General features: G+C 42.0%; 4 protein-coding genes, 1 long non-coding RNA gene and 1 pseudogene across 12 annotated transcripts; 4 read left to right on the top strand and 2 right to left on the bottom strand.

The window, feature by feature from the left end:
- The first annotated feature begins 212 nt into the window (after nt 1-212).
- On the top strand, nt 213-2,375 carry LOC112259324 (heat shock protein beta-1-like). Its single transcript, XM_024434037.2, has 3 exons — nt 213-991; nt 1,153-1,216; nt 1,477-2,375. Exons 1-3 carry the CDS (start codon nt 589-591, stop codon nt 1,634-1,636), a joined length of 627 nt encoding a protein of 208 aa, XP_024289805.1. The 5' UTR covers nt 213-588; the 3' UTR covers nt 1,637-2,375.
- Nucleotides 2,376-10,021: 7,646 nt separating this feature from the next.
- Nucleotides 10,022-11,648, top strand: LOC112257563. The gene is made up of 5 exons (XR_002954605.2): nt 10,022-10,161; nt 10,280-10,336; nt 10,820-10,911; nt 11,051-11,137; nt 11,537-11,648. It is a non-coding gene; the product is annotated as an uncharacterized LOC112257563 (long non-coding RNA).
- Nucleotides 11,649-11,743: 95 nt separating this feature from the next.
- Nucleotides 11,744-16,026, bottom strand: LOC112257279 (annotated as a pseudogene).
- An 8,401-nt stretch (nt 16,027-24,427) lies between these two features.
- Nucleotides 24,428-31,210, top strand: LOC112257558 (serine/threonine-protein kinase TAO3). 3 transcript variants are annotated; one of them, XM_024431217.2, is made up of 8 exons: nt 24,428-25,206; nt 26,230-26,531; nt 26,732-26,860; nt 27,145-27,348; nt 27,600-27,839; nt 28,055-28,267; nt 28,650-28,832; nt 28,925-31,210. In XM_024431217.2, exons 2-8 carry the CDS (start codon nt 26,346-26,348, stop codon nt 29,084-29,086), a joined length of 1,317 nt encoding a protein of 438 aa, XP_024286985.1. In that variant the 5' UTR covers nt 24,428-25,206; nt 26,230-26,345; the 3' UTR covers nt 29,087-31,210. The 3 variants fall into 3 exon arrangements, with proteins under 3 accessions (XP_024286985.1, XP_042182609.1, XP_024286984.1); XM_024431216.2 differs by having other exon boundaries at nt 24,429-25,206; nt 26,295-26,531; XM_042326675.1 differs by having other exon boundaries at nt 24,428-26,531.
- Nucleotides 26,683-70,336, bottom strand: LOC112257560 (calcineurin B homologous protein 3). 5 transcript variants are annotated; one of them, XR_002954600.2, is made up of 11 exons: nt 69,989-70,336; nt 59,397-59,466; nt 59,051-59,131; nt 47,651-47,790; nt 47,065-47,126; nt 46,864-46,971; nt 46,684-46,731; nt 45,777-45,850; nt 31,721-31,807; nt 28,606-28,820; nt 26,683-26,838 (listed from the first exon to the last, which is right to left on the bottom strand). XR_002954600.2 is itself a non-coding variant. In XM_024431220.2 (8 exons), exons 1-8 carry the CDS (start codon nt 70,050-70,052, stop codon nt 45,773-45,775), a joined length of 651 nt encoding a protein of 216 aa, XP_024286988.1. In that variant the 5' UTR covers nt 70,053-70,333; the 3' UTR covers nt 44,121-45,772. The 5 variants fall into 5 exon arrangements, 1 of the variants encoding a protein (XP_024286988.1); XR_002954602.2 differs by having other exon boundaries at nt 31,721-31,804; XR_002954603.2 differs by lacking the exons at nt 59,397-59,466; nt 69,989-70,336 and adding an exon at nt 51,383-51,509 and having other exon boundaries at nt 59,051-59,118.
- On the top strand, nt 39,627-41,754 carry LOC112257559. 2 transcript variants are annotated; one of them, XM_024431219.2, is made up of 3 exons: nt 39,627-40,048; nt 40,664-40,812; nt 40,982-41,754. In XM_024431219.2, exons 1-3 carry the CDS (start codon nt 39,991-39,993, stop codon nt 41,450-41,452), a joined length of 678 nt encoding a protein of 225 aa, XP_024286987.1. In that variant the 5' UTR covers nt 39,627-39,990; the 3' UTR covers nt 41,453-41,754. The 2 variants fall into 2 exon arrangements, with proteins under 2 accessions (XP_024286987.1, XP_024286986.1); XM_024431218.2 differs by having other exon boundaries at nt 39,653-40,048; nt 40,979-41,754.
- Nucleotides 70,337-121,896: the final 51,560 nt, after the last annotated feature.

Here is a 121,896-nt window from a genome sequence, read left to right as displayed (position 1 = left end):
TGGTTCCTCTCTAGGTTTCTTCCTAGGTTTTGGCCATTCTAGGGAGTTTTTCCTAGCCACCGTGCTTCTACACCTGCATTGCTTGCTGTTTGGGGTTTTAGGCTGGGTTTCTGTACAGCACTTTGAGATATCAGCTGATGTACGAAGGGCTATATAAATAAATTTGATTTGATTTGATTTTTGATTACTTGCCATTTGCGCTATAAATACAATTCGAGTTATCCTCTGCAGGTCCCAGGGCAACAGAGGAGCAGCACCACTGTTCCAACCATGCCTATCAACTCATCCCATGGATAACACTTACTGCTTGATAGGTGCTAGAATGGATCAGCTGGGTATATAAATGTTGTGAGTGATGCTGATATGTACAGGGCAATCCATCCCACTATGAGGCAGCCTTCCTGAACTCTTTGGGGGAAAATATAGCTGCTCTTTTGTATGGCGAGTCTAAGTCATTAAACCAGATAAACCAGTCATTAAGCCATTGTAATTAGATAGAGATTGAATAACATTAGCTAGCCAAGGGGAAACTAAGAGAGGAGACAGGCTCCACCCCCAGTACCACTCTCAGAAGGTGATTCAGAAGTCATGGCTGACCACAACAAGGTATTACCCCGTCCTCTTTTCCGCCAAGATATAAATTGGGATCCTTTCCGTGAGTGGACACAGCCTACCCACATGATCATGGAGAAGGACTCTGGCCTCCCTCCTTTCCTGGATCCAGGCGATGTGAGCTGGATAGATTGGGCTAGGAATACATTGGCATCAACCTCCTGGCCAGGGTACACACACTATCCCCTCTTCAGCCTCAGCACTGTTCTTCCTGCTGCAGTGGCACCCCAGACTTCAGCCAGGCTTCAGAGGCAACTGTCTGGAGGAGTGTCAGAGATCAGAACAGAACAGGGCAGATGGAGGATCACCCTGGATGTTAATCACTTCTCACCAGAGGAGATATCAATCAAAACCAAGGGGGGCTTCCTGGAGATTGCAGGTAGGAACATTATTTCTCTGGTTAAAAAAAGGAAATGGAATATGGTTTTTGGAACATCCATTGTTAAATATCTTTGACAATTTACTGTTGAAATGTTGTTAAGATGTCCACATGCTACATATTCCATCACTTCAATAATTTTTCTCAACTTATATTTGAAGGTCAACATGATGAAAGGGAAGACGAACATGGATCAGTCTCAAGGTGCTTTATAAGGAAAAACAAGTACGTTGTAATGGTTGAATAGGAAACAAGGTCTCTCACAATGTTATGGCAAAGACATCTCCCGGTAATGAAACTAAGAACTGAATAAATAATGTGTGCAATTGAAAGTCTTTGTGTTGATTGTTATAGGAGACGTTAAATCATTTCCCACGGTTTGATTAAATTTGTTAAAACAGATGACATGCAGCCATTTGAACCACAGTAAACACATTGTAGCCTGTCTGTGTTGTAAGCAAATTGTTGTTGTTTGTTTGTTGAAGGCTGCCCCCTGGTGTGGACTTGCAGCACATCAGCTCATCTCTGTCTGGTGAAGGGGTTCTCTTAGTAGAAGCACCTCTACCAGGCTCAGCTACCACCATCCTCCCCAGTGACATGGTCATCCCCATTCAGATCAAGCATGAGCAGGAGGGGAAAGAGTGAATCCAGTTGTCCAGATGTTGAGATCCATCACAATTAGATATAAATCTTGGGGTAAAGCTTAGAAGTGAATGACAGTGTTGACAACTTTTGACAAAAATGTGATTGTGGATTAGGTATTGGTCATTCAAAATGACAAACATAGTGGCTTCTATTGCTGTTGAAACCCTATAACTTAATTTACTCTCATTGTAACCGCAAGGTTGTCAGGTTTTTCTATGCATTTTGGTTAATCATGTCCCATGATTTAACTAGCAAAACCAAGATAAACAGAAATCATCAAGACTGATGAAATGTACTTTCTCATTTGTCAAGTGATAGGTTAATTGGGAGTAAAAATGACCATGCGTAGGGCTAGGCGTCCTGCTAGCGGGACAACTTCCAGTGAAGCTGGAGGGCGCGTAATTCAAATAAATAATCATAAAAATGATGGATATTAAACATTTAGGTACATACAAGTGTCTTATATTGGTTGAAAGCTTGTTAATTTAACTGCACTGTTCGATTTACAGTAGCTATTACAGCAAAAGCATGCCATGTGATTGTTTGAGGACGGTGCCCCAAATCAAAATATTTTTCCACTGGCACAGGTTTCATAAATTCACAAATAGCGATGAAATATTCACTTACTTCTTGAAAATTATCCTCCGATTTGTCATCTAAAGGTTCCCAGCTATAACATGTAGTATCGTTTTGTTAGATAAAATTCTTCTTTATATCCCAAAAAGTCTGTTTACTTTGCACCATCGATTTGAGTAATCCACTCGTTCAATATGCAGAGAAAGAAATCCGAAAATCTACCCCTAAACTTTGTTTCAACAAGTCAAAATACGTTTCTATTTACTCCTCGGATACCCTTAAATGTTATCAAGCTCTAATATTTCTTATGGAAAGAAGTATGTTCAATAGGAAACCGATTTTAGCAGGTGCGTCTTCTCTTCATGGCGCGCCCAAACATGAATTTCCAAGACTGTGTCCCTTTACTAAAACTGATATTTCTTATTCGTTTTGGAAGTTACAAGCCTGAAACCTTGAACATAGACTGCTGACACCCTATGGGAGCTAGAATTCAGTATGCCCCTATACTTTCCATTGTAAGAGCATGATCTCGCTCAAAAAAAAAATTCTGGTTGGTTTTTCTTTGGATTTTCTCCTACCATATCTATTGTGTTATATTCTCCTACATTATTTAAACATTTCTACAAACGTCCATGTGTTTTCTTTCCAATGGTACCAATTATATGCATATTCTGGCTTCAGGACCTGAGCAACATACAGTTTACCTTGGGCATGTCATTCAGGCGGAAATTGAGAAAAAAGGGGCCTAGCCCTAAGAAGTTCTAAGAATGCTGAAACAGTTCTACAAATCATACATTTCAATATTGCTATTTCTATGAATGTAATATTTTTTAAATAAAAGCAATTAACAATCCATGGCAAAACTACCCATATTGAGGAGGGTTGGGGGCTCTTATGTAAGCTGTTAAACTCTTTGTATACAAACTACTGATGGTCATACCAATGATCATAAAGCCAATTGATTTGAAATGTTATTTAAATTTGAGGTCCTCTGTAAGTATAAATATATATATATTATATATAATATATATAATAATATATAATAATATATATTATTATTAAATCACTACAGTATACCATAGAAACACATTGAATAACACATTCATGAATGGCAAAAAATAAATCATAAGAATTAAGGTTTGAAGTGCCTGTCCTATATCTAGGAGATATAAGAAAGCTCGGGAAATATATTTTTGGACACATATTTAACCCCTTTTTTTGTTGCCACAAAACCACCTCCATACTTCCATTTATTTGTATGGGTAACCTTCAGATGAGTCTAGTGACACTTTAAAATATATACAGTGGCAAGAAAAAGTATATGAACCCTTTGGAAATACCTGGATTTCTGCATAAATGTGTCATAAAATCTGATCTGATCTTCATCTATGGCCACAACAATAGACAAACACAGTCTGCTTAATCTAATAAAGGGTCGATTTAGCAAGCTAGCTACTGCAGCACATCAATACAAGCAGACGAGAAACAGACATGTTCTCTGACAATGATGACGTTTTTCTTACGATGTGATTTGAATGGTGTGCAGCCAAATCTAAACTGGCCTCTCTTGGGGGGCGTTTTGCTACACCAGGACAACCCACAGTTTGGCTAATTATATATATTTTTTAAATATCAAGGGAGGCCAAATGCTTGCTGGCATCAATCAGTCAAATGCTACGGTGACAACATGTCATACTACAGTATTTTGTTCCAGACAGCATCAGATACATGAGCTACACATACAGAGACAAGGGGGCACTGTTTCCCTTGCTTGGATGACTTCTCCAGTGAGATTCAGCCTCTTGCGTATTGTCTGAAAATTGTCGAAAAATGGTATCGTCCTGGCCCTATTGTATATACATTTGGCTTACTATAAATTTGATGATTTACCTCAGGTGAGAGTTGTGTCCAGAAGCGGAGTCGAGCTTGAACGAGACAATCCTATGTTTGGGGCATCACAGGAAACTAGTCCTAGTGCCTTCAGCCCCATAAACCCCTGGAAGCCCCAGTCAGTGTCAGCTGAATATCATGTCTGCATTTGTTATCCTATTTCTGGCAGTGTAAGAATCCATAACAACATGCTCTAGGCATAAATTATGAATAAAAACAAATATGTACATTCTGTCTGTAAGACAAGACTAGACTTACTAGATTTCTTGTAAAACAGTACTCAGACCCCTTGACTTTTTCCACATTTTGTTAAGTTACAGCCCTATTCTAAAATGTATTAAAATAAAAAAATCCTCAGCAATCTACACACAATGTCCCATAATGACAAAGCGAAAACAGGTTTTTAGAAATGTTTCCATTGATCATGCTTGAGATGTTTCTACAACTTGATTGGAGTCCCTCTGTGTTAAATCAAATGTATTGGACATGATTTGGAAAGGCACACACCTGTCTATACAAGGTCCCACAGTTGACAGTGCATGTCAGAGCAAAAACCAGGCCATGAGGTCGAAGGAATTGTCCCTAGAGCTCCGAGACAGGATTGTGTCGAGGCACAGATCTGGGGAAGGGTGACAACAACATTTTTACAGCATTAAAGGTTGCCAAGAATGCAGTGGCTTCCATCATTCTGAAATGGAAGAAGTTTGGAGTCACCAAGATTCTTCCTAGAGCTGGCCGCCCGGCCAAACTGAACAATCGGGGGAGAAGGGATTGGTTAGGGAGATGACCAAGAACCTGATGGTCACTCCGACAGAGATCTAGAGTTCCTCTGTGGAGATAGGATAATCTACCAGAAGGACAACCATCTCTGCAGCACTCCACCAATCAGGCCTTTATGGTAGAGGGGCCAGACGGGAGCCACTCCTCAGTAAAAGGCACATGACAGCTCGCTTGGAGTAAAAGTGGGCAAAAGTCACCTAAAGAATCTCAGACCATGAAAAACAAGATTCTCTGGTCTGATGAAACCAAGATTGAACTCTTTGGCCTGAATGCCAAGTGTCACGTCTCGAGGAAATCCTGCACCATCCCTACGGTGAAGCATGGTGGTGGCAGCATCATGCTGTTGGGATGTTTTTTAGTAGCAGGGACTGGACTTTAACCAGATCAAAAATCTCTGGAAAGATGTGAAAATAGCTGTGTCGCAACACTCCCCATCCAACCTGACAGAAATTGAGAGGATCTGCACAGAAGAATAGGAGAAAGTCCCCAAAAACAGGTGTGCCAAGCTTGTAGCGTTATACCCAAGAATGGAGGCTGTAATCGCTGCCAAAATTTTCTTCAACAAAGTACTGATTAAAGGGTCTGAATACTTATGTAAACATCATATTTCAGTGTTTAATGTTTTAAAATTAGCAAAGATTTCTAAAAACATGTTTTTGCTTTGTCATTATGGAGTATTGTGTGAAGATTGATGAGGGAAAAAACGATTTAATACATTTTAGAATAAGGCTGTAACCTAACAAAACGTGGAAAAAGTCAAATGAGCCTGAATACTTTCTGAAGGCACTGTATGTATGTAAGAACATATTTTATTAACCAAAAGAAGGTATCATTTAAGAAAACATATTCTGCTTGGTGTTTTTCCCAGTGTCAAGTTACTTTAAGTAGAAAACATCAAGGTCTCCTTTGATGGAATACAGCCAGAGTAACACAACTTTCAATTACTTTCCTTACTGTGTTCCCAGCCAATAAAATGAATATCAAATGCTTTAAATGGCCATGCAACCTTTCGAGTGGTGGTGTGAGAGGGATGTTTAAATGGGGCTGAGGGTGTTGGCATTTGGTGCAGCACTACTGGCAAAGCAGTAGAACATGAGAGGCATGGGAGCCTTGTTACCCAGTCTAAATTCTCCTCCTCATGTATCACAGGCTATTAAAAACAGCTCCAATAACTGATCCCATGTGGTAGAGATTTCAAGATCTTCCCAGTTACAGAACTAAATGAGTTAGTCATTAACACCACCCATCCTACTTTCCTATCCATGGTACTTGACAAAATGTGTTGACATGATATGAAAATGGAAACAGGACAAATATGATTGATGGTGAGACATGGTTTCCTTAAATTAATTAATAATTAATTAATTAACAATCTGTAACATTTTCAGTCACCCCTTGATTTGTGAATATGACTTATTTACAGTAACGCCACATGGTATCCACTGGGCTTGATATATCACGTGTGCATAAGTGATTTTAATTCCATAGGCATTGACCTCCTTCCCTGGTCTGGGAGTAATTAGTTGTGCTTAGCATGGGATTTGAAATAAGAGACACTCATAGGCCTCCCGAGTGGTGCAGTGGTCTAAGGCACTGCATCGCAGTGCTAGCTGTGCCACCAGAGATTCTGGGTTGGAGTCCAGGCTCTGTCACAGCCGGCCGTGACGGGGAGACCCATGGTGCAGCGCACACTTGGCCCAGTGTCGTCTGGGTTGGGGGAGGGATTGGCCGGCAGAAATGTCCTTGTCCCATTGCGCACCTGCGACTCCTGTGGTGGGCCGGGCGCAGTGCACGCTGACACGGTCACCAGATGTACGGTGTTTCCTTCGACACATTGGTGCGGCTGGCTTCCGGGTTAAGTGGGCATTGCGTAATGAAGCAGTGCGGCTTGGTTGGGTTATGTTTCGGAGGACGCATGGCTCTCGATCTTCGCCTCTCCCGAGTCTGTACGGGAGTTGCAGCGATGAGACAAGACTGTAACTACCAATTGGATTACCACAAAATTGGGGAGAAAAAGGGGTAAAAAATAAATAAATAATAAAAACAGACGCTCACTGATTATGGTTTAATGAGAAGTTCTACTATTTAAATAACTATTCCAGTGGCTATGACAGGGGTTTTCATCATGGACAATGAGGACTACCAAAAACAAAGGACTAATGTGGGAGATGAGTGATGTGTACTGTAAGGATAAAGCTCAGCAACTCAGAAAGACCACAGGGAGAGGTGACAACTAAATTAGCAGCAGACTTTGAACAGGCAGAATAAACTATTGTTTTTCTTAGGATATGAGTTCCAGTTAAATGTACATTATTATAGGTTACAATATTTTTCATACTTTATGTTGGCCTAAGAAGCCCTACGAACATGAATCAAATCAAAATGTATTGGTCGCGTACACAGATTTGCAGGTGTTATAGGAGGTGCAGTGAAATGCGTATGTTACTATCAGTGCAGTAGAATGTTTCGTAAATACACCAAAGTAATAAAGTAAAGTGATATTTTAAATAAATCGTATTATATGACTTTTCAACACTGCCACCTGCAAGGATGTTCTGTTGCATTATCCAAATACGGTTTTCCACTTGTGTCACAGGAATAGTTTGGTGTGTGATGATATGGAACACTTGTCTTAGGCTATAATTTTATGTTGACAGCTATACGATACTGTAGACTGAAGTATGCACTGTGATAGCCCACTCCAACTCCCACTTGAATTTTGTCAAATGTCCAGATGTCCAAATCCCAGATAATCTGCTCTATATTTCAAGTGTCTCAGGCCTAATCTGTTTCCAAATGAAATACGAAATAGTAAACATGTCCAGGCTAGAGCTCAATTAAGCAAAAGGTGAAGTCAATAGGAAGCTTGCTGAGAAGGATGAGATGTAGCAGATCAAGAGGGTGACTGACTCCCTGCAGAGCACATTTATTAACTATTTTGTCCCCCTAAATTAAATGAAAATGAGAGTATACCCACTTCTGCGGGGCTGTAGTGCAGTGGGTCGAGAGTTTCAAGTTCCTTGGTTTCCATATCACCAACGAACAATCATGGTTGAAACACACCCAGACAGTCATGAAGAGAGCCCGACAACACCTTTTCCCCCTCAGGAGACTGAAAAGATTTAGCATGGCTCCCCAGATCCTCAAAAAGTTCTACAGCTGCACCATCGAGAGCATCCTGACCTTTTGCTTCACCGCCTGGTATGGCAACTGCTCGGGATCTGACCGCAAGGCGCTACAGAGGGTAGTGCGTACGGCCCAGTACATCACTGGGGCCAAGCTTCTTGCCATCCAGGACCTATATAATAGTTGGTGTCAGAGGAAAGCCCCCAAAAATTTCAGAGACTCCAGTCACCCAAGTCATAGACTGTTTTCTCTGCTACTGCACGGCAAGTGGTACCGGAGCGCCAAGTCTAGGACCAAAAGGCTCCTTAACAGCTTCTACCCTCAAGCTATAAGACTGATGAACAATTAATCAAATGACCACTGGACTATTTACATTGACCCCCCATCCATTTGTTTTTACAATGCAGCTACTCGCTGTTTATTATCTGTGCATAGTCACTTCACCCCTACCTACATGCACAAATTACCTCGACTAACCTGTACCCTTGCACATTGACTCGGGTACCGGTACTCCCTGTATATAGAATCGTTATTGTTATTTTATTATGTTACTTTTATTATTTTTTACTTTAGTTTATTTGGTAAATATTTTCTTAACTCTTCTTGAACTGCACTGTTGTTTAAGGTCTTGTAAATAAGCATTTCACGGTAAGGTCTACACTTGTTGTATTCGGCGCATGTGACAAATAAAGTTTGATTTGATTTGATTCTCCAGGCACCACGACACTACTGCTCACAGGCCTACTGCACTGCAACAAAGATTATGGATATACTGACAAGATACATGTCTCTCTGCCCTAACAATGGGAGTCGTTGTCCACAAAGTGGCACAGCAGGCTGTCTAGCTCCCGCCTATCCTTTCTTTGGATTGGTGGATACATCTCATTATTGTAAAATATGCATAGCCATCACAAGACAACGTTGCCGGGATGTCACGTGTCCTACTTATATCAGTACACTCGAAACAACTTAATAAGCATTACAAAACATCTATTCGATCAAATAAACTGCACCTAGCAAATAAGCCATACATTTTTGGGGGACCAAATTCGACACTCTCTCATTGACTTCCATACAAAAACTCCTTGCTTGGTGGGTAAAATAACGAAAAAACACCTCCTGCTGAAAGGAAACAGATTTCCACCGAGTTGGGCCTCTCTCTTCTTCTTCCTCTCTGACCACGATAGGCAGATTACTCTATCCAATACAGCCATAAATAATTACATTGTTATGCATAATGCACTTGTATGGACTGCAAGCGTTTACCAATTTGTCAGAATCCATGACACACACTGAGCCCCCATGTAAATTGGGTTAGGTAGCACATTTCAGTCTAGTCCAGTACAGCAAGCTTGCAACTCACAATAAGTTTTTTTTTACATTGTCACTAGGCCAGATAATATTTTAGGTATGGTGAATAGTTTTGTTGCTGACAGACATAGTACAGTGCATTCAGAAAGCATTAAGAAACTTCGAAATTTTCACATTTTGTTACGTCACAGCCTTATTCTAAAATTCATTCAATTAAACATTTTCCTCATAAATCTACACACAATACCCATAATGACAACTCAAGGTTTTTATAAATGTTTGCACATTTTTTTTATTTAAAGAAACAGAAATTCATTATTTACATAAGTATTCAAATCCTTTGCTATGAGACTCGAAATTGAGCTCAGGTGCATCCTGTTTCCATTGATCATCTTTGAGATGTTTCTACACCTTGATTGGAGTCCACCTGTGGTAAATTCAGTTGATTGGACATGATTTGGAAAGGCACACACCTGTTTATATAAGGTGTCACAGTTGACCGTACATGTCAGAGCAAAAGCCATGAAGTCGAAGGAATTGTCTGTAGAGCTCTGAGACAGGATTGTGTCGAGGTACAGACCTGGGGAAGGTTAACAAAATATTTTTTGAAGGTCCCCAAGAAAACCGTGGCCTCCATCATTCTTAAATGGAAGACATTTGGAACCACCAAGACTCTTCCTAGAGCTGGCCTCCCGGGCCAAACTGAATAATTGGGGGAGAAGGGCCTTGGTCAGGGAAGTGACTAGCAAAAGACAATTTTTTTTTTGAATGGCTTGAGTATCTGCATGAGTGCCTGGACATCACATGAGTTGAGATGATTTTGCCCAGTGTCCACCGACCCTGTACGTCGGCCACATCAGAATAGTCATTTTATGTATGTCATTATTGCCTGTTGTCAAATTGATATGATATTGCATGAATTGATATGTTATATTGTGATTCTTATGTTATCACATTTAGGATTCCCATTGTTTTTGGGTGCTTCAGTCGAGTGATGAATCAATTCCTGATGGCAAGGTAGGTCAAATGCATGTATAACCTATTTTTGGTTGAAAATATATTTTGAAATACATTCATTTCAGTTAAAGAATTAATAAAACTGCAGAGATATTGTTTAATTATTTTAATCAATGCACATAAAGACTTTCCCAATGACAATCATTGTATGAGCAGTTTTGAGAAGACTTCAGTAGCATTGTTGATGAACACTTTATTAAGCTTCTGTTTCCTGGAAATACACAAATTAATCATACAAACAACCAGATTTATTTCCACAAACGGAAATCAACCCCTTGGGATGTTAAGAGGGAGTTTCATGCAAAACTAATAATACTGGTGCGATTAACGGTTTAATACACTTTCACATTGACTTTCATATTATATGAAACACAAAGGCATCAGTAACTTGTTCCTTGCTCACTCGTCTTTGGATAATGGAATAAAATGTAAAATAGGATCCTTTCCATTAAACAGAATGTAATGTCAAAATTACCTTTCCAGAGTCACAACTTTTGGCTCTCAGCTGGGACTCTAATGTCAGCACGCTCCTTAGCTTCCTCCAGCCCATGCTGCACCTTCCTGAACTTGGCCAGGTGAGTGTTGGCTTGTTTTTCCTGAAAGAACAAGAAATAGTTGTAATTAGAAGGCTAAGGGTGGTACAGTTCAGGTTTACCATGTTTTGTAGAATAATTGGAGATCAATTTGCTTTTAAGTGACTTACCGCTTCCTCAGCCTGCCTCTTGTAGGTCTTAACCTTCAACTGCAGCTTGTCCACCAAATCCTACAGCCTGGAAACATTCTTCTTGTCCTCAGTTTGAGGTAGGTGTGACATTGGTTTTATTTTAGATGCTGAGAGAGTCAAATCATTTTCTAGCCATTTGTTCAACACAGACAAGTAATTTACCTGGTAGGTGAGCTCCTTCACTCTCCTCTCTCATTTGCAGACACCTTTACACCTTTAATAGTATCTGCTCCACCTTCCAGGCAAGACTCCAGTTCACGCACTTTGATTTAGGAATTGATATTTTGATTTGAATTCTGCTCATTATGTACATATACTGTATAGCTATCCCCTTCCAAATGTTGGCGCCTGTTATCAATAATTAATCAATCATTAATTAATTAATTAATCAATCATTAATTAATTAATCAATCATTAATTAATTAATCAATCATTAGCTAATTAATCAATCATTAACTAACTTCCCACCCGGACAGACCTGCAGGTCCTTGACTGTTACCTTCAGGTTATTCTTCATCCTCTCTAGGTGAGTGCTGGTGTCCTGCTTCAGCTCATCAATGCAGCATGGTTTGACATATTTGTTCATAGAAAAGTTTTAATTAACTAATACATATTTTATTTGACTCCCATCAGTGATGGCCTTCTCCTCTGCATTTCTGACTTCGTGAACAGTGTCTTCCACCTCACCTTGGACCTGAAACCAAGTAACCGCAAGCTTTTTCTTGGTGCTCAGAATTGTCTTAAGACAAATGATGTAAAGAACAAGTTCATCAAAATGAGGATGAAACGTCAACAAAAGGTATAAATTAAATCACTACCTGAGAGCAGCAGTCCAACCTGTTCACTGGCATCCACCAGCTCTTGCTTTGCCACTTGGTGGCCTCTCTGTCTGCTCCAGAGCAGCCCTCAGCTCCTCAATCTCAGCCAACATCAGGGCGTTCCTGCGTTCCACCATGGCTGCCTGCTCCTTCATGTCATCCTGTTCTCTGATTGCATCAAGGTTCAGTTTGGCATCCTAATAATAAAGATGTTATGGAACAAACATAGAGGCTGCTGTCTATAAGCATAGACTACAAATCACTGGCCATTTTAAGGAATGGAACACTGGTCACTTTAATAATGTTTACATATCTTTCATTACTCATCTCATATGTATATACTGTATTCTACAGTATCTTAGTCCGTTCCGCTCTGACATCGCTCGTCCATATATGTATATAGTCTTAATTCCTACTTAGATTTGTGTGTATTGGGTATATGTTGTGTAGATATTACTGCGCTAGAAGCACAAGCATTTTGCAACACCCGCAATAACATCTGTTAATCACGTATTTGACCGATTTGAAACGTGGGGAAGTCCAAGTGATTGACTTTGTAAACAAATGTTGATCAAAAAGCATACCTTGTCTTTGAGTTGTCCCTGGAAGTACCTTTGCTGTTTCTGGGCCTCAGCAGCTTGGTGGTTGGCATGACTCATCTGAATCTCATTGAGGTCTCCCATCTTCTTGCCTCTCAGGGTCCAGATTGCTCTGCATGGGTTAATCACCATCTGGCTGTTCCTCTTGATCTGTTCCATCTCCTCATCCTCCTTTGCAAGCTTTCTGTCGACTTCACCCTTGTCCTGGTTGAGCTCCAGCTGGAAACGAGGAATCTTGGATTTATCATGTTCCAGAGGTTCCTATGTATTACACAAACAAATTATATACATTTTTCAACTAAGCTTACTGGGCCTATTCATGCATATAACTCCTAACCTTCCTCCAGAGTAGTCTGGATCTCTGCCTTAGACTCCGCACTCTTTGTCTGGTCCAGTCAATGTGCCCCCTCCACAAAATACAGCTGACAGATCTTATTATAAATAATTATGATAAGTGGGATTAAAAATCCAGTTAATTAAACATTTAAATTAATTTAACGTCTGAAAAAACAGACTAATCTGAGGGGACACGCGCACTGGTGCCCTTTACTGGCATGAAGCCTCTGATCTTTACATAATTGAAATCACACGGATTCAAGATAACATAAAACATACCTGTTATCATTTACACATGCCTTCTTGAATATCAATGTTTAGCTAGCTAGCTACTAAAAAGGAAGCAGGCCAACAACACCCAGAATTGCGACATGCACACATACATTTCTGTCAAATCGGAGCTATTCACCCAATCATGAACCTTTTGGTGTTGCTATGTTTGACACTGATCTATTGGGAAAAGAGAATATCTAAATAAAAAATATATTTGGATGTCTACGGAGGAAACATTTATTTTGGATTACATTTTTTAAAGTATAACTTGTACATTATTGTGTGTAGGATGGACCTAGGAACGTTTTAAAGGCTAATATTTAATCTTACATTTATGCTTTTTCAAATTATATGTGGCTCCATACATTTCTGGATTTATTAGCAGTTTAAAAAGGGTGAATACTACACTAAGTGGAATTGTCCAGAATGGTCCAAAAGGCTGGGGTTATAACAGCATTAATGTCATTCAACTTCTGCTTTTAAAACTTCTTCTAAATATGTGATATGTGAACTGTTTTACAGATTTCTTTGGCTAATTGCTCTCTTGATTGAACATTAATTGAACCACTATACTGCAAGTTCTTGTTCTCACATTTCAGGGTCTCCAGCTGATCCAGAGCCTGCTCATAGAGAGAATATCTTCCTGAAATCACTCCAGCTCTGTCTGTACTTCCTTATACTTCTGTTTCCACTCTGCCAGAACCTGCAAAAATGTACAATGTGACTAACTTACACTATTATGATCAAGAAATATAATAATCTGTCATTGTATCTCATTACACTCATCTCTTTTTATTGATATGCTTTCTCCCTTTCTAGCTTGTCAAAGTTCCTCTGCTTCTTATCAAGGTTGGCAGCCATGGCATTAGCACTCTCCACATCAACCATGAGGTCCTCTACCTCTCACCGGAGTCTCTGTTTGGTCTTCTCCAGAGAAGCACACTTGGGAGTACAGAGCTTCAATTTGTTCCTCAGCCTCCTGCAGATGGGTGGCAAGTTTTTTTCCTTTTTAACATGACATTTATGCAATGAAACTATGAGAACAAATATCAGAAAGAGGTACATACTGTATTAGTTGTTACTTTTGAACACACTTTGCCGCCTCAAGCTCTTCAGTACGCTGGATTGCATCAGTTTCATACTAGGTTCTCCACTAAGCTACCTCACTGTTGGCCTTGGACATTACACACTGCAGCACAGCCTTGGCCTCCTGTTCATCCTCAAACTGCTCCCTCAGCATATCACAGTCATGGCTGGCTGATTACAAACAATGGGCTAGGGTTTAGCCTTTAAGAAGGAAAAACAAGTAATTGGTTATAATAAAGTTACAAATGAAAATGTATGAATTGATTGTTTGTAATAACAGGTCCTTTTACCTTGACCTCCTCAAGGTGTCTCTTCACCTCCTCAATCTGCTGAGTGTGTCTGCTTCCCTCTGGTCAGCTTCTTTCTATTCAAGCTGCTGGCTATATTCACCTGGTGTAAATGCACATCGCTCTTGATTGCAATTACATTCATATTAATTGGTGGCCTCTATGACACTAACATGCGAGATCATCAATCTCCATTTTGTATTCATTCTTCTCCTTCTCAAGCTTCTGCTTGATGCCCTGAAGGTTGTACATCTGCTCTGCTACGCTGTCAGCCTGCTTCTTGTGGAGAGCAGCAGCGGTATCTTCATGCTTCAGGGTGGATTCCTCAAAGTCCCAGCGCAGCATCTGGAACTCATCCTCACGCTTCTTGTTCATCTCAATTTGAGCAGCAGTTGCACCACCAGCCTCTTCAAACCTCTCACCGATCTTTTCAGGTCCCTGGAAAGATCCGCTCTCTGCTTTTCAACCTTAGCGTGGGCAGCACATCCTCAATCTCTTCTTCCAGTTCCTCAATACAGGCCTAAGATGAAAAGGTTAATGCAATTGAGTCCACCTTTCACACATATATAAATTATGAATGACAATAAATACATTATAAACTGCATACTTCACACCTAGAACGCCTTGATTTTCTTCTGTAGCTGAGACCCCAAAGATTGCTCATCTTCAATCTTGCTTAGAAGCTGTCTGGTTTCAAAGTCCTTCCTGATATAGACATAGGCAATGTTGACAGTTAAGTCTGAATCATAATAAAAAGTATATGTTGATACAATAGATTATTTATTAAATTGCAGTCCATGCCATTTTTTGATCTTCTCTTCTGACTGCTGCTTGTCATTCTCTAGATCCATTATGGATTCCTGGGCCAGTTTTAGGTCACCCTCAAGCTTCCTCTAGGCTCTCTCAATTTCCATGTGGAGCTTCTTCTCTTGCTCCAGAAAACCCTCAAGCTATACAATTAGAGAACATATTTGTTAAATGCAATTCTGAGATGGTTTTATTACAGTTATTTGATCAAAATCTAAACTCACATCATCCACTTGATGCTCAAGCTTGGTCTTGGATTTAGTCAGTGTTAACTTTGTCGTCCTCTGCCTGGAGATCCACCAGGGTCTGCGGATGTGCCTCTTGGAGGGCTTTTTCTCCTTGGTTAGCTTGCCAATGCTCTCATCTTGAGAGGCCATCTCCTCTGTCAGATTTTTTACCTGGTTCAAGTGAATGAGAGTCGAACTGTGTTGATACCAAATCAAAATGTAATTTTCATCATTCCATTCACATAAGCAGGTTAAATTTACAATGAAACAATATAATCTATTATGTCACCTTGTTTTCTGTTCCATGTTTCTTCTCCACTTTAGCCAGAGTGAGCACTAAGTCATCATTGTCTTTCTTGAGCTCGGAGCACTCATCCTCCAGCTTCTTCTTCTTGGTAGTCAGCTCAACATTAATTTCCTCCATCTTCCAGTCTCTCCGTTGTCTCTTTGAGTTTGGCCTCAAGCTGGATCATACTCTTGAATAGACCCTCACATCTCTCCTCAGCATCTGTGAGATTCTCAGATTCCTGCTGTCATAACAAGAGTACATGTACAGTTTATTTAATGACACAATATCAATTAATTGATGCAACTGTATCTTTAAAACATTTTGAAATGTTCCTTAGCTAATGATTGTGTTCTATGAGAAAGGCTCACTCAAAGATGCTACTTGGAGTTGCAAGTAATTTTTCTCTTGCAGAAGAGACCCTCTTTTCCTCAATCACCTTCTTCCTCGCCTCAGCCTTGGCAAAATTCGCTTTGCATTTTGCAAAGTCTTATTTCATGTTAGCCAGTTCTTTCACCGTTTTAACACTATCCAGAAAATGCTTGATCTTGTAGTACACCTTCATCCATGGTCAGTGATAGGTTCTAAGTTTTTGGTACAATGATCCTCTGACGAATCAGCTGTAAATTCCGGTGTTCCTCAAGGTTCCATTTTAGGACCACTATTGTTTTCACTATATAGTTGACCTTTTGGGGATGTCATTTGAAAACATAATGTTAACTTTCACTGCTATGCGGATGACACACAGCTGTACATTTCAATGAAACATGGTGAGGCCCCAAAATTGCCCTCACTAGAAGCCTGTGTTTCAGACATAAGGAAGTGGATGGCTGCAAACTTTCTACTTTAAACTCGGACAAAACAGAGATGCTTGTTCTAGGTCCCAAGAATCAAAGAGATCTTCTGTTGAATCTGACAATCTTGATGGTTGTACAGTCGTCTCTAATAAAACTGTAAAGGACCTTGGCGTTACTCTGGACCCTGATCTCTCTTTTGACAAACATATCAAGACTGTTTCAAGGACAGCTTTTTTCCATCTGCGTAACATTGCAAAAATCAGAATCTTTCTGTCCAAAAATGATGCAGAAAAATTAATCCATGCTTTTGTTACTTCTAGGTTAGACTACTGCAATGCTCTACTTTCCGGCTACCCGGATAAAGCACTAAATAAACTTCAGTTGGTGCTAAATACGGCTGCTAGAATCCTGACTAGAACCACATTTTTTAAAATCATATTACTCCAGTGCTAGCCTCCCTACACTGGATTCCTGTCAAGGCAAGGGCTGATTTCAAGGTTTTACTGCTAACCTACAAAGCATTACATGGGCTTGCTCCTACCTATCTTTCAGATTTGGTCCTGCCGTACATACCTACACGTACGCTACGGTCACAAGATGCAGGCCTCCTAATTGTCCCTAGAATTTCTAAACAAACAGCTGGAGGCAGGGCTTTCTCCTATAGAGCTCCATTTTTATGGAATGGTCTGCCTACCCATGTGAGAGACGCAGACTCGGTCTCAAACTTTAAGTCTTTACTGAAGACTCATCTCTTCAGTGGGTCATATGATTGAGTGTAGTCTGGCCCAGGAGTGTGAAGGTGAACGGAAAGGCTCTGGAGCAACGAACCGCCCTTGCTGTCTCTGCCTGGCCAGTTCCCCTCTCTCCACTGGGATTCTCTGCCTCTAACCCTATTACAGGGGCTGAGTCACTGGCTTACTAGTGCTCTTTCATGCCGTCCCTAGGAGGAGTGCGTCACTTGAGTGGGTTGAGTCACTGACGTGATCTTCCTGACTGGGTTTGCGCCCCCCCTTGGGTTGTGCCGTGGCGGAGATCTTCGTGGGCTATACTCGGCCTTGTCTCAGGATGGTAAGTTGGTGGTTGAAGATATCCCACTAGTGGTGTGGGGCTGTGCTTGGCAAAGTGGGTGGGGTTATATCCTTCCTGTTTGGCCCTGTCCGGGGGTATCAGCTGATGGGGCCACAGTGTCTCCTGACCCCTCCTGTCTCAGCCTCCAGTATTTATGCTGCAGTAGTTTATGGGTTCGGGGGCTAGGGTCAGTTTGTTATATCTGGAGTACTTCTCCTGTCTTATCTGGTGTCCTGTGTGAATTTAAGTATGTTCTCTCTTTCTCTCTCTCTCGGAGGACCTGATCCCCTAGGACCATGCCTCAGGACTACCTGGCATGATGACTCCTTGCTGTCCCCAGTCCACCTGGCCATGCTGCTGCTCCAGTTTCAATTGTTCTGCTTGCGGCTATGGAACCCTGACCTGTTCACCGGACGTGCTACCTGTCCCAGACCTGCTGTTTTCAACTCTCTAGAGATAGCAGGAGTGGTAGAGATACTCGTAATGATCGGCTATGAAAAGCCAACTGACATTTACTCCTGAGGTGCTGACTTGCTGCACCCTTGACAACTACTGTGATTATTATTATTTGACCATGCTGGTCATTTATGAACATTTGAACAGCTTGGCCACGTTCTGTTATAATCTCCACCCGGCACAGCCAGAAGAGGACTGGCCACCCCTCATAGTCTGGTTCCTCTATAGGTTTCTTCCTAGGTTTTTGACCTTCTAGGGAGTTTTTCCTAGCCACCATGCTTCTACACCTGCATTGCTTGCTGTTTGGGGTTTTAGGCTGGGTTTATGTACAGCACTTTGAGATATCAAAGTAGCCTAGTGGCAGGGTAGCCTAGTGGTTAGAGCGTTGGCCTAGTACCTGGAAGGTTGCAAGTTCATAACCCCCGAGCTGACAAGTTACAAATCTGTTGTTCTGCCCCTGAACAGACAGTTAACCCATTGTTCCTAGGCCGTCATTGAAAATAAGAATTTGTTCTTAACTGACTTGCCTAGTTAAATAAAGGTTAAAAAAATCAACTGATGTAAGAAGGGCTATATGAATACATTTTATTTGAGCCATAAGAACTCCATTTAAATCTCATGCTAGATTTATGCAACCACACTGGGTCATACAGCTGCAGTGGCGATTTTAGCATGTAAATCTTGGCGGGGCATGCCAGCAAAGCCACTACACAACACTAAACAATACATTAATTGGACTATAACGATGACAAACGGTGTGCACAAACTGTTAGGGCCTACATAATGCTGTCCCAACAGCAATCCCAACACCTTATCACTGCTACACATGGCTATCAGAGGAGCCTGATCTGGCAGCGAAACAGTTAATTCAGCCTCATTTACTGCCTTTAAAAAAACATAGCTGATATGGCTAACTTACGTTAAACAAATGTGGTTTCTACTGACAATTAAGATGTACAAACTATAGCATAAGAGGTACAAACTATGGCATAAGGGGATGACGAGCAGATAAGTGGCCATCTGTAATTTTGATTAAGACATTAATGAGCGAGCTAGGACGGATGTAGTCAATATACAGTGCCTTGCGAAAGTATTCGGCCCCCTTGAACTTTGCGACCTTTTGCCACATTTCAGGCTTCAAACATAAAGATATAAAACTGTATTTTTTTGTGAAGAAACAACAAGTGGGACACAATCATGAAGTGGAACGACATTTATTGGATATTTCAAACTTTTTTAACAAATCAAAAACTTAAAAATTGGGCGTGCAAAATTATTCAGCCCCCTTAAGTTAATACTTTGTAGCGCCACCTTTTGCTGCGATTACAGCTGTAAGTCGCTTGGGGTATGTCTCTATCAGTTTTGCACATCGAGAGACTGACATTTTTTCCCATTCCTCCTTGCAAAACAGCTCGAGCTCAGTGAGGTTGGATGGAGAGCATTTGTGAACAGCAGTTTTCAGTTCTTTTCACAGATTCTCGATTGGATTCAGGTCTGGACTTTGACTTGGCCATTCTAACACCTGGATATGTTTATTTTTGAACCATTCCATTGTAGATTTTGCTTTATGTTTTGGATCATTGTCTTGTTGGAAGACAAATCTCCGTCCCAGTCTCAGGTCTTTTGCAGACTCCATCAGGTTTTCTTCCAGAATGGTCCTGTATTTGGCTCCAACCATCTTCCCATCAATTTTAACCATCTTCCCTGTCCCTGCTGAAGAAAAGCAGGCCCAAACCATGATGCTGCCACCACCATGTTTGACAGTGGGGATGGTGTGTTCAGGGTGATGAGCTGTGTTGCTTTTACGCCAAACATAACGTTTTGCATTGTTGCCAAAAAGTTCAATTTTGGTTTCATCTGACCAGAGCACCTTCTTCCACATGTTTGGTGTGTCTCCCAGGTGGCTTGTGGCAAACTTTAAACGACACTTTTTATGGATATCTTTAAGAAATGGCTTTCTTCTTGCCACTCTTCCATAAAGGCCAGATTTGTGCAATATACGACTGATTGTTGTCCTATGGACAGAGTCTCCCACCTCAGCTGTAGATCTCTGCAGTTCATCCAGAGTGATCATGGGCCTCTTGGCTGCATCTCTGATCAGTCTTCTCCTTGTATGAGCTGAAAGTTTAGAGGGACGGCCAGGTCTTGGTAGATTTGCAGTGGTCTGATACTCCTTCCATTTCAATATTATTGCTTGCACAGTGCTCCTTGGGATGTTTAAAGCTTGGGAAATCTTTTTGTATCCAAATCCGGCTTTAAACTTCTTCACAACAGTATCTCGGACCTGCCTGGTGTGTTCCTTGTTCTTCATGATGCTCTCTGCGCTTTTAACGGACCTCTGAGACTATCACAGTGCAGGTGCATTTATACGGAGACTTGATTACACACAGGTGGATTGTATTTATCATCATTAGTCATTTAGGTCAACATTGGATCATTCAGAGATCCTCACTGAACTTCTGGAGAGAGTTTGCTGCACTGAAAGTAAAGGGGCTGAATAATTTTGCACGCCCAATTTTTCAGTTTTTGATTTGTTAAAAAAGTTTGAAATATCCAATAAATGTCGTTCCACTTCATGATTGTGTCCCACTTGTTGTTGATTCTTCACAAAAAAATACAGTTTTATATCTTTATGTTTGAAGCCTGAAATGTGGAAAAAGGTCGCAAAGTTCAAGGGGGTCGAATACTTTCGCAAGGCACTGTAACTATTTGTTCAGCACTTTTGAAATGTACAGTGACAGAATTCAGAACATGGACCGTTCTTACTGTATTCTCCCTGTAGACCAAGTCTGAACCGTAGGATAAATAAAGGGGGCATACTCTTACTGACAGTTGTGGTTGCTTTGTGTGATGTATTGTTGTCTCTACCTTCTTTCCCTTTGTGCTGTTGTCCGTGCCCAATGTTTGTACCTTGTTTTGTGCTGCTACCATGTTGTGTTGCTACCATGTTGTTACGTTGTGTTGCTAACATGCTGTGGTCATGTGTTTCTGCCTGGCTATGTTGTTATCTTAGGTCTCTTGTTTTGTAGTGCTGTGTTGTCTCTCTTGTTGTGATGTGTGTTTTGTCCTATATTTATATTTATATTGTATTTATTTTTTATTCCAAGCCCCCGTCCCTGGAAGCCTTTTGGTAGGCCGTCATTATAAATAAGAACTTGTTCTTAACTGACTTGCCTTGTTAAATAAAGTTTTAATTAATTAATTTTAAAAAGCAGACAAAGGTTTTACAATATTTTATGATGACATTTCTCTAAAACAGGCTATATGCTACATGTGCACCACCAAGTCAGAACAGTAGGGGAAAAGGGACCAAATTATTTGGGTGAGTCATATGGGCTACTAACAGTGTACTACACAACATACACTTTGTATTAATTTCTTAGCTACAGTATACATACCTCCCTGGCAAATGACATAATTTATGCAGCAGCATACAATACATTATTAAACTCACCTTGTTGTGCTGTGCTCATTTGAACAGGAAGGTGGCGCGGTGGTCCTTCTAGGGCAAATGTTGTCATCATGCATTGTCATCGAAGTCTGGCATTCTGTGGATTTATGGTGCTTTCAAGACAACTGGGAACAATAAGGTTGAATCATGACGTTTGTGATCTTCAGGTAGGAGCTCTTGAAAGAGGACCGAGTTCCCGACTTGGAATTCACACTTGTCTTGAACTCACTGAAGTCTGAGATTTCCCAGTTCCAAGTTTCCGTTTGCTTTGAAAGTGGCAGAAGTCATGCTGGATTGACAGAATGGCCAATGTTGAATGTTTATCCTTTAAAGCTTGGAAAAGAGACCCTTAAAACTCAGACTTGGACCACACATCCACTCCACTGAATTGTGCTGCTAGTGATTGCTTTACAATGCTTGGAGTTAGCCACTGATTCCTTCCAAACCACTCATCGTTGAATTTGCGATTTCCAACTTGTTGTGTAATGTTTATGCTCAATGGCCAATGAGCACCGGCATGTTTTATCTATAATTTCTCTTCATATGACAAGGACTGAAAAGGATTTGCAAGTAGATTGTTGACTTGATTCATGATGATGACTGCTTGTCTAGTTTGCTAGCTAAGATTTTGAAAGTATGATGTTGACATGATCAGTCCAATCAAAGCTACTGTAGATATGTGATTTTATCTGTGGTCAATGACTAAGCATTCATGGATGGGCATTTCTAATGTAACTCTATGGCAGCACCCAAGGGGCTTGAATTTTGGAGCTCTCCCTGTAGATTTTGCGGTGATGTAGTGCCCCCATGAGTGACAGAACACTGAGCCAATCACAATGCGACTAGAGAACATTACCAACCCCTACACCCCTACACAGTGTAGACATTGTTAATGTTGTAAATGACTATTGTAGCTGGAAACAGCTGATTTTTTAATGGAATATCTACATAGGCGTACAGAGGCCAAATATCAGCAACCATCCCTCCTGTGTTCCAATGGCACGTTGTGTTAGCTAATCCAAGTTAATCGTTTTAAAAAGGCTAATTGATCATTAGAAAACCCTGTTGCAATTATGTTAGAACAGCTGAAAACTGTTGTCCTGATTTAAAGAAGCAATGACACTGGCCTTCTTTAGACTAGTTGAGTATCTGGAGCATCAGCATTTGTGGGTTTGATTACAGGCTCAAAATGCCACTCCTAGGGAAGGCTCAATGAGGTTAAGAAGAATCCTGGCGTGTCAGCTAAAGACATAGAAATCTCTGGAACATGCCAACATCTCTGTTGACGAGTCTACAATACGTAAAACACTAAACACGAATGTTGTTCATGGAAGGACACCACAGAGGAAGCCACTGCTGTCCAAAAAAAACATTGCTGCACATCTGATCACAAAAACTCATCCCAACTGTAAAGTAGGGTGGATGGAGCATCATAGTTTGGGGCTGCTTTGCTGGACAGCTTGCTATCATCGACAGAAAAATGAATTCCCAAGTTTATCAAGACATTTTGCAAGAGAATGGTAGGCTGTCCACCAATTGAAGTGTAACAGAAGTTGGGTGATGCAACAGAACAACGACCCAAAACACAGAAGTAAATCAACAACAGAATGGCTTCAACAGAAGAAAATACACGTTTGTGTGTTATTATTTTAAGCAGACTGTTGGTCTATTGTTGTGACCTAGATAAAGATCAGAACACATTTTATGACCGATTTATGGCAAAATCCAGGTATTTACAAAGGGTTCACATACTTTTTCTTGCCACTGTACCTTATAAGTATTCAGACTCGTCTAGTCAGGATCGAGGGGAAGATGAACGCAGCAAAGCACAGAGATTTCCTTGATGAAAACCTGCTCCAGAGAGCTCAGGAGCTCAGAGTGGGGCGAAGGTTCACCTTCCAACAGACAACAACTCTAAGCACATAGCCAAGACAACACAGGAGTGGCTTCGGGACAAGTCTCTGAATGTCATTGAGTTGCCCAGACAGTGCCTGGACTTGAACCCAATCTAACATCTCTGGAGAGACCTGAAAATAACTGTGCAGTGACGCTCCCCATCCAACCTGACAGAGGTTGAGAGGATCTGCAGAGTAGAATGGGAGAATCTCCCTCTCATACCCAAGAAGACTTGAGGCTGTATTCGCTGCCAAGGGTGCTTCAACAAGGTACTGACTAAAGGGTCTGAATACTTCTGTAAATGTGGTATTTGCTTTTTTTTTAATACATTTGCTACAATTTCCAAAAATGGTTGTTTTTAGTTTGTCATTATAGCGTATTGTGTCTAGAATGATGAGAATAAGGCTAACATAACACAATGTGGAAAAAGTCAAGGAATCGGAATACTTTCCGAATGCACTGTATAACTCAAATTTCTATGTGAATTTGGTCAGGTTGCCCAAAAGGTTACATATTGCAGCTTTAACAAATAATATACATATTTACAAACAGCGTACCTATTAATGAATTACAATGCCATTATTTGTAAACATTTTAAGCATGTATAAACATAATTACAATTCAGAAGAAATTATGGCATGCATAGTAATTTACAAAACACATATAAACATTTATAATGGCTTATTCATGAAAGTTATTGTAAAGGGTAATAAAGTTCTGTACAGCAGATTACCTATAGACAGTCCTTTGAACTAGTATTCGTTTGAAGTAGTTTTTACAATACTACTATTGAATGACTTTTATAATGACCTTGTTGTTTATTCAGAAATGTTTACAAATCTGTACCAAGAATCAACAACATTCTATTAAATTAAGGAAGCCACACCATATAATGAATTTAAATAATCGTTGTACAGCTTCCATCAAGTATGTGAAACATTGCAGTGTCTCTTTAAAAAAAAAAGTGGGAGTGTGAAAGATGGCTCGTGAAAGAGCTGGAGAGATCAATAGAAGGCACTAGAAACAACCATCTAAGAAAGAGCACAATGTATTTTGACTGAAAATGAATTGGAATATATAATAAATATCTAGCTGATTAGTATCGTCATAGGGGAAATATGCCTTGGATGGATCTCTGTTTGATTTACATTGTTTCACAGATCACCTAACATTTCATGTCATCATGGGAATACAAGAAAAGGAATACTGCCCATAATCTTTTTATTTGATTTTGAGTTCGGGAGGAATGCAACAATCTCTCTTTATAATTTCCCTCCTCTTCTTTTTGCCCTGATTGTATGTTATAGGCGTTGTATATTTCACCCTTTCCCACCGGATCCATTTGGTTCCTCCTCCTCAGGAAGTGGAGACGCCAGAGACAAGGACTGCCTTCAGCTGCTGCCTTCCTGGCGGGGCCCGCTATCACTTTGCGATGCCCTGTTCATTTCTAGCGAGGAGCTGCAGGCAGTAGCGAGGGACCACGCAGGGGAAGGATGCATTTAAAGCAGGATGTGTGCTGGATGCTGGGAGACACGGCAGCGATAGCAGCAGCAACAGCGAGCACAGAGGGCCTGGGAAGCGCCCACCCCCTCTCTCTTCTCCTTTTCCTCCCCCCCTGCAGGACCATGCTTGCGTGAGGGATGAGGCTGTGCACAGGGACGCCAGGCCAGAGCTGCGGCCTACTTCTTCTCACAAGAGCCGGGCTCTCGACTGCAAGATCTGTGAATGCTTTGCCACCATCAAATCATCAGCATCTTTGGTAGGCAGGCTCCCTCTCCCCGCTGTTTGCATAAGAAACAAGGGGGGGGAGGGTTTCTCGATCTCCGTCCTTTCAGCTGCACATCTGTAGTCATGGCAACCGGATCCCGTTAATAAGTGTCATTTTTTCAAGCCTCCGTTTTCCCCCTATGCCTGTGCTTTTATGTGTGTAATCGTTTGGATTTCTATCAAATCTCTTTCGCTATCGGTTTGTCATGATTTCAAGTGTTTTTGTTATTTATTTACAAGCTGTACCTTTACCATTCAATAGTAGGCCTGCAAACCAGGCTCATACCGCTCCATTTGTGGCTACATATACAGTATGTACGTGACAGATATATTAGCATGAGGAACACCACATTGACGTTCAAGGCACCCTCTTTATGTTCATGTATGTAGCAACCATAATTGATGATGCATGTGCTACGTTACTAGCATGAAATCTGAGCCAAGCAGCAATGATCAATCAGTGAAGAGGAACAGTGTGCATTATTTCCTGCCCTGGAAAATGCTCTCCACAGATACTGTAGCTAATAATCCCCAGGAATGTCCACCAATTAACAATGGTGTGCGATTGTGTGTGCATGTGCCTTTGCCTCTGTGTTTTATGTGTCAAATTTATGACAGGATTTGTGATAGGTGGTAATAGAGGCCATCTTTAGTTATAATTGATTGAAGTTTATATGTGTTGGACTAGAACGCAGATTATATTTGGTATATTCTGGAATTAATTTAGTTATACAACATCAAGGGTGAAATTCAGAGAATACTCTCTAGAGTAAGAGCAAATACATAGAACCAAATAAATACTAGTTAGCTTTAGGTGTACTGTATATAGTCCTTGTGAGGACTCTATTCCATTTAAGGTATTCTTGCAAAGACTAAAATATGTTAAGTTATGTTTCAGATTCACAAAGGACATTGTTCTACTGTATTTTAAGGTCTATTACTGAGTATGACTAGGATACTCGTCCATGTTGAACGATACAGTACATTTTAATTTTACAGTCATCTTCCTTCACAGGCCCTCTTGCTTTTCACCCCTGACCGTTCTCTCTGTGGCCTCCGACCCCTGACCCCTGTGTCCAGGTCACCAGGTAGATCCAGGAGCATGAGCAGGACTCTGAGCTGCGGGAGCAGATGTCTGGTTATAAGCGCATGCGGCGGCAGCACCAGAAGCAGCTGATCGCCCTGGAGAACAGGCTGAAGGCGGAGATGGATGAGCTTAGGCTCCGGTTGCAGAAAGAAGTGGAGACCCACGCCAACAACACTTACATAGAACTCGAGAGACTGGCCAAACGGCACGCCGTTCACACAGACAAAGAGGTGAATGATGTACTGTCGCCTGGTAGGACAGTAGGTCCTGATTGGTATGAATTAGGTGTAAACTGAATATGTTCAAACTCCTTGATTAGATAGCATCCTTAGAATTTTGCCCTTTCAGCATAATGTCAGAATTTTAAACAGAACATCGAAGGGAGGTGATAAACCTTTAATTCTGGAACATTTAATATGTTCCCGTACAGTTAAAGGCAGCTACAGCAGAGGAGAAGAGGATCCAGCAACAGATCATTGCCCAGCAAAAGAAGGAGCTGACCACCTTCTTAGACAACCAGAAGAGAGAGTACAGGCTCTGTAAAGAGAAGATCAAAGAGGTAAATGTATGAATCATTAACAAATGTTTCCTCTTTGTTTGTGTGAAATTGTTTGCATTTTCCATTCATTTTCTCCATTACATTTTAAAATTTTACCTTTATAACTAGGCAAGTCAGTTAAGAACAAATTCTTATTTTCAATGATGGCCTAGGAACAGTGGGTAAACTGCCTGTTCAGGGGCAGAACGACAGATTTGTACCTTGTCAGCTCGGGGATTTGAACCACTAGGCTACCCTGCCGCCCCATGACCCACTAAGCCCTGGTTCTTGTCTGGGTGTTGCAGGAGATGAATGAGGACCCCAGTACACCCAAGGAGGAGAAGCAGGAGCGTCTGTCCAGGCACAAGGAGACGGTGCAGCGCTCACAGGCTGATGATGAGGCCCATCTCCTTGACCAGCAGAGGCTGGTCTATGACAGGAGTTGCCGGGCCATGAAACGCAGGACACTGGTCAGGAGGCACGAATTTGAACACGAGCAAATGAGAGAGGTACAGTTGCTCTCTGAGATTTAGTTAGCTAACAGGAACATGCTGGGTCCATGATGCTGATAGATGTGTGCTTTTATATCCCTTCTTTATCAGTCTGTTGTATGATTGCTTTCTTCAACTTTGCCTCATAGTTCCTGGTAAAATAATAATCTCAAACCTCTTTTGTTAAATGGCCTAATTTGCACTGTACAAATCTGAAGAACTGTATATTTAAAATGAAATGGAAAGATGAAGAATATGTCCCATCCCAGGAGCTGAATAAGAAGAAGACCCAGAAGGAGATGGAGCAGGCCCTGATGATCCGACAGGACGAGTCCACTCAGGAGCTGGAGCGCAGGCAGCTGCAGACACTGCAGAGGCTCCGTGTTGAGCTGATCCGCCTGCAGCACCAGACCGAGTTGGAGAACCAGGAGGAGTACAACGGCCGGCGGCAGAGAGAGCTGCACAGGAAGCACGCCCTAGAGCAGAGACAGCAGCCCCGGAACCTCAAGGTGCATAGAATCTATACTGCAGCTGGTGCACTGTAAATTTGGTTTAGTAAGAGCCAATGATAAATCAATGTGTGCCTGTACATCTAGGCAAAGACCCTTTAGTTAAAGTTGTACCCCTGGTCAGACTGAAGCTCAGCCGGCACCCAAAACTGGCAAAATGATTGTTTCTTACTGTATATTTCTTACAATTTTTCTTTCCATTTGTCCTTCTGGAGATGTTGGAGATGCAGATCAAGAAACAGTTCCAGGACACGTGTAAGGTGCAGAACAAGCAGTACAAATCCCTGAGGAACCATCAGCTTGAGGTCTCTCCTAAGAGTGAGCACAAAGCCATCCTAAAGTCACTGAAGGAGGAGCAGACACGCAAGCTCGCCGTGCTGGCCGAGCAGTACGAGCAGAGCATCAACGAGATGATGGCCTCACAAGCGGTAAGGGGACTTACCCTGAACCTCCAAACAGTCACACAATCTCTGCTGGTACATGCATTACATTTTTTGCCAACTCGGTGGCCTTGTGTTTAGAATGTCCGACTTGAGATGGGAAGGTCGATCCCCGGCCGAGTCATACCGAAGGACCAAAAAAATTTGACCTGATGAGTCTGCTTGTCACTCAGCATTAAGGAGATGGATTGGGTTAAGGCCCTGCGATAGACTAGTGTCCTGCCCAGTGGTGTATTTGTACATCAAGCTGCCTCACGCTACAGAAACAGGAGATAAGCTTTTGCGCCTATGAGTTGTTCCAGCTCGTGCAAGGCTACTTTACTTACATGTATTTTTAACCCCTCTCGCTCTCGTCTCTGTGGTCCTCCAGATGCGTCTGGAGGAGGAGCAGCAAGGAGAGTGCCAGGCATTGAAGCAGCAGCTGCAGCAGGAGATGGAGCTCCTGGATGCCTACCAGAACAAGACCAAGGCCCAGACAGAAGCCCAACACGAGCGGGAGCTGCAGAAGCTGGAGCAGGAAGTCTCCTTACGCAGGGCCCACCTGGAACAAAAGGTATGTTTTGATTATTTTATAAGTAACACAGACTCTTTAAACTGACCACTTCACTTATTTTATTGTTTAATATTCAACAATTGTGGATTCAGATTGAAGAGGAGCTGGCCTCACTTCAGAAGGAACGCACTGAAAGGATCAAGCACCTGTTTGAACGGCAAGAGAGGGAGATGGACGCTTTTGATGCAGAGAGCGCTAAGCTGGGGTTTGGGAGCTTAGGATCACTGGACTTCCCCAAGGAGGACGACAGATGAAAATGGATGTGTGTGTGGAGGACTCTTCGCTTCTGGTGTATGGTGTAGACACGTGCTTGCACGGTTTCACTGTCGACTTGACCATCGTCAACCTCCACAGTGACAATGCTGGATAACTCTCTCTCTCTCTCTCTCTAGTCTTTTAGATACCACATCACAGCATAGTGCTGTCATGTGCCAGGGGAACTACTTTTGTGCAATTTAAAAAAGGGGGAAAATAAAACAAGATGAATTCAAAACACAAGACTAAAGCAAGACAAAGCAAGAAACTAATGCTTATCAAAAATAAGAACAGACTCTTTCCTCCATGCCGTCACAGCTCCTTTTGGTATAAAATTCAGGAAATTTTAGTAAAAATGAGCACTTTGATATGTTTAAGTATTAACCATGTTCATATAATGCTTAATGCGTATGTCACATGGAGGGGCATTGTGGAATGTGAGCTGCGGACTACACCGTGATGTTTAGCTGCTTCATCTTTCTTCTCAGAGAATGTGAATAATACTGGATGTGAATACTGTGAGCTAAAAAGAGGGTATGGGGACGGTGTCAGATGTATGTACGCAGTTTTATGGAGAGCTTTTACTTAATTCCATATTGAGCTAAAGAATATAGTCCTTCACTTTTTTAAACAATTACGATATTTATGTTCCATTGTTCAGTATTTAGGATTTATTGGCATCAGTTTGATCAAGGTGTGTATTTTATCACAATGATTCAACTCAGTAAAACTGCTTATTGTTGCATGCACTTTAAAGACACATTCAGGTTGTGAAGTAAAGCATGAATCTGTCAAGAGATTTTAGCCGTTTGTAAATAAGTGGTCATAGCATTTTTGTTTTAATGCCTATTGATACTGAACATAAGCGCCATATTAGATATGACAATTTCACAAATGCCTTTATTTAAGTTGTGCCTATGAAGCGGTTTTGATTTGTCGTTCTTTCATGTTTGTTTAGCACGGCCAACACCATTGTTTGTTCCATTCCAATTTGTGAATAATTTAATGTTCACTAATCAAAGGTATTGTAAAGGAAATGGTGAGAATTGTGCTGTATAACTTTTGATATAAATATTTGTATTTGAGTACCTAACTAGGAGATACAGAAGATTTGGTCGATTACTTGATGAAGGAACCTCACATTATAATTGGGAATGTTTTTTTTTTGTCACAAATAAAACTGACATGGTAATACAGTAGATCAACATACTGAAAACGAATCACTGCAGACTTATCAGATTGTATAAAAACAGTTTAATGGTAACACAAAATTACTGTAAATACATATTTTTTAAAGATGTCTGGCAGGTGGTTGCTTTGCTCTGGGTTGCATTCAAGTCATAGCTGTTTAGCTACCAGATGTACAATGTTTTGCAGTGTTCACGGTTGTTATTGCACATAAGGTTGCACAATGTGTCCATTACAGTGACTTGATTTCTACTATCACCATCAGCCTTTGTGATCCTGTGACACAGACAGAAGACCAGATTGAATGTCTGTCTATGGATGTTACAAACTATTTCAAAGTGTCCAGGGTGAACAGTTTCAAAAGATTTCTTGAATGCAACCCTGGTATTTTGACAGTTGCCTCCAAACTCTCCTGTTCCCTATACATTGATATGTGATGGAAATCATGCTCTTCATAGTGGTGGGCTGGGCAAGTGAGATTGAGAATGGTATAATATCTGACATAAATGCAAGAGAACTATGGAATTCAAAATACATGAATAAACAACTAATATTTTCAATGTGAACAACCCAGTATGGCATTGTTGATACCCCCAGACTTATGGCTGCTTGCAAGAATTCAAGTGTCAAAGTTATTTAGTAGGCCTCATTTTTGGAATGATTTGCTGTAAATTACTCCTTTGAAAGCAAAATATTTTGAGTTAGGAAGGTTTTTCAGATTGTAACTTTTGTTGACAAATGGTTAAGATCCATATGCTATTTTCTCTGGGTTGGTTGAAAATGGTTTAAACCTGTTATGAACCAAAGTGTTTATGTGGACTTCAGTTATAAAGAAATATGTATTTAGCTAGAATAAAGGGGACTTTCCTAAACTAAGCCATGCAGCATTTCCTGTGTGGCACAGACAAAATAAAAGAGATTCTCTTGAAACATGATGACTGCATCAACATCCTGCATCCGATTTCAGTGCATGAATGTGCAATTATTTGATTCTTTCCTGTATTGTTACCATATGCGTTATATACAGTATACACCCGGACATGACAAAGTGTTATTGACCAGAACAACCGCATACTGTAAGGAGTCACAAGAAATACAAAAAATAATAATAGCATGTCAGGTTCACTAGAAGGGACACTCCATAGTTCCCACAGTGCTGTGTGTTATGTTGGTGAAGGAAGTTACACGGCAGTGCTTCCTGTGTTTCCTCGATGCCCTGTGGTCTACCATTTACCATGCAGACTGTGCATCTCTTTTGATCTGGCTGTAGGGGAGGGACATTCTCACTGGCTTCAAGTCTGTATTCACTGGCAATAATTCAACTGTAAGTTCCTCAAAGTGTTGACTGGCTGTGGTATCAGCAGCCGCCTTTTAAACGTTGGCCAAATGGAAAGTACCCTGGGATGAAGGGTAGAGGAGATGTGGTGGAGGCACTTTACACTTACCTGAGTTGTGCTGACAGGGATGTGGTCGTATGAGTTCCCCCTCACTTTTCTCAAGCAGTCAGTCATCTGATAGAACTAGAGTCCCTGCTGATGTAAATCAGAATAAAATGCTCACCTCCAAAAATATTGCTGAGTTGAAATGGGGACATGTGGATGATAATCATTCAAGGGAATGAGTGTACATAAGTAAATGCATTCTCACGTAACACACACACTGGGCAAAAACTGGTTCAATCAACATTGTTTCCACATCATTCCAACAACAAAAATTCAATGTGATGATGTTGAATCAATGGGGGAAAACTGATTGGATTTGAAAAAAGTTGTCAATTGTAAGGAAATGTAGTATTTTTTTCACCAAACCTAAACACAATGACAGTGATATTTTTCGTAGGTTTCACATTGAATTCATATTAGTTGACAACTCAACCAAATATATATCAAAACTAGATGTTGAACTGACATCTGTGCCCAGCAGGCAGTGACTTAACAGGAACCAGGATTGAGATGTCATGTTATAAATGACATCTCAATCCTGGTTCCTAAAAAGCAATGGTGTAGGTCAGTGGTTCCCAAACTTTTTATAGTCCTGTACCCCTTCAAACATTCAACCTCCAGCTGCATACCCCCTCTAGCGTCAAGGTCAGCGCACTCTCAAATGTTGTTTTTTGCCATAATTGTAAGCCTGCCACACACATACTATATGATACATTTAAACATAACAATGAGTGTGAGTTTTTGTCACAACCTGGCTCGTGGGAAGTGACAAAGAGCTCTTATAGGACCCGGGCACAAATAATAATAATCAATCATTTTGCTCTTTATTGAATCATCTTACATATAAAACCTTATTTGTTCATCAAAAATTGTGAATAACTCATCCCAGGTTAATGAGAAGGGTGTGCTTGAAAGGATGCACGTAACTCTGCAATGTTGGGTTGTATTGGAGAGTCTCAGTCTTAAATAATTTCAAATCAAATCAAATTTTTAAACAATTTTCCACACACAGTCTGTGCCTGTGTTTAGTTTTCATGCTAGTGAGGGCCGAGAATCCACTCTCACATAGGTGCGTGGTTGCAAAGGGCATCTGTGTCTTAACAGCGCGATTTGCCAAGGCAGGATACTCTGAGTGCAGACCAATCCAGAAATCTGGCAGTGGCTTCTGATTAAATTACAATTTTCACAGAACCCCTTGTTGCAATTTCGATGAGGCTCTCTTGTTCAGATATTGGTAAGTGGACTAGAGGCAGGGCATGAAAGGTATAACGAAACCAGTTGTTTGTGTCATCCGTTTCGGGAAAGTACCTGTCTATTGCGCAAACAACTCATTCAGGTGCTTCGCTATATCACATTTGTAAGCTTGAGTTCATTCGAACACAAAAAAATCATACAATGCTGGAAAGACGTGTGTGTTGTCCTTGTTAATGCACAGATAGAAGAGCTCCAACTTCTTAATCATAGCCTCAATTTTGTCCCGCACATTGAATATAGTTGCAGAGAATCCCTGTAATCCTAAATTCAGATCATTGAGTGAGAAAAAACATCACCCAGATAGGCCAGTTGTGTGAGAACTTGTCATCATACAGGTGGTCAGACAAGTGAAAATGATGGTCAGTAAAAACTTTAAGCTCATCTCTCAATTCTAAAAAACATGTCAATACTTTGCCCCTTGATAACCAGTGCGATTCTGTATGTTGTAAAAGCATTACATGGTCGTTGCCCGTATAGTTGCATAGTGCAGAAAATACATGAGAGTTCAGGGGCCTTGCTTTAATAACACAGTTAACCATTTTCACTTGTATTGTCGAAAACGTCTTTCAAGCTGTCAGACATTCCCTTGGCAGCAAGAGCCTCTTGTGGATGTACAGTGTACCCAAGTGGCGTCGGGAGCAACTGCTTGCACGCGCATTACCACTCCACTATGTCTCACTGTCATGGCTTTTGTGCCATCAGTACAGATACCGACACATCTTGACCACCAAAGTCCATTTGATGTCACAAAGCTGTCCAAAATATTCTCTCCTATTGTCCTGGTTTCAAGTGGTTTGCTTAATTGACCCCCCATAAACGTAACAGACGTATACCAGGAGCTGTGCCAGGCCCGCCACGTCTGTTGACTCATCCAGCTGTAACGCATAGAATTCACTGGCTTTTAAGCGAAGCAGTAATTGTTTCAATACATCTCCTGCCATGTCACTGATGTATCGTGAAGCAGTGTGGTTTGATGAGGGCATTGTCTATAGTTCCTCCAGAATTGTCCCAGCCATATCCGCGGCAGCAGGAAGAATTAAGTCCTCCACAATAGTATGGGGCTTGCCTGTCCTTGCCACTCGGTAACTCACCATATAAGACGCTTCTAGCCCCTTCTCATTAATGGTATTAATGTTGCTTTTATACATGTCTTACTACTTAAAAGCAATCTTAATTATTGCAAAAAAAAATCCTGTGGCTTATTTTTCAAATTGGTATGTTTTGCGTCTATATGTCTGCGCATGAGTGAAGGTTTCATCGACTTGTGAGATAGTACTTTTGCACATATAACACACCGTGGCTGAGGAAAGGCACTACTCCAAATATACACTACCTTTCAAAAGTTTGGGGTCATTTAGAAATGTCCTTGTTTTTGAAAGAAAAGCTATTTTTTTATCCATTAAAATAACATCAAATTGATCAGAAACACAGTGTAGACAATGTTAATGTTGTAAATGACTATTGTAGCTGGAATATCTACATAGGTGTACATAGGCCCATTATCAGCAACCATCACTCCTGTGTTCCGATGCCACGTTGTGTTAGCTAATCCAAGTTAATCATTTTAAAAAGGCTAATTGATTATTAGAAAACCCTTTTGCAATTATGTTAGCACAGCTGAAAACTGTTGTCCTGATTAAAGAAGCAATAAAAATGTCCTTCTTTAAACTAGTTGAGGATCTGGAGCATCAGCATTTGTTTTTTTTACAGGCTCAAAACAAAGAACTATCTTCTGAAACTCGTCAGTCTATTCTTGTTCTGAGAAATGAAGGCTATTCGATGCGAGAAATTGCAAGAAACGAAATATCTCATACAACACTGTGTACTACTCCCTTCACAGAACAGCGCAAACTGGCCCTAACCAGAATAGAAAGAGGAGTGGGAGGCCCCGGTGCACAACTGAGCAAGAGGACAAGTACATTAGAGTGTCTAGTTTGAGAAACAGACGCCTCGCAAATCCTCAAATGGCAGCTTCCTTAAATAGTACCCGCAAAACACCAGTCTCAACGTCAACAGTGAAGAGGCGACTCCGGGAGTTCCTCTGTCCAGTGTCTGTGTTCTTTTGCCCATCTTAATCTTTTCTTTTTATTGGCCAGTCTGAGATATGGCTTTTTCTTTGCATCTCTGTCTGTGATAAACTTGGATTAGCTAACACAACGTGCCATTGGAACACAGGAGTACTGGTTGCTGATAAATGGGCCTCTGTACGCCTATGTAGATATTCCATAAAAAATCTGCCGTTTCCAGCTATAGCTAGTTTCTGATCAATTTTGTTATTTTAAAATGGACAAAAAAAAGTGCTTTTCTTTCATAAACAAGGACCTTCATAAGTGACCCCAAACTTTTGAACGGTAGTGTAAGTGAACCCCAAATCAATGTAGTTCTCATCATATAAGCACCTTTCGATGGTCCAACTCTGTCTGTTGTTCGGTGCTTTCCCGGGTAAGGGGGCAGTAAGTAGCTCTTCGGCTGCATTAGATTCACAACTGTCAGTGTGCATGCTAGCTGGGCTAACAACAAATGTAGAATTACTGATGCTAGCATTGGATGTGCTCGTGGAAGCAGAACAACTTGTGTCGTCGACAGGTGCAGGTGTAGTACTGCTGGTAGTAGGAGTACTACACCTACACCTACTGGTAGTAGAGCTGGTATGTGTCTCTTTGGACGCGGGCCTTACTTTTTTTTAATCCATTCATCAATTTTCAAGCAAACGGAATGAGCAGCAGCTACATTTGGCCACATATGGACCGTTAGTGGAATTCCCGCGAGAGAGTAACGGTTAACGTGATTGGATGTTAATTATTTAACTAGGCTACCTGTATTTGACATTGTGTTGTTATTTCGCTGAACACTAGGTTTAATTTTTGGCAGTGAAACGAGGCTACTCAGGAGAGAACTCCCCCCCCTCTGTTTGAAAATGTGAGCCACATTTTATTTGGCGTACCCCTGACGGCATTGCTAGGTGATTATGACACCCCACAGACTTCAAAGTCTGAGTCAAGCAGAAATGAAGCAACATGCATCATTCTTATATTATGTCATCAGTGAGCAAAATGTCTCTCAAAAATAAATGACTGTTTTCAGTACATGTCCCACTTTGGTGATTCATTTCACAAATGTCATCACTGAAAATTCATAATTGTTTGGGTCATGGTTGGTTCATTGAAATATTTGGGGATTGTGGTTGAAAATGGAGAAGCATGCTTTTTTTATTGGCTATAAAGAACAATCTGATAAGTAATTGGACAATCCTCATCTGATGAAAAAAGGGCCTCTCTGAAATAGATTTACCTATAAGGAGTTTCCTGACAAAATAAACTTTTGTAGGTTTCAACAGCCTTCGAGGTGTGGCTTGGTTTGGTGAAGGGGAAAGAGACCGACACTACAGGTAGAGGAGACAGGGATTAGTTGTCACTTTGTGTATTTTTCAGCACCAGTATAGCTTACAAAACTATTTATTTATTAATATTTATGGCTCATAACTCCATGTTGAAATAAGATACTCTATGAGGATAAAAAGGGGCCCCATCTCAATCCTGGTTCCTGTTAAGTCACTGCCCATTGGGAACAGAGAACAGTTCAACATCTAGTTTTGATTTAGATTTGGTTGAGTTGTCAACTAATGTGAATTCAATATGAAATCTACAAAAAAGATCACTGTGTTTTTGCATTTAGGTTAAAAGTTGAGTGAAAAAAATACTACATTGACGACTTTTCCCACGTTGGTTCAACACCACCACACTGTATTTTTTGTTGTTGAAATTATGTGGAAACACAGTTTTGACAAGCAGGTCCAGACCGGAACCAATCATAGATGTTTATGTTTCACAAGTTCGGACAGCACAGAATACAGTAGAGCACAGTAAAGAAAAAATTATGTATTCAGTATAATACTGTTGAGTACATTAAAGAAAATAAAAGTAGTGTATTCAGTTCTATACAGTAAAGAAAATAAAAGTAGTGTATTCAGTACAACACAGTAAAGACACTAAAATTAAAGTATAGTTCTGTACAGCAAAGTAGGATACAATACAGTAGAGTTCAGTATAATGTACTGTATTGTATCCTTCTGTACTCTACTGAATAAACTCAACTGTACTATACTTTGGTCTATACTGTACTCTACTGAATTCAACTACTGGACTGTACTGTGCTGTCCAAGCATTTGAAACATAGATGTCTTTTCAATGTACACTAAAATAAATATACTAGGAGTCTTTTCAACGTCATTTAGCTTACTTGGTACTTTGTTACAATGGGGATGGTTGTCAGATTGTGACATGCAATCCCAACATCAATGTGACAACTATCCCTCAACCACACCCCCAATGCTAATTATGATGCTATGATGCTTAAACACATGGATTGACCTAGGAACTCACAAATAGGTTTTCAATAAAGCACTCCCTTTACTCTTTCAATAATAGTAATTGTTTATGGATAGTCCCATAATATACCTGCAGTGCATTTGGAATGTATTCAAACCACTTGACTTTTCCCACATTGTTATGTTACAGCCTTATTCTAAAATGGATTTTAAAAAAAAATAATTCCCTCAATCCACCCCATAATGATAACGCAAAAAGGAAAATAGTATTTCTAATCAGTATTCAGACCCTTTACTCAGTACTTTGTTTAAACACCTTTGGCAGCGATTACAGCATCGAGTCTTCTTGGGTATGACGCTACAAGCTTGGCACACCGGTATTTGGGGAGTTTCTCCCATTCTACTCTGCAGATCCTCTCAAGCTCTGTCAGGTTGAATGGGGAGTGTCACTGCACAGCTATTTTCTGGTCTCCCCAGAGATGTCCGATCAGGTTCAAGTCCGGACTCTGGCTGGGCCACTCAAGGACATTCAGAGATTTGTCCCGAAGCCACTCCTGCGTTGTTTTGGCTGTGTGCTTAGGGTCATTGTCCTGTTGGGAAGGTGAACCTTCACCCCGGTCTGAGGTCCTGAGCGCTCTGGAGAAGGTTTTCATCAGGGATCTCTCTGTACTTTGCTCCATTCATCTTTCCCTCGATCCTGACTAGTCTCTCAGTCCCTGCTGCTGAAAAACATCCCCACTGCATGATGCTGCCATCACCAAGCTTCATCGTAGGGATGGTGCCAGGTTTCCTCCAGACTTGACGCTTGGTATCCAGGTTTGACGCTTGGTATCCAGGCCAAAATAGTTCAGTCTTGGTTGATCAGACCAGATAATCTGGTTTCTCATGGCCTGAGAGTTCTTTAGGTGCCTTTTGACAAACTCCAAGCTGGCTGTCATGTGCCTTTTACTGAGGAGTGGCTTCCGTCTGGGCAGTCATCCATAAAGGCCTGATTGGTGGAGTGCTACAGAGACGGTTGTCTTTCTGGAAGCTTCTCCCATCTCCATAGAGGAACTCTGGAGTCACCATTGGGTTCTGGGTTACCTCCCTGACCATGGCACTCCCCAGATTGCACTCAGTTTGGCCGGGCGGACAGATCTAGGAAGAATCTTGGTGGTTCCAAACTTCTTCGATTTAAGAATGATGGAGGCCACTGTGTTCTTGGGAACCTTCAATGCTGCAGAAATGTTTTGATACCTTTCCCCAGATCTGTGCCTCGACACAATCCTGTCTCAGAGCTCAATGGACAATTCCTTCGACCTCATGGCTTGGTTTTTGCTCTGACATGCACTGTCAACTGTGGGATCTTATTACAGACAGGTGTGTGCCTTTCCAAATCATGTCCAATCAATTGAATTTACCACAGGTGGACTCCAACCAAGTTGTAGAAACATCTCAAGGATGATCAATGGAAACAGGATGCATATGAGCTCAATTTTGAGTCTCATAGCAAAGGGTCTGAATACTTAAGGTATTTCTATTTTTTTATACATTTGCAAATAATTCTAAAAACCTGTTTTTGCCTTGTCGTTTTGGGGTATTGTGTGTAGATTGATGAGGGGAAAAAAACAATTTAATCCATTTAGAATAAGGCTGTAAGGGTCAAGGGGTCTGAATACTTTCCGAATGCACTGTTTGTACTGATATATAAGTTGTGTGTGACATTTTAAATGTATGTATTTCAGTCCTCCACTAATAATGTTCTGTACTATGTATTGTTTCATGTGGACCCCAGGAAGAGTATCTGATGCTTTTGCAGCAGCTAATTGGGATCCTAATTAATACCAAATACCCCTCCTAGATTTTGAGTAATAAGCACTGTGATAACCAACCCCGGGCTCCTCTAACAATCAAGATGTGGTAATGTTGTCTCATGGCCTAATTTGGTGACTCTGACCCATTCTTTACTCTGTCTTTTACGCACTGGTGAAAGTCTCCTGTTGAGAAACTCTTCCTGTGCGTTGACAGCTTCCCGTAAGGCCACATGCAAGGGTTTCTCATGAACCTGAAAATGGTCTTAACTGACGTAAGCAACCACTGTGCGCTCACTCTGTTTTGTTTCCTCTATTGACAAGAGCACAGCTTTACAGTATTTTCGATACTCCATGCACATTCTGTGTGTAACTACAAGGTAAACAACAATGTATCATTGTATGATACCCAAACTCAGATTGCAACACTGCATGCATCAATTTACTGTAAAACCTCACAACCACTTACTCTAGGTGGCGACAGTACTATCTACAATGAATTGTGTCATAGTGGGTTGACCTTTTGTGACTGATATAAAACAAATGACAAACAACCTCACATATGCATAGGTAACTCAGCATTTACAGTACCTCAAGTAGTATAATCCATTGACAGTTATGCTGTTTGTAAATGTATGTGCTCAATATACACAACTGAATACACCTGCAATGCATATTTGTTGTAGATAGATCTGGTATTCATTTAGATTTGACATCAGAGAAAATAATTAAATGTCTGAAAAAAGAAATTCTGAGGAAATTGGGTTGCTTCACAAAGAAAGAGCCGAGCACGTCATTTCCTCCAATGACAAATGTGTGGTTTCAGTCTTTTAAAAGGTTTTTCAGGGGAGTGATCATGACTAGTTTGTGTCTGACACTTGGCCTATGTCACTGTATGAGAGATGAGTGGTCATGTAAAGAATATGTATCCTCAGCTGTCCATATCACAAGCAGCAAGAAGTAAGTACAATTACATTATACAACCAAGATAACTATATTTCATATTCTCCAATTGTAAATGAAACCATCTGCATACTATACTTTACTTTGCTGTAACGTCTTCAGTATTTATAGAACATCAATGAGCAGACTTTGAATGTATGATGCTGTGCACATAATTGCATATTGATTTTTGTTTTTGTGTATGAATGACTGTACTCAGTGCACAGGTGCAAGCTTAGTACAGATGTAGGGTCTTCAATTTGAGCCAGTTTGATACAACAGGGGTTGAAACAAATTCTCAGCAACAAAAAAGCGATCAAATTAAGATCTTACATCTGTATATGTACACTCAACTTTTGGGTCCTTTGCTCATGTATACATTTGACATATTGTAACCGTTACCACAGCTACTTATCACAACATATCTATTTCAGAACTTCATACTTCTAATTTAGATTTTCATGTAACACTGCTAAGGTAGCATGATTAAGTGTCTGTGAGAGGTGTTGGCGTCAAATCACATCTATTTATCTAAGTTGTCACAAAATGCTTAAACAGAAACCCAGCCTAAAACCCCAAAGAGCAAAGCAATGCAGACGTAGATTTCAAATTGTGTTATATCTTGCTCCTCAGCATTGCTCTCCCTGTTACTGGTGGCTGCCATTGATTCAATGAATGCTGGAATAGCATGTAGAAACCAACAATGTGAGAGTCACATACAAAGAAGTTCCAAGCTAACCAGACTCATACATATGGAATCTGTGGACCTCTTAAAAATATATGTAAGTAGAAAATCAATGCCATAACATTTATCCAGAATTATAGCCTAGTGTAACATGCATACATTGTCCACAGTCTAATGGGAAATGTAAAACTGCTTTAAAAGCTACATTGTTGACAAATCATAACGCATTATACTTGTGCTTCCAACAACTTCCTGATCTCCAGAAGGCCAGTCAAGGAGACCTGTCAGAGCTGTTCTGCCAAATGCCAATCAACATTGTTCCTAACCCAAACATCTCTGGCCTGGACCCCTCAGAGCGGATGCTGAGCATCTACTCCCACTGTAAGGCTTTCCTACCACACCTGAAGAGAGTCACTGAGCAACAGAGGGACTTACAGCCACCCTCCAGCCCCCTACTAAACAACCTCACCACTGCCCAGTACCGCACTAGTGGTCTGGCCAACCAAATAAAGTGCATTTACCAAACCCTCTTTCCAAACCTGCCCATCCCACTTGAACCTGTAGACGGACCGACGTCAATACACCCCTCCCAAAACGTGTTCCAACAGAAGGTCTATGGTTGTGTGGTTCTGAAGAATTTCAAGGAGCTCCTGTCACAGATCAGACATGAACTAAGGACCATAAAGAACCAAATGTGCAAAAGTAGGACATTTGCATACACAAATGCACTGTTCTGAGGCCGACTTTCTATTATATTTTATTTATTATTTATTAGTACACGTGTTCAGAAGTTACGGAAGCTTATTGCTGCCACTGAAAAAAAAACTGTCCGCAAAAATGTTCGACTTTGAATAACTTAAATATATTTTGTTTGTGTTGAGAATGAATTAACTTATCTTGTGTGTTAAAATTGCCCTGCAGTTTTCTCTCTAGACTACTGTGAGATTTTAAAATGAATGTCTTTTGTCAAATCTGAGTCACTTTGATAGTTTTGTCCATTTTAAGTTTTGTGAGCAAATTAAAAATAAGTATTCTCGCAGCCTGTGCTCAAGTGAAGTCTATGACGTTAGCCTTAGACTGCAGAACTTCCACACAGTGGTCCCAACATGAGATATGCCAGGAAGCAATTGAGACACAGTCTGTGATCTCATCTCACAGTGACACGTCTTGAAGACTAAACAGCATCGGATAGGAAAGATTTTGTGAAAGTGGCGGGCTTCTGTCTGGCCAGTCACAAGGTGTGGGTGTGTATGGGTCAGATTGTGTGTGTGTTCTGGGGTGATGCGTTCACATAGATGTAATGGTTCTCTTCATCACTCCCTATAAGGCAGACCTGTACTGGGACCAAATTCAAGCGTTTCATGATTTTACATTCCATAAAAAACTATCAATAGACTGTCAGTTTATTTTATCAAATGTCAATTACAACCAAGTATGTTGCATGAGCGTTGCTTGGGAGGAAAAAGGTAGTAAGTAAACGTTTTGCAGTTGACACAATGAATGTAACTGATAGTTTGTAATAGTGTGCACATCTGTAGATATACTATCCAAATAAGCAACAGACAAATGCCATCAGAAATATTCTAAGCTTTCCTTAGATCACAAGCTCATGCAAGACTGGAAATTGAGGAGGGATACACTCTAGGTCATGAATCAAGTTCCCGGTTTCAACCCAGAACATTATTTAAAACCAAGAGACAATGGGGTAAGTCTGGGCAACAACTGAAACCATCAAACATTTACTGGAATGAAAGGTCATTGACACAGATTCCCTTTGTGATTGAAACAGACTTGATAATCATAAGTCTTCAGGTGAACCAAAGCACTAACTGGCTTTCTCTTTATCATGTTATTTTCTATATCCATGAAAATGTGAAAGGTCACATACATACACACACACACACACACACACACACACACACACACACACACATGAAAAATGGGAGGATGATAAAAGCTGCTATAATCAGCTAAAAGTCTGTCTGCCCATGAGGGACAAACAGAAAAAAACTCCCTTCAGATAAATTGAGCACACTTTATGGGAGTACCAGGAACTCTACAATAACATGCTACTTTGGCAGTTAATTATGTAAATATTTCATGTTAACCATATTGTAATGAAAACTACAAGTGAAATCAAATTACAGGCAACTGTGCTAATCCACCACATTTACAATAAAATAAAATAACATTTGATCAGTATGTAGGTTACCTGAGAGAAAAACCTGAGATGAATAGAAAACACATCAGATGGGCAGTGAGGTCTGTTTGCCATGTTTGGGGTAAGGAAAGGTAAGGGGGGGCCTCCTCACCGCAGCATATACACTATGACAGAGGGAGTAATGCCATAACTGAGGTCTGTGGGGAAATATGAGGTCTGGTGAAGTTAGAGATTCACCAGTACTTTTACATACATTTAAAAAAAATAAATAAACTGGCTAAAAAGTAACCTTTATTTAACTAGGCAAGTCAGTGAAAAACAAATTCTTATTTACAATGACAGCCTACCGGGGTACATTTTTACCACATCCTGACGGGTTGCACCACTGCCTGGTATGGCAACTGCTCGGCCTCCGACCACAAGGCACTACAGAGGGTAGTGCGTACGGCCCAGCACATCACCGGGGCCAAGCTTCCTGCCATCCAGGACCTCTATACCAGGCGGTGTCAGAGGAAAGCCTTAAACATTTTCAAAGTCTCGAGCCACCCTAGTCATATACTGTTCTCTCTGCTACCACATGGCAAACTGTACCAGAGCTCCAAGTCTAGGTCCAAGAGGCTTCTAACCAACTTCTACCCCCAAGCCATAAGTCTCCTGAACAGCTACCCAGACTATTTGCATTGCCCCCCCTTCTACGCTGCTGCTACTCTCTGTTATTATCTATGCATAATTACTTTAATAACTCTACCTACATGTACATATTACCTCAATACCGGTGTCCCCGCACATTGACTCTGTACTGGTACCCCTGTATATAATGTAGCCCCGCTATTGTTATTTACTGCTGCACTTTAATTATTTGTTATTCTTATCTCTTACTCTTTGGGGGGTATTTTTTTAAAACTAAATTGTTGGTTAAGAGCTTGTACGTAAGCACTTCACTGTAAGGATTGCCAGTGTGTGCGTGTTGTATTCTGAAAATAAAATTTGATTTGAGCACCACATCAGTACTCTCTCGCGCCGCTGTGTGGCGAGGGTCTGAAGCTCATCGGCCAGAACTCAAATTGCTTGGGGGCTAGCCCACATAAATGCAGGGCACAGCATAGCTTCCAGAAAAACAGTTGATTTCAAACTAGGGATTTCTGTGGCTTGTGAGTTAAGACAGTAATTCTGCTCATATGAACAAAACATTGACACATTCAGCCCAAAGTGGAAAGTTTAAAAAAGTACAGAGTCACCAAAGATACAGGGAATGTCTTTAAAGTTTTTTTAGAAGGTAATTACATAAATTCACTATGATTAATATCACTTTATTGGTCAATTGCAAACAAGGTCCAACTAATATATATATATATATATATATATATATATATATATATATATATATATATATATATATATAAAGCTTCCAGAAAAACAGTCGATTTCAAATGAACAAAACATTGACACATTCAGCCCAAAGCGGAACCCCCCTCCGGTTGCTGGCTCACGCCTCTAGCCCCAAGGCTATGTGCTGCCCCCACTTGATTTGATTAAGCACAAAGCAAATTCAAGTTCAAGTCATTATAGATCCCTCTCCAAGGCTGTCTGATAATACAATTATTTTCTTAAAAGCAAAACTAAAACACACCCCAATCCCTACAGTACATAACTTTTGGTGAGCAGTTTCCTATTTTAATGTTCTCAATAAAAAGAGAAGGCCACATCATTTACATTATTCCTTGCTACAGTAACATCCCAAATCGGAATGAAAATATTGTATTTTACAGTACAAATATACAGTGTGCATGGAAATTTAAACACCAAGACATGCTAAAATCTGTAGATGCAATCAAGATATCGGCAGGCTGCAGTATTTGCTGGTGCCTACTTAATCAGTTGCAGATCAAATGTATTTTAAGGCCAAATTAATTCAATGACTGCATGCCATTTAGTCCACAGGAGGCTGCTGAGGGGAGGACGACTCATAATAAATGGCAGGAATGGAGCAAATGGAATGGCATCAAACACAAACCAAACAATAAAATAGGCAGTATAGAGATGATTAAATGTGGGAATGGGATAGACTTCACATTCTTTGGTCTCTACAGGGCAGCACAGACAAGTTGCATATCATTGTTTCCATTTCTAACAGTCAACAAATGCTTGTTTGTGTGGGCTTGATTCTTAAAACATTTGCACAAGTCTAACGCACATTTTACTTGAAACTACTATCTCAATATGAGGAGGGTCTTGCCACAGGACATGTGCAGTATGCTATACTGCTAGGCTGGTCAGTTAAACTTTGGAAATAAGTACTTTGTTTCTATTGGTCAGTGACTTTTTAATGAACATGAAAATTCTAACCTGTTTTGATTCCAAACTGATGGCAGTGGCAGCAAAACAGTTTAGGTGTGCATGACAGTATAGAAGAGGCGTGCAAATGTTTGTAGCTTATTCCACACAGTGCCCTAGATATACTAGGAGGTAAATTGCATTCACTTCAATCATGGAGCTCCATAATTGGCTATCGCTTTATTAGATTGTTATTACTGGATTGTTGCATTATTATTGAATCTATTATTGATTCATGGCATTTAGAGCATTGTGAATACTCTTGCATAAAATATGGAGTGATAGATACAGGCATGCTAAATTCATAACATACCTACTGCTAATCTGTGTATATTTGCATAGTTGCACATAAATATTTTTTTATCCAATAAATTTGTAAAAACATAAAGTGTGTGTTAGAGGCTAATAGATAGTAGAAGCTTAAACCGTCACTCAAAACTATTAAAACAGAGCTTTGTAATAGTTGGTCTGAGAAGGTAAAGTATGCCCTATCTGACCACTAAATAAAAAGACCATAGAAGAGTGCTTGTGGATCACAGTAATAAAATAAAGTGGAAGATCCTCACTTGCACAGGGTCGTCGTGTCCATATTCAAAAAGCGAATGTTCATTTTCGTCTCGATCTCAATATCTTTCAGTATCTGAAAAGAAAATGTTGTTTTACTACCAGTATAGTACTTAGTTACTAAACTCTGACAATACCTTAAACTATTGTGTACTTTAATAACAAGAACAACAATTGTGCTGCTATAGTTTGTTAAAGGGCCAATCTGCAGTCTTGTCAAACAGCAGAGAGATAGGGCTGGAGAAATGTAACCACTTTAGATTTACAAAGACAGAGCTATAGATGCAAGGACTGACCATCCACCAGAAATTAAAATGATAGTTTTAACCACGTTTTGATGCTATACAGTATTTGTTTACAAACAATGGTGTAAAACAAGCTTATATTTTGGGTTCTAATGGGATGTGAGAGTTGAACTAAGGTCATGAGACGTTTAAAAGTTATAATTAAGCAATAAGGCCTGGGGGTGTGGTATATGACCAATATACCACGGCTAAGGGCTGTTATAACGCAGAGTGCCTGGATACAGCCCTTAGCCGTGGTATATTATTGCTATTATAAACTGGTTACCAACGTAATTAGAGCAGTCATACCCATGCTATATGGTCTGATATACAACAGTTGTCAGCCAATCAGCATTCAGGGCTCCAACCACCCAGTTTATAATCTTAATTAATCAATGGGCATATATCGTTAATTTAAAAGTAAAATAATGGATGTAAGGAGTGCAGATCACGCCTTTAAAAGAACAGTGATGATTTAATGGGCTCTCCAGCGAAGCTCACTTAAATAATCTATACTTCCTTTATTTAATAATAAAAACCTTTTAAAAATAAAACTATAGCCATGACTTTTACCCCAAAAAATAAAAATATTATTAGACACAAAATAATATGTTTTATGACAAACCTTTAGAAAATGTTCAAAAGTGATCCCCTCGTAAAACTCATCTGGTTCCTGAGAATGAGATTATTGAATATTGAAAAAAACTTGTATAATAGTCAGATGTCATATAGCAACTGATTCCAGATCTAAAACTCAGAGTGAGGAAAAAAACATTCACAAGATGTTGTAAAAAAGTAGCCGTACCATGTGACCTATGGAAATACTGGCCACCTCCAGCATGGCAGCGTCTGCTATTCCTTTAGCCGTTTCCTTCCCCAGGGCTCCGCTCCGAGACAGCAGCTCCTCCACTACCTACAGTACACTCAGAGGAAAGGCAGTCATGGTTACAATACATAGTGATAGGCAGATAAAGTATTTGAAAGACAGGGCTGGGCAATGGCTTACATGTCGATACTCCTCCAGAGTGATTGTTCCATCGTTGTCTGTGTCGTGCATGTTAAACAGGACTGGGAAAGAAAACAAGGAAAATCTTACACAAACTCTTTACAAATATTTGCTTACCAAAGGCTTACCTGCATGTGTCATGAGGCATCACTGTCAAGCATTTGCTGAATAATGCTGTATATGGGATACAGATCTGTTGTATGCGTACCTGCTATCCCAGCAGAACGTTTACAGATAATTGATTCCTTTTCTGGATTCCAGTCAAAGAGCGAGCCATAGTACACATCAAACCGTGTACAGTGTTCTGAATGTCATTGTAGAAAGTACACAAGCTAATAAGGAACTAACAAGGAACTGAATCCACATGTGCTGTCTGCTGTAGTTATTGCTTGTGATTCAGGTATGTATTTAGGCACCGGTTGTGTGTCCCGAAAGAGAAGCACAAAGAATTATTATATCCATTTCATTTTTAGATATTATTATATCAATTTCAGCAGTGTTACATTTGGTAGTGAAACTATACTATAATGCAAAACATCCATCTTAACACCAGTCCACACTGTAACATTTTAATAACGGTACTCACAGCGGAGTTTCTCCCTCCTGACCTTCTCTCTCTGATCCTCTGTCATGTTCAGTGCTGGAGGTCTGAAGTGGGACATCACCACAAGGAACTCCTCAAAGCTGATCTCCTCGACCGTCCCGTCACCATTCTGATGGAAGTTTCTATAGAGGTATGAAAAAGCAAGGAACATAAATATCTCCATCTTGTGGACAGATGAGGTCACTGCATGACATCCTAGGCACATCATGGATACTGAAATGGATACTGTACGCAATATGGTAGTAGCTCGACTCCGCCTATTGCTAGCTAAGTTTGTATTATTGTCATATAGATTATAAACTCAGCAACAACAAAAAAACGTCCCTTTTTCAGAACCCTGTCTTTCAAAGATAATTCGTAAAAATCCAAATAACTTCACAGATCTGCACTGTAAAGGGTTTAAACACTGTTTCCCATGCTTGTTCAATGAACCATAAACAATTCATGAACATGCACCTGTGGAACGGTCGTTATTTTCCTACCGTCTGTAAGCTGTTAGTGTCTTAAGGTCACAGTTATGAAAACTTAGGACACTAAAGAGGCCTTTCTACTGACTCTGAAAAACACCAAAAGAAAGGTGCCCAGGGTCCCTGTTCATCTGCGTGAACGTGCCTTACGCATGCTGCAGATGTGGCCAGAGCAATAAATGTCAATGTCCGTACTGTGAGATGCCTAAGACAGCGCTACAGGGAGACAGAACGGACAGCTGATCGTCCTTGCAGTGGCAGACCACGTGTAACAACATCTGCACAGGATCGGTACATCTGAACAGCACACCTGCGGGACAGGTACAGAATTGCAACAACAACTGCCCGAGTTACACCAGGAACAATCTCTCCATCAGTGCTCAGACTGCCGCAATAGGCTGAGAGAGGCTGGACTGTGGGCTTGTAGGCCTGTTGTAAGGCAGGCCTGTGTGCATTACAGGTAAGACAACCTCCTCCCTCATGTGATACCCTTCCTGCAGGCTCATCCTGACATGACCCTCCAGCATGACAATGCCACCAGCCATACTGCTCGTTCTGTGTGTGATTTCCTGCAAGACAAGAATGTCAGTGTTCTGCCATGGCCAGCGAATGGCCCGGATCTCAATCCCACTGAGCACATCTGGAACCTGTTGGATCGGAGGGTGAGGGCTAGGCCCATTCCCCCCAGAAAAGTCTGGGAACTTGCAGGTGCCTTGGGTGGAAGAGTGGGGTAACATCTCACAGCAATTGGCAAATCTGGTGCAGTCCATGAGGAGGAGATGCACTGCAGTACTTAAGCAGGGCACCTTTCATCCAAGCTACTCAATACTGCCCTTGTCGCTGCAGCCATAAGAAGTTTGGAACCACCAAGACTCTTCCAACAGCTAGCCGCCTGGCCAAACTGAGCAATTGGAGGAGAAGGGCCATAGTCAGGGAGGTGACCAAGAACCCAATGGTCACTCTGACAGAGTTCCAGAGTTCCTCAGTGGAGATGGGAAAACCTTCCAGAAGGATAACCAGCCATGCAGCACTCCACCAATCAGGCCTTTATGGTAGAGTGGCAAAACGGAAGCCACTCTTCAGTAAAAGGCACATGACAGCCCGCTTAAAGAGTTTGCCAAAGGCACATAAAGGACTCTCAGAACATAAGATACAAGATTCTCTGGTCTGATGAATCCAAGATTGAACTCCTTAGCCTGAATGCCAAGCATTACGTCTCGAGGAAACCTGGCACCATCCCTACGGTAAAGCATGGTGGTGGCAGCATCAAATAAAATAAAATTGTATGTCACATGCGCTGAATACAACAGGTGTAGACCTTACAGTGAAATGCTTACTTACAAGCCCTTTAACACTTATTTTTCTTAGAACTGCATTGTTGGTTAAGTAAAAAAATGGATAAATAGAAAATAAAAGTAACAAATAATTAAACAGCAGCAGTAAAACAAGAATAGCGAGGCTATATACAGGGGGTACCAGCACAGAGTCAATGTGCGGGGGGGGGCACTGGTTAGTCAAGGTAATTCAGGTAATATGTACATGTAGGTAGAGTTAAAGTGACTATGCATAGATAATGAACAGAGAGTAGCTGTCACGACTTCTGCCGAAGTCGTTGCCTCTTCTTGTTCGGGCGGTGCTCGGCGTTCGATGTCACCGGTCTTCTAGCCATCATTGATCCATTTTTCATTTTCCATTGGTTTTGTCTTGTCTTCCCACACACCTGTTTTCAATCCCATTCATTACCTGTTGTGTATTTAACCCTCTGTTTCCCCTCATGTCTTTGTCAGAGATTGTTTATTGTCAGTGTAGTGTTTTTTATATATGTGCGCGACGGGTCTTCGTACCCATATTTGTTTATATTCATTTTTTCTATTTAGTGTTATGGAGCATGTACTTGGACATTTATTAAAAGACTCCATTTTACACTCCTTTTGACTCTCCTGCGCCTGACTTCCCTGCCACCTATACACATATATCTAACAGAATCTCTGACCCTAATGGTCGACTATCTAAGGCATGAATAGGGAAAGGCATATCCACAGGAACAATAGGGATCCCTAAACTATGAGCTAAACTTTCCAGCCGCACCTGAATCTACTAGCGCCTTATACTGGGAATGCAGGGGGGGAAAAAAATCAGGAAAAGAGACCGAGACAAACATTAGTGCAACAGAGGGCTCTGGATGAGAATGGTGCCTACTCACCTGGGGTGATGCCAGAATGCCCTGCCTGTTTTCTCTATTCCCAGAGGAACCAACCCGGCACCGACCAGCAGTGTGCCCTCTGCGACCATGAATGGTGCTCGAGCGGGAACCCCCTCCGGTCTCCCTGCGCACCATCCCTCCCAATTCCATAGGTTCGGGAGAGAGGGTGCGGGAGGATGGAACAACCAGACCCCGATCTAGACGTCCACGAGTAGCCAGCATGTTGTCCAGCCTGATGGACATGTCCACCAGCTGGTCGAAGGTGAGGGTGGTGTCTCTACAGGCCAGCTCCCGACGGACGTCCTCGCGTAGACTACAACGGTAATGGTCGATCAGGGCCCTGTCGCTCCATCCAGCGCCGGCAGCCAAGGTCCTAAACTCCAAAGCAAACTCCTGTGCACTCCTCGTCTCCTGCCTCAGATGATAGAGGAGCTCACCCGCTGCTTTGCCTTCGGGTGGATGGTCAAATACTACCCGGAATTGGCGGGTGAACTCCTCAAAATGGTCCAACGCCGCATCCTCCCTTCTACACACAGCGCTGGCCCATTCCAGGGCTTTCCTGGTGAGGCATGAGACGAGGGCGTAACTCTTCTCACGGTCAGATGGTACTGGGGAGACCGTGGCCAGATACAAGTTCAGCTTAAGGAGGAAACCCTGGCAGCCGGCAGTATCTCCGTTGTATCCCGTGGGTAGGGAAAAATGGATCAATGATGGCTAGAAGACCGGTGATGTCGAACGCCGAGCACCGCCCGAACAAGGAGAGGCAACGACTTCGGCAGAAGTCGTGACAGTAGCAGCAGTGTAAAAGAGGGGTCTGGGTAGCCCTTTGTTGTGGGGATGTTTTTCAGCGGCAGGAACTGGGAGACTAGTCAGGATATAATGATATATAGGTTCCGGAGGGGATGGCTGCCGTTTTAAGGGCTCCAAACCAACTGTGCTGTTGTGTTTATTCGCATTGTTTGTAACTTATTTGTACATAAAGTTGCTGCTACTGTCTCTTACGACTGAAAAGAGCTTCCAGACATCAAAACAGTGATTACTCACCTCGAATTGGACGAAAATGTTTTCTTTAATGAGTCTGACACGAAGGATATGCTACATTCCGGAGACCAGGCCCAAATCCCTGTCATTCGCGTGAAGGCAGAGATACAGAGGGAGGAGGTGGGGGTGCCTTGTGAGGATTCAGAGGAGAGTGAGTAAATCACCACTACCATCGATTCAAATCATATCAAAGTTTATCTGTCAAGTGCGCCGACCTTACACTGAAATGCTTACTTACAGGCTCTAACTAACAGTGCAAAAAAGGTATTAGGTGAACAATAGGTAAGTAAAGAAATAAAAACAGTAAAAATAACAGTAGCAAGGCTACATATAGAGACCGGTTAGTCACGCTGATCGAGGTAGTACGACCATGTAGATATGGTTAAAGTGACTATGCATATATGATGAACAAAGAGTAGCAGGAGCGTAGCGTAAAGGGGGGTTGGCGGGTGGTGGGACACAATGCAGATAACCCGGTTAACCAATGTGCGGGAGCACTGGTTGGTCAGGCCAATTGAGGTAGTATGTACATTAATGTATAGTTAAAGTGACTATGTATATATGATAAACAGAGTAGCAGCAGCGTAAAAGAGGGGTTTGTGGGGGGGGGGCACACAATGCAAATAGTCCGGGTAGCCATTTGATTACCTGTTCAGGAGTCTAATTGACCAACGATCAATCACGAGCAATCACTGGAAAACAAACTTGATGAACTACGGTCAAGACTATCCTACCAACGGGACATTAAAAACTGTAATATCTTATGTTCCAGTTGAATCTGGTAATGAATGGTGTGGCTGTTGAACAAGTTGAGGAGACTAAATTACTTGGCGTTACCTTAGATTGTAAACTGTCATGGTCAAAACATATAGATTCAATGGTTGCAAAGATGGGGAGAGGTCTGTCCATAATAAAGATATGCTCTGCTTTTTTGACACCACACTCCAAAAAGCAAGTTCTGCAGGATCTAGTTTTGTCTAATCTTGATTATTGTCCAGTTGTGTGGTCCAGTGCGGCAAGGAAATACCTAGTTAAGTTGCAGCTGGCCCAGAACAGAGCGGCACGTTTTGCTCTTAATTGTAATCAGAGGGCTGAGATAAATACTATGCATGCCAGTCTCTCTTAGCTAAGAGTTGAGGAGAGACTGACTGCATCACTTCTTTTTATAAGAAACATTCATGTGTTGAAAATCCCAAATTGTTCGCATAGTCATCTTACACAGCTCTGACACACACACTTATCCCACCAGACATGCCACCAGGGGTCTTTTCATAGTCCACAAATCCAGAACAAATTCAAGAAAGCGTACAGTATTATATAGAGCCCTTATCTGGGGCGGCAGCGTAGCCTAGTGGTTAGCGTGGTGGACTAGCAACCGGAAGGTTGGAAGTTCAAACCCCCAAGCTGACAAGGTACAAATCTGTCGTTCTGCCCCTGAACAGGCAGTTAACCCACTGTTCCTAGGCCGTCATTGAAAATAAGAATTTGTTCTTAACTGACTTGCCTAGTTAAATAAAAGGTAAAATAAAAATTGCATGGAACTTCCTTCCATCTCATATTGCTCAAACAAACAGTTAAACCTGGTTTAATAAAACAGAAAGCAACATCTCGCGGCACAACGACTCTCCACTATTTGACCCAGATAGTTTGTGTGGATGCATTGATATGTAGGCTACGTGTGCCTTTTTAAAAGTGTATGTAGTTGTGTCCTTGAGCTGTTCTTGTCTAATGATGTCATATGTCATATGTTTTGTGTGGACCCCAGGAAGAGTAGCTGCTGCTTAGGCAATAGCTAATGGGGAACCTAATAAAATACCAAATACCACTGACACAAATAATATTGAGCTGGCTGGGTTTTCCGTGCACCAGCAGGACAGAGCAGCTATGTCTGGTAAGACAAGGGGCTGGGGTGATTGTCCATTTGTCAATAACTGCTGGAGCGCGATGTCTAATACTGAAGAAGTCTCGAGGTATTGCTTGCCTGAGGTAGAGTACATCATGATAAACTGTAGACCACACTATCTACCAATAGAGTTATCATCTATATTATTAGTAGCTGTCTATTTACCACCACAAACTGATGCTGGCACTAACACCACACTCAACGAGCTGTATAAGGCCATAAACGAACAAGAAAATGCTCATTCAGAAGTGGCAATTCTAGTGGCCGGGGAATTTAATGCAGGTAAACTTAAATCCATTTTACCTAATTTATACCAGCATATCTGACCACAATTCTATCCTCCTGATTCGTGCTTACAAGCAAAAACTAAAGAAGTACCAGTGACTCGCTCAATACGGAAGTGGTCAGATGACATGGACGCTACGCTACAGGACTGTTTTGCTAGCACAGACTGGAATACGTTCCGTGATTCATCTAATGGCATTGAGGAAAATACCACAACAGTCACTGGCATCATCAGTAAGTGCATCGACGACATCGTCCCCACAGTGACTGTACATCAGTGAGGGAAAAAAGTATTTGATCCCCTGCTGATTTTGTACGTTTGCCCACTGACAAAGAAATGATCAGTCTATAATTTTAATGGTAGGTTTACTTGAACAGTGAGAGTCAGAAAAACAACAACAAAATCCAGAAAAACGCATGTCAAAAATGTTATAAATTAATTTACATTTTAATGAGGGAAATAAGTATTTGACCCCCTCTCAATCAGAAAGATTTCTGGCTCCCAGGTGTCTTTTATACAGGTAACGAGCTGAGATTAGGAGCACACTCTTAAAGGGAGTGCTCCTAATCTCAGCTTGTTACCTGTATAAAAGACAACTGTCCACAGAAGCAATCAATCAATCAGATTCCAAACTCTCCACCATGGCCAAGACCAAAGAGCGCTCCAAGGATGTCAGGGACAAGATTGTAGACCGACACAAGGCTGGAATGGGCTACAAGACCATCGCCAAGCAGCTTGGTGAGAAGGTGACAACAGCTGGTGCGATTATTCACAAATGGAAGAAACACAAAAGAACTGTCAATCTCCCTCTGCCTGGGGCTCCATGCAAGATCTCACCTTGTGGAGTTGCAATGATCATGAGAATGGTGAGGAACCAGCCCAGAACTACACGCGAGGATCTTGTCAATGATCTCAAGGCAGCTGGGACCATAGTCACCAAGAAAACAATTGGTAACACACTACGCCATGAAGGACTGAAATCCTGCAGCGCCCGCAAGGTCTCCCTGCTCAAGAAAGCACATATACATGCCCGTCTGAAGTTTGCCAATGAACATCTGAATGATTCAGTTGACAACTGGGTGAAAGTGTTGTGGTCAGATGAGACCAAAATGGATCTCTTTGGCATCAACTCAACTCGCCATGTTTGGAGGAGGAGGAATGCTGCCTATGACCCCAAGAACATCATCCCCACCGTCAAACATGGAGGTGGAAACATTATGCTTTGGGTATGTTTTTCTGCTAAGGGGACAGGACAATTTCACCGCATCAAAGGGACGATGGACGGGGCCATGTACGGTCAATTCTTGGGTGAGAACCTCCTTCCCTCAGCCAGGGCATTGAAAATGGACCATGGATGGGTATTCCAGCATGACAAGGACCCAAAACACATGGCCAAGGCAACAAAGGAGTGGCTCAAGAAGAAGCACATTAAGGTCCTGGAGTGGCCTAGCCAGTCTTCAGACCTTAATCCCATAGAAAATCTGTGTAGGGAGCTGAAGGTTCGAGTTGCCAAACATCAGCCTCGAAACCTTAATGGCTTGCAGAAGATCTGCAAAGAGGAGTGGGACAATATTCCTCCTGAGATGAGTGCAAACCTGGTGGCCAACTACAAGAAACGTCTGACCTCTGTGAATGCCAACAAGGGTTTTGCCACCAAGTACTAAGTACAAGTACTAAGTCACTAAGTCATGTTTTGCAGAGGGGTCAAATACTTATTTCCCTCATTAAAATGCAAATAAATTTATAACATTTTTGACATGTGTTTTTCTGGATTTTTTTGTTGTTATCCTGTCTCTCATTGTTTAAATAAACCTACCATTAAAATTATAGACGGATCATTTCTTTGTCAGTGGGCAAACGTACAAAATCAGCAGCAAAATACTTTTTTCCCCTCACTGTACATATCCCAACCAGAAGTTATGGATTACAGGCATCATCTGCACCGAGCTAAAGGCTAGAGCTGCCACTTTCAAGGAGCGGGAGACTAATCCGGACGCTTATTATAAATCCCACTATGCCCTCAGACGAACCATCAAACATGCAAAGCATCAATACAGGACTAAGTTTGAATCCTACTACACACGGGCTCTGAAGCTCGTCGGATGTGGCAGGGCTTGCAAACTATTACGGACTTAAGGGAAACCCAGCCGCGAGATGCCCAGTAACAAGCCTACCAGATGAGCTAAATGCCTTTTATGCTCGCTTCAAGGCAAGCAACACTGAAGCGTGCACGAGAGCACCAATTGTTCCGGATGACTGTGTGATCCCACTCTTCGTAGCTGACGTTTGCAAGACCTTTAAAAAGGTCAACATTCACAAGGCTGTGGGGCCAGATGGATTACCAGGGCGTGTACTCACAGCATAAGCGGACCAACTGGCAAGTGTCTTTACTGACATTTTCAACCTCTCTCTGACCGAGTCCGTAATACCTACATGTTTCAGGCAAACCACCATAGTCCCTGTGCCCAAGGAAGCGAAGGTAACCTGTCTAAATTGCTATAGCCCGTAGCACTCACGTCGGTAGCCATGAAGTGCTTTGAAAGGCTGGCTATGGGTCACGTCAACACCATCATCCCGGAAACCCTAGACCCACTCCAATTCGCATACAACCTAAAAACAGATCCACATATGATGCAATCTAAATCGCACTCCACACTGTCCTTTCACACCTGGACAAAAGAAACACCTACAGTATTTGAGAATGCTATGCATTGACTACAGTTCAGCGTTCAACACCATAGTGCCCTCAAAGCTCATCACTAAGCTAAGGACCCTGGGACTAAACACTTCCCTCTGCAACTGGATTCTGAACTTCCTGACGTGCCACCCCCACGTGGTAAGGGTAGGCAACAACACATCTGCCACGCTGATCTTCAACACCGGGGCCCCTCAGAGGTGCATGCCTAGTTCCCTCCTGTACTCTCCGTTCACCCACGACTGCGTGGCCAAACACGACTCCAACACCATCATTAAGTTTGCTGACGACACAACAATGGTAGGCCTGATCACCAACAGTGATGAGACAGCCTATAGGGAGGAGGTCAGAGACCTGGCAGTGTGGTGTCAAGACAAGAACCTCTCCCTCAATGTGAGCAAGACAAAGGAGCTGGACTACAGGACAAGAAGGGCCGAACAGGCCCTCATTAACATTGTTGGGCTGTATTGTAGAGGTGGAGTTTCAAGTTCACCAACAAACTATCATGGTCCAAACACACCAAGACAATCGTGAAGAGGGCATGACAAGAGATATTCCCCCTCAGGAGACTGAAAAGATATGGCATGGATCCTCAGATCCTCAAAAAGTTCCACAGCAGCACCAGAGAGCATCCTGACCGGTTGGCTTGATGTCCTATGGGTGGTGGACCATTCTTGATACACACAGGAAAATGTTGAGCGTGAAAAACCCAGCAGCATTGCAGTTCCGGACACATATCAGTGTTCCTGACCCCTACTACCATACCCCGTTCAAAGGCACTTACATTTTTGGTCTTTCCCATTCACCCTCTGAATGGCACACATACACAATCCATTTCTCAATTGTTTCAATGCTTAAAAATCCTTCTTTAGTCTCCTTCACTTAATCTACACTGATTGAAGTGGATTTAACAAGTGACAATCAATAAGGGATCATAGCTTTCACCTGGATTCACCTGGTCAGTCTGTCATGGAAAGAGGAAGTTTTCTTAATATTTTGTATACTTTTCGTTTTGCTGAAAAAACATTATTTGTCTCTCTGAAATGAAACCATCAAGTGATTGAAAATAAATACATGCCTATCTGTCATTGAGCAACACTATGCCATGATAAGATTGATGTTTTTTTTCACTCTTTCATAAGTTCTTTAAAACAATAAAAGCTCATTTATCAAGATTTCTGAAAAAGGATATATATCATTTTGGAAAGAAACTTAATATTCAAACCTTTTCCGGTCTACACAAGTGCTAGGTGGTAGTGACCAACGGCTAGGGGCTAAAGGCTAGGGGTTGTTTCTAGATGAGGCTGACATTTGACATCTATGTGAGGCACCACCAAACCTACTGTTTAATGAAAATCACACTAGGTAGATAGGAGCATCTTGAGAGAAGTTCACTTTTTGGGTTCTATTTTCGACTGGTGTTAAGCCAGCCCAATTGTCAAACGCACGCTCGTTAGCAATTTCAATTTGTTAAAGCCAGCGCACTGCTATTTTCCAAACCTTGCCCCAGGATTGGTAATTGACGTGTCTAATATCAGCTTGCTTGCGTTGAGGTGGGAGGGTAAGAAATATCTGAGGTGTGCCCTTAAAAAACATGCGCCAAAGGGCACATTTCAGGCAACGCTAATGGGGATATTTATTTAGTTGGTTATGGCATGGATCTTGCCAGCAGAGGAACACAGTAGACTAATCAATAGAATAGCCTATGCCCAATGTTATATTAAAATAGCACTTTTGTCCATTCGGACAACTCAAATCTATATTCTTCTTGTCCAACATTTTTATTTACCGGAGTTGCGTTAATGTCAAGCCCTGAATGTGTCTAAAAAAACTACATGTGTCTTGAAACCCCAAAGTCTCATTATAGGCTATGGATATTATTTATATCCAGCTCCTGTGAAACTTGACTCATTATGTACGATGCCCACTGAATGAAATATGCCTATTTAGAAACATCAAGTTGTGAAAGTCTGTCACGTTCTGACCTTTATTTCCTTCGTTTTGTCATTATTTAGTATGGTCAGGGCGTGAAGTCTATGTTTGTTTTTCTATGATTTGGGTATTTCTATGTTTCGGCCTAGTATGGTTCTCAATCAGAGGCAGGTGTCAGTTGTCTCTGATTGAGAATCATACTTAGATAGCCTGGGTTGCACTGTTTGTTTGTGGGTGATTGTCTATGTTGATTGCTTGTTTCAGCGCAGTTTGCATTTAGCTTCATGGTTGTTATTTCGTTTATTGTTTTTGTATAGGGTTTCAGTGTTCAGTGTTTTCTGTATTAAAATGAATGATGAACACATACCACGCCGCATTTTGGTCCTCCGATCTATCTCGCCTCTCCTCTTTAGATGAAGAGGAGGACGACCGTGACAATGTCAAATTATTGTTTTTCATTTATATATAAAGAAACCATTTTCCACTGTCATCTGTTGGATCTGAATGTCAAATTGCAGGAACTATTGATTGCCTGTTTCTTTGCCTTTACAATTCTACTTCGCCATAGCAACGTCGAAGGTAGACTAATCTTATTAGAACATTTACAAATCTTGTTACAAGTTGAAGCAGGGATCAAGTGAGGGATCAAGCCCACGTCACACCAACAATTTATATTCATTCAAAGAAAAGTCTGCCTCTTTACGCTAACGCCAGGTGTTACGGCCATTGTTCCCGCTGTCAAAATAGCCCAAATATTTCAGACACACCACCACTCAACTGCTAAGATTTACTTTGCGTTTGGTTTGTTAAAATAGAGCCCTTAGTTGTGTACTTGACGGGAACACGATAATCTACCTTTTGTCAAAGAAGGCCTCTATAATTTGGGTGCGGATTGGATTGCATGCCAGGTCTGGAATTGTGTCGAGGTCAGCTCTCCTACAAGTGAAAAGACAAGGAGATAATTAAAAGGTGTGCACCAGGAAGCTGGTCACTTATAACATCTTGCTCAACAAAAGCCAAACCAAAACCTGTTAGACTAGTTTATTATAAAGAATTGGGAAGAACCACTTCACCAGAAATGTATTATGCCAGGATACACCCATGTGTGTCCCCATAGTAACAGCACAAGTTAAAAAATAAAGTGTGTTAGAATGGGCCTTTACAGAGTGTATGAATGTCAAACATTATTAGGGAGTCCTACCTCAGCATGTCTTCATTGTGGCTCAACTGCTTGAATCTTTTGTGCAGGATTCCAATTTGCTCGAAGGAAACTGAGGAACAAAAAAAAGGACTGTCATGAGTCCAAGACAGAGAGGGACATCCTGCCAGCCTACCACAGCAGGTTAGAGACATAGATGGATGAAGGAGAACTCAAATGTATCTTCAAGAGGCCTCTTATTAGCAAAATGCCAGGCAGCACATCAGTTAACATTGAATGAGCAGGAAACCATGACGGACTGCAGAGTAATGATGTTGACGGAACACAATTGTTTTTTAACTTTGGCCAACTACATTTTGTTTGTGTCTTGAAGTTATGTCTAATTTATCATTCAGTTTGCCTGATTTGACATCCTCAGGACTAACACTGTATACACACATAGTATAAGCAGAGAGTAGGGCTGAATGTTTATTCAGCATTATTTTTAGTTGATGCCAGTGGATTTGTATATTCAAATGTAAAAACGATTTCACATTGCATTCTCATTGTAGTTTAGAAAAATACAGTAATAAATGTTTATTAAACTGTGTATTACATGTAATGAGCTCAAAGTATTCAAATGCATTCAAACAAGGACTGATATCTAATATCTATCTATCTAATCGCCACAATACTTCAATTAAGAGTTTGTGTGTGTGTGAGTGAGTGAGTGTGAGTGTTTCAGTGTGTGAAAAAGTGGCTGCCGAGGGAAGGACAGCTCATAATAACAGCTGGAACAGAGTGAATGGAATGGTATCAACCATATCTTGGATGAGTTATTTACCATTCCATTGAATCCATTCTAGCCATTACTATGAGTCCGTCCTCCCCAATTATGGGGCGACCAGCCGCATGTGATACATTCCTAGGTATATTGTACGGGCATACCAGTATGTGAAGATCTAATGTTGGATTACCAGTGGTATGAGGAGACTCACTGAGGGTGGGGATTTCAGACAATAGAGATGGTGAAGAAAACCGGTCTGTTCACGGCCTCATTGCTTGCATGTTTTTCTGAAGCTATACACAAAGTATCTAATCTATTATTCATGGTGGCTCAGTCAGGCCTACACTGTTATTTGTTTATTTGGATCCCCATGAACTTTTGCAGAAGCAGCAGCTACTCTTCCTGGGGTTCACACAAAACATGACATGCAACAAAACACTGATGGACAAGGACAGTCACACAAATTTAAAATACAACGATATACAAACAATACAACAAAAATTGTGTGTTAGAGTGTGTGTGTTTGTCCCCTCACTGTCCCCACCGTTCCATGTGATATAATTCAATTATTATTATTATTTTTTACGGTAATTCTGCTGTTTTCTTGAGTTGGAAGGGAGTTCGATGAGATCATGGCTCTGTATAATACAGTGCATTGTCATGAACTCGTTTTGGACTTGGGGACTGAAGAAACCCCTGATGGCATGTCTTGTGGGGTATGCATGTGTGTCTGAGCTGAATAGAATTTGATTGTGCAAACAATCTGGAATCTTCATCGCAGTAATATTTCTCATAACTAGAAGAGATCTAGAAGAAATCTAACAATACAGCTTCAACTATCATCTTATTGTCCTTTTTTTAAAACCAATCTGTCATCGGAGTCAGCGCAGTACAAGGTGAGTGCTCTACACCATTTTTTGGGGTATCCAAAAGGAAATGCCGGCATTACAGAGGCAAGAGAGGGGAGTCCTGGCAAGATTAAGGCCAAGGGAGAACCAGCCACCTCTTCCTCCATTCTATAAAATTGATTAACTCTGATTGCGGATATGCTCTGATTGCTTTCAGCTTTCAGACAAGACACCCCCAATGGCTATCCAACTCAATGGATTCTCCACATAGGTGACACAATGTCAATTACACTCCACACTGCCCTCACCCACCTAGAAAAGAGGAATACCTATGTGAGAATAATGTTAATTGACTACAGCTCAGCTTTCAACACCAGTTTCCCCTCCAAGCTCAGGACCCTGGGACTTCCTGATGGCCGACCCCAGGTGAAGAGGGTAGGCAACATCCCCTCTGCCACGCTTATGCCACAGGGGTGTAAGTTTAGTCCCCTTCTGTTCACCCACGATTTCTCCAACACCATCATCAAGTTTGCTGAAGACACGACAGTGGTAGGCCTGATCACTGGCGACAATGAGACTGGGAGGAGGTCAGTGACCTGGAAGTGTGGTGCCGGGACAACCTCTCCCTCAATGTCAGGGAGACCAAAGAGCTGATCATGGACTACAGCAAATGGGGGGAGCATGCCCCCATCCACATCGACAGGGCTGAAGTGGAGCATGTCGAGAGCTTCAAGCTCTATGGTGTACAAATCACTAAGGACTTAAAATAGTTCACACACACGTGCGCAGTCGTGAAGAAGGTGTGACAGTGCCGCTTCCCCCTCAACAGGTTGAAAAGTTTTGGCGTGGGCCCTCAAATCCTCAAACAGTTATAGAGCTGCACCATTAAGAGCATCCTGACTGGCTGCATCACTGTTTGTTATGGCAACATCACTGTCCTGGATCACATGGCAATGTGAGGATGGTACAGACAGCCCAGTGCATGGCAGGGGCCGAGCGCCCTGCCATCCAGGACCTCTTATCAGGCGGTGTGAAAGGAATGCCTGAAAAATCGTTAAAGACTCCACCCAAGCCATAGACTGTTCTCTCTGCTTCCGCACGGCAAGAGGTACCGGTGCATCAAGTCTGACACAAACAGGCTCCTGAACAGTTTATATCCCCAAGCCTTAAGACCGCCAAATAGCTATACAGACTACCTGTCCCTTGTATTTTTTCACTGTCTCTAACAGACTGACAGGATTCTACACACTCACGCACACTGACACTCCAACACACACACATTTATACTGACTCTACACACGCACGCACTCACATACACCCACCCACTGTTCTTTTTTTCATATACCCCTATACATACAGTATCTACCTTAAATCAGCACTCCAGTAGGGTGCTTTACTATTTTTAGGCAGTAGAATTACTTTAGCATCCTTCCACATCTGTGGACACACACACACACACACACACACACACACCCCTTTGGTTAAATATATAGCAAATAGGGCTGGCAATACATTCTGCTACCGTAAGTTTTTCCACCTTACTAGCAAAATAGTAATTGAACGATTGGCATTATCGAAAGCGTTTGTTATAAATGAACTATCAACTTCAATGAAAGATGGAGATGAATTGTGCTTTCTGCCCATTATATCATTTAATGTACTCCAAAGTCTTTTTCCATTGTGTTTCATGTCATTTATCTTTGTTTGGAAATATAATTGATTCTTCTTTTAGTTAAGTCACAAAATGTCTCAGTTTACCGTATATCAACCAATCAGATGAGCAGCCTGACTTGTTTGCCACCTCTTTTGCATAATTTGTTTGAACCATAACATTTTTCAATTCATCATCCATCCAGGGGGCTCTAACAGTTCTCACAGTTAATTTCTTAACAGGTGCATGCTTTTCAACAATTGGCATGAATAATTTAATAAATACTTCCAACGCTGCATCTGGATTCACCTCTTCATACACATCAGACCAACATACATTTTCAACAAAAGACTCAAAAGACTCAACATTATAAATTACTTTAGTCCCAGCCTTTGGCACTTCGGCTTTCCTTATTATTGCCACAATGTTATGGTCACTACAGCTATTTGACCAAGGAGAATGATGGAGTGCTGCATCAGATGACCTGGCCTCCACAATCACGAGACCGCAACCCAATTGAGATGGTTTGGGATAAGTTGGACGGAAGAGTGAAGGAAAAGGTTTGAATCCAGGGTGTATCTTAACCGGTCATGATTGGGAGTCCCATAGGGCGTTGCACAATTGGCCCCGCGTCGTCCTGGTTTGGCCGGTGTAGGCCGTTATTGTAAATAAAAATGTCTTCTTAACTGACTTGCCTAGTTAAATAATGGTTACATACATTTTTACAACAACAATAGCAGCCAACAAGTGCTCAGCATATGTGGGAACTCCTTCTATACTGTTGGAAAAACATTCCTCGTGAAGCTGGTTGAGAGAATGCCAAGAGTGTGCAAAGCTATCAAAGGCAAAGGGTAGCTACTTTGAAGAATCTCAAATATAAAATATATTTTTATTTGTTTATTAACACCTTTTTTAGTTACTACATGATTTGATATGTGTTATTTCATAGTGTTGATGTCTTCACTATTATTCTACAATGTAGAAAATGGTAAAAAAGAAAGAAAAACCCTGGAATGAGTAGATGTGTCCAAACCTTTGACTGGTACTGTATAGTGTATGTCAGTCAGTCAGGTGGCTAGCTGCCGGGAGAGACGTTGAAGGGCTTTGGCTAGTATTACTTTGCCAGATAGAAGGATGAAGTAAGAAGCTAATGTTAAACGTAGCCCACCTCAGCAGGAGCAGAAAATAGGCTACTGAGTTCTCATAATAGCTTTTCTTTACAGAGAGTAGCCTACTGAGACAGATAGCGATGTGGCGCTCAGTGGTGAGGCTGAGTCAGGCTGCAATGCTTGCAGGAGGAAGCAGAAGAGAAAGAGAGGAAGCAAGCAGCGAGGTTATAGCAGTGGTTCCCAAACTTGGGGTTGTTCATGTTGAAAGATATGTTTCAATATGAACATATCCACATGGCCATCTTCCCTAAAAGTGCAAACAATACAGTTCTAAAAATGACATTTGTTTTTTTGTTATATTGGTGGTTGTTCGTCTTATCTCCATCGCCCACTGTAGTTTATAGTTCCCATTACCCACCCTTTTTTTACCACTACATCACTGATATTAATACAGAATCGTAAGTAATATTCTAATAACTTATGTGAATGTGATAATACAATCATCTGTGTGCTCCATGGATGTCTGTTTGTTAGGAGCTTGATTAGTAATGCCTAGGAATACAAATGTGAACACTATGTAATTTGAGAAAAGAGAGCCTATCAATGTATAGAATATATGATTTTATGCAATTCATTATTACAACTAACTGAACAATCCCTGATGCTATGTGTCGGTGTGAATCATTTCTCATATTTACCCCCTTCCAGGGGTAGGCCTATAACATTACAAATTGAGGTGAATGAGGTGAATGAACCTAATGCAGCTAAGGTGATAATAGCTTGAGCCATTTTTGCTTGTTTTTGCTGTCCACTAAATGAGCTTCAACTTCAACATTCCTCACAATCAAATGTAGACCGCATTATCTACCAAGAGAATTCTCTTCGATTATAATCACAGCCGTATATATCCCCCCCCCAAGCAGACACATCGATGGCTCTGAACGAACTTTATTTAACTCTCTGCAAACTGGAAACGATTTATCCGGAGGCTGCATTCATTGTAGCTGGGGATTTTAACAAGGCTAATCTGAAAACAAGACTCCCTAAATTTTATCAGCATATCGATTGCGCAACCAGGGGTGGAAAGACCCTGGATCATTGTTACTCTAACTTCCGTGACGCATATAAGGCCCTGCCCCGCCCCCCTTTCGGAAAAGCTGACCACGACTCCATTTTGTTGATCCCTGCCTACAGACAGAAACTAAAACAAGAAGCTCCCACGCTGAGGTCTGTCCAACGCTGGTCCGACCAAGCTGACTCCACACTCCAAGACTGCTTCCATCACGTGGACTGGGAGATGTTTCGTATTGCGTCAGACAACAACATTGACGAATACGCTGATACGGTGTGCGAGTTCATTAGAACGTGCGTTGAAGATGTCGTTCCCATAGCAACGATTAAAACATTCCCTAACCAGAAACCGTGGATTGATGGCAGCATTCGTGTGAAACTGAAGGCACGAACCACTGCTTTTAATCAGGGCAAGGTGTCTGGTAACATGGCTGAATACAAACAGTGCAGCTATTCCCTCCGCAAGGCTATCAAACAAGCTAAGCGCCAGTACAGAGACAAAGTAGAATCTCAATTCAACGGCTCAGACACAAGAGGTATGTGGCAGGGTCTACAGTCAATCACGGACTACAGGAAGAAACCCAGCCCAGTCACGGACCAGGATGTCTTGCTCCCAGGCAGACTAAATAACTTTTTGCCCGCTTTGAGGACAATACAGTGCCACTGACACGGCCTGCAACGGAAACATGCGGTCTCTCCTTCACTGCAGCCGAAGTGAGTAAGACATTTAAACGTGTTAACCCTCGCAAGGCTGCAGGCCCAGACGGCATCCCCAGCCGCGCCCTCAGAGCATGCGCAGACCAGCTGGCCGGTGTGTTTACGGACATATTCAATCAATCCCTATACCAGTCTGCTGTTCCCACATGCTTCAAGAGGGCCACCATTGTTCCTGTTCCCAAGAAAGCTAAGGTAACTGAGCTAAACGACTACCGCCCGTAGCACTCACATCCGTCATCATGAAGTGCTTTGAGAGACTAGTCAAGGACCATATCACCTCCACCCTACCTGACACCTTTGACCCACTCCAATTTGCTTACCGCCCAAATAGGTCCACAGACGATGCAATCTCAACCACACTGCACACTGCCCTAACCCATCTGGACAAGAGGAATACCTATGTGAGAATGCTGTTCATCGACTACAGCTCGGCATTCAACACCATAGTACCCTCCAAGCTCGTCATCAAGCTCGAGACCCTGGGTCTCGACCCCGCCCTGTGCAACTGGGTACTGGACTTCCTGACGGGCCGCCCCCAGGTGGTGAGGGTAGGCAACAACATCTCCTCCCCGCTGATCCTCAACACTGGGGCCCCACAAGGGTGCGTTCTGAGCCCTCTCCTGTACTCCCTGTTCACCCACGACTGCGTGGCCATGCACGCCTCCAACTCAATCATCAAGGTTGCGGACGACACAACAGTGGTAGGCTTGATTACCAACAACGACGAGACGGCCTACAGGGAGGAGGTGAGGGCCCTCGGAGTGTGGTGTCAGGAAAATAACCTCACACTCAACGTCAACAAAACTAAGGAGATGATTGTGGACTTCAGGAAACAGCAGAGGGAACACCCCCATCCACATCGATGGAACAGTAGTGGAGAGGGTAGCAAGTTTTAAGTTCCTCGGCATACACATCACAGACAAACTGAATTGGTCCACTCACACAGACAGCATCGTGAGGAAGGCGCAGCAGCGCCTCTTCAACCTCAGGAGGCTGAAGAAATTCGGCTTGTCACCAAAAGCACTCACAAACTTCTACAGATGCACAATCGAGAGCATCCTGGCGGGCTGTATCACCGCCTGGTATGGCAACTGCACCGCCCTCAACCGTAAGGCTCTCCAGAGGGTAGTGAGGTCTGCACAACGCATCACCGGGGGCAAACTACCTGCCCTCCAGGACACCTACACCACCCGATGCTACAGGAAGGCCATAAAGATCATCAAGGACATCAACCACCCGAGCCACTGCCTGTTCACCCCGCTGCCATCCAGAAGGCGAGGTCAGTACAGGTGCATCAAAGCTGGGACCGAGAGACTGAAAAACAGCTTCTATCTCAAGGCCATCAGACTGTTAAACAGCCACCACTAACATTGAGTGGCTACTGCCAACACACTGTCAATGACACTGACTCTACTCCAGCCACTTTAATCATGGGAATTGATGGGAAATGATGTAAATATATCACTAGCCACTTTAAACAATGCTACCTTATATAATGTTACTTACCCTACATTGTTCATCTCATATGCATACGTTGATACTGTACTCTATATCATCGACTGCATCCTTATGTAATACATGTATCACTAGCCACTTTAACTATGCCACTTGGTTTACATACTTATCTCATATGTATATACTGTACTCGATATCATCTACTGTATCTTGCCTATGCTGCTCTGTACCATCACTCATTCATATATCCTTATGTACATATTCTTTATCCCCTTACACTGTGTATGACAGTAGTTTTTTTTGGAATTGTTAGTTAGATTACTTGCTCGTTATTACTGCATTGTCGGAACTAGAAGCACAAGCATTTCGCTACACTCGCATTAACATCTGCTAACCATGTGTATGTGACAAATAAAATTTGATTTGATTTGATTTGAACTTCGAAAAAATGCCCTCTGATAAAACCTTAAGAATTAGCAGAGAGCCCACTCTGGAAATGTTATATACTTGTAGAGTATATTGTTCTAAACAATGTCTTGAAATAAACAAAATCAAAAAGGGTACTTTGATATATTAAAACTTCTTATGGCTGGGGGCAGTATCGAGTAGCTTGGATGAATAAGGTGCCCAGAGTAAACTGCCTGCTACTCAGTCCCAGTTGCTAATATATGCATATTATTAGTATATTTGAATAGAAAACACTCGGAAGTTTCTAAAACTGTTTGAATGAAGTCTGTGAGTATAACATAACTCATATGGCAGGCCAAAAACCTGATTGACTGCACAATATGGCGGATATCTGTTTGGCTGTTTTGGTCTCTGAGCGCCGTACTCAGATTATTGCATGGTTTGCTTTTTCCGTAAAGCTTTTTTGAAATGTGACACAGCGGTTGCATTAAGGAAAAGTGTATCTAAAGTTCCATGTATAACACTTGTATTTTCAACAACATTTCTGTAAATTGATGTGGCTCTGCAAAATCACTGGATGTTTTGAACATAACGCACCAATGTATACTGAGAGTTTTTCATATAAATATGAACTTTATCGAACAAAACATACATGTATTGTGTAAAATGAAGTCCTATGAGTGTCATCTGATGAAGATCAAAGATTAGTGATTAATTATACCTCTATTTCTGATTTTTGTGACTCCTCTCTTTGGCTAGAAAAATGGCTGTGTTTTTATGTGACTTGGCTCTGACCTAACAATCATTTGTGGTGCTTTGGCCGTAAAGCCTATTTGAAATCGGACACTGTGGTGGGGTTAACAAGAAGTGTATCTTTAAAATGGTGTGAAATACTTAATGTTTGAGGAATTTTAATTATGAGATTTCTGTTGTTGGAATTTGGCGCCCTGCACTTTCACTGGCTGTTGTCATATCGATCCCGTTAGCGGGATTGCGATGGTTTGCGATACAAATGCAAAAAGCATGTCAAACATCCAATGAAGTTTCTATGTGAAAATTGCCAGAACAATCGAAGATACCAAAAATATTTTCGGCTACACTGGCATAGAATCGCCCTTTTAAGATTTAATAGTTTTAGCAACCATTTCCTGGTTGCTAAAATTCTGATAGTTCACCTAATTTCAGTTTGTGTGACAAAACAAGCAAGTATAAATTTGCTGTGAAATATATTTTCCATTACCAAAAATATTATATTTTCAGCTGTTTAAAGATTGTGTAATGAAACAGGCAGGGAGCAGGTCTCGAACCCTTGACCTTCTAGTCCGAAGTTCAGTGCGCTATCGACTGTGCCACAAAAGCATGCTCATGCGGCAGAGTCGATTTCCGCGCTTATAAACCCAGGGTCGTTACAATAGTGTACAAATCTGAAAGTAAAATATGCAAAAACTAAACTTAAGAATGGGAAGCATAGAAATAGAGCACATAGAACCGATATACCGCTTCTTAGACTTGCTTTCAATGAGAAAGAAATGTGAGTTATCTGTTATTGTGAATTTGGTCAGGTAGCCCAAAAAGTTACTCATTGCAGCTTTAAAAAATATAGATGATTAATCTGGTCTAATACGATTATCAAGTCTCATTTCTTTCATCTGACTTTAGTCACAAGGACATTCCATATTTGATCAAACAGTCTTCTCATTGTTCTGCTTTTAATTTAGACATGGTAGCTCATCTCATTGCAGGGTATCAGGAAAGACACTGCAGTAGGCCTACTAGATGCCTGACAATCATCAGACTAATACCTCAGGTTCACAGTCTGAGATTAATGTCATACGTTTGATTTGAAAATGTCCTCTCACAAGCCAGAATGCTGAATACAATTGAATTTCAATGTATTCTACCAGTAGTCTGTGCGGGTTGTCCTTTTGTGGGTAGGAATTTGAGCAGAAATATCCACAGGAAAGTAATAAAGTATTATTAAACTGACTTTCCAAACACTGGTACCTCCATTGATATTTATATCCGATGGCACATGCGCAAAACAATGTAAACAAACGTCTACAGGAGGCCTCTAGGCAAGTATGCATGCATTGCCTGCGCATGCTTCAGGTGATCTGAACGCACTACCAGGCTTTTAAAAGTTAGTTTAATTATACTTTCATGTGGATATTGTCTCAAATTCCGCACTATACAAGAACCAACGCGACAGACAATCAGCAGAGTAAGTTCAAATTGAATTTTATTCAACATTCGTGACACAGTGGACATGAAACTAGCTTTCCGGTTATGTCAAAGACTTTTGCGCGCTGATGTCCAAGAGGGATAGCATCGGCGCCAACTAGCAGGAAAGATACTCATACTAGTGCTGTAGCCTACAGCAATATATAACTCATGCTGTTCTGCTATGGAAATAGCCCCCAGAACACTTACCGCTACACTTGATGACGTATATTATGAAGATACTCATTATTGAGAATGGGGTTGCGTATTGTGGTGGCGTTTCATTTTACAATAATGATACATTTTAGCGCAGGATTACATAGACCCATAACAATGAGTATTCTCAACAATTGTACCCGTATACTACAAGAAACAAATGTAATACTCACAGCCCGTCTTCTCTGCCAATTCTCTGTATTCTGGTTCATCAGATAATGACTGTAATGCGCCCATAACTCGAGAAACGTGCCAGCCGACCAATCCAGACGCATGGAAATAACGATTGGTCTCGCTCAGGACAACGCTGGTAACTACTGAAATCGAAACAGCGTCAGTTCAGTGGAACAGATCTTTTTTCATTAGCACATCCCCAACTCCAACTCATGTTATTGGTCGATACCGGCTGCGCTCATAATTAAGTAATAAGCTAGTTTCTTCAAGGTCCTAATGCATTTCAAGGTGTCATTCTCTGCAGACAGAGCGCGCACTTCCGCAACTTGGCAGTCTCCTTTGATCTAGTTGTCTCACTACTTCTTCTTCGTCTGGTTTTCTAGCAGACTACACAGGCGCTTTGTTGTGTATTGCTGCCTTTCAGTTTGGAAAGTGCACTGTTCACAGAAAAGGGAAATAAAAAAATAGGAAATTGCACCCCCATCTCTCTCTATATATATATACCACTATCTCCAAAACACCCATCCACCCCTGCCCAATACTTTGGCCCCAACAGATCCTACAGCAGGTCATCAGCCTGGGAGGCTGGAACCCCTTCTCTCAAAACCCCCTGTAGTTTTTCTGCACTAAAATCTCTGATACCCAAACACATCTATGCTTCTGCTACTACCAATTCAATCTTCTAGGATTTCCTTTCCATCTGTGCAGTAAAATGAATGACCAAAGCAATAAATTCCAAGAAGCCAACCTTAATAAAGCACAAACTGTTCTGGTCACTCTGTACTGACCTACTTTCCCATTCCTTTAGCACTTCATCCTCTACTTTCCTCACTGCCTCAGCATGTGACACTTTCTGTGCTCCTCTCACCCTGGAAACTTCAATCTGTCTCACTCGCACAGGACATTTCTGAACCCCAGCAACATGGCCACCACCACAATTGAAACACCCAACCTTTTCCCTGAAACTACAGACTCTTTTGTCACAAGCCCTCCTGCACACTTCTCACATCTTTGAATCTCCCTCCTACATACTGCTGCAACATGACCAGAAACTTGGCACCGGAAACACCGTAGTGGGTTCCGAATGTTCTCTTATTACTGTCAGCAGTGGCCTACTTAGGCTACAGTGTAGTAGCTTATAAGTGTAGTAGCTTGTAAGACTGTTAGAATTTTAGTGAGGTCCGAAGTTTTTTATTGTATAGAAGTGTAGTAAATAAGCTTCAACTTGTACATTTCTATTCAAATAAAAAAGTTATATTTGGAGAACAGAAAAAAAAGCAAAAATGACCCCAGCTATTATCACCTTGGCTGCTGTACACTACCGTTCAAAAGTTTGGGCTGCCTTGAAGGCCAGCATCCCGTAGTCGTCTCTTCATTGTTGACGTTGAGACTGGTGTTTTGCTGGTACTATTTAAGGAAGCTGCCAGTTGAGAACTTGTGAGGCGTCTGTCTCTCAATCTAGACACTCTAATGTACTTGTCCTCTTGCTCAGTTGTGCACCGGGGCCTCCCACTCCTCTTTCTATTCTGGTTAGAGACAGTTTGCGCTGTTCTGTGAAGGGAGTAGTACACAGCTTTGTACGAGATCCTCAATTTCTTGGCATTTTCTCACATGGAATATCCTTAATTTCTCAGAACAAGAATAGACTGACGAGTTTCAGAAGAAAGTTATTTGTTTCTGGCCATTTTAGGGCTGTAATCGAACTCACAAATCCTGCTGTTCCAGATACTCAACTAGTCTAAAGAAGGCCAGTTTTATTGTTCCTTTAATCAGCACAACAGTTTTCAGCTGTGCTAACATAATTGCAAAAGGTTTTTATAATGATCAATTCGCCTTATAAAATGATACATTTGGATTAGCTAACACAACGTGCCATTGGAACACAGGAGTGATGGTTGCTGATAATGGGCCTCTGTATGCCTATGTAGATATTCTATTAAAAAATTTGCCTTTTCCAGATACAATGGTCATTTACAACATTAACAATGTCTACACTGTATTTCCGATCAATTTGATGTTATTTTAATGGACCAAAAATGTGCCTTTCTTTCAAAAATAAGGACATTTCTAAGTGACCCCAAATTACTGAGGTCTGGACCTTGGTGTCCTCATGTAGTTGTCTATGGTAGCTAGGCCTACTACATTCTTTAAAAAAAAAGAAGTATTGCATGGGCTACTTTCATAGCTGACTAAACTCCACCCCACGATAAAGCCTACATCTCAATGGAGTTTTGGTGGAGTATAGGCCTACCTCAGAATACATTGAGTCAGTATCAGTCGATACTTCTTCAATGCACACCTTGTAGTCCTACCTATGTATGTCCTGTGCAACTGTGTTCTTTTCTTTGGGTGCTGCAATAGTAAATTAGAGCATCCCACACTGATGAAATCACTTTTACATAAGTATTCAGACCATTTACTCAGTACTTTGTTGAAGCACCTTTGACAGCGATTACAGCCTCAAGTCTTTTTGGGTATGACTTTAGAAGCACGGCACACCTGTATTTGGGGAGTTTCTCCCATTCTTCTTTGCAGATATTCTCAGCCTCTGTCAGGTTGGATGGGGAGCGTCGCTGCACAGCTATTTTCAGGTCTCTCCAGAGATGTTAGATTGGGTTCAGGTCCAGGCTCTGGCTCTGGCTGGGCCACTCAAGGACATTCAGAGACTTGTCCTGATGCCACTCCTGCGTTGTTTTGGCTGTGTGCTTGGGGTCGTTGTCTTGTTGGAAGGTGAACCTTCGCCATAGTCTTAGGTCCTAAGCGCTCTAGAGCATTTTTTCATCAAGGATCTCTCTGTACTTGTTCATCTTTCCCTGTTCTCTGTTAATCTTTCCCTTGATCCTGACTAGTCTTCCAGTCCCTGCCACTTAAAAAAATCCCCACAGCATGAAGCTGCCACCACCATTCGTGATGCTTGGCATTCAGGCCACAGAGTTCCATTTTGGTTTTATCAAACCAGAGAATCTTGTTTCTCATGGTCTGAGAGTCTTTGGGTGCCTTTTGGCAAACTCCAAGTGGGCTGTCATGTGCCTTTTACTGAGGAGTGGCTTCCATCTACTCACTCAACCATAAGGGCCTGATTGGTGGAGTGCTGAGAGATGGTTGTTCTTCTATCTCCACAGAGGAACTCTGGAGCTCTGTCAGAGTGACCATTGGGTTCTTGGTCACCTCCCTGACCATGGCCCTTCTCCTCCAATTGCTCAGTTTGGCCAGGCAGCTAGCTGTTGGAAGAGTCTTGGTGGTTCCAAACTTTTCCATTTATGAATGATGGAGGCCACTGTGTTCTTGGGGACCTTCAATGCTGCAGAAATGTTTTGTTACCATTCCCCAGATCTGTGCCTCGACACAATACTATCTCGGAGGTCTTCGGACAATTCCTTCAACCTCAAGGCTTGGTTTTTGCTCTGACATGCACTGTCAACTGTGGGACATTATATAGACAGGTGTGTGCCTTTCCAAATCATGTCCAATTAATTTAATTTACCACAGGTGGACTCCAATCAAGTTGTAGAAACATCTCAAGGATGATCAATGGAAACAGGATGCACCTGAGCTGAATTTTGAGTCTCAAAGTAAAGGTTCTTTTATTTTAAATAAATTTGCTAACATTTCTAAAAACTTGTTTTCGCTTTGTCATTATGGGGTATTGTGTGTAGATTGATGAACGTTTTTTATTTAATACATTTTAGAATAAGTCTGCAATGTAACAAAATGTGGAAAAGGGGAAGGGGTCTGAATACTTTCTGAATGCACTGTATGTTTATATGTAGATATAAAGGCTACAAAATAAACTTTCTAGTGACACTGACTCACCCACTGATGAAGATGAAACATAGGCTACACACTAGTGATGGCCAATGTGCTCGTGCTAATATCTCAAGAAAAGCTACTTTGAAAAACAGTCCTGTTCGGTTTTAATCACTCCAAAGCTGTTGAGAAAAATAGTGTTAGCTACTGCAGACATACACTACATGAACAAAAACAATTTCACGAGTAAATAGAAAAATAAGTAGGCCTAGGCCTAATTGAAGGATTCATGAGTAAAAAACTTCACATTGTCATCTACACAGTATTTGGTAGGTTGACACTTGAATTGACTGATAGCCTAGTTGCTTGAGTATTTGGGGTGCCATAGGCAATAACCATCATATGGCTTATACTTTAGCATTTAGGCCCTAGGATGTTTGGTATATGGCCAATATACCATGGCTAAGGGCTGTTTTTAGGCAGTGCCTGGATACAGTCCTTAGCAGGGGTGTGTTGGCCATTTACCACAACCCCCCCAGGTGCCTTATTGCTATTATAAACTGGTTACCAAGGTATATTTCAGCATTCAGAGCTTGAACGATTGATGATTATTCATTTCATGTTACCACTATTGAACAACATCTGATGAGTTGGTTTATTCATGTGAAACCACAACTTATTCTGTTGCTCAGCCTTCACACCACTCAAAATGCACTGTCACAGTGAATGAGGATCTGGGAACTGCGGTGACCCTGATATGCTGCAGTCATCATTGACAATGGATCATATTTGGAACAGATACACTTGTGAGATTAGATAATTAAATAATCTAGTAACCCCTTTATAACGTAATCCTTTATTTTAGAAGGATATAAAATAGATGTTTAGTGTTTTTCAAAAATATATGTTTTTTACTCTTTAATAATAGGGAGAAACAAAATAACCACACTTTTTCTCTGTATTTCTCTGTACTTCCCCTATCTGAGATATCTACTGCAGCCCTCATCCTCCACATACAACACCCGTTCTGCCAGTCACACTCTGTTGAAGGTCCCCAAAGCACAGTTTTATCTCAGTCTCTTTATTCAAAGACTAAATCACGGACACTCTTACTGACACGTGTGGCTGCATTGTGTTTTGTGTTATTGTCTCTACCTCCCTTTGTGCTGTTGACGGTGCCCAATAATGTTTGTAACATGTTTTGTGCTGCTACCATGTTGTGTTGCTACCATGGTGATGTTATTTTGTGTTGCTACCATGCTGTGTTGTCATGAGTTGCTGCCTTGCAATGTTGTTGTCTTAGGTCTCTCTTTATGTAGTGTTGTCTCTCTTGTCGTGATGTGTGTTTTGTCCTATATTTATATATATTTTATTTTTTATATCAGCAGGAGGCCTTTTGCCTTTTGGAAGGCCGTCATTGCAAATAAGAATTTATTCTTAACTGACTTGCCTAGTTGAATAAAGATTAAATTAAATCAAATCAAAATTCTCTGTTTCAAGTTGTATTTATTGAGGGATACCACATGGTGGCAGCAGGTATTTAACTATAAAAAGCATTTCCTGGGACCCATTGCTTACCGAATATCTGTAGATGGCATTGTTGGACTGTCAGACCTTTTTCAAATCAAATTAAGTCTATTGGTCGGGTACACAGATCGGCAGATGTTATCGCAGGTACAATGAAATGCTTATGTTTCTAGCTCCCACAATGCAGTAATATCTCAAATAAAAAAATGTTATATGAAAAACATTTTTTTTTTATCAGAACGAGTAATATCAGCATGAGCAATGTCAGAGCCCGGAATTTTTTTAATTTTAATCTGAATTATATATATATATGATGGATTGTGTATGTATGCCATTCAGAGGATAAATTGACAAGACAAAATATTTAAGTGCCTTTGAACGAGGTACAGCTCAACAGTTTCCCTTTTATATCAAGAATGTTCCACCACCCTAAGGACATCCAGCCAACTTGACACAACTGTGGAAAGCATATATATATCGTGTGTATATGAATAAAAAAGGTGTGTACAGCTGTAGTTATATGGGATGAGCCATGACTATGAAACAGTATATTCATAAACAGTGGGTAAAACAGTATGTAAATATTAAAGTGACCAGTGTTCAATGACTCTATGTACAGTGCATTCAGACCCCTTGACTTTTTCCACATTGTTTTATGTTGCAGCCTTATTCTAAAATTGATTAAATATATTTAGTTTTTTATTAAATAAATAAAAAACCTCAGCAATCTACACACTATATCCCATGATTTATTTAAAATAAAAGAACCTTTACTTTGAGACTCAAAATTCAGCTCAGGTGCATCCTGTTTCCATTGATCATCCTTGAGATGTTTCTACAACTTGATTGGAGTCCACCTGTGGTAAATTCAATTGATTGGACATGCTTTGGAAAGGCACACACCTGTCTATATAAGGTCCCACAGTTGACAGTGCATGTCAGAGCAAAAACCAAGCCATGAGGTTGAAGGAATTGTCCATTGAGCTCCAAGGCAGGATTGTGTCGAGGCACAGATCTGGGGAAGGCTACCAAAAAATGTCTGCAGCATTGAAGGTCCCCAAGAACATGGTGGCCTCCATCATTCTGAATGGAAGAAGTTTGGAACCACCAAGACTCTTCCTAGAACTGGTCGCTCGGCCAAACTGAGCAGTCGGGGGAGGTGGGCCTTGGTCAGGGAGGTGATCAAGAACCCGATGGTCACTCTGACAGAACTCCAGAGTTCCTCTCTGGAGATGGGAGAACCTTCCAGAAAGAACCATCTCTGCAGCACTCCACCACTCAGGCCTTTATGGTAGAGAGGCCAGACGTAAACCATTCCTCAGTAAAAGGCACCTAAAGGACTCTCAGACCATGAGAAACTGGTTTGATGAAACCAGGATTTAACTTTTTGGCCTGAATGCCAAGCATCACATCTGGAGGAAACCTGGCACCATCCCTACGGTGAAGTATGGTGGTGGCAGCATCATGCTGTGGGTATGTATTTCAGTGGGAGGGACTGGGAGACTAATCAGGATAGAGGGAAAGATGAACGGAGCAAAGTACAGAGAGATCCTTGATGAAAACCTGCTCCAGAGTGCTCAGCACCTCAGACTGTGGTGAAGGTTCACCATCTATCAAGACATCGACCCTAAGCACACAGCCAAGACAATTTAGGAGTGGCATCGGGACAAGTCTCTGAATGTCCTTGAGTGGCCCAGCCAGAGCCTGGATTTGAACCCGATAGTCCGTGCCATTTAAATTGGTACCATGGAGACTGGAGAATAGTTTGACACTGCCTAATTCTCCTCTTTGCAAATGGCTTCTGACAGCTGAGGGTAGCTGAGAGCATTACAAGCTTCACAGGTTAATCAGTTTAGGACATGTTCATTCATTTTCTTATATAGGGAAATGTATTAAAGGTGCTGCCTAATACACAATCAATCTGGTCTGCTAAATGAGTGGTACAGTGCCTTGGAGAGAGCTGAGAATAGCTGTGCAGCGACGCTCCCCATCAACCTGACAGAGCTTGAGAGGATCTGCAGAGAAGAATGTGAGAAACTCCCCAAATACAGGTGTGCCAAGCATGTAGCGTCATACCCAAGAAGACTCGAGGCTGTAATAGCTGCCAAAGGTGCTTCAACAAAGTATTGAGTAGGGTCTGAATACTTATCTAATTGTGATATTTCAGTTTTTTAAAAACCTGTTTTTGCTTTGTCATTATTTAATCAATTTTAGAATAAGGCTGTTCTTCCGAAGAGGAGAGGCGAAAAGGATCAGAGGACCAATATGCGGCGTGGTAAGTGTCCATGGTTCTTTTAATACGTAAACGTACACATGAACAACTGATTACAAAAACAAGAAACGTGTGAAAACCTAAACAGTCCTATCTGGTGCAAAACACAGAGACAGGAACAATCACCCACAAACACACAGTGAAACCCAGGCTACCTAAGTATGATTTTCAATCAGAGACAACTAATGACACCTGCCTCTGATTGAGAACCATACTAGGCCGAAACATAGAAATACCCAAATCATAGAAAAACAAACATAGACTGCCCACCCAACTCACGCCCTGACCATACTAAATAAATACAAAACAAAGGAAATAAAGGTCAGAACGTGACATAATGTGGAAAAAGTCAAGGGGTCTGAATACTTCCCGAATGCACTGTACATAGGCCAGCAGTCTTTAAGGTGCAGGGTAGAGTACCGGGTGGTAGCCGGCTAGTGACAGTGTCTAAGGTCCAGGGCAGGGTACCGGTGCGGAGGACAGCTAGTGATGACTGTTTAACAGTCTGATGTCTTGGAGATAGAAGCTGTTTCAAAGTCTCTCGGTCCCAGCTTTGATGCACCTGTCCTGTCTCTGCCTTCTAGATGGTAGTGAACAAGCCATGGCTCAGGTGGCTGACGTCCTTGATGATCTTCTTGGCCTTCCTGTGACACCAGGTGCTGTAGATGTCCAGGAGGGCAGGCAGTGTGCCCCCGGTGATGCGTTGGACTGACTGCACCACCCTCTGGAGATCCCTGTGGATGTAGGTGGTGCCATTGCCGTATCAGATGGTGAAACAGCCTGCCAGAATGCTCTGGTCCTTAACTAGCCTCTCAAACGCTTCATGATGACAGAAGTGAGTGCTACATGGCAATCAAATCAAATAAAAGTTTATTTGTCACGTGCGCCGAATACAACAGGTGTAGACCTTACAGTGAAATGCTTACTTACAGGCTCTAACCAATAGTGCAAAACAGGTATTAGGTGAACAATAGGTAAGTGAAGAAATAAAAACAAGAGTAAAAAGACAATGGAAAATAACAGTAGCGAGGCTATTTACAGGCACCGGTTAGTCGGGCTGATTGAGGTAGTATGTACATGTAGATATGGTTAAAGTGACTATGCATATATGATGAACAGAGAGTAGCAGTAGCGTAAAAGAGGGGTTGGCGGGTGGTGGGTGGCGGGTCACAATTCAGATAGCCCGGTTAGCCAATGTGCGGGGGCACTGGTTGGCCGGGCCAATTGAGGTATTATGAACATGAATGTATAGTTAAAGTGACTATGCATATATAATAAACATAGTCATTTAGTTCAGTTCCATTCGCTTTCTTGGGTACAGGAACGTTGGTTGACATCTTGAAACAAGTGGGGACAACAGACTGAGATAAGGAGAGATTTAGTATGACCGTTCAATAAGACCATTTTCACAGAGGCACACCAGGCCCTGTGTATGTTCTTTATAACATTTTACATTTTTGCTTAACATTTGAGTCTCTTAGCAGACACTCTCTATCCAGAGCGACTTACAGTGGTCCATATATTTTTGTATTGGTCCCCCATGTGAATCGAACCAACAACTCTGGCGATGCAAGCGCCATGCTCTATCAAAGACAACGTTTGTTGTACAGGAGCACTGTACACATGTTGTGTTGTAAGCATGTTGTGGGCTGTAGTTGTGGGGTGGCAGGTACCCTAGTGGTTAGAGAGTTGGGCCAGTAACCGAAAGGTTGTTGGATCGAATCCCCGAGCTGACAAGGTGACAATCTGTCGCTGTGTGTGTCTACCATCTTTTTAGGAATGCACATGGGTTTTACATAATGGCTACATATGCTGGTGGTTTTAGTCACTGACGCATCCAGCTTAACCTGACACTTGTTTCTCATACACATTAAATGGTCTCAAATGAATTAGTCAAGCTGCCACTTAACTGACTGAGAAACAGGTGCACACTTAGTGCCGTGTTGTGTCTAGCTTAATTGGCAACAGTTTCTCCACAGGGAAAGATATGATTTTAATTCTTTATGAATTAGATTTTGAACACTTAATTTTTTTTTGACAGGATATGTTGTACAAATAACAAACAGCAAGCAACAGTGGGAGTGCATTGTAAATGTAGTGGTTCTGGCAAAGATAACTCTGCCTGCTCGCTATCTAAAATCTCATACACTTGGATTTAAAAAAGCCAATCTGAAAATCTGAAAACTCTATAGTGGGAGCTATTACACAATGTCACGGTCCTGAGATTACAGCCTGACTCAAGACTGTGATCTTCTCAGCAGACAGGCACCCAACCCAGACACATCTGGTAGGTTATCAGAAAGTTCACAAGTACCTGTGTTTACCCTCTTCCATCTCATTCTGAGACAGCACAGGGCTTCCATTGAGATATTGAACTCCTGTGTCCTGAGTAGAGCTCTGAACACATCCAACCTTGTAAAATCAGATGAGTTCATATTCTACTACAACTACCCCACTTTTTGCTGACAGTGACTTTATATAGCATTCCTAACAAATTTCATGCAGTACCTTATCACTTGAATGGAGAGGCACAGTATAAAAAACAAGAACAGAAAAGTCCCCAAATGTGTAAAACAAATGGTGAAATGAACACAAGTAATATCTGGTGTCTTGTATTTTAACTTCATACATATGCATGACTGGTGTAGTCCGTGCCATTTAAATTGGTACCATGGAGACTGGAGAATAGTTTGACACTGCCTAATTCTCCTCTTTGCAAATGGCTTCTGACAGCTGAGGGTAGCCGAGAGCATTACAAGCTTCACAGGTTAATCAGTTTAGGACATGTTCATTCATTTTCTTATATAGGGAAATGTATTAAAGGTGCTGCCTAATACACAATCAATCTGGTCTGCTAAATGAGTGGTACAGTGCCTTTGCATAGGTATTCATCCCCCTTGGTATTTTTCCTATTCTGTTGCATTACAATCTGTAATTTAAATGGATTGTTATTTGGATTTCCTGTAATGGACATATACAAAATTGTCCAAATTCGAGAAGTCGAATTTAAAAAATAACTTGTTTTAAAAAGTAATCTAAAATTTAAAATAGAAAAGTGGTGCGTGCATATTTATTTATTGATTTATTTATTTCACCTTTATTTAACCAGGTAGGCTAGTTGAGAACAAGTTCTCATTTGCAACTGCGACCTGGCCAAGATAAAGCATAGCAGTTCGACACATACAACAACACAGAGTTACACATGGAAAGAACAAAACATACAGTCAATAATACAGTAGAAAAAAAGAAAAGTCTATATACAGTGAGTGCAAATAAGGTCAAATAAGGGAGTTAAGGAAATAAATAGTGCATGGTGGCGGAGTAATTACAATATGACAATTAAACACTGGAATGGTAGATGTGCAAAAGATGGATGTGTAAGTAGAGATACTGTGTTGCAAAAGGAGCTAAATAAATAAATACAGTATGGGGATGAGGTAGATAGATGCGCTGTATACAGATGGGCTATGAACAGGTGCAGTGATCTGTGAGCTGCTCTGACAGATGGTTCTTAAAGCTAGTGAGGGAGATGGGAATCTCCAGCTTCAGGGATTTTTGCAGTTCCTTCCAGTCAGTGGCTGCAGAGAACTGGAAGGAAAGGCGACCAAAGGAGGAATTGGCTTTGGGGGTGTCCAGTGAGATATACCTGCTGGAGCGTGTGATTGCGATAACGTACAGGAACTCAAGTCCTTTTGTTCACCCAACAAAGAATATCTCACAATAAAATGTCAACCATATTACCTCCCAATAGAATTCTCTTCGGTTTTAGTCACAGCCGTGTATATTCCCCCTCAAGCCGATACCACGACGGCTCTCAAGGAACTACACTAGACTTTATGCAAACTGGAAACCACATATTCTGAGGCCGCATGTATTGTAGCTGGGGATTTTAACAAAGCAAATTTCAGGAAAACGCTACCGAAGTTCTATCAACATTGCCTGTAGTACTCGCGCTACAAGAACTCTAGACCATTGTTACTCTCCCTTCCGGGATGGCTACAAGGCCTTCCCCCGCCCTCCCTTTGCCAAATCAGATCAGATCAGATCACGACTCCTTTCTGCTTCTCCCTTCCTATAGGCAGAAACTCAAACAGGAAGTACCCGTGCTAAGGTCTATTCAACGTTGGTCTGACCAATCAGAATCCACGCTTCAAGATTGTTTTGATCACGTGGACTGGGATATGTTTCAGGTTGCCTCTGAGAATAACACTGACATGGTGACTGAGTTCATCAGGAAGTGTATAGGGGATGTTATTCCCACTATGACTATTAAAACCTACCCAAACCAAAAACCGTGGATAGATGGCAGCATTCGCACAAAACTGAAAGCACAAACCACCGCATAATTACAGTGTAATTATTTGCTCCGTAAGGCAATAAAAAAGGGAAATGTCAGTACAGAGACAAAGTGGAGTTGCAATTCAACGGCTCAGAAACAAAACGTATGTGGCGGGGTCTACAGACAATCACGGATTACAAAGGGATAACCAGCCACATCGCAGACTCCGACATCTTGCCCCTGGACAAGCTAAACACCTTCTTCGCCCACTTTGAGGATAACACAGTGCCACCGACGTGGTCTGCTCCCAAGGACTGTGGGTTCTCGTTCTCCGTGGCTGACATGAGTAAGACATTTAAACGAGTTATCCCTCGCAAGGCTGCTGGTCCAGGCAGTATCCCTAGCTGTGTCCTCAGAACATGTGCAGACCAGCTGGCTGGAGTGTTCACGGACATATTCAGTCTCTCCCTATCCCAGTCTGCTGTACCCACTTGCTTCAAGATGTCCACAATTGTTCCTGTACCCAAGAAAGCAAAGGTAACTGAACTAAATCACTATCGCCTCGTAGCACTCACTTCTGTCGTCATGAAGTGCTTTGAGAGGCTAGTTAAGGATCATATGACCCCTACCTCACCTGACACACTAGATCTACTTCAATTTGCATACCAACGCAATAGATCTGGAGATGATGACATCGCCATTGCACTGCACACTGCCCTATCCCATCTGGACAAGAGGAATACCTATGTAAGAATGCTGTTCAATTAAGTAGAGCTCAGCCTTCAACACCATAGTACTCTCCAAGTTCATCATTAAGCTCGGGGCCCTGGGTCTGAACCATGCCCTGTGTCCTGGACGTCTGAACCCCGCCCTGGGTCCTGGACTTCCTGAAGGGCTACCCTCAGGTCGTGAACGTATGAAACAACACCCCCACTACGCTGCTCCTCAACACAGGGGCCCCACAAAGGTGCGTGCTCAGCCCCCTCCTGTACTACCTGTTCACCCATGACTGCATGGCCAGGCACGCCTCCAAGTCATCAAGTTTGCAGACGATACAGCAGTAGTAGGCCTGATTACCAACAATGACTAGACAGCCTACAGGGAGAAGGTGAGGGCCCTGGTGGAGTGGTACCAGGAAAATAACCTCTCCCTCAACGTCAACAAAACAAAGGAGCTGATCGTGGATTTCAGAAGACAACAGAGAGCATGCCCCTATCCACATCAACGGGACCGCAGTGAAGGGGAAAAGCTTCAAGTTCCTTGGCGTACACATCACTGACAATCTTAAATGGTCCACCCACACAGACAGTGTGGTGAAGAAGGCGCAACAGCGCTTCTTCAACCTCAGGAGGCTGAAGTAATTTGTCTTGACCCCTAAGACCCTCACAAACATTTACAGATATACAACTGATAGCATCCTGTCGGGCTGTATCACCGCCGGGTACAGCAACTGCACCACCCGCAACCCCAGGACATCTACAGTACCCAATGTGACAGGAAGGCCAAAAAGATCATCAAGGACATCAACCACCCGAGCCAAGGCCTGTTCACCCCGCTATAATCCAGAAGGCGAGGTCAGTATAAGTGCATCAAAGCTGGGTCTGAGAGACTGAAAAACAGCTTCTATCTCAAGGCCATCAGACTGTTAAATAGCAATCACAAGCCGGCTCCCACCCGGTTACTCAACCCTGCACCTTAGAAGCTGCTGCCTATGTACATAGACATGGAATCACAGGTCACTTTAAATGGAATGTTAGTCACTTTAATAATTTTTATATAGTGTTTTACTCATTTCATATGTATGTACTGTACTCTACTGTATTTTAGTCAATACCACTCAGACATTGCTCGTCCTAATATTTATATATTTCTTAATTCCATTATTTTACTTTTAGATTTGTTGTGTATTGTTGTGAATTGTTAGATACTACTGCACTGTTGGAGCTAGGAACACAAGCATTTGCTACACACGCAATAACATATGTTAAATATGTGTATGTGACCAATACCATTAGATTTGATTTGATTTGCGGTCTATAAATTATTTGTAATTGTGTTCCGGCCCCCTGACCATCCGTTCAAGAAAAAAATCGGCCCGTGGCTGAATCTAGTTGATGATCCTTGTCAAATGTTTTGTTCAAATCAAAATCAAACTTTATTTGCCACATGCGCCGAATACAACAAGTGTAGACTTAGTATAGGAAAATGCTTACTTACAAGCCCTTAACCAACAGTGCAGTTCAAGAAGAAGAAAAAATGTACAAAGTAGGCTAAAATAAAAAGTAATAATAAAAAGTAACACAATAAGAATAACAATAACGAGGCTATATACAGGGGGCACCGGTACTGAGTCAGTGTGCAGGGCTACAGGCTAGTTGGGGTAATCTGTACATGTAGGTTGGGGCGAAGTGACTATGCATAGGTAACAAACAAATAGAGAGTAGCAGCAGTGTACAAAAGGGAGGGAGGGGGTCAATGTAAATTGTCCGGTGGCGATTTTTATGAAATGTTCAGCAGTCTAAAGGCTTGGGGGTAGAAGCTGTTGAGGAGCCTTTTGGTCCTAGACTTGGCGCTCCCGTACCACTTGCCGTGCGGTAGCAGAGAAAACAGTCTATAACTTGGGTGACTGGAGTCTCTGACAATTTTATGGGCTTTCTTCTGACACCGCCTATTATTTTGGTCCCGGATAGCAGGAAGCTTGGCCCCAGTGATGTACTGAGCCGTATGCACTACCCTCTGTCTTACGGTTAGATGCCGAGCAGTTTCCATACCAGGTGGTGATGCAACCGGTCAAGATGCTCTCGATGGTGCAGCTGTACAACCTTTTGAGGATCTGTGGACCCATGTCAAATCTTTTCAGGGGGAAAGGTTTTGTTGTGCCCTCTTCACGGCTGTCTTGGTATCTTTGGACCATGATAGTTTGTTGGTGATGTGGACACCAAGGAACTTGAAACTCTCGACCCGCTCAACTACAGCCCCGTCAATGTTAATTAGGGCCTGTTTCCTGTAGTCCACGATCAGCTCCTTTGTCTTGCTCACATTGAGGGAAAGGTTGTTGTCCTGGCACCACACTGCCAGTTCTCTGACTTCCTCCCTATAGGCCGTCTCATCGTTGTCGGTGATCAGGCCTACCACTGTTGTGTTGTCAGCAAACTTAATGATGGTGTTGGAGTCGTGTTTGGCCGCGCAGTCGTAGGTGAAAAGGGAATACAGGAGGGAACTAAGTTCTCACCCCTGAGGGGCCCCAGGGTTAAGGATCAGCATGGCAGACATGTTGTTGCCTACTCTCGATGATTTAAGTTTGCCTGCATTAAAGTCCCCGGCCACTAGGAGCGGTGCTTCTGGGTTAGCATTTTCTTCTTTGCTTTTGGCCTTATAGAGTTGTTTGAGAGCGCTCTTAGAGCCAGCTTTGTTTTGTGGTGGTAAATAGACAGCTATGAATAATACAGATGAGAACTCTCTTGGTAGATAATGTGGTCTGCAGCTCTACCTCAGGCGAGCAATATCTTGAGACTTGAGATATTAGACATTGCTTGATATTAGACTCGAGCTTGAGATATTAGACATTGCTTGATATTAGACTCGAGCTTGAGATATTAGACATTGCTCGCCAGCTGTTATTGACAAAAAGACACACACCCCCACCCATCGTCTTACCAGAGGTAGCGTTGGTAGGATTATCTTAATAGTAGGTCATCAATTTCATTTTCCAATGATTGCACACGAGCAAGAAGAATGGAATGCATTGGGAGTTTACTCGCTCGTCTCCGAATTCTAAGGATCCCAGATTTGCGTCCCCTTTTTTTGCCGATTTTTCTTCACGCAAAAGTGGTGGATCTGGGCCTGTCCAGTGAATGCAGGACATCCTTCTCGTCGGACTCATTAAAGTAAAACATTTCTTCCAGTCCGTGGTGAGTAATCGCTTTTCTGATGTCCTGAAGTTATTTTCGGTCATAAGAGACGGTAGCAGCAACATTATGTACACAATAAGTAAAAAAACAAGTTACACAAAATACAAAAATTGTTTTACAAAATAGTACAATTGGTTGGGAGAATGTAAAATGTCAGCCATGTTCTTCGGCAAGATGGCGCTGTCTGTGTCTATAATAAGAGAATGGGAACTCATGGAATGTGACCAGAGAGAGATATGAGAAGATTGTTTAAAAGTTGGCACTGAGACAATGCTTATGCAATATAAAGTGGAGGTGTACATATTAAGAGACAAGTTTCAAGTTTTCTTAGTCATATGTACAGGATACACATGGTATACAGTACACCATCCCAAAAATATTTGAATATGAACATAAAGTAAATGGCTCAGTAGAATAGAATACACATTTTAGCGTAAGTATAATACAGGAAGGCACAATTTATAGTATTTACAATATTTACACATATATCAGAGGAATGTTGGAATGGGGGGCAAGTGTTTAAATTCTGCAATATTTGCAATAGTAAATAAGTTTGATAGCAGCAATTGTGATGTGTGTGTGTAGCATTAATGTATTGTGTGTGCGTGAGTGAGTGCATGTGTGCTAAGATCCAAAGCCTAGGACCAAGAGGCATGGAGAGGCAGCCTTCAGTTACTATGCCCTCAGCCTCTGGAACAGCCTACCAGAGAACCTGAAGGGGGCCGAAACTGTGGACATGATTAAAAAGAGATCTTAAGCGATCTTTTTAGCTTTGCTTTTTAATCTGTCAGTTTTTATTGTTATTCTTTTGGTTTTAATCCTCTTATGTTTGTTGTGTGGTACATTTCTTTTTTTCTTTTCATGTTTTCTTTTTTCTTTTTCCTGTGAAGCACATTACGTTGCATTCAGGTCTGAAATGTGCTGTAGAAATAAAGCTTGATTGTATTAGATTTGAAGGTGCGGAGCATTAAAGAGGAGGGTGAGAGAGAGAGAGAGAGAGAGTGAGACGGAGAGAGAGAGGGAGGGAGAGAGAGAGAGAGAGAGAGAGAGAGTGAGACGGAGAGAGAGAGGGAGGGAGAGAGAGAGAGAGAGAGAGAGAGAGTGAGACGGAGAGAGAGAGGGAGGGAGAGGAGAGAGAGAGAGAGAGAGAGAGTGAGACGGAGAGAGGGGAGGGAGAGAGAGAGAGAGAGAGAGAGAGAGAGAGAGATGGAGAGAGAGAGGGAGAGAGAGAGAGAGAGAGAGAGAGAGAGAGTGAGACGGAGAGAGAGAGGGAGGGAGAGAGAGAGAGAGAGAGAGAGAGACGGAGAGAGAGAGAGAGAGAGTGAGACGGAGAGAGAGAGAGAGGCTGGTAGTGAAAGACGGAGAGAGAGATGTAAGGGGGAGAGAGTGACGGAGGTGGAAAGCGAGAAGGCAGCGTGTAACTGTTTGGCATGCACAAGGCTTTCACAGGAGAAGGAGTTGACAGGACACCGCAGTGTTGCCTCTAGCTCTCAGACAACAGCTGTTCGGAGATAGCGGACGTCCTGGGGGTGATGAGACATAGAACCTGTCTCTCTGTTTCTGTCGGTCTCTTTCTAACTCTCACTGTCGTTCACCTTGTCTCATACAGGGACAGATGTGGTGTGAGATGCATGGCAAGTTGACCGATTGCCCGCTGTCAAACAGAACAACCAAAATGAGTCCGGTTGAGCAAATTATGGTTTTATAATTGAGGTAAAATCCTCAGTTTGTTCTTCAGCTTGGGAAATACATTTTTGGATAAAGGTAATGAATGTATAGTTCTGAGGCATGAAATATCTTCTATCCAGAGTAATGGTTGCAGGCAATGACAAAACCACTTCAAACAAGATTAATTTTCCCTTGTGTACGGTTAGGTGGAGTCTGTCCCATTCATAAACTCTGGGTTGGGTTGTGATATTGATGTTTTGACTACTAACTGAATGAGTTGAGGGGGGCAACTTTGATGGGGGTGGGGGCCTACAAAACATTGGATCTCATCATGAGTTAAATAAAGGTTCAATGTAAAAAAGAAATGCTGCTTACCCCACTCTGCGAGTAAAACATTTTAGCGGCCCCCCTCGTTACAGCGAAGAGTCACCCTCTAGATCAGCGATGGGGGTGGGGGCCACATCGAAGATACTTTTTTTCCCAAGTTAATTTCCTGGAATTCTGCACGTTTTGCGATAGAGAAAATGTTTTCATTTTAAAGCAAGTTTGCTGCAATTCTACAAATTTTTCCAATGGGGTGGAGAAAAAAATCCATAGTTTTACAGCTAATTTCTAGCAATTCTATACATTTTGCCTTAGGATGGAGGCAAAAGTTTGCTGTTTTTAATATGATAACTGATGATCAATGGGCCACAGCCCGGTTGGTAATTCGACCATGCTTATGACAAGTTTTGATTGCTGGCCGCTAGACGAACTTACGAATAAATAAATACAATTTGCTGACATGGGCTAATTGAGTGACTGCTGATGCACAACCACGTTTTTTAATTGCACATTGTGTGAACTATTATAATAACTCTCAACAGTAAGTTGAGACCCCGACTAAGTTCCTCAAAATATTCCTCAAAATATATATATTTTTTTAGTTCCCAGAGATTTTTTAAATATTGATTTCTTGTTGAGTTCATGTTAGTTGACAACTCAATCAAATGTAAATCAAACTAGACATTGAACTGACGACTGTGCCCAGTGGGTAGTGCCCTTAATGGAGATGACATCACCAAATAAGAGAAAAGTGCAGGACATAAGATTAGGCTGCAGAGAACTGTAAGTTATGAAGGAATGGCTAAATAGCTGGCTAGCTAACTACACTGTACACTGTACAATTCATACTTGTCACGTATACTCCCTCTCCGGCCTCTAGGTCATAAGGTAGCTGATTATCCCGCACACCTGTCACCATCGTCAAGCGCACCTGCGCCTCACGACACTCACCTGGACTCCATCACCTTCCTGATTATCTTCCCCATATCTGTCACTCCTCCTGTTCTTTCCTCAGCTGTTATTGACTCTGTTTCATATCGGTACGTTGTTTGTGTTTCGTGTTTATTTATTAAAACACTCACTCCCTGTACATGCTTCCCGATTCTCAGCGCACTCATTACAATAATGGTGTCATCAGCTAGCTAGCTATACATATCACCAGCCAGTAAATAAATAATTCTGCTAATAAAAGCAGAATCGAATTAATGTTAATAAGCTAACACCATAATTAAGGCTAGCCATTTTTGTCAGATGATAATGGTAGTTGTTCATATGATTATTGCAGGGGTCAAAGACAGGAAGTAGAGAGAGGGAGAGAGTGAGCAGGGAGAGGACGAACAGGTCATCAGGTGAGAATTTGATTTATATGGCACTATCTTTTCAACTCCTCATCTTTTCTGACTGTAGCCCAAGTGATATAACAAATGGTATTGCCTCCATTCGGATTGAATTTGATTGTCATGGCAGGGGCCAGAGACACGCAGCAGAGAGAGGGAGAGGGAGAACACAACCCATGTTGAAGCAGGTAGAGGACGAACAGGACATCAGGTGAGAATTTGAGTTATAAGGCAAATGTGTATAAATCAAAATCTCCCATGGAACACTAGAGGATAGAGTTATATAAGGTAGGAGATGCGGTCGATTAACAGTTTAATGAGAGGTTTCAACAAGATGTTCTACTGACTCTTGAAACTAGAGAACACTACTCACTGGACAGATTGAATCTATGGTTGCTCAATATCCAGATGTTAATACCCGCTCTCTTGCAGTGCAACTGCCCATGTTTTTACTCAACTACTCAGTTCTAGTACAGAGGCTGCAGAAATTCTAAAAGGACTGCCAGTAGAAGTTCATGGTTTATTTACAGATGTTGAAGCTCTGGTCAGGTTGCTCCTTGTCGTACGTATATTGTCCTCTGAAGCAGACTGGAGCTTTAGTGCCCTCAGGAGGTTGAAGACGTGGCTGCGCTCAACAATGACAAAGCAGACCATGTTGCTTTCTGTCATATTCACCAGGAGAAGCTGGATAGCATAGATATGAAAACAATATGCCAGAATGTTATTGCTGGCAGTGACAGGCGTAAAATGGTATTGTTGCATTTAAGTTAATTGAGACTGAAGAGCTGACCCCTCTATGTACCATGTATAAGGTTGCAACCGGTTATTGACTGTTATTGAATGTGTATGTTTTTTTACTTGATGGTGAATGACAATGAGCTGTTGCTATGTCTTTTTTACTTTTCTCTTTTTTTTTTTTACTTTTCTTGCTATGTCTTTTTTCTATTTCTTGAGCTTGATGCCATATTGATTGGTTTATTTTGAAGTCTATTTTCCAATAGCATTTTATTCCATATTGAAGAATTATATTTTGAATGGCACTGAATTATTTTATGAATTAAATACTACAATTAAATTGTGTAACCAAGTAAGACATTTCTGGTTACACTTTGATTGCCTCGACTCCTTTTAAGTTAATTGGGTATACATTTTCTATTCAAGACCATGTATGAGCCAAGCATGGTGAAGGGTACACAAATAGAATAATAGGTTATGGCATTTAAATGTAGTTAAAGAAGGGGTGTGGTGGTGAGTATCTGAACTGTTAAGAGTAAAGTTTAAAGAAATATCTAAAAAATATTGCTATTTCAGTTATGATTAGGGTATATTTACAAAATTATCAGTACATTTTTTAACGTGTTTTCCCTTCAGAAATAAACATCTGCCCCCATACTGCATTTACCCTGACCCCCCCAAAATGTGCAGCACAATATGGTATAAGATCGCAACAGACAAATGCCCCTCTCACTTGTGGTTGAAAAGTCAGGAAGATATCAGGTTTGATTATTCAAGGTTTTCAGGGCAAAGTAGTTCACTCAAACATACACAATCAATGGTGTTGATCAAAATAAAATAAAAAAAATGTAATCAAAGGTTATTGTTCACGTACACAGATTTGCAGATGTTAACGCAGGTGCGGCGAAATGTTTGTGTTTCTAGCTCCAACTGTAAGGACCGATGCTGGGAGACGAGAAGAAAGTACAGGGAGTGAATATTTAATGAGTAATAGACAAGAAACAAACAAGGACAGCGTCTGGACTGGGGAAAACGTAACAATATCAATGCTGACACGGGGAACAAACTGAGGAGCAGACAGATATAGGGGGGCAATCAACAAAGTAATGGAGTCCAGGTGAGTCCAATATTGTGCAGATGCACGTAATGATGGCGTCCCACATGGGCGAGCTTGACGGGCTGGCCGAGGCATGACATGGGATGGGAGCCTGATGAGCCGGCCGAGGCGTGGGAGCCCGACGAGCTGGCCGAGGCATGACGTGGGATGGGAGCCCGATGAGCCGGCTGAGGCATGGGAGCCCGACAAGCCTGCCGAGCCAACCGAGGCAAGGAAATCTCTCGAGCCAACTAAGGCATAGAAGCCAGCTGAGGCATCCCCGGACCCGACGTCACCAACAAAACAAAAAACACAAAACTCCCTGATGCTTCAAATTGTGGTGTCGGCATTCTGTAAGGACTGACACTGGGAGACGAGAAGCAAGTACAGGGAGTGAACATTTAATGGATAACAGACAAGAAACAAACAAGGACAGCGTCTGGACAGGGGTAAACATAACGACATCAATGCTGACATGGGGAACAAACTGAGGAGCAGACAGATATAGAGGGACAATCAACAAAGTAACAGAGTCAGTCCAGGTGAGTCCTATATTGCGCAGATGCATGTAATGAGGGCACGACAATACCTATTTCCACTCCGGACACTGAAAAGATTTGGCATGGGTCTATTGGAGCAGTATGCAAATTGGAGTGGCTCTAGGGTTTTGTGGATAATGGTGTTGATGTTAGCCATAACCAGCCTTTCAAAGCACTTCATGGCTACAGACGTGAGTGCCACGGGTCAGTAGTGATTTAGGCAGGTTACCTTAGTGTTCTTGGGCACAGTTAATATGGTGGTCTGCTTGAAACATGTTGGTATTACAGACTCAGTCAGGGACAGGTTGAAAATGGCACCTTTTGACAAACTCCAAGCTGGCTGTTGTGTCTTTTACTGAGGAGTGGCTTCCATCTGGCCACTCTACCATAAAGGCCTGATTGGTGGAGTGCTGCAGAGATGGTTGTCCTTCTGGAAGGTTCTACCATATTCTATCATCGGGTTCTTGGTCACCTCCCTGACCTAGGCCCTTCTCTCCCGATTTCTCAGTTTGGCCAGGCAGCCAGCTCTAGGAAGAGTCTTGGTGGGTCAAGAATGATAGAGGCCACTGTGTTCTTGGGGAACTTCAGTGCTGCAGATTTTTTTTGGGTATGCACGATCCTCTCTCTGAGCTTTATGGACAATTCCTTCAACCTCATGGCTTGGTTTTTGTTCTGACATGCACTGTCAACTGTGGGACCTTATATAGACAGGTGTGTGCTTTCCAAATCATGTCCAATCAATTGAATTTACCACAGGTGGACTCCAATCAAGTTGTAGAAACATCTCAAGGATAATCAATGGAAACAGGATGCACCTGACCTCAATTTCAAGTCTCACAGCAAAGGGTCTGAATACTTATGTAAATAAGGTTTATTTTGAATACCTTTACTAAAATGTCTAAAAACCTGTTTTTGCTTTGTCATTATGGGTTATTGTGTATAGATTGATGAGGATTTATTTATTTTAAATCCATTCTAGAATAAGGCTGTAACGTAACAAAATGTGGAAAAGGGTAAGGGGTCTGAATACTTTCCGAATGCACTGCATATACATAGAATGGTAGAAAGGTATGTACAGCAGTAGTTATATAGGATAAGCAATGACTATAATACAGTATATGCAGTGCCTTCAGAAAGTATTTAATATATTTATATTATATATTTATATTGGACTTAGTCCAATTTTGTTGTGTTACAGCCTGAATTCAAAATTAATTTAAAAAAATAAATAATTATCTCACCCATCTACACACAATAACCCATAACCACAAAGTGAAAACATGTTTTTAGACATTTTAGCAAATGTTTTGAACAGTAAATACAGAAATATCTCATTTATAGAAGTATTAAAACCCCTGAGTCAATACTTAATAGAAGCACCTTTAGCAACAATTACAGCTGTGAGTCTATCTCTAAGAGCTTTCCACACCAGGATAGTGCAACATTTGTCCATTATTTGTTTCAAAATTCTTTAAGCGTTATCAAATTGGTTGTTGTTCATTGCTGGACAAACATTTTCAGGTCATGCCATAGATTTTCAAGTAGATTTATGTCAAAACTGTAACTCGGCTACTCAATAACATTCACTGTCTTCTTGGTGAACAACTCCAGTGTAGATTTGGCCTTTTAGATTATTGTGCTGCTATTCAAAAGGCACACGTACATCTGAACTGTCTTTTTTTCCGGAGCATGTTAACAGTTGAATAAGATGAGAAAAAAGAAGAAACCTGCACAGTGCGGTTTCTTATTTTTTCTCAGGTTATTGTCCTGCTGAAAGGTGAATTCATCTCCCAGTGTCTGGTGGAAAGCAGACTGAACCAGCTTTTCCTTTAGGATTTTGCCTTTGCTTTGCTCCATTCCGTTTCTTTTTTATACTGAAAAACGCCCCTACTATGCACATAGGGCAGCAATCTCTAAGGTAGCCGGGTAGAACATTGACTAAGGTTCAGGGCAGTGTCGGGGCGGTGAATGTTTAACAGTCTGATATCCTGGATATCTTCTCAGTTTCTTGGTCCCAGCTTTGATGCACCTGTACGATCACCGCATTTTAGATGTTAGCGGGGTGAACAGGACCTGGCTCGGGTGGCTGAGGTCCTTGATGATTTTCTGGGCCTTCCTGTGACACCGGGTTGCTCCTCCTTCACCACACTGTCTGTGTGAAGGGACTATTTCAGGTTGTCAGTGATGTGCACACGATGAACTTGAAGCTTTTGACCCTCTCCATTGCGGCCCCTTCGATGTAGATGGGGACATGCTCTATCTGCTGTCTCCTGTAGTCCACGGCCAGTTCTTTCATTTTTTTGACGTTGAGGGAGATCTTATTTTCCTGACACCACTACGCCAGGGAACTCAACTCCCTGTAGGCTGTCTCATCGTTGTTGGTAATCAGGCAAACCACTGTTGTGTCGTCAGGAAACTTGATGATCGAGTTGGAGACGTGCGAGGCCATGCAGTCATGGGTGAAGAGGGAGTACAGGAGGGGGCTGAGCATGCACCTTAATGGGGCCCACGTGTTGAGGATCAGCGTGGCGGAGGTGTTGTTGCCCCAGTTCCACAGGTAGGGGTTTAGATCCGGGGCCCTGTGTTTAGTGAGGAGCTTGGAGGCCACTGTGGTGTGGAAAGGCTGAGCTGTAGTTGAAGTTGATGAACAGCATTCGTACATAAGTATATCTCTTGTCCAGGTGGGATAGGGCAGTGTGCAGTGCGATGGCGATTGCATCATCTGTGGATCTGTTAGGGCTTTATGCAAATTGTAGTGGGTCTAGGGTGTTTGGTAAGGTGGAGGTGATATGGTCCTTAACTAGCCTCTCAAAGCACTTTATGATGACAGAAGTGAGTACTACGGAGCGATAGTCATTTAGTTCAGTTACCTTCGCTTTCTTGAGTACAGGAATAATGGTGGACATTTTGAAACAAGTGGGGACAACAGACTGGTATATGGAGAGATTGAATATGGAAGTAAGCATTCCACTCAGCTGGTTTACCCATGCTCTGATGGACGCGGCTTGGGATGCCGTCTGGGCCAGCAGCATTGCGAAGGTTAACAGTTATATCGGCCACGGAGAACGAGAGCACACACGTGAGCGTTGGGGTCCCACGTCGGCGGCTCAATGTTGTTTTCCTCTAAGCGGGCAAAGAATGTGCCTAGCTCGTCCAGGAGCGAGGCGTCAGTGTCCACGACATAACTGGCTTTCCCTTTACAATCTGTGATTGTCTGTAGACCCTGCCACATATGTCTCAAGTCTGAGCCGTTGAATTGCTACTCCACTTTGTCCCTGTACTATTGTTCTGCCTTACAGAGGTCATAGCTGGTCTGTTTGTACACGTCCATGTTCCCATTCACCATGCCATGGTTAAATGCAGTGGTTTGCACTTTCAGTTTTGATCTTGTTCTACAAACTGCAGTGCACCCAGCTGAGCTCTGGACATACTAGTGTTTTCTAAATGCCAATTTTATTCAACTCGACAACAATATCAGAGGGGGGGAAATGTTTACAGAATTGATGGATCGACAATGATTAATGTATTTGCTTTGGAAATGCATTTATAGAGGGTTAAAAATGTACATACTATTTACGTACTGTATTACTAATAGTGTTATACAATAGTAATTTAGTAGAGTATGTCAACTGCTTGACTTAGTTAGTCAGAAAACAATCAAATCTATAGAAATCCCCTTTACAACCTGTTGACTATTTGTAGGCAGAGAGGACACGAAAGAGAGGACATTGTCTCATCAAAGAGAGGACATGAAAAAGACTAAATCCAAAGGCTGTTTGTGTTATGCAAATACTTTGCATGGCTCCACAGCTTGTTGGTAATAACAGGGAGAGAGAAACAGATTCCATTATGGCTGCCAGTAATGGTCCCCTAACCATTGGATTAAATAGCTGTATTTCAACAATGGCTTGATTGTGAGAATAGCCCCAACGATGCTCAGAGGGAACCCACAGTCTGTAAAACATGACTCATGGTAGCTTGCGTGCCTCCGTGTGCAGCAATGTACAGACGGATAAACACTCCCTGGGTCTGTAACTGGCATATTTCATTCCAAACGTCATGCTTAAGTTCCCAGTTTATACAGAAAGAAGTGGAATTCTTACCATGCAAGACAGATTTGGAGAAGCGTGACGTGGGGGAAAAATGTGACTCTTATTTTTCATTAGACTTAGAAATGCTATGTTGCTCAGGTTAATCCAATCTATGAACGAAAGGATTTTCTCTCTAGATGCTACCAATGGAAACATGAAAACAGTGGGAATGGCATCATTTTTCTCCATAAACAGCCACATTAGGGATATGTCACATTACCATATTCACATATTCAATCTGGCCAACACATTTGGAGCACGTTGTCTGTGTACTAAAATAATATATTGCAGTTAAATTACAGGTGTGACTATTCCCAAAACTTTGTAGTGGTCTTCTGTGGGTGTTTTACTGTAGCATCATGTCCAGTATATTACTGACAGGACAATATAATTAGGAAGTCTAACTCTGGGAAAGACCAGAGTTAGTAGATTCTCATCGATAACAGCTCATCATTCACAAATTAGCAATAATATCTGAATCATTTTCAAGCATTAAATGAAAATCGAGGCAAGCAGTTAGTGATCGTCATTGCCATCATCGATGAATTAAAGCATCGTGCATTGTTGAGGAACTGTTATCTATTTATTGTGATGCAGGTTTGACATCCCATATAATATCTTAAATGGATACTTCAAGATTTTGCCAATGAAGCCCTTTATCTACTTCCCCAGAGTCAGATTGACTTGTGGATACCATTTTTTTGTCTCTGCGTGCACCTTGAAGGAAGTTGCTAACGAGAGTTAATGCAATTGCTAAGTAGTGTTAGCGAAATGACTGGATGTCTATGGTAATTGCTAGCATGCTAGTATATACCAAGACTTCCAGTCATTGCGCTAATGTTAGTTAGCATTGGCCCGTGAAACTACCTCTAACGTCCTTCATACTGGACACAGAGACGTAACATTTTTATCCACAAGTTCATCTGACTCTGGGGAAGGAGATGAAGGGATTCATTGCAAATATCCTTGAAACACTTCTAATTAATGAGAAATACTATCATCAACTATGATTGAATCATGTCAATGTATTCAGTAGCACTGATTAAATGTTTTGCACTGCTCAAGTACTGCAAGTGATGATAAATGACAGTAAAATGTGCTTAAAGTGAAAGATAGGGGGAAGATGCATTTGTTCTGTGCTAAAATAACACTACAGCATTGGTTACTGCCTAAGGAACTTTTTCTTTTTTACCTAACTAGGCAAGTCAGTTTAAGAACAAATTCTTATTTACAATGACGGGGCCTACCCCAGCCAAACCCGGACAATGCTGGGCTAATTGTGCGCTGCCCAATGGGACTCCCAATCACGGCCGGCTTTGATACAGCCTGGATTCAAACCAGGGACTGTAGTGACGCCTCTTGCACTGAGATGCAGACTTAGACTGCTGCGCCACTCGGGAACATAGACTGAGTATACCAAACATTAAGAACATCTTATAATAGATACCTCTACATGACTTGAAAGCACATGTTGTGTGTCAAGTTGGCTGGATGTCCTTTGGGTGGTGGACCATTGTTGATACCCATAGGGAACTGTTGAGCATGAAAAATTCAGCAGCATTGCAGTTGTTCACACAAACTTGTGTGCCTGGCACCTACTACCGTACCCTTTTCAAAGACACTTCAATAGTTTGTCTTGCCCATTCCCCCTCTGAATGGCACACATACACAATCCATGTCTCAATTATCTTACACAAGGCTTACACATCTTTTTTTTATACCTGTGTCCTGCCCTGCATCTATACCAGGGGTTCCCAAACCTTTTACAACCCCATTTTCATATCTGAAAATTCTCACGTCCCAAACCATGTAAAAAAAAAGAGGGTAATTAACAGCCAATGTTTACTTGTTTATTTGGGCCTATGGCAGTCAATAGAAAAACATTCTAACACTATTTCTGATTGTCTTCTCAACTCACCATCACATACCATCACATACAGTATCTCACCACAACAAATGAAATGTGCTTGATGCATGTTGTGTCAGAGCTTCTCAAAGTCAGGGGGCTTGGTCGACAGTACACACCTCATCTCTGTTGTCACATACAACCTGGATGGCTATTTGGTTTTAATGCAGACGAGAGCACTGAATCCTGCTTCATGCAGATATGAGCTGGCGAAGGGTACCTTGAGTTTTATGGTGCTTTCGAGACTGGGAAATCTGAAAAATATTAGGTCAAATGACGTCAGTGATCTTCAAGTCGGAGCTCTACAAAGAGGTCTGAATTCCCAAGTTGGAATTCTGAGTTGCATGACCATTCAAAACGATCTTTCCCAAGTTCCCAGTTGTTTTGACCGCGGCATTAATGCTCAGCGGCAGACAGCAGGGTATTCCCTATGAGTCAGGAACTAAAACTCCTCCGTAGTGACCCGTGAATGCATTGTCACATGACAGCTCAATCAGCTGTTCGATTTCACTTACCGGCATGTCAACTGAGCCAGGATGACAGGCAAACAGATTGGGAATGAGGTCCCAAAGTGCTCTTCCAAGCATTGGAGGTGAGCAGTCATCACTCGTGTGGTACACTTACTGATGCTGATTTCTGTTAGAAACATGCACAGCTGAGGGAAGAGGGCGTGGTTCACTTTTGAAAGACTCTCCAATAAGATTTATTTTCTCTGAATCCCCTGATTCGGTCACTCATCTGTAGAATGTTTTTGTATTTCCTCTGCATGTGCTTGTGTTCAGTTCGTTCAGTTTCCGAAATGTGTCTCTTACACGTTTTCTTTTCATTACACAGAAAGACAACAAATCTTTTTTTTAATCCATTGTGAATGACAACAGTTCCTCTCAATGCGAAAAATATTTCTAACACTCCTCCTTGATATCCACCAAGCCTCGGGTATGAAATAAAACATTGTCATGCTCTGATCGCATATCTCCATATTGCGAACATGTGTGTGTGCAGTAGATGTGGTTTGATGTAGTTTACAATCTAAGTTACCTGCTCCAGTATATCTCCGAGTTCTGTGCTAAGCTCTTTTGCCGCCAGTTGCTCTCGGTGTATCATACTATGCATCCATATGGCAGAGGGAGACACATTCATAACTAGAGTGCAGAGGCCTGCCCACCGTCCCGCCATAGATTGAGCCCCATCTGTGCAAAAGCCCACCATTCGACCCCATGGAATCTGTTTTTCGTCAATATCGCCACGCAGCACACTGAACATCCCCTGTGCCCTTTCATGCTCGGGAACTGTGAGACAGAACAATATGTCCTCGTGAATAGCATCCCCCGACATGTATAAAGAATAAAAGTCAATGCATGAGCATCTTGGCCATCACAGCTAACGTCTATTTGGAGAGGTATTGATGTGAGTTTCTTTGCCGCTGCCTCCCCACACATTGTTTTCACCATATCAATTGTGGCCTGTAATATCAAAGTCTCTGCAATAGTGTGTGGATTCATAGCGGGCCTAGTCATTCACCGTGGGAATGATTCAAGTGCGGAATTGGTCAATTACCCATCAGACTATACTCATTGCTCCCCTCCCAGCTTTAAACAGCTCTACAGGTGCTGCTAACATGGATTCAACTTTTGATGGATTGATGTTATTGTTACACTACTGTCAAGGTACCGTGTTGCCACTTCCTCATACAGGCAGACGGGTATTGTTAGAAGTAATCCTGTCTACATCCAACTCAGGCCTGTCAGTAGCTATACGAGGAAGTGTCACTCATCTAATATTACCTTGAATGCTCGATCTGATATGAGCTCTCGAAACAATGGCCTTGGAATTATTAATTTGAATGCTAGAAGCTTGATTCAAAAGTTAGATTTTATTGAAATACTGGTCTCACAATTACATGCTAACATTTTTAAATGTATTTATTTAATTTCACCATTATTTAACCAGGTAGGCTAGTTGAGAACAAGTTCTCATTTACAACTGCGACCTGGCCAAGATTAACAAAACAGTGCGACACAAACAACACAGAGTTATACATGGAATAAACAAACATACAGTCAATAATACAGTAGAAAAAGTCTACATACAGTGTGTGCAAATGAGTTAGGATAACGGAGGTAAGGCAATAAATTGGCCATAGTGGTGAAATAATTACAATATAGCAATTAAACACTGGAGTGATAGATGTGCAGAAGATGAGTGTGCAAGTAGACATACTGGGGTGCAAAGGAGCAAAAATAAATAAAATAGATAACAGTATGGGGATGAGGTAGTTGAATGGGCTATTTACAGATAGGCTATGTACAGGTGCAGTGATCTGAGAGCTGCTCTGACAACTGGTGCTTAAAGCTAGTGAGGGAGATATGAGTCTCCAGCTTCAGTGATTTTTGCAGTTTGTTCCAGTAATTGGCAGCAGAGAACTGGAAGGAAAGGTGGCCGAAGGTACCCTCAGCTCTGGTATCTGCTCTATCGCCCACCCTCAGCTCCGGTATCTGCTCTATCGCCCACCCACAGCTTCGGTATCTGCTCTATCTGCTCTAACCCACTCATCTGCTCTATCGCCCACCCACAGCTATCTGCTCTATCGCCCACCCTCAGCTCCGGTATCTGCTCTATCACCCACCCTCAGCTCCGGTATCTGCTCTATCGCCCACCCACAGCTCCGGTATCTGCTCTATCACCCACCCTGCTCTATCTGCTCTAACCCACCCTCAGCTCAGCTCTATCACCCACCCTCAGCTCCGTATCACCCACCCTCAGCTCTATCTGCTCTATCACCCACCCTCAGCTCCGGTATCTGCTCTATCGCCCACCCACAGCTCCGGTATCTGCTCTATCACCCACCCTCAGCTCCGGTATCTGCTCTATCACCCACCCTCAGCTCCAGTATCTGCTCTATGCAAATTATTTGAGTTAATGTCTAATTATGCAAACTGTGAATGATTGATTATTGGAGATCTCAATCTGGACTGGCTGATGCTAGCATTGCTTAAATTAAAATACATTTGTAACAAACTAAATCTTACTCAACAAATAACTACACCTACCCGTCCTAATCCAAAAGACCCGGAAAAATCTGCATTAATAGAACTGATTTTAACAAATACACCTCACAAATATATAGCTTGTGGGTTATTTTCAAATGACTTCAGTGACCACTGCCCTATTGCATGTATCAGAGACACTAGGCTAAAAAACCCTGACCCCCGTATAATTCTAAAGAGAAACTATAAACACTTCTCAGAGCAAGCCGTTATCCATCAAATCAAATTTATTTATAAAGCCCTTCTTACATCAGCTGATATCTCAAAGTGTTGTACAGAAACCCAGTCTAAAACAGCAGGCAATGCAGGTGTATAAGTACGGTGGCTAGGAAAAACTCCCTAGAAAGGCCAGAACTAGGAAGAAACCTAGAGAGCAACCAGGCTATGAGGGGTGGCCAGTCCTCTTCTGACTGTGCTGGGTGGAGATTATAACAGAACATGGCCAAGATGTTCAAATGTTCATAGATGACCAGCAGGGTCAAATAATAATAATCACAGTGGTTGTCGAGGGCTTTTCATAGACGATCATTCAGAGTTTCTCTACCACTCCTGCTGTCTCTAGAGAGTTGAAAACAGCAGGCCTGGGACAGGTAGCACGTCCGGTGAACAGGTCAAATAACATTTTAAACTGGAGCAGCAGCACGGCCAGGTGGACTGGGGACAGCAAGGAGTCATCAGGCCAGGTAGTCCTGAGGCATCGTCCTAGGACTCAGGTCCTCCGAGAGAGAGAAATAAATAATTAGAGAGAGCATACTTAAAATTCACACACGACACCAGATAAGACAGGAGAAATATTCCAGACATAACAGACTGACCCTAGCCCCCCGACACAAACTACTGCAGCATAAATACTGGAGGCTGTGGCCCCGTCCGACGATACCCCCGGACAGGGCCAAACAGGCAGGATATAACCCCACCCACTTTGCCAAAGCACAGCCCCCACATCACTAGAGGGATATCTTCAACCAAATCAAATCAAATTTTATTTGTCACATACACATGGTTAGCAGATGTTAATGCGAGTGTAGCGAAATGCTTGTGCTTCTAGTTCCGACAATGCAGTAATAACCAACGAGTAATCTAACTAACAATTCCAAAACTACTACCTTATACACACAAGTGTAAAGGGATAAAGAAAGGGATAAATATGTACATAAAGATATGTGAATGAGTGATGGTACAGAACGGCATAGGCAAGATGCAGTAGATGGTATCGAGTACAGTATATACATATGAGATGAGTATGTAAACAAAGTGGCATAGTTTAAAGTGGCTAGTGATACATGTATTACATAAAGATGCAGTAGATGATATAGAGTACAGTATATAAGTAGACATTTGAGATGAATAATATACGGTATGTAAACATTAAATTAAGTAGCATTGTTTAAAGTGGCTAGTGAAATATTTTACATCAATTCCCATTATTAAAGTGGCTGGAGTTGAGTCAGTGTGTTGGCAGCAGCCACTCAATGTTAGTGGTGGCTGTTTAACAGTCTGATGGCCTTGAGATAGAAGCTGTTTTTCAGTCTCTCGGTCCCAGCTTGGATGCACCTGTACTGACCTCGCCTTCTGGATGATAGCGGGGTGAACAGGCAGTGGCTCGGGTAGTTGTTGTCCTTGATGATCTTTATGGCCTTCCTGTGACATCGGGTGGTGTAGGTGTCCTGGAGGGCAGGTAGTTTGCCCCCGGTGATGCGTTGTGCAGACCTCACTACCCTCTGGAGAGCCTTACGGTTGTGGGTGGAGCAGTTGCCATACCAGGCGGTGATACAGCCCGACAGGATGCTCTCGATTGTGCATCTGTAGAAGTTTGTGAGTGCTTTTGGTGACAAGCCAAATTTCTTCAGCCTCCTGAGGTTGAAGAGGTGCTGCTGCGCCTTCCTCACGATGCTGTCTGTGTGGGTGGACCAATTAAGTTTGTCTGTGATGTGTACGCCGAGGAACTTAAAACTTACTACCCTCTCCACTGCTGTTCCATCGATGTGGATAGGGGAGTGTTCCCTCTGCTGTTTCCTGAAGTCCACAATCATCTCCTTAGTTTTGTTGACGTTGAGTGTGAGGTTATTTTCCTAACACCACACTCCGAGGGCCCTCACCTCCTCCCTGTAGGCCGTCTCGTCGTTGTTGGTAATCAAGCCTACAACTGTTGTGTCGTCCGCAAACTTGATGATTGAGTTGGAGGCGTGCGTGGCCACGCAGTCGTGGGTGAACAGGGAGTACAGGAGAGGGCTCAGAAGGCACCCTTGTGGGGCCCCAGTGTTGAGGATCAGCAGGGTGGAGATGTTGTTACCTACCCTCACCACCTGAGGGTGGCCCGTCAGGAAGTCCAGTACCCAGTTGCACAGGGCGGGGTCGAGACCCAGGGTCTCGAGCTTGATGACGAGTTTGGAGGGTACTATGGTGTTAAATGCTGAGCTGTAGTCGATGAACAGCATTCTCACATAGGTATTCCTCTTGTCCAGATGGGTTAGGGCAGTGTGCAGTGTGGTTGAGATTGCATCGTCTGTGGACCTATTTGGGCGGTAAGCAAATTGGAGTGGGTCTAGGGTGTCAGGTAGGGTGGAGGTGATATGGTCCTTGACTAGTCTCTCAAAGCACTTCATGATGACGGAAGTGAGTGCTACGGGGCGGTAGTCGTTTAGCTCATTTACCTTAGCTTTCTTGGGAACAGGAACAATGGTGGCCCTCTTGAAGCATGTGGGAACAGCAGACTGGGATAGGGATTGATTGAATATGTCCGTAAACACACCAGCCAGCTGGTCTGCGCATGCTCTGAGGGCGCGGCTGGGGATGCCGTCTGGGCCTGCAGCCTTGCGAGGGTTAACACGTTTAAATGTTTTACTCACCTCGGCTGCAGTGAAGGAGAGTCCGCATGTTTTGGTTGCGGGCCGTGTCAGTGGCACTGTATTGTCCTCAAAGCGGGCAAAAAAGTAATTTAATCTGCCTGGGAGCAAGGCATCCTGGTCCGTGACTGGGCTGGTTTTCTTTTTGTAATCCGTGATTGACTGTAGACCCTGACACATACCTCTTGTGTCTGAGCTGTTGAATTGCGATTCTACTTTGTCTCTATATTGACCTTAGCTTGTTTGATTGCCTTGCAGAGGGAATAGCTACGCTGTTTGTATTCGGTCATTTTTCCGGTCACCTTGCCCTGATTAAAAGCAGTGGTTCGCGCTTTCAGTTTCACGCGAATGCTGCCATCAATCCACGGCTTCTGGTTTGGGAATGTTTTAATTGTTGCTATGGGAACGACATCTTCAACGCACGTTCTTAATGAACTCACTCACCGAATCAATGTATTTGTCAATGTTGTTGTCTGACGCAATACGAAACATATCCCAGTCCACGTGATGGAAGCAGTCTTGGAGTGTGGAATCAGATTGGTCGGACCAGTGTTGAACAGACCTCAGTGCGGGAGCTTCTTGTTTTAGTTTCTGTTTGTAGGCAGGGAGCAACAAAATGGAGTCGTGGTCAACTTTTCCGAAAGGAGAGCGGGAGAGGGCCTTATATGCATCGTGGAAGTTAGAATAGCAATGATCCAAGGTTTTGCCAGCCCTGGTTGCGCAATCGATATGCTGATACAATTTAGCGAGTCTTGTTTTCAGATTAGCCTTGTTAAAATCCCCAGCTACAATGAATGCAGCCTCAGGATATGTGGATTCCAGTTTGCAAAGAGTCAAATAAAGTTCGTTCAGAGCCATCGATGTGTCTGCTTGGGGGGGAATATATACGGCTGTGATTATAATCGAAGAGAATTCCCTTGGTAGATAATGCGGTCGACATTTGATTGTGAGGAATTCTAAATCAGGTGAACAGAAGGACTTGAGTTCCTGTATGTTGTTGTGACCAAACCACGTCTCGTTAACCATAAAGCATACGCCCCCGCCCCTCTTCTTACCAGAAAGATGTTTGTTTCTGTCGGCGCGATGCGTGGAGAAACCAGCTGGCCGCACCGACTCCGATAGCGTCTCTCCAGTGAGCCATGTTTCCGTGAAGCAAAGAACGTTACAGTGTCTGATGTCCCTCTGGAATGCTACCCTTGCTCGGATTTCATCAACCTTGTTGTCAAGAGACTGGACATTGGCGAGAAGTATGCTAGGGAGTGGTGCACGATGTGCCCGTCTCCGGAGTCTGACCAGAAGACAGCTTCGTTTACCTCTTTTACGAAGTTGTTTTTTTGGGTCGCCGGCTGGGATCCATTCCGTTGTCCTGGGTGAAAGGCAGAACACAGGATCCGCTTCGCGAAAGTCATATTCTTGGTCATACTGATGGTGAGTTGACGCTGCTCTTATATTCAGTAGTTCTTCTCGACTGTATGTAATGAAACCTAAGATGACCTGGGGTACCAATGTAAGAAATAACACGTAAAAAAACAAAAAACAAAAAACAAAAAACTGCATAGTTTCCTAGGAACGCGAAGCGAGGTGGCCATCTCTGTCGGCGCCGGAAGTAGTCTGCGTCTCTCACCAACTGCGTCTCTCACTTACCATCCTGTCTCTCAACTTACCATCCTGAGACAAGGCCAAATATAGCCCACAAAGATCTCCGCCACGGCACAACCCAAGGGGGGTGCCAACCCAGACAGGACGATCACGTCAGTGACTCAACCCACTCAATTGACTCACCCCTTCTAGGGATGGCATGGAAGAGCATCAGTAAGCCAGTGACTCAGCCCCTGTAATAGGGTTAGCGGCAGAGAATCCCAATGGAGAGAGGGGAACAAGCCAGGCAGAGACAGCAAGGGCGGTTCGTTTCTCCAGTGCCTTTCTGTTCACCTTCACACTCCTGGGCCAGAATACACTCAATCATAGGACCTACTGAAGAGATGAGTCTTCAATGAAGGCTTAAAAGTTGAGAGAGAGTCTGCGTCTCTCACATGGGTAGGCAGACCATTCCATAAAAATGTAGCTCTATAGGAGAAAGCCCTGCCTCCAGCTGTTTGCTGCGTCTTGTGACCATAGCGTACGTGTATGTATGTATGGCAGGACCAAATCAGAAAGATAGGTAGGAGCAAGAAATCAGCTTGAAATCAGCCCTTGCCATAACAGTAAGCCAGTGTAGGGAGGCTAGCACTGGAGTAATATGATCAAATGTTTTGATTCTAGTCAAGATTCTAGCAGCCGTGTTTAGCACTAACTGAAGTTTATTTAGTGATTTATCCAGGTAGCCGGAAAGTAGAGCATTGCAGTAGTCTAACCTAGAAGTGACAAAAGCATGGATACATTTTTCTGCATCAATTTTGGACAGAAAATGTCTGATTTTTGCAATGTTTACGTAGATGGAAAAAATATGTCCTTGAAACAGTTTTGATATGGTCATCAAGAGAGAGATCAGGGTCCAGAGTAACGCCGAGGTCCGTCACAGTTTTATTTGAGACGACTGTACAACCATCAAGAGTAATTGTCAGATTCAACAGAAGATCTTTGTTTATTGGGACCTAGAACAAGCATCTCTGTTTTGTCCGAGTTTAAAAGTAGAACATTTGGCCTCCCGGGTGGTGCAGTGGTTAAGGGCGCTGTACTGCAGTGTCAGCTGTGCCATCAGAGACTCTGGGTTTGCGCCCAGGCTCTGTCGTAACCGGCCGCGACCGGGAGGTCCGTGGGGCGATGCACAATTGGCCTAGCGTCGTCCGACTTAAGGAGGGTTTGGCCGGTAGGGATATCCTTGTCTGATCGAGCACCAGCGACTCCTGTGGCGGGCCAGGCGCAGTGCACGATAACCAGGTCGCCAGGTGAACAGTGTTTCCTCCGAAACATTGGTGCGGCTGGCTTCCGAGTTGGATGCACACTGTGTTAAAGAAGCAGTGCGGCTTGGTTGGGTTGTGTTTCGGAGGACGCATGGCTTTCGACCTTCGTCTCTCCCTAGCCCATACTGGAGTTGTAGCGATGAGACAAGATAGTAATTACTAACAATTCTAATCATCATCTTTTCCTCAAAGAAGTTCATGAATTTTTCACTGCTGAAGTTAAAGGGAATGCTGCTTTTTAGTTAGCTTTGCGACACTATCAAAAATAACATTTGGATTGTTCTTATTTTCCTCAAATAAGTTGGAAAAATAGGATGATCGAGCAGCAGTGTACTGTCTTTCCAAGCTAGTCGGAAGACTTCCAGTTTGGTGTGGCGCCATTTCCGTTCCAATTTTCTGGAGGCTTGCTTCAGAGCTCTGGTATTTTCTGTATACCAGGGAGCTAGTTTCTTATGACAAATGTTTTTGTTTTTTAGGGGTGCTACTGCATCTAGGGAATTGCGCAAGGTTAAATTGAGTTCCTCAGTTAGGAGGTTAACAGATTTTTGTACTCTGATGTCCTTGGGTAGGCGGAGGGAGTCTGGAAGGGTATTTAGGAATCTTTGGGTTGTCTGATAATTTATAGCATGACTTTTGATGATCCTTGGTTGGGCTCTGAGCAAATTATTTGTTGCGATTGCAAACGTTATAAAATGGTGGTCCGATAGTCCAGGATTATGAGGAAATACATTAAGATCCACAACATTTATTCCACGGGACAAAACTAGGTCCAGAGTATGACTATGGCAGTGAGTAGGTCTGGAGACATGTTGGACAAATCCCACTGAGTCGATTATGGCTCTGAAAGCCTTTTGGAGTGGGTCTGTGGACTTTTCCATGTGAATATTAAAGTCACCAAAAATGTGAATATTATCTGCCATGACTACAAGGTCCGATCGGAATTCAGGGAACTCAGTCAGGAACGCTGTATATGGCCCAGGAGTTTGTAAACAGTAGCTATAAAAAGTGATTGAGTAGGCTGCGTAGATTTCATGACTAGAAAACAGTTTAACCAGCGATTGAGTTCTGAGACTACTGTAGAGCTCATCACTCCCCCTAACTAGGAGGGGGCCTAAGACAATCCATGACCTTTATTACTCAGAGCTTTTATCCGCAAACTGCATAATGGACCCAGTTTTAACGTTCTCTTTCTTTTCAATGTTTACCTCCATGGCTGATTAACACGCCCCGTTAAAGCGACTTAGGGTAAAAACATCTAACTAATCCTTGGTTATCCTCTGATTTGAAAATCCCTTTCCTGCAAAAGAATCAATCAGCTGATTGGCTGCTTTTTAGGCAATTGAGAAATAAATGGATAAATGGGTCACGTGTGCTCCCTCTCCGGCTTCTAGGTCACCAGGCTGCTCGTTATGGCGCACACCTGTCACCATCGTTATGCGCACCTGCGTGTCATCAGACTCACCTGGACTCCATCACTTTCCTGATTACCTTACCTATATATGCCTATATATGGCTTTTTATGGTGGTTTTTGATATATCGTTTACTGTGGTGTTGTGTCTTTGGCTATGCCGGATTAAGTGATATGACATGCTATTCTATAAAATCCTTTCTCAGTAATTGAGCTAATCATGTAAATGTAATTAATCATCCCAGATGACAACCGAACTGACATCATATTCATTAAGTACCACCGCATATGTTCAACTGGTTGGATTACCAAAATATGGTTAATTTCCCCCCACCTTCTGATGTTCCCAGAATCTCTTTGTTAAAACCTCTTTCTCCTACTTGAGACGCAGACGTCCCATCTAGACATCAGGAAATGCAAATGTGCTACGCTACATGCTAATAGCACTCGTTAAAACTCAAACGTTCATTAAAATACACATGCAGGGTATCAAATTAAAGCTACACTCGTTGTGAATCCAGGCCACAAGTCAGATTTTTAAAATGCTTTTCGGCGAAAGCATGAGAAGCTATTATCTGATAGCATGTAACACCCCAAAAGACCCACAGGGGACGTAAACAAAATAATTAGCATAGTCGGCGCTACACAAAACGCACAAATAAAATATAAAACATTCATTACCTTTGACCATCTTCTTTGTTGGCACTCCTTGATGTCCCATAATCAATATTGGGTCTTTTTTTCGATTAAATCGGTCCATATATAGCCTAGATATCGATCTATGAAGACTGTGTGATAAACGCAAAAAAATAGCGTTTCATAACGTAACGTCATTTTTTAAAGTAAAAAGTCAATGATAAACTTTCACAAAACACTTTGAAATACTTTTGTAATGCAACTTTAGGTATTAGTACACGTTAATAAGCGATAAAATTCATCAGGAGGCGATGTAAATTCGATAGGTGGTCGTCTGGAAAAAATGTCCGGAAAAAACTCAACCAATACATCCTGTTGGAGGCCGGAGGGAATCGGTTCCCTTGGGTTGGTTCGACCAAGAATCAAATCCGAAGCGAATGAGAGGACTCTAGACATCCTGTGGAAGCTGTAGGTACTGCAACCTCGGCCTCATTTAATACGGTTCACCTTTAACAATTCCTGGAAGTGGCGCATGGATATTTTTTTCCATTTTCAGTGATCAGATTTTCCTGCGCTTTTCGATGAAACAGACGCTCTGTTATAGTCACAGCCGTGATTTAACCAGTTTTAGAAACGTGTTGTGTTTTCTATCCACACATACTAATCATATGCATATACTATATTCCTGACCTGAGTAGCAGGGCGCTGAAATGTTGCGCGATTTTTAACAGAATGTTCGAAAAAGTAGGGGGTAGGAGCAAGAGGGGTTTTCAAATTTCACATCAGTAGGGTAGAGAGAGGAAAAAGGGGGGAAGAGGTATTTATGACTGTCATAAACCTACCTAGTTTGAAGGTAGCCCTTGAAATACATCCACAGGTACACCTCCAATTGACTCAAATGATGTCAATTAGCCTATCAGAAGTTCTAAAGCCATGACACAATTTTCTGGAATTTTCCAAGCTGTTTAAAGGCACAGTCAACTTAGTGTATGGCAACTTCTGACCCACTGGAATTGTGATACAGTGAATTATAAGTGAAAAAATCTGTCTGTCAACAATTGTTGGAAAAATTACTTGTGTCAAGTCTAACCGACTTGCCAAAACTATAGTTTGTTAACAAGAAATTTGTGGAGTGGTTGAAAAAGAAGTTTTAATGACTCCAACCTAAGTGAATGTAAACTTCTGACTTCAACTGTATGTGTAAATGTAACAAACTGCTGTTGTATGTTTTTGGTGTTATCTGTGATCGTTTTGTTCTGTTTGTCTTGTGTAATTTCTTAATCATTGAACATAAACTGTATGTGTAAACATGAATACGCAGGGCCCAGCTGTAAAAGAGACCATGGTCTCAGTCTGTGTTCCTTGTTGAAATAAAGGTGTAATAATAATAGAGTGCAACGGTCATGTGCAGCCTTTTCCAATGACGTAAGGGCGCTCTCTGGTTAAATTATATCTTTTAGATTTGAATAATGTTCATTTACAGTTTTAAGGTTAACCACATTACAATGATTTTGAGATACAAAGACGATATTATAATATTTGATTTGGTATATAGTGTATTTTGATTTGTTTAACACTTTTGGTTACTACATAATTCCATATGTTATTTCATAGTTGTGATGTCTTCACTATTATTCTACAATGTAGGAAATAGTCAAAATAAAGAAAAGCCCTTGAATGAGTAGGTGTGTCCAAACTTTGGGGTGGTACTGCAAATTATTTCCTTCAGGATTTTGTCAATTCTCCCTCGACCCCATTTTCATACTAGGCAACCCCACATGGGGTCGCGACCCCTTGTTTGGGAACTGCTGAGCTACACTGTTTGAAGTGGATTTCACAAGTGATGTCAGTAAGGGATGATAGCTTCCACCAGGATAGTATGACATGGAAAGAGCATTAATGTTTTGTATACTCAGTGAATACACATTTAACTTCTTCGCTAGATCTGCTCCCTGTATATTTGTTATTGACCAGGCGAGTCAGTTAAGAACAAATTCTTATTTACAATGACGGCCCACCGGGGAACAGTGGGTTAACTGCCTTATTCAGTGGCAGAACAACATATTTTTTCCTTGTCAGCTCGAGGATCCGACCCAGCAACCTTTAAGTTACTTGCCCAACGCTCTAACCACTAGGCTACCTGCCGCCCTGTCTTTGTGCCTCTTTCCTTTACCCTGGCTTCTCACCCGTCCTTAGTTTTACACCTGCCTTCTTCCTCTGGATCTGTCACTCCTGTGATGGAGTGAAGGAGGGGTACAGATGGTCGATGAACCCCTGGTGAGTGCTGGGTCCATCTGTAGCCTTCACCTCTTCTCCTCTGCAGCCCTGACTCAGAGCCCCATGGGCAGGCCCAACTGTCAAACCGTTATCAAATCAAAACCGTCCGAACAAAGGTGACCACAATATACGCCACCTGTTCCTTACTCTCCCCCGACTCCATGTCTGTGTTTACTGCTGCAGAGCCATTATTAAGGATTTGAAGCAGCCATTTGTAGTATCGGTAAGAGTGTCTGCTCTCATTTTACACTTAATCGTATCTTTAGCCACAAGCCTGCCATTTTCACTTCCACCTGTTAAATCAGTTGTACTTAAAATTATGTCCACAGCAGCGGTTGCCAATGGCAGCCTCCCAATACTAGTGTTATAGATGGCAAAACATGCTGGAGACACTTGAGTATTGCGAGTGACACACTTTTCACCGTCACTGGACCAGACAGGACTGGCAAAAAGTGCTCTTCACCGACCAGTTGCGATTTTGTCTCACCAGGGGTGATGGTCGGATTCGCATTTATCGTCGAAGGAATGAGTGTTACACCAAGGCCTGTACTCTGGAGCGGGATCAATTTGGAGGTAGAGCATCATCGGACTAAGCTTGTTGTCATTGCAGGCAATCTCAACGCTGTGCGTTACAGGGAAGACATCCTCCTCCCTCATGTGGTACCCTTTCTGCAGGCTCATCCTGAAATGACCCTCCAGCATGACAATACCACCAGCCATACTGCTCGTTCTTTGCGTGACTTCCTGCAAGACAGGAATGTCAGTGTTCTGCCACGGCCAGCGAAGAGCCCGGATCTCAATACCATTGAGCACGTCTGGAACCTGTTGGATCGGAGGGTGAGGGTGAGGGCCATTTACCCCAGAAATGTCTGGGAACTTGCAGGTGCCTTGGTGGAATCGTGGGGTAACATCTCACAGCAAGAACTGGCAAATCTGGTGCAGTCCATGAGGAGGAGATGCACTGCAGTAATTAATGCAGCTGGTTGCCACAAGATATTGACTGTTACTGTGGTTTTGACCCCCCCCCCCTTTGATCAGGGACACATTATTCCATTTCTGTTAGTCACATGTCTGTGGAACTTCTTCAGTTTATGTCTCAGTTGTTGAATCTTATGTTCATACAAATATTTACACATGTTAAGTTTGCTGAAATGAACGCAGTTGACAGTGAGAGGACGTTTCTTTTTTTGCTGAGTTTATAACAAGGCAACTCTGTCTGTAGAAAAATGTGCAATACAACATGTATTTACAGTATACAGTATGTGTTAGTATCTAGGAAATTGTATATATAAAAAATTTCCATACTGTGATGCTGAGATGTATTTATCCTTCTAAATAATCAAGTCAGGGATTTCACTGATATTATTTACTGTATGGCTTAGAAACAACTGAGTGTACCTTTTATTTCCCTATGTAGATGCCACTAACAGAATTTGGCTCAAGGTCAGTTTACATTTACCATTTATAATCACATTTTCTTTTAGACAGACATGCATTGCGTTACACTTCATATCAGAAACGTAATTCCATCACTCTAAAGAATTGCAGACAGACCACAGTCTCCCCTCAGGTCAAACGATATCAGTCCATCCTAGATCACAAAGACAAGGTCAACCAGATCTTTTCGGGATGGTTAACAACCTGCCACACATTTTCACAGAGTCTATGCCAACCTCTGCATATCAGGAGCCCTACCAGGCATGAAATTGAAGAAGATTGACAAACACAAACCTTACAAATCCTCAATTCCATCTCACATCTATTACACTTCCATTAAGTCAGGCTCCAGGGGCAGCAATTCTCAAATAGATTTGGCTCACACGGTTTTCTAAGTTAGTATTTCACCGTCAATCCTCTTATTTCAGTCATACCCAACGCTTTTCATATTACTGTTCCAGTAAATGAATGTGATGTTCACACTGCAACAAGAAATGCCCTGTATTCACTGTTGTCGTTCACTTTTTGAATACTCACATTTCTGTGCACACAATACCTCAGTGAGCAATGAGTTACTGTTACATAATATGCCATATGGAAGCACAATATTGTACTGACTACCAGATCCAAACACAGATCAAAGCAAAGAGACTGGTCATGGGTATCAAGCACTGGTAGCAGTGGGTGTAGAGACGTCACACATTGTCTGCAATTATCAAAAACCTGGGGGGAGGGGGGGTGCATAACCAGCATGAGGCAAGATATAAATGTCTACCTCGATGAAAATGGTCTTGTTATGCTACTAAATAGCAGCACAGCTGGGGTGAACAGCGTCAGATATTCAGGCCCCATTCACTAGTGTTATTACATAATGTATAATTCATTTATTATAACCAGACTGGCAGGAGTATGGGTGGTAGACGGCTATGAAACGCTACGTTGGTGATGTACTGCTCTTAATCGGCAACTCACTGACAGGTAACGGATTGATATACCCCAAACTTTCACTCACAGGCATACCCACACACACAGGCACACACACGCACCACTCACGCACACACTGCCTGCCAATAAAAGTAGCACCTGTGCCTGTTGCTGACAGCAGATATTGAGAAAGACTGAGAAAGTCCAATCACAGCCTCCCTGCTGAGCCAATAAGAGCCTGTCTAGGCTCATTCTCCTGTCTAGCAGGAGAATGCATGAGAGGAGACATTCACCTCTAGGAGAAAGCACCTGTATACCTAACTACAGACGTCTCTCCTCATCCCTGGTATACACCTGAATCAGGTGCTCACACTGTTGTCTCCTCAGCAGAGGGCTACTTGTTGGGAAGCTGTCAGACAGTGACCAGCCAGGTCACAACATATCCAATGCCATATTCAACGTTCGTCCAGGTCCCCAGGATGTCGGGTGATGCTTTTTACCGACCACTAGGGGCAACGGGGAGCGCTATTACCATCAAGTAGGCTCGCAGCTTGCTAGGGGTTTGTGGACGGGGGATGGCGGATGGGCAAAAGCCATGAGCTCCGGCTCCAAGGATTGAAGGTTCAATCCCAGTGCTAGGCACTTGGTTGTATTCTCCTTTTTATTATTATTATTTTTTAACCCTATCCCAAACCTTAAGCCTTAACCAATCGGAATGAATGTCTAAACTTAACCATCAAAACGCAATGTCCTCCCCACTGGGCAAATGTTGAATGCTGAAGTCAGACCATGTCAAACCGTGAGGTCTTGTTGGAGTGACAGCCTGTCATTGGGAAAGAGACAACCAGACTCAGGAGCAAAGGATTATTTTGTGCCAGTTTTGAGAATGCCATGCAGATGATACAGGTGTTAATTATACCCTCTGCTATTTGAAGACAGGGTTTCTGACTCATACCCTTAGTGAGGCATAGCTACTGTTTTTGTAGCCTTGTGAATTAAACACCTAATCTCAACTCCACCTGAACCCCACTGTTTAATTTTGAAAAAGAGTGACATTTCTGGCCACATAAATAGCTTTTGGGAGGAAATATTCTTCTAAACAGCATGTTCTCCTCAGTGCCATTTAAAGTAAGCACTGAAAATCAGTATGGATGACTGTGGCTGCTTGTGGCGTTATGTAATGTGGAAGTTGTGCTCCCTGTTCTGATTATGCCTCTCAGCCCTGCTAATGCAGCCCTATACTATCCCCATGCTCACAGGACGCCTGAGAGGAGAAGAATTAGGGGGCTTCCTGCTGCCCTGCCTGCAGACACCTGTAATGGAGTTTGGGGTAATTAGGGAGGAGTGAAAGCCCTCTGCGGGGTGTCTGTAGCTCGGGCTACGACCTGTCACCAACGCACACCCGCCTACACTGTGTTCACCCCGCTGGATCCCAGCGCGATCTCCTGCCAGGGCAGAGCTGTCAAAAGGTAATCACTTCTCAAATGGGCTCTCAGAGTCTGAAGGGCTGCCTTGAGGAAACAGCAGACTTCCTCACTGCAAAATCAAAGAAATGTTAAACAGGCAAGCTTAAAATAAAATGTCACTTTCAGTATGGCTTTATAGACTGAGTAGAAGGAAAGGAAATGTTATGCGGTGCTTCATGAAAATTCCTCTCAATTCCTCTCAGTCATAGAAAGACTATATTTATGAGAATACTGTTGGTGATGTTTTAGTCTGCCAATGCCGCATAAATTAATAATCACTCCCGTGGACATTTGCATTTTGTCCTTGATGTATAGCATGGACATTCATGGGCATCTTTCCTAATTGTGACAGCACCACCTACACACGCACACGCACACGCACACACACACACACACACACACACACACACACACACACACACACACACACACACACACACACACACACACACACACACACACACACACACACAGAACAGCAGGGAAAGGTCAGTGTGATGGATTAGTTAACCAAGGTGAGTATCTCTTTTTATCCTAGTGGGCCTGTCTAACTTTTTTTTTTTTTGCGCAACATTATGATTATCTGGCTAATATTCTTCAAAGAGTAAAATGGGACATTGTTGGTGACTCAGGGAAAAAAATCCTGCCTTGTTAAAAATCCCTTTGGTGGAACTGTTATCTCTCCAACATGCAAGTCCTGTTCCTGATAAGCCACGGTCTGCAGGTGACCAAGCTCCCTTCCTGTCTTTCGCTGGTCTCTCTGTGCACTGTAGTAGACCACATGTGAAATCCAGATGATAGATTACTGGCCTGAGGCTGTAATTTATCATCTAGATTTCAGCATTGGTGTGGGAGAAAATCCCAGTGACCATTTCATTGCTTAATAAAAACTTCAATTCATACTAGTGTCTGTTCTTCTACTGCGACGCTTTGATAATAGACAGATGATTGTGCTTTGATAAGATTAAAATATCACAGAAGTATCTGTCTCCTTTAGGTAAGAATTAAGACTTTGGCTACCGCATAAGATATTTTCTGATGTTGGCTACTCACGTTCTATTTCTTTTGTATTTTTATTTTGTATTTAACTATGCAGGCAAGTCAGTTAGGAACAAATGATTATTATTTATTTATTATTTACTACCTCAGCCAAACCAAGACGACGCTGGGCCAATTGTGCACCACCCTAGAGGAGTAGCAACAACGGCCGGATGTGATGCAGCCTGGATTCAAACCAGGGACTGTAGTGAAGCCTCTCTTTTTTAAAATGTTTTATTCACCTTTATTTAACTAGGCAAGTCCGTTAATACCAAATTCTATTTTAAAATGACGGCCAACCCCGGCCAAACCCTCCCCTAACCCAGACGACGCTGGGGCAATTGTGCGCCGCCTTATGGGACTCCCGTTCACGGCCGGTTGTGATACAGCCCGGGATCGAACCTGGGTCTGTAATGATGCCTCTAGCACTGAGATGCAGTGCCTTAGACCGCTGCGTGCCACTCGCAGACGTGTGCATGTAGTATGGGTGAATAACAATGCTGAGGGATTTCACTATGAGGCCAATGACTGGGGCCACCGTCATGGTTGTCCTAGAACGCTAGTCTCTCTCTTTCTCTCTCTCTTTCTCTGGATCAGCATACAAATAGTTGTTCCGCTTTCTGTTTCTTTCTTGTTTCTTTGTCCCAGATGTTGTATTTAAGTATACAGTGCCTTCGAAAAGTATTGAAACTCATTGAGTTTTTCCACATGTTGTTGTGTTACAGCCTGCATTTAAAATGGATTAAATTGAGATTTTCTGTCACTGGCCTACACACAATACACCATAATGTCAAAGTGGAACTATGTTTTAAATTTTTTTCTAGATGTATAAAAAATGAAAGCTGAAAAGTCTGGAGTCGATAAATATTCAACCCCTTTGTTATTCAGATTCAGATTCTGATCTACTTTATTATCCCACCAGGGGGAAATTCATTTGGTCATATGCTTAAAACGACAATACATAAAACATAAAAACACAGAAACTATGCAATGTACAGTAATTCAGTAAAAGTGCTAAAAGAGTCCCCATATCTGTCTGTTTAGATTTTCTTTTGAAGAGGTCTCTTTCCCTTGTCCAGCTGCTGCTGTGACTGAGTTTTGAGTGAAAGGGATGAGTACTGTCCTGTAAAATGATTTCAAGTTTTAGGGGGATGAGTATGGTGTACAGTGGATGATTCTTGATCTATACCAATTATCCTTCCCACGGTCTTGATCAAGCGCTGAAGCTTGATTTGATCTTGCACTCACACGTTTCCAAACACGCATATCAGACCAAAGGACAGCACACTCTGCAGGACAGATTTATAGAACATTTGTAAGATATGGCGGTTGACATTATTAAAATGGTTCAGTTTGTGTAAAAGAAACATTCTCTGTTGCAGTTTCTTTATCTTTGCAAGGGCACAGTCATTCAATTTCAGTTTATTGTCTATTTTGATTCCCAGGTATTTATATGTGGTCACTCTATTGACTGATTCCCCATTGATCTTCATGGAGGGAGTGGAGTTTTGTTCCTTCTGAAATCAAATTTTCCATCTCTTTGTTTTTTTAACGTTTATTTCAAGAACGTTATCTGCGCACCAATGGCCGAATTTTGATGTTTCTCTGTCAAAACCTTGAAGAGAGGCTTGGTCTGGGTGGAGGAAACCCACAACAGCGGTCATCTGCTTGTTTAAAGAATTTGTGGGCTGAGTCACAGGCTTGACAATCATTTGTGTAGTGTGTACAGTATCGGTGAAAGTATGCAACCTTGAGGGGCTCCCGTATTCACCGTTCTAGGTGTAGAGATGGCGGAGTTAAACTTCAATTATTGAGTATGGTTCACAAGGAAACTATTAATCCACTTGATCAGTAGAGAGTTGACACCCAAATTCAGCAGCTTATCCACCAGTAGGTGGGTTTGGGTGGCGTTAAACTTGCTACTGAAGTCAAATGAATACAATTTTCACTAGGCTATTTGCCTTTTCAAAATGTTCATAGATATTATTCAGCATGACCAGTTACGCATCATCAACACCCTTGGAAGCATGGTAGGCGAAATAGTTTGGATCTAAATGGGATGAGAGAGCAGAGAATTTGTTTTTTAATCGTTTTTTCAAAAAGTTTCATAGGTGCAGATGTCAAGGCTACAGGGCGTAAATCATTGTTTTCTTTTGGCCTGTTGTTTTTAGCTGCTAGGACAATCAGCAACTTCTTCCATAAGTTTGGAATTATCCCATTGTTCAGCGACAGCTGGAACGGTAATGTGACCTGGTCTGCACATGCCTGAAGTGCCTTGCTGCTGACTCCCTCTGGAACATATGAATTTCGTGGGTTGACATGTTGAAAGTATTGCTTGACGTCATTCAAAGAGATCTCTATATCAACAGCTGGTATTCTGTCTATACTGTCCATGGCCACTTTCTGCTGCGATGTAAAATCACACATGTGAAACCTATAATAGAAACTGTTCATACAAGCGGACCTACAGGCTTAAATAAGGCAAGCTTAAATAAGTTCAGGACATGATTTTTGAATGACTACCTCATCTCTGTAATGTCGAGCAGTGAATTTCAAACAGATTCACACACCAAGACCAGGGAGATTTTACAATGCCCCGCAAAGGGTACCTATTGGTAAATGGGCAAAAAAAGCAGACATTGAATATCCCATTTAGCATGGTCAAGTCATTAATTACACTTTGGATGATGCAGGCACCCTTCCTAACTCAGTTACTGGAGAGGAAGAGAACCGCTCAGGGATTTGAGGCCATTGGTGACTTTAAAAAACCCTAGAGTTGATTTACGATGCCCTGCTGAAATGTAATTAGCATAATAATAAAAAAAACATACAAATCTGTCAGTTTAAGCTGGAGATATCAGTTTTTGCATTGGATGCATCTCAACCCACCACATCCGCCGATATCACACTTCCGCATCTGTGGTGAAAGGTGAAGTGTTTGTCAGACCATGAGACATCCTGAAAATATATCTTCTCACAAAATCGTCTGCAGCGTCTGAACAGTTTGGCCTAAAAACAACAGTTGAAGTCAGAAGTTTACATACGCTTAGGAGTCATTAAAACTCATTTTTCAACCACTCCACAAATTTCTCGTTAACAAACTATAGTTTGGCAAGTCGGTTAGGACATCTACTTTGTGCATGACACATGTAATTTTTCCAACAATTGTTTACAGACAGATTATTTCACTTATAAATCACTGTATCACAATTCCAGTGGGTCAGAAGTTTACATACACTAAATTGACTGTGCCTTTAAACAGCTTGGAAAATTCAAGAAAGTTATGTCATGGCTTTAAAAGATAGGCTTCTAGACTAATTGTCATAATTTGAGGCATTTGGAGGTGTACCTGTGGATGTATTACAAGGACTACGTTCAAACTCTGTGCCTCTTTGCTTGACATCATGGGAAAATCAAAAGAAATCAGCCAAGACCTCAGAAAAAGAATTGTAGACCTCCACAAATCTGTTTCATCCTTGGGAGCAATTTCCAAACGCCTGAAGGTACCACGTTCATCTGTACAAACAATAGTACGCAAGTATAAACACCATGGTACCATGCAGCCGTCGTACTGCTCAAGAAGGAGACACGTTCTGTCTCCTAGAGATTAACGTACTTTGGTGCAAAAAGTGCAAATCAATCCCAGAACAACAACAAAAGACCTTGTGATTAAGCTGGAGGAAACAGGTACCAAAGTATCCATATCCACAGTAAAACGAGTCCTATATCTACATAACCTGAAAGGCCGCTCAGCAAGGAAGAAGCCACTGCTTCAAAACCGCCATACAAAAGCCAGACTACGGTTTGCAACTGCACACGGGGACAAAGATCATACTTTTTGGAGAAATGTCCTCTGTGAACTGTTTGTTCACAATGACTATCGTTATGTTTGGAGAAAAAAGGAGGAGGCTTGCAAGCCGAAGAACACCATCCCAACCATGAAGCACGGGGGTGGCAGCATCATGTTGGTGCTTTGCTGCAGGAGGGACCTGTGCGCTTCACAAAATAGATGGCTTCATGAGGTAGGAAAATTATGTGGATATGTTGAAGCTACATCTCAAGACATCAGTCAGGAAGTTAAAGCTTGGTCGCAAATGGGTCTTCCAAGTGGAAAATGACCCCAAGCATACTTCCAAAGTTGTGGTAAAATGGCAACAAGGTCAAGGTATTGGAGTGGCCATCCCAAAGCCTTGACCTCAATCCTATAGAAAAATTGTCAGCAGAACTTAAAAGCATGTTCGAGCAAGGAGGCCTACAAACCTGACTCAGTTACATCAGCTCTGTCAGGAGGAATGGGCCAAAATTCACCCAACTTATTGTGGGAAGCTTGTTGAAGGCTACCTGAAATGTTTGACCCAAGTTAAACAATTTAAAGGCAATGCTACCAAATACCAACTGAGTGTATGTAAACTTCTGACCCACTGGGAATGTGATGAAGGAAATAAAAGCTGAAATAAATCATTCTCTCTACCATTATTGTGACATTTCACATTCTTAAAATAAAGTGGTGATCCTAACTGACCTAAGACAGGGAATTCTTACTAGGATTAAATGTCAGAAATTGTGAAAAACTGAGTTTAAATGTATTTGGTTAAGGTGTATGTAAACTTCCGACAACTGTATATGGAAAGATGAGACTCCCACAAACACGATGGTGTTTTCCGTTTTACTCTACGACGCCCACAAGCGTCTTGGGAGTCGTCTGAAGTCAGTACCACCATTCTGCCAACTTTTGTCTGCGGTGTCCGAACAGTTCGGGCTACACACTAATATGACCCATGTGTGGAAAGATGAGACTCCCATGAACACGAACATGTTGATTGTTTTGGATGAATGGAATGGAAGTATATATGGAGACTGTTTAGTTCCAAAATAAGTGGTAAAAGATTATTTATTTTTTCAGATTTTTAAAAATATCTTTCAGATATAGGACAGACACTTCAGAACAAATTTTAGATTTTGGGGTGGCTATCTGTTGTTCCATGTAGTGAATTGGTTATTCAATGTGTTTGTATAGGCTTATAAAACATCTTTTATCATAGTTTTTGGATACTTGAAGGGGTCTTAATATTCCATATTAAATAGCTAAATGATCCTTGTATTATGACTCAGGATCTGACCCAGATGCAGACACAGGAGGCGGATAGTACAGTTCTCATCATTTTATTGTACAAGGGGACAGGTCAGGGCAGGCAGAGGTCAGTAATCCAGGGCAGAGTCAATGAGGTACAGAGCGGCAGGTCGGCTCATGGTCAGGGAAGGCAGAATGGTCAGAACTGGGAAGACTAGAAAAAAGCAACTAGAAAAATTAAAACGGGAGACATGCTGGTAAGACTTTGTTTTTTATTTATTTTACTTCACCTTTATTTAACCAGGTAGGCCAGTTGAGAAAAAGTTCTCATTTACAACTGCGACCTGCGCAAGACAAAGCAAAGCAAGGCGACAAAAACAACAACACAGAGTTACACATGAACAAACGTACAGTCAATAACACAATAGAAAAAAATCTATGTACAGTGTGTGCAAATGTAGAAGAGTAGGGAGTAAGGCAATAAATAGGCCATAGAGGTGGAATAATTACAATTTAGTATTAACACTGGAGTGATAAATGTGCAGATGATGATATACAAGTAGAGATACTGGGGTGCAAATGTGCAAGAAGATAAATAACAATATGGAGATGAGGTAGTTGGGTGTGCTATTTACAGATTGGCTGTTTACAGGTACAGTGATCCGTAAGCTGCTCTGACAGTTTATGCTTAAAGTTAGAGAGGGAGATATACGTTTACAGCTTCATTGATTTTTGCGATTCGTTCCAGTCATTGGCAGCAGAGAACTGAAAGGAAAGGCAGCCAGAGGAAGTGTTGGATTTGGAGATGACCAATGTAATATACCTGCTGTAGCGTGTGCTACGGGTGGGTGTTGCTATGGTTTCCAGTGAGCTGAGATAAAGTAAGGCTTTACCTAGCAAAGACTTATAGATGACATGGAGCCAGTGGGTTTGGCGACAAATATTTTTAGAATTTTTGTAAATTTATTTCACCTTTATTTAACCAGCTAGGCTAGTTGAGAACTTGTTTTCATTCACAACTGTGACCTGGCCAAGATAAAGAAAAGCAGTTCGACACATACAACAACAGGCTATTTTGTAAATGACATCGCCGAAGTCGAGGATCGGTAGGATGGTCAGTTTTACAAGGGTATGTTTGGCAACTCATGCTGAAGGAAGCTTTGTTGTGAAATAGGAAGCCGATTCTAGATTTCATTTTGGATTGGAGATGCTTAATGTGAGTCTGGAAGGAGAGTTTACAGTCTAACCAGACACCTAGGTATTTGTAGTTGTCCACATATTCTAAGTCAGAATCGTCCAGAGTAGTGATGCTGGACGGGCAGGCAGTGATCGGTTGAAGAGCATGCATTTAGTTTTACTTGCATTTAAGAGCAGTTGGAGGCCACAGAAGGAGAGTTGTATGGCATTGAAGCTCGTCTGGA

This window comes from Oncorhynchus tshawytscha, linkage group LG09 (assembly GCF_018296145.1).
Source record: "Oncorhynchus tshawytscha isolate Ot180627B linkage group LG09, Otsh_v2.0, whole genome shotgun sequence".
Classification (NCBI taxonomy): Eukaryota; Metazoa; Chordata; class Actinopteri; order Salmoniformes; family Salmonidae; genus Oncorhynchus; species Oncorhynchus tshawytscha.
The sequence above is the reverse complement of the archived record's forward strand: the minus strand, read 5'-3'. Positions and strand labels throughout refer to the sequence as shown.

What these genes read in the sequence shown, in the direction of transcription:
- LOC112259324 (XM_024434037.2), top strand. Translation starts at nt 589, where the DNA reads ATGGCTGACCACAACAAGGTATTACCCCGTCCTCTTTTCCGCCAAGAT. An exon ending in GGGCTTCCTGGAGATTGCAG is followed by an intron (nt 992 to 1,152) that starts GTAGGAACATTA and finishes TTATATTTGAAG; the next exon opens with GTCAACATGATGAAAGGGAA. An exon ending in TGCTTTATAAGGAAAAACAA is followed by an intron (nt 1,217 to 1,476) that starts GTACGTTGTAAT and finishes TGTTTGTTGAAG; the next exon opens with GCTGCCCCCTGGTGTGGACT.
- LOC112257558 (XM_024431217.2), top strand. Translation starts at nt 26,346, where the DNA reads ATGTCTGGTTATAAGCGCATGCGGCGGCAGCACCAGAAGCAGCTGATC. An exon ending in GTAAAGAGAAGATCAAAGAG is followed by an intron (nt 26,861 to 27,144) that starts GTAAATGTATGA and finishes TGGGTGTTGCAG; the next exon opens with GAGATGAATGAGGACCCCAG. An exon ending in AGATGATGGCCTCACAAGCG is followed by an intron (nt 28,268 to 28,649) that starts GTAAGGGGACTT and finishes GTGGTCCTCCAG; the next exon opens with ATGCGTCTGGAGGAGGAGCA.
- LOC112257559 (XM_024431218.2), top strand. Translation starts at nt 39,991, where the DNA reads ATGAGTGGTCATGTAAAGAATATGTATCCTCAGCTGTCCATATCACAA. An exon ending in CATATCACAAGCAGCAAGAA is followed by an intron (nt 40,049 to 40,663) that starts GTAAGTACAATT and finishes CTTGCTCCTCAG; the next exon opens with CATTGCTCTCCCTGTTACTG. An exon ending in TGGACCTCTTAAAAATATAT is followed by an intron (nt 40,813 to 40,978) that starts GTAAGTAGAAAA and finishes CCTGATCTCCAG; the next exon opens with AAGGCCAGTCAAGGAGACCT.
- LOC112257560 (XM_024431220.2), bottom strand. Translation starts at nt 70,052, where the DNA reads ATGGGCGCATTACAGTCATTATCTGATGAACCAGAATACAGAGAATTG. An exon ending in CTCTGGAGGAGTATCGACAT is followed by an intron (nt 46,972 to 47,064) that starts GTAAGCCATTGC and finishes AGTGTACTGTAG; the next exon opens with GTAGTGGAGGAGCTGCTGTC. An exon ending in GTATTTCCATAGGTCACATG is followed by an intron (nt 46,732 to 46,863) that starts GTACGGCTACTT and finishes TCTCATTCTCAG; the next exon opens with GAACCAGATGAGTTTTACGA.